Here is a 144,179-nt window from a genome sequence, read left to right on the forward strand (position 1 = left end):
GCAGATTATGAGCAAGACATCCAAAATGAACTATGGGACAGAACAGATGTATTAGAGCTGGAATTTTTGCATTTAAAAAGTTTTACATCAAGGGCCTCCACTTTATCAGGAGCTACCACAAAAAAGCTTTACAAATTCATACAGGTTCTTAGGGAAGAATAAATGTCATGAATTCATAAAAAAATCATATAAGAATGGAGTTTAGACTGGGGGGAAATGGAAAGGAAAGCATATGGGATATGGTGGCCAAGGAGCTTTCCAGGCTTACAACAGACACTGAAGTTTGTAAGAGAACTCAGTTCATTTTCTCTAAAATAATTTACCTCAAATGATTACTGGCCTGCATTGAACCTACACAAATATTATTCCATTTTATTCTGATACCTCCTGCCAACAGATGGCTTTCCATATAGAAAAAGCCATCCAGTCTACTCAGAAAAAACATAGCCAGGACTGTGATTGAAATCAAGTATCTATCCTGTTACAAATTTGGCTTCTTTTAGAATTACATTGTGCACCTTTCCAGTTCTTACCCACAATGAATAACCTTCCTCAGTCATTAAAACTACTTTTTCTAATCTGTTTCAATATGATTATTTAGCTTGCAAACAATGGAAAAGATTTTATTTTATGCCTTGGGATAAAGCTTTCACTAGTCAGGTAACTCTTCAATAACTCCATGCAGATCTTGAAAATTTCAAGCCGATTTTGTCTATTACTGAAGAATCATTTAGAAGTATAGTTAAGATTCACTTGATCCCAGATATAGACATGTGCTGCACCGGAGATCCAAGGACATATCTGTAAAACAGCAAGAGCGACAGTTTGTCTCCCTCTCCCCCTTTTTTTCCCCTCAATCTCATACTTGAAAATATTATTATTTGACACCAAATAACTCTTAACTTCTGCGAATTGAATGCTTGAAATCTGCAGAAAATTGTGTGTTTACAGTTAACACAACCCTCAGTTGAAAGGACATCTCAAGCTATTCAGATGTTCTTTGTGCTGCATGTTTATCTTGCAGTAACTAGTTGGCAAACATACAGCTGGAAAGAAGTGATTTATTAATGATATAAAGTAGTTCCTATGTGGATTTACTAAAAGTTCACACAAAGCTAAAGTATCATGAATTACAAAGACAAACAACACATTGGGGGTTTCCATTCATTTATGTTACAGCTAGTACAAGTCTAGTGCTTTCTAGCAAGATAAATCCTGACAGCCTCAGTAAGAGAAAGAACAACGCTCCATAACAATTGCCAAAACACACACAGGACAAGGATCATAGTAGTTCCTTCTAGTACTAAAAACTATAAACCAAACCACACAATCAACCTAAGGCCAAAGTTAGGCTGCTGAAACTTGATTACTTCAGGGCACTTCCATCTCAAGATGAAAATCATTTTATCAAGGTCATGATTTTCATATAGGAAAAGATTAACATTGATATCCACTAGATCTATACGATAGTGTCGTGGTTTAACCCCAGCCAGCAACTAAGCACCACGCAGCCGCTCACTCACTTCCCCCCCATCCAGTGGGATGGGGGAGAAAATCAGGAAAAGAAGTAAAACTCCTGGGTTGAGATAAGAACGGTTTAATAGAACAGAAAAGAAGAAACTAATAATGATAATGATAACACTAATAAAATGACAACAGTAAGTAATAAAAGGATTGAAATGTACAAATGATGCACAGGGCAATTGCTCACCACCCGCCGACCGACACCCAGCCAGTCCCCGAGCGGCCAAAAAAAACTGCCTCCCCCCCCTTCCCAGTTCCTAAACTAGATGGGACGTCACATGGTATGGAATACACCGTTGGCCAGTTTGGGTCAGGTGCCCTGGCTGGGCATGAGAAGCTGAAAATCCTTGACTATAGTCTAAACACTACTGAGCAACAACTGAAAACATCAGTGTTATCAACATTCTTCACATACTGAACTCAAAACATAGCACTGTACCAGCTACTAGGAAGACAGTTAACTCCATCCCGGCTGAAACCAGGACAGATAGGTGCACTAATACTGAACAGCAGAAGAATCTGCATGCACACCCAATTACTTTTAAACTCATGGGTGTATTTTTGCATGATATACAAAATCACTGTTGTTTTTTAAAAGGTGATGTTCTCACAGGCACACCAAAAAAGCCAGAGTAGAGTTGCACACTGTTGTTGAAGCTTCAAAATGCCCTCATGGTTTATTCCCAGAACGTGCTTAAATATTTTTATTTAAGGATATTGAAATATTTAACATACTTTTTAGCACTACCAAGTACAAACATTAAAAAAAAAAATCTAATTCAGTGCACTGCAAAAATCCTAATATTGCCTTAAAAGCCATGAGACTTCATTTGAAGAAAAATTGTAAAGTTTCTTCCCTGCCTCCTACTTTTCTGAGGATAATAGGTGTCCTTGCTTCATGTTTTCAAGGCTTTCACCAAACAATGGTCAGAAACAATTTCACTGAAAATGAAAACTGAGATTCTCATGAATTCTGTTGACCACAGAAAACAAAGTGTGAAGAGATGTATCACAGAACTATGACAAAACCTGACAGTTTTTCAGCTCTGTATTTTTCTTCTAATTTTTGATACACTTTAGTGGTAAGCAACAAATACCTGTTTCCTGGAAATACTTGTCTTTTGCGTGTGCATTCACCTTAGTCTTCCTGATGGATTTTAATATCATACTTGAGGCTAGGTTAACTTCTACTCTAAGGAGATCAATTATTCCTTTCAGTAAAACAAGGTCACCTACCAATGCTTAAGACAAGGATGGAAAGGATACAAAGCCTTTATGATAAAATAATGAGACTTCACTATGTAGGACATTATCTGATTAAGCTAAAAACATTCCTTAACTGCCCACTTAAGCAACAAATGTAAGCACTGTTACTTTTTATTTTAGAAATGGAAAAACTAGAGTGTCTTGATTTTGGTAAGTAGCACTCAAGTAAATACATTCATATGCAACTAGAGGATGCAGGAACAAATACATATTCTGGAATCACTTATGCTTTCAGAAAATCAAACCATGCTGATTTAGGGTTTAACCTGCATGACAAGTGGAAGACACTGCCAGTGATTTCATTTAACTTCAGAACCGTTATGTCTTTCTACTAAGAATCACATAAGACAGAGGCAAGCACTTACAGAATCAGCACTGACATGTCTCTCAAACAGGTGATTTCAAGACTGACCTGACTCAAGTCTCTTAATTTCAGGTCCTCTTTATGTTAAAGAATTTTAAAAGAAATGTGGCACAAAAGCACACACAACAGACACTTTCCATATTGCTTCCAGAGTATTTTTTTGTCAAATGATATTCTTATACTAGAAAAAAAGAGCAAACTGTATCTGCATACTTAGAAAATACCTCTTCCAAGTCTCAAGACTTGCAGTCTAAACACTAGACTATGTTTAAAGTATCTTCTCAAAGTACCTAAATACTTGTTTTTCATTCATCTGTGCTAATATACATCCTCTTGCTCAAGACAGTACCAATGCATAACAAAGATCCAAAATCTTATGCTCAGCATCTTACTGCCAAATAATACATCAGATTTTCCACTTATGTAAGTGGGGCAGGGGGCCACTAACAAAAAAAGTTGCATGTTTCAGTAATACACAAACCATTTTCAGCAATTATTTAAAAGTGAAATAAAACATACATTTGTTGGTGACTGTACTGATACTTGAAATTTGAGTTTCTGTATGTATGCCTATGTTTAAAATGTGATATTGAAAGTATCACCATATTGCACTGCACTCTATATGTGCACTGCATTGGAGATGGGATGAGAAAGAGAGAGAGAAGAATTATTAAATTTTTGTAAAATTGCCAGAATTCAGCTCCAATATTTGCTGGTTACCTTTTGAATCTAAGGAAGGTCTTGTATGAATACAGAACACAGCTAATTTTTCAACTGAGCAATAATCAGTTATTTCCTTGTAGGACAGATTACAAAGCACAATATTTATGAACTCTGTGTGATGCTAGAAGGCATTTAAAATATCGGGGGAAAAAAAAACTTAGTAAATGCATAACAGAACACATATGACCTTTTACAGGGAATGGCATAAGAAGTTAAGGTAGGAAAACAGCTGTAGTAATTCACCCACTTCCAAACACAGAGCAAAAAAATCAGTTACTGTAGTTGATTGGATTCTCAGAGTTCTATGTAAGCATTTTATTTTCAAACACCAATACACAAAAATAAAGAACTAAATACTATTACTTTTTTCCTTCATTTTTCCCTCAGAATCAAATGTAAGTCAAGAAAAACACAGATGCTTTCATCCATATCTTTAAAAAAAAAACAAACCACAATAAAGAGGAGTGTTTTATAATAAATGTGACTAAAATGCAAGAAAAGGTATCTTTCTCTGCCTCTATCTCCTAAAGATAAGGTGGTGTGCAAAAGGTAGCTTTTAATTGGCTAAATGAGTATCAGCAGCTACCTATTGCAAAGACATTGCAATACTATTATGCACTTACAGAAATAAGAAAACACTTTCATTTTCATAAATTAGTCTTAAAGAACTTGACTGCAGAAATCTCAGGGAGTATGCAGTGATGTGAAGATGGCACCAAACATTTCTCTGATGACTTTCAAACCTGGAGGTAACCAGCTTTGAAACCAAATGAGTTTACCAAGCTCTCCATTCAAGCAATATTACAAGCATCAGATCCCAAGCATGCAGTTTCTTGATTTTACATTGTTTCTCTTGTTACTTCTTCTAAACTATTTTTGCAGGCACACCATGATATTTATTGCTGCACTGCCTTTCACAGCTTTTTTTTTTTCACTGCATTTTATTTTCTACACTGCTGTTACACTTCCTTTCAAAAAGTCAGACTGTGCACAGAGCAGGAAAAAAAAAGGTATTTTATTACCTAGCCAAAAAGCCAATTATCAGACGGTAATATAGTCATGCAGTCAGGACAGAAGCATCATTTTCCTCTCTCCATGGGACTGAATATGTCTTAAGAATTTTACATTTAATTGATTTGTTTAACTGGAGCTTAAAAATGAATCATCAGGCACAGGTCTTTTTTGCAACAGCAAAAGAATCATGCTGCAGTAAGATTAGCACGGCTGTTACAGGACACAGCCATGGTTTCCAAGAGAATTAAAAGCCCTTGACTCAGTGCAAGACCCAGTGCTTTACCTCCGAGGACTTTTTTACTGTGCTTGCCTGGGTCCTTGAACAGGATGTGTTCAGCCTGTCCATGCTAAGGGCTTGTAAGATGTCCAGATTCTGCTTTGACACTTACTGAAAAGATGTTAGGATCTCATTATTTTTATCTCCTAATAGAACACAGTTAAAAATGAAATCCCATATTGCACCTCAGAGGCACTGAATGAGTGAAACTGGGACTGTCTTCTAAAAATAGCTCTGATGATGGAACCAAAGTATTTAAAGAATGAGATCCTATTCAGTTTCAGTTTGTTAAAATACTTTACACAAACATAGATCCATTCTTTTACACAGAAATGGCTGAAACCTGTTGCAAAACACAACCTGTTAACTCACAATACAGTTACAAAATTATCAAACTTAAAGAAAACAAACAAAACATAACTCACAGCTCCCCTTTAAGGATATCTTCAAAATACACAAACACATTTTGGTCTTTAAAGCTTTCATCAGCATGATTAGTTAGAAACAGTTTTCAGCTTTTCCAAATATGCATGTTCATACAAATAGATGTAGCAAGATAGACATTCTTTTATTATTTTTTTTAATATCTTTTCCTCCTCTGTCCAGACTAAAATGTTTGTGGCATTGATCAGCCTTATGACACATGTAAATAATTTTGAAATCTATCTATTAATAAATTGAATCTAATAATACCATAGAACAGAAACATGACATTGTTTCAAATTTGGAAATAGCATTTAACCCCAGGCCTGGGAAGGGAAAACTGAACAATCACTTTGGCCCAATTTTATGGCAGGGATCATCTTTATTCTAGACTGAACGCTGGAAGAATAGACTAGTGGCAAAATGGTTACACTTCCATTATGTAAACTGTATTACCAAGTGAAACAAAAAAAATGCCCTTTATTAAAATAAGCTTGCATATGAATCTGCCAAATTTTTTCAAAACTACAGATTCAGAGTGACAGTCAAAAGTAGAATGAACTAAAACTCAGCCATGTAAGATTGTAATCTCATTTACACTAGGTCATAGGTTAACTGGTTTTTTACTGGCATGTGATCAGAAATCAATTCTAAGTGCACTTATAAACTTAATTTTTTTATATATGGGTACATGGCATTTTATATATACATACATGTGTGTACACATATATATGTGTAACACTGAAAGACAGAGAGCAACCATCATCTTACCAGCCCTCTTCTCCCCTGGTTTTCTGCTACAATTGCTCTTCTAATGCCCTGAAAACAAAGGAACAGAGAGAGAATAAATTCAGAAGAAAAAACAAAAATCATTATACTCTTATCCACTACTAGATTTTCAGTATCACAATCTGTTAGTATCACTAACAGATTGGTGTTATCTGACCTGTATTGGCATCATAAGACCATACATTTACTTTCTAATTCTGAGGCAATATTACCAGAGCAATTCAATGTACATGACATATATACACATACAAGTGCAGACACACAAACTGTGATGTCTTCCCTATTTTTGCATAACTGTTGACAATTTTCTTCTGTTTACTAAAACACAAATTGTTCTCTTCAACTTAAAATAATAAAGTTCAATATTATAATGTCATAAATAGGAATCCATTAAACATTCAGATGGCATCTGACTTGAACACTTACCTAGAATTTACATTCTTGATTAGAATTTGCAAATTACATTATGCATACATTTAAATATACACTGTATTCTGTATGAAGTACAAATGAATACTTCAGAGTACAATCAGTCAAAGATATTTCTCCCCTACAGACACATGGAGCACAGCTAAGTCTTTTCCCTCAAAAATGCACACATATAGGTCAGAGGCAAACATACAATTAATTTTAAAAACAAACAAAACAAACAAACAAACAAAACCAACAGTTGTAGGCTGGGTTACTGAAACTCCTCCCAAAACCTGACTCAAAGTAAGGCTTTGCTACCTGTGCTGCTTGTCACAATGAGAAAGAATCCCTTGCTCATGAGTTTAACTGTCTGCATATTATAAAAACAGCTAATTAAAAAAGTGTAGCTACTGGCTAAGCAACATGCATACCAAAAAAATTTCCTGATTGCTCTTCCACACTCTTCCCTTTTCTGATGTTTAGGGTCCCTTCATCTTTCAACAGTGTAAATGGTACCTACTTAAAAAGCTGATTTGCTTGTTTAGGGATTGTCAGAGATTATAATTACAATGCATATTTGAACTATATGATCCTTAGTATGGCTTGATAGGCATCACAGTCTCTAGCACACAGTGTTTTAAAATCAATCTCTCGTGTCCATCACTGCTGCTTATGCAAGTCTTGCTTCAAAATCAACCAGTTTGCTTCAAATCAACTGAAAGCTAATATTTATTCTGGTCCTGGCATCAGTCTTACCTGTTTGGGTGTATCAACTGTCCAACAGTACTTCACATCTGTCCTCATTTTCATCTCCATTATAGTCCTGAGTGACCTACGTCCTCCTGTACATACCATTTGTTACTGTTTTGTGTCCCAACTTAGATATTTAACCTACACTGTCTCTCCCATCTGCAATGGCCAGGGATCCAGGCTAAATCAGGCTGCTTGTCTGAGTAGGCTTCACTCATGCATCTGTGTACTAGATTTTAGTGTTCTCCAGATTGTTAAATCTCTGAGACCTGGGGACAGAAGGGGTCATCCAACAAGGCAGTAGTCCTTGCTTTCTTTGTGGCCATTTCCATCAGCTGTCTGATGGCTTTTGCTGACAATCTCTCTTCCCATTGCTTTGCGGGTACTCAGAGGAAGTCATCTTACCTCCTCGTTGGTGCTGAATCATTTGAATTCTGCTTCAGCGAACTGTAGCTCATTGTCTAAATAGTCAGTGTCAGCTACCTTTTATACTGCAATATACAGTTTTAGCTTTCTAATCATAGCACTTGTCTGAGTGACAATCCATCTTCCAGAAATGGGAGAAGTAACGTTCTGAAACACAGATTCCATCATTAAAAGAGAACAAAGATGAAAAAGATAGGACTCAGACTTAGGACAGAATTTTATGGGATTGGATGATCTTTCCACTATCAGTCCATAATTTTTACATGACTCATACTGCTTTATGAATGCCCTTAGGGATTCACAGCTAGCCATAAGATATAGTCCCTGACTTGCCTTAGCCCTGACTAGATGTGAAAAACATTTCTCCATGATGTGAGCTCTTAAATCTACTAGCATTATCCCGTTTACACTACATCCTATTCTGCAGCCACAGATTATTCATCTTTTGATATCAATACAGAAACATCCTGTCATTTGCTGTGGCCAGCTTTCAAATCTGAATTATTTTACTACATGTAACACCCTATGTTGTTTATTGCAGTGATTAATTAAAACACCTCATTTAAAGACACAGATGTAATGTAACAAGCTGTTGTGTATCATCTTTGAGTTCTATCTGTTATATACTCTGGAAGTCACATCCAACTCAGTTTATTCATCATTAAAAGTGATCATCTAAGGCAATACTTTATCCTCCCACCATGAACCTACAGCACCACTAGCAAGTTATTTAGCTGGTTAATGGAATTTTGTAGTGGCTTCTTTGTCATGCTTTTTAGTAACTTGTGATCAGGCAGCATGTCCCCATTACACAAAAAGGTAAAGGAATGGAACCATTCTGATCCAAAAAGCCTAACAGTCTGCCTTTTACCAGAGCACATGACTTTTCTGCATCTGTGACAGCTCCATTCTGTCTCTGCATTAACACTGCATCTCTGCACCCTTGTAGGATAACACACCATTTCTCTATTTGCACTGCAGAGATACAATATTTTAATACTAAAGCCTTACTAATGGCTTTTTTTTTTTTTCCGCCCAATGCCTCTTTTCAGGAATTTGCCACTTTCATTCATTATATGTCCATAGGTGTGTGACAGACACATAGAAATTTGAAATCCTTGGAAAGTCACCTGGGCCTTTCTTTAATGGTGTTTTGTTTCTTGGAGCATGGCCAGAGTCCCTATATCATTAATAAAGGCCTCAATTCTCCTCAGGTTTTGCTTGACTACTTTCAACAAAATATGTCACTACTGGGTAGAGACGTCTTAGCTTGGATGCAGTAGGCCTGATCTGGTCTTACTGATGTGTTGTCATAAAATGAGAACATAATTAGCTGGAAGAAACATCCTCCTAAGAAAACAACAGTACATTGAAGACAACCAAATCCAAACAACTAAATAAGAGATGTTAACAGTTTGTATCAAAAGTCCGTAATAAAAAGGCAAGGGTATGTTCTACAAGATACTGCTTTACAACTTAGGGCAGGGGGGGCAGAAGTGACACAGAAGCTAGAATTATGTTGATAACTGGAACTGATCTTCAGGCTGTCCTTACATCCTTAACCAACTACAATGTAAATTCCCTAGCTTCACTCCTAGCAGAGTTCTGAGTATAAAATCAATGCTTTCCTACACAAGTGTGTCCAGAATAAGAACTCTGCTGGCTACAATCCCACTCCTGTTCTTCAGTTGTTAACTCTCCCTTTCTGTACTTATTGGCACTAAAAAAAGTTAAAGAGACTGATTCTCAACAGGGCTCTGCTTGGCAAATGAGCACAACAATGTACATGAAAAGCTTTTTTGTTCATAGTGTCCCCAGCTGAACAAGGTTAACTCTAAATACCAGCAAAAACATTTCCATAAGTACAGAATGAAAGTGGTATCTGGACAAGCCAGATCTACTGATCCCATTATTCCTGCAGACATGGACAGTGAGTTTCACCTCACCAAACTTTGGACATCTATAGCACAAATATCTACATCTGACCTAAGAATCTAGACTTCACAGTCAACATAGGGAAACAGTCAATACTATAGCCTGAATCAGCCAGCCTTTTCAATGTGCACCTCCAACTGAGATGGTTTGCATGAGAGAAATCCGTACTTCTCTGCTGATTATAAATCGAGTCCCAATGGCTAGCTTTTAGTGCACATTTTAGCCATCTTCAGTTACACAAAACAAATCCCACCACAAGCAGTCTTGCATTTAGTTTCCCAAAGCTCACAGATAGCTCTACACAGGAAATTGTATTTAACTAATAAATGCTGGCTTGACAAATTAATTTCAAAAATTGTTTTGGATTGCTTGGTTTAAGAGAAGTTCCTCTAAGAGACTAGTGGATATGGACTCAGCAAATCTTATGGTTTCCTTAGTGCCACCAACCCAGTGGTTCTAAATGGTAAACGCCACTCTCAAAGTACATGAGTCATGCCTTTATAAAGCTACTCGGCCTAGGGCTGCATTTAAGTGGTACTCAAAGAGAATGATGAGACAAGAGCAAAAACCTAGCAAGATTGTGGCAAAAAAAAAAAAAAAAAAAAGTACGAGAAAATGCAGAGTAGTCTGTTAAAAAGCCAAAACAGAATATAGGTTCCTGTAACTCCTGACACAGCAGAGAGCACTGCTTAGAAGAAATAAAATTTACTCTTACTTTCTCCTAACAGATTTTCTTCATACAAACACACTTAGTGATACCTGAGCTTACAAATATCAAGGGCTGCTTTAGACCTTCTTCCTTTCCTGCTGGCTAATGAATTGTGCTAAATTAATGGAAAGCAAACCACTCAGTCAAACTTTTACCTTCATTTTAGCTTCTGAAAGCAAACTGTTATTTCTTCATCAAGACAGAGAGCTGGTATAAAGGAAGACAAATAGAAAACATATATAGCAAGGGATAGAGGCATAGCAAATTCATTTCCTTTGCAACAAACATTCTATGTACACCTTTGATTGTGATTGTAATTTGCATAGAAAGGCAATCCTAAGATGATAATGCACACTCCTGTACATTTTGACAAAACATGAGTGATCAAAGATGTCTTTAAAATTAAATATATATATTTAAGAGGGGTAGAATAAGGGAGGATAGAAAGTGGTTCCCTTTTAAATTTATAATATGACAGACTGTTTTGTCATTTCTTATCAGCCTACTTCATGCAATGCCATGGCTGATTATATTTTTTGATGCAACAGAAGCTAAACCAAAACTGCTTTTCTTAAACTTTTAATAAGCAACTGGAAGTAGCACAATACCCACTGCAGTTGCAGGTCCCTATAAGCTCCTGTGCACCAGTACTTCCCATCACTCTGCAGTGCCTGGGGGGGTGGTGGTATGTTACAAAATATGCTTTGCTTCAGGTAAGAAAGTTCCAAGTCATTAAATGCCAGATCTTCCTTACAAAAATAAAAGGCTTCTGAATTCTCTTCCTTAGGATACTGGTATTGATATTCCTTCATGACTCTGTTTAGAGTAATAGATGCTAAACAGTGAAATCACTCTTAGTAAACATCTTTGTTCTATAGTGTCCGTTAGTGCAGAAGGTTGGGTATGTACTGAAACACCTCATTAACTCCTGCTTATACTAGAGGCTTTTGTATCAGACTTTAAAGCCCCATATTCCACAAATTGATTCTAAGCATGAACCAGTGCAGATCAGACTGGATTTCTACTCAATCATTATATCAGCCAGGATATAGACATCAAATCAGACTGCAAATGAGGGACTTAGTGATCTACACAGAGAAATGTGTAGGGATTTTATTATCAAGTTTGTATATATCCTTACGATAAAGTTACATGGAATATACAAACTTTAAGAGCCCTTATATCTCCACAGGCTCTCACTCTTCCTGTATACAACTGATACATTTTTACTCTCATAGTTCCTTCCTGTGAGGAAGTAACCCCCTTGTCTGCGGGGTTTGATGTTTCCTCTTCATTTCCTTTTTCTGCCTCTTTCAGTCTTTTTATTCCCTAGCCAAACAAGCCCTTTCTCTTACAAATCAACTAACCTTTTTCCTTGTTCACTTTGTGTGCCAAGATTATTAAACCAAAAAAACCCAACCTTGTCTGTTGTGAGTTGTAAGTCTACACAGTGTCATGGTTTAACCCCAGCCAGCAACCAAGCACCACACAGCTGCTTACTCACTCCCCCCAGTAGGATAGGGGAGAGAATCAGAAAAGTAAAAGTGAGAAAACTTGTGGGCTGAGATAAAGACAGTTTGATAGGTAAAGTAAAAGCCGTGCATGCAAGCAAAGCAAAACAAGGAATTCATTCACTACTTCCCATGGGCAGGCAGGTGTTCAACCATCTCCAGGAAAGCAGGGCTCCATCACGTGTTAACAGTTACTTGCAAAGACAAAATGCCATCACTCCAAACATCCCCCCTTCCTTCTTCTTCCCCCAGCTTTCTATGCTGAGCATGACATCCTCTGGTCTGGAATATCCTTCTGGTCAGTTTGGGTGAGCTGTCCCAGCTGTGTCCCCTCCCAACTCCTTGTGCCCCCCCAGCATCCTCAGCTGGTGGAGTGGGGTGAGAAGCAGAAAAGGCCTTGGCTCTCGGTAAGCACTGCTCAGCAATAGCTAAAGCATCCCTGTGTTATCAACACTGTTCTTAGCACAAATCCAAAACATTGCCCTATACTAGTTTCTGTGAAGAAAATTAACTCTACCCCAGCCAAAACCAGCACACGTAGGCATGTCCTCAAGCCCCTATCTGAACTCATCAATGCTAGCTCTACTGATGAATCTTGGAAAAACTGTTCTCATTCAGTAATTCTTATAGATGCACTTTCATTTCTAAATAACTTCATAAATGTTTCCTGGGATTTGTGTAATAGCTCATTTTTGTTGCTTCCATCAGTCTCTCATCATCATTACTGCTGAATCAGTATGTATCACATTTCCAGGCCAGCCACTAGCTTTAAACAAATGAAATGAAAACTGTGTACATTTCCCACAAACTCCTTGCTTCATTCTCTCAGCTTGCTGATTCCATTAACTGTTGCTGATCAACTTTTAAACTTTTGCATAAATCACTCTGTCCATTATTAAACTGAGCTGCTAAGTCAATATTCCCCAGGCCTTTAACAGGATTTATTTTTTTATCTGAAAATAATTTCAATGATGAGCTTGCCATTTTTCTCTAAATAATCAAGACGTTCCAAAACAATTTCCATCCTCACCATCATTTGGGCAGCTCTAATTACTAATTCCTGGAAAATTATATGTGATCTTGCTACAGCCTGAGGACCTAGTGCCCGAAGTGCCAGAAAACAAAAAAGGTGACACAAAAATGAATTTCATCATTATGGGAGCTATTCTTTACAAACAAATAAAAAAAAAACAAAACCAAACTCGGTTGAGTCAGAACTGCCATTGACTTTCCTACCCCGAAAAAGATTATTTTCTTTCAACTTCCTCCCAGGATTTTTCCTCAGCCACTGCCTGACATGGAAGGCTATCTGCAGGAAATGTCTTTGAAGTTCAGCTCCTCAGGCAAGACTTCTGCCGTGGGAAGAATATATGCTTTAACTCACATCATCCTTCCTCCTTAGAAGTCTTCCTCTCCCCTGGACCCCTCCCAGGGATTTCGTGCCGTTCCTTAGTCAGCACGTTCATTCGGCCATGAATTTCCCTTCATACTGAGGCAGTTTTCCTGCTAAAATCTCTGAGATTTCAGAATGCCCTTAATTCTACACTGGGTGGAGTCCAAAACCTTTGATGTTTTTTCTGCTAATTAAAAGATAGACAGCCTGCCCCAGAATAACTATCTTCTGATAAAAAACCCAAATTGATCAAAAGAGATTGACTGACTATTGACTGATTGACAGACTGACTATTTCACAGATAGATTTCTTAGAGGAGACCTCAAATCATAGAAGAAAGCAGCTCTATTGCCATCATTATTACAGGGGAGGAAGAAAGAATAGTTATCTGGGAACTCTCTCTTCATGAGAGGATCACAGGTACCCAGTACCCCTGCCCGCCTGCTTAAGAAAAAACTTCTTCTAACCACAAGCCTAAAGCACCTGTAGGCTCCATAATGCTAAAGCTATGTTTTAACAGAACATAAACCAGCAGGTTAGAATAAGATACATCAGATGCAACCTGTGAGCCCAGATAAACAAAAGGTTTCGAGAGAGGCACTCACTGCCCCCCCCACCTGTCAGGCCAGCCCCCAGCCCAGGCCTGGGGAGGCTTCCAGAACCGCACAGGCTCTTCTGGGCTCCCGCCTAAACCTCCCTCTTCCCTCGCCCTGCCCGAGCATCCTCACACACCTGCCAGCGGCCCACCTGCTCGGGCTGCTGCCCTCCACCCTGACGGCCCAGGCCTCCTCACTGCCTCTGGGCACCTCGGGCCGAGGGAGCTGGGCTGCCCACAGGCCCTGCAGCACCTGGGAGCCGGCTGGCGGCCCCCTCGCTCGCCACTGCTCCCCCACTGAGAAGCGTCAGCAAACAAAGGACGTGAGGGCATGTCTGCCGCCATCTCTGCCCTGCTGCACTTCAGGAGGTGGCAGGAAGGAAAGCAAGGAAACGTGAGGAGAAAGATGAGAAGTTAACACCAGGTTTGCATTTCTTTGGAGCATACCCCCATTTGCTCTCACGCATGTGTCTTGGCCACCTGAAGTTTTCATCCCAGTTCCTCTTTGTCTTCAATTAACGAGGTTGGAAACAGATCACAGTACCTCCCAAGAGCAGTAAACAGCTGGAAAGGCCAGGATCCTTGTTAACAGAGTTGGAAAAATACCATGGGTTTGTGTGCTGTTGACCCAGAGGCAGACTACCAGAATCAACCCACCTTCAGTGGGATCCCTCCCGTGTGAGCCACTTCATTACCCTCAGGATATTCTGGGAATCTTGTTTATGACACAGATCGTGAAACACGTAATTAAACCCAGGGAAGCCTACAGCAAAACTCCAAATTTCAATAAAAATACAGAGGGATGAACAGCTACATGAGGCATGAAACCTCAGCTAGTTGGAGAGTTCTGCTATCTGTAATACTCCACAGCACATAATATATGCACTGCGGCAGACTTGAGAAAAGCAAATGAACCCTCCTGATATACCTATCTACTATCCAACTGCCAAGAAATGGTGTGAATCATGCTTGACAACTGCCAGATTAGTGGACTAATAAAGCAAAATGTAGCAATGTCTTATTGCACTATCAGCTGTAAAGTATGTTGTAAATAAAACATTATGAACATATCTGGGGCAGCTCCCAACAAAACCAGAGGTAGATATCTCAATGTTTCTGTATTTTACTAAGGGGAGGAAAGCTGTTTAATGATTAATTGGCTCATTAATGAACAATGGTAGATTGAAAAAGTATTTTCTATTTATATGCTAAACTGTGCAGTTTACAAAATTACAATAGTGGATGTGTCAAGTCAATGAGAGACACAAGGAGAATGGTTTTGTAATGAGCCAAGCCAGAGACAAAATTTAAAGATGTCATTTCTCTGCAAATGGTGATCACTTGCCCATAGGTACTGAGAAAGACTAAGGGAGTTGGGAAGAGAAGCCCCCGCATTTGATGCCTTCTGTCACAAAACCTTCTCCAAAAGGATCCAGTGGAAGCTAAATGTAGTAAAAAGACTTAATGATCTCTGAATCAGGCTCACTCTTCACTTTCCTGTGTCACTGAAAGTTGATTTTTTCTACTGATGTCTTGTAAATGGTGTGGCAAACATTTCAGCTGCAAGACTGCAGTGAAGATGTGGAATCTGGGAGCCATTCAATCCCTACTGAGAGCAGAACTTGGTAAGGTGTCAGTTTGTTTAAATGCATGAAGGGGAAAGAAGGAAGAGCACTAATGAAAATACTTTCAAGGACACTTCATTTTGTCAGACAGAGAAGGACACTGGCAGCCCACCTTCAAGCTTTTTTTTTTTTTAAAAAAAATGTTCCCTCTGTTTTATCTGAGGCCAAGAAAAGTATCAGAGCTCAAAACTACAATTACAGGAAATGGCCAAATTTATCTTTTCTGATTTAGGAGAGATCAGGGGAGATTATTTAGTTTCATCATAAATGGATCTCAAAATATTGTTTCAGTTTGGCAAGGAATGGAGCGCTCTGGCTTCCAGGCTACATCATGCAACTTGAATACAAACCTTCCTTAGGAATGCGAGTGAAGCCAGCATGTCTATCTACTCTGCCAGCTCTGGCAGAAAGCCTATCCAAGGGGTCCCAGTCTTCCTTTCCTGCATATTGTTTATGCCAAGGAAGCTGCAAAAGCCAACTAGACCAAACTATAGGGCATTTCATATGCTGAGAGAGAAGGAGCAAAAAACAAATGTGGAAAATAAATTCCACTATGTGTTTTATTTAAAAATGTTTGGAGGGGAAGACTGGACTTTTAATGAGACCTTATATATGATCAAGAAACAGGAAAGAACTATATTTGTCATGCCGACCATAGATAATTTCTGTTAAATCATTTATCCTCACCATGTCTCAGTTTATTTCACTTTGGGTACATATTTCCCTGTTGCTACAGTACTTGTATGACTGCATGAAGCACAATCTAGCACAAACATGTATGCTACCCAAAGAACTCAGTATAAATATATCACACCCTTATATTAAGTTGATCAGATTTGGTAATTAACATATTAAATACTTAGAACCAATTCTTGAGTTGCAGTTCAATAGAATTAAACTTTAATTAGAAATATCTGAAAGTAATAAATAAAAATAAAATTAATTTATAAAATAAAAAACAAAAGTAATATTTTATTTTAAAATACTTTATTCAGTTTGAAGTGCATACTATATCACTGGAACATACTTATTCCCCCTTTACTGCAAAACTGCATATCTACATCAGACACTCTTACTTTCAGTATCCTTACATTGTTCTTTCACTGTTACAAATTAAGTTGCCATAGACCCATGTTTGGTCATGTAGTGTTTTCTACAATGGAAGTTGTAGGATTTTGGATTTGGTAACCACAGGTAAAAATCATGTCCCATGAAACACTAACACTCAGAGCCACATCCTTGGCTAAAGAAGAAAAATTGACAGCTACAATGATGGGAGATCATTGATGAAAAAGAATCTAAACCCATGAATCTTACCATAGAAAGGGTAAAAGGTAATAATTTGTTTGTACAACTTATTAGTATCAGAATGTTATTTTAAAATTACTTCTTGATTAAAAAGAATGGCCATGCCTTGAGCAAGCGTATCTGAAAAAAAAATTGAAAAAAATTAATGCTGTTGTGGGATACAAAGCACTTTCTCTGTTAGATTTATCTATGTGGCAACTCAATAAACATGCACTGTGTTACGCAAGCACTGAGGAATTAAAAAAGAAAAATGAAATTATACATGCACAAAATAAATAGTAATGAGGGATTTACACAGACCTACTTATATTATGAAATTCGTAGTCCAAAATACAATTTAAGGGGATACTGTTTACAGTCCAAGGTATACTATTTGCATAGATTGGGAATAGCTCTACAGAGATCAGACATGAGCCCTATATTTCAGAATATTTCAGAATACTTCTTATTATGAAGCTATTACTTCAAGCACGGCAACATAGGTGTCTGTTCTGGTTTCAGCTGGGATAGAGTTAATTGTCTTCCCAGTAGCTGGTACAGTGCTATGTTTTGAGTTCAGTATGCAAAGAATGTTGATAACACACTGATGTTTTCAGTTGTTGCTAAGTAGTGTTTAGTCTAAAGTCAAGGATTTTTCAGCTTCTCATGCTCAGTCAGTGAGAAAGCTGGAGAGGCACAAGAAGTTGGCACAGGACACAGCTAGGACAGCTGACCCAAACTGGCCAATGGGGTATTCCATACCATGGGACGTCACATTTAGTATAGGAACTGGGGGGAGTGGGGGCGGGGGATCACCACTTGGGGACTAACTGGGTGTTGATCAGCGGGTGGAGAGAAATTGCACTGCGCATCATTTGTACATTCCAATCCTTTTATTATTACTGTTGTCATTTTATTAGTGTTATCATTATCATTATTAGTTTCTTCTTTTCTGTTCTATTAAACCGTTCTTATCTCAACCCACAAGTTTTACTTCTTTTCCCGATTTTCTCCCCCATCCCACTGGGGGGGGAGGGGAGTGAGAGAGTGGCTGCGTGGTGCTTAGTTGCTGGCTGGGGTTAAACCACAACAGTGTCTTTGAGACTGTAGATGTCTTTCATCCAGACTGTTTAAAATGGGGGCGGCAGAACTGTTTCTGCAGCTGTCCACACAGATACAAACCAAAGATAGTCCAATATGTCATGGTGTAGAGTCTTATTACAGCAAAGTTTGCATCTGTACAAACCAATTTCTTTCTTTTTTCCTGTCTGTCTTCTCTTCCATCCATCCTCCTCTAGCACATACATTTCATTAAAACTCTTAATTTCAGTTTTGTAGATATTTATCAGAAGCTTTGTGAGACAGGACACAATTGCTGTCCCTACTATTATGTTAAGGATAAAGAAATAATTATAAATACACTGAGCAGTGTTTGTACTTTATTCTATGCTTATATAATATAATATAACTATTTTCTACCACAGGATTGTCAATCAGCAGATCAGAGGTCTGGCCACGACTTCTGCTGTGACCCCTACTTAAATATCTCTCTGGGCTCATTATCAGAGAATGCCAGATTTGTGAGAGTCTCATTAGCCATGTAATATTTAGATATCTCAATCGTCTTTTCACTCCTGATGCCAATACAATTAAGTTCACGTTAACACAAATGGAAGGGTAAAAAAGGTTTTTTTATTCTTTTGTTTATCTACTAATAAAGTAACTAAACTACTTCACAAACTTCATTTATCTAGATCTCTGTAGCCAGATCACAGGCCATGTGCTTTGTCTGTGCAGGGTCTGACTTTCAATTTTGTCATTCTCAGGAGTGCATCCAAATATAATACTTTATGCCTGGCACTCTTAATGACATTATTCCTGTAGTCAAAGTCACCATATCAGAACCTTTACTTTCATCTTTCCCAAGATAATAACAAGGTAAAAGTATTTCTCAACCTGTCCTGCTTCCAAATACATTTCGGCCATGGAAAACCTTTCACATTAAAGACAAAATAGCCTTCGTTCAAATTAGTAGCTCCAGTGGCTTGAAAAGAAATTCTTCCATGAATGAAAACTACTTGTGTAAGGATGTGCAGGATCTGTCCCTTAAGCTTTACACAAGAACCTGCCACGAGAAAGTGGTAAAATGAATAGTCAGTCCACATTTATTTCTTCTTTTCTGATTCTGTACAGAAATTCCAGGCTTTACCTTCAAGTGGTCTTTGTCTCCCTTTAAAAAGTACTTTTATAAAAAGGACATACTGATAGTATTTATCTTATAACTTAGTGATCTTTTTATTAACGCTTTCAACCAGGCTGTTGCATTCTGAAGAACTTCAATTAATTTTTCTAAAACCTCAGGATTTTTAAGGTGAAACTTGTGGCATATGAAAGTTTTTGGAACAGAGCCTCAGAAAACTGTATTGCTACTCAAACACGTTAAAGTAAATTCATAATATATTTCAAGGAAATTCAGATTTCATAGAAGGAATAAATAAATAAATAAATCCATCAAAACTGATGCATTATCCTGATATTTGACAAGTATTGGCCACTGAAATCTTTTAGGATATGATATTTTCATCTCCAGAAATAGCACTTCTTTATTTTAAAGCAATCAATGGTAGTAAGTAAGTGATAAACTGAGACATGGTATGACCTTCTTTAGTTTGCTTTAGCTGTATCTATATAGTTTGAAGTATAAGCAGCATTACTTATTACTATATATTAACGCAACATACACTTTGGTTATAGTTCAAGACTGGAGGTGTAACCACAGAAAAATGGTGGAGTCACTAGCTGCAGTAACACACGTGGCATACAAAGTCAGTTACCATTTGTAGCATTCGGAAGAATCATTCAGATTTGAATACCCAGTAATAATGAACTTCATAGGAGCTATTCTCCAACCTAGTTTGAAAGATACCTGTAGTGTTGTTATGCATAAAGAAACAAATCTAATGGTAGTTCAGGTTACTGATGCAACAGAGCTAAATCCAGGCTCTTCATTGCTTTACTGGAAAGATTAGAAACTTCACTATGCTTATCTTTGCACATGAACAGTGATTTTAATGTCATATTCACTAAGCTGCTGAACAAGAAAGTTCTTTTTTCATTTCTCAGGTTTTTTTGAAGAAGCAAATAAAATAAAGGGTGCCTGATTAGTCACGTTTTGCAGTTTGCAAGACACAGTCAAGCTCACTTGCAACTGCCTGTAATTTCCATGCAACAGCTGGGGCATACTGGGAGTCCAAAGCATTTCTGAGATATCAGAATCTATTCTCCAATTTTTCTCAAGTACAAATTAGGAAATAATGTCATCAGATAAGTAAAATAACTATAGGAGGCCATATGTCAACCCACCATAGGCAATTTAAGCCAACTGGATGAATTGACACTAAAATAAATGCCTCTTGATAAAGAGGACAATGACAATCTGTTTTAGAATGCAAAAAATAATATTCTAGATTATAAAAGGAGACTGACCCTTAAACAATTAATGGCTCTAAATTAAATTAATCCAATCAATGGATTGCTTAGCATCAGCTTAAAGGTTGAATACTCAAATTGTTTCCAACAGATGAGTTATTTTAAAAAGAAATAAGTGGAAAAGTTATTTCCAGCAGCATGAAAGAGCATTTTGCACTTATCATTAGTTGTTTTTTCCCTGTATTATCTCTACTTCTGCCTTTAAGGTTGAGTCACAGTTGTCACTTTGGTATTCTTGATGAAAAAATCTATTAAGAATGGTTTTTCATGTGCAATTTAATATGCATCCCTTTAGTTTGACTCACAGGTTACCAAGGTGCATTTCATTTGCTCAGTTGTAAGGTCACAGTGTATTCAAAAGGGGAATGGGAAGAAAAAGTAAGAAATTAAAGTAAATTGTAACTTTGTTTGAATGTGAGGATGAGTTTGAATCAGTAACTGTAAGATATCTTAAGCATTACATTATTTGCTATTGTATTCTAATATCTAATGTATTCTAAATGTATAGAATCACTTTTTAGTTTAGATGCAACACTGAACTCCTAATACAGTCTTAGTGGCACAGCCATTTCAAACTGATACAATATAATTATACCTGATTTAGAAAGAAGTTCTGTTCCCTAGCCATGGCAGGGGTGAAGGTGAAGGAGCTTCACTTGAAATGGGCTGCATTAAAAATTCTTCCCTTTATCAATTTCTACGGATTGGCTTGACAGCAACTTCCTCTGAACTAATTGCGAAAGTATAAATATTTATAGGATTACCCTAGGAAAAAGCTACTGTTACCTCAGTATTTACTAACTGCTGAACTGTTATTCAAGCCCTGAGAGGAAAAGTCCTGCAATTTATCTGCATCACTTGCTTGGTCTGCTATCCAAGATTACAGAGAGGCCTTCAACCAAACCATTGCAAAGTTCACATGCACACATAAGAACAGTTTTGTTTTATGCAAAGTTACCAAATGAGAAACTTACTCCTTCCATCACATTAAAATCGTAGCTACTGAGTCCATGTAACACAGATTCTTACATTTTCACTTGACTTGAGCTGTCAGTCTTCCAGTTTGCATAGCAGAATCTGTCACAGAGCTTTCACTCATTACCTTATATGATAAATATTTGTCTCCCTCCTCCGCCAAAGACAAATGTGTTTGAAAAGAAAAGGCACAGTTTTAAGATAATGGTAAACCATCTGTATAGCACAGGCAACATAAGCTGGCTCTTGTAAATTATTAGGCCTAGTGAAGTAATAAGATACTGGAGAATGACCAAATGATAGCCATTTTACCATGGAGGCTCTTTGAGGTGTTATAGTAGGCAGAGACAATTATCTTATGTGGTTCTTTGGGGGATGACAACAGTATATTTCTTAATAAAATTGTATCCTCAAGACAGAACAGCCATTCTTCAGCTCCATCTACCACTTTGAGATTGACATACAAAGGAAATTTTCTGATTCTGAAAACCTCAGCCAGTGTGGACCTTTCTACTTTCATATCCCTAGAAGAGTTTAGGGATTCTTTTCTCCCTCCCAACTTTTAAAAGAACTTCACTCCAACTTTTGTCTGCACCAACAAAAACACAGACATTCACAAGCAGGATCAAGGCACAACAGGGAACCACTTTAACTTAACTTCAAGTCACCCTTTTGCAGCAAAGTCTTAGAAGCTTAACACTGAGAATTTTCATCCTTTTGTGAGCCTAAGTCACACCAGGAAAATTTAATGTTGCTTTTGTCTGAAAAACTATACAGGTGTTCATCTTACATACATACCATACACACAGTCTGAACCCATACCACTAAGTCAATGGGAACTTTGCCTGAATGAATGCAGAATCAGACCCATGTATTATTATAATTTTTGTAGTAAGAAGACTGGCTTATGTATGTGAAATCTAGCTAAAAGGACACATACTCCAGGCTATAAATTCCTAAAACACTTAACACTTATTAAATATTAACAGTATTCAAATCATCAGCATTATTGCAATGGAATTAGCCTTTTACAAGAGGAAAACTAATCTTCTGTTGTCCCTTAATCATATGGAAAGCTACCTACAAAACAGAACTCTTGCTTCATTCCTGAAAATTTCCGCAGATGTGGACTGTTTCAGACTATGAGGAACTGAAGTTTCAGCGTTTTGATTATCAGTGATCACTAAAGAAAGAGACTGTCATGTAAAAGAGTGGCCAAAATTATATCTTGCCTCCACAGAAAATTATTCCAACAATCAGTTGTTACTGAAGTTCATCTCACTATGATGAATAACATGAATAATGAATATGTTATGACTTAAGAAAATAATTTCTATCCATTGTTAATTTCACAGCTATTGTACCTGAGTGGGGATTGACACATCCTTTCAGTCCTGCAACCATCCTTTCAAAGATGTGATGATAATTGTGATTAGCATCACAGGGGGCTAAGCACAGTCATGCTAGTTAGTGCATCCCTTTTCCTCTCTAGAGACTTTTTGGGTGAGAGCCCACTAGGAAAGCAGGCAATGAATTTTTGTGGGAAACTGTCAGATCTTTATCTTGTTCCTCACTTCAATTGCTACTGTGGAAGGAGGAGGAAAAAATTGAAAATCAATACCAGCAGTATGTCTCATGCCATCTAGGAATTATGAGGACAATTGGATGGGCTCCAGATATCCAAGTAATGTCACAGATATACCTGTTGTTCTTTAGAGTCATCTTAAGTCTTAGTGGAAACAACATACCAGTTCCTTACTGAGTAACCTCATAAAATGTTTTTTCATTCTGAAAATGGAACAAAGAACTAAGACAACTACACTTATAATGCATAAAATCAATAGATCATTTATTTTGTTTTTGTAACATAAGTTTATGAACCTATCATAAAAATTGATTACTTGATTTAAAAAACTTTCTGTTCAGGGTCGTCCAGACATCTAATGAAAGGCATCTGTTTGCTGGTGGCAAAATTCATAGAGCTCATCCAAGTCCTATTCATTAGCTGAACTTGAAGTTGGAGGATTTAACACATTCATAACATCTAAGTCCATTTCATACTTGATAGAAAAGAAGTGCATCCACAGATATTTAGGCCTTGCAGTGTATGCATCTGTATCAGCATTACAAGTAAAGGTCTACTGAATGAATAAACTGAAAGGTATATTTTGATCTACATGCATTTTTTATGTTTTTAATTTGTAAGAGCTTATTCATAAAGTCATTGCTCAATTTTTATTTCTTCATCACACAAAAGAAAAACTGGAGCTAATATTAGAATAAAAGTTCATTGCATGTAACAGAATAACGATTTCAGCACTATTATATCAAGAGAATTGTCTCTCATTTTGTGTTTGAACAGTGATGGAAGAATAAAATCTTCAGTAATCCACAGTAGCCTGCATTCAGTCTCAAACACAGCATAGCTCTCATTTAAGTGTTTATGCTTTGACACATGGTCTGCATTCATACAGAGTATTCTATGTAGTCAAGAAATCTCCATTTTTAAATGCTTTTAGGAGGGGTATTTTATGAAAGTCTTCCAATTCCATTACAGGAGTAACTGATTCTCTACTTAAAACACAATCAACCTTACTTTATATTAAAATACTCAAATTCTTTGTGTTCTAAGTATTCCCTGTTCCATACAAGCAGCATCACAGGCTTCTTCAGGGTCAGCTCCTTAGTCAGCTTTAATTGTCATCAGTCTAAAATCTATTTTAGAAAAAGTAAAGAGACTGAACAAACTTTAAAGATAAGGCTACACTGTAGGTAGTGGAAGTGTTTCCTGGTTCCAAATGTCTGCTGGAGCTACTTTTGTTTCCATGTGGGAAGCAAAAATCAGGAATACACTGCACATGCTTTTATTTTCAAAGGCAGCTCAGGTATTTGAGCCAGAACAAACTTATGGATGATGAAAGCATGAAAGCTATGAGGTAATTTCCAGAGTTCAGCTGCCCCACAGCATAGTCAGGGCCTACATGCATCAAGATGATAACTGTTCAGCCCGAGGTCAATAAATTCAACCAAATTTATACCCACATGGTAGGACTGGATAGCATCTGACTGATGAGTGGGGAATAGATATTCATTCATTTCCTTCAACTATCAGGTCATCAAAAATCAGGACTCTAAAACCTGAACAGATATCACCTAACTTATTTGTATATTCTATTAGGAGAGATATAATTATGTTAACTTTCTTTCATTTCAAATCGTTTGCCACACTACCAATCAGCATTATTAGTCAGCTCTTCCCTTTATAATACAGACCTAACTATATTAAAAAAGTAAAGTTGGGGAGAACAATACATTTAGAACTAACATCAGGAATTACTTGCAAAAATTACTTAAATAAAGAATGGGGGCGGGGGTGGAATAAAGGAGCTTCCTAAACAATGAGGTGACTACTTTTGCAAGATTATCAGGTAACCGCAGTTCATTGTTTTGCTTGATAAAACAAATCAACAAATGATATTGGTGCCACCAGAATTAATTAATTTTTAAATATTAAGGCTTTCATAATCCTAGTACAACACTTATTAGTGCAGGTTGCTCTGCCCGAGGGCTGAAACTATTTTATTCTCTGTTCCCATGATGAGTGCCATACAGAATGTTTGATGCTTGCTGACTGAACTCATTCTGTCAGCAGAACAGTTGATATTTCACACTAGAATGCTAACTGTACTTCAAGGACAAGTCATCTGATCAAAGGGTACCACAAATCTTCACAGAGGATGACAGATGGGAAATGGTAAAGTGTTATTTATGTGAATGACCATTATGAATTTAAGATGCTCTTCTAAGCCATTTCACTATTACTCGTTCACCTTTTAAATAACCCCTAATTCTTGGCATTGCAATTATCATTCAACTGCATAATATTATAGATAAATAGTCTGTTTATGTGACAACAGCATAAGCAACTGTATACACACAAATACAGACACACACATATACATATGTTTGGAAGCAATTCTTTTGCTTTATATTTAGATGTTATAAATACTCAGTGATCCAAGAGAGAAAAATGACCTGACTTAAAAAAACATGAGGCAGTCAAATATCAAAACCAATCCATCTTCCCTGCTTAAACAACTCTTATTTGGCATGAAGAAATGTACTCAGAAATGACCAATACTCTTCCTTTAATGGACTTGATCATCTGGTATACACTTCAGAAGACCACTGGCTGACTTGACTGATGCAGGTTCATGATCTCCAAGACAAGACATTTCAGGAGGGAAATGTTGTTGGATGAAGGAAAGAGAGAAATCAGATAGAACTGTCAAAAAGCAAAGTAAATCCTTCACTAAGGCCTGTTCTGTGGATCCAAAGCTTGTGTCCTTGGGATAGAACATGGCACTGGTCAAGAAAGCTATGACTGTTGTGTGTCCTCCAGCTAAACACACATGCTGTTTATTATAACCGCTTGAGCAGTGAATCCAAACTTGAGATACTGAGCACAAAATCATGATCTTGTTAATATTCCAGAAGTCCTCTGAAATTCAAAGCGGCGATCTCTTAGCCAAAAGGAATGCATCACCTTTCACACATCTAGAAGCTCAGTAAGTATTCTCAATGTAACCACATTATTCCTCTGAATGAAGGTGGCAAAGATGGAACACAACAATTCTTTTCAGCTTAGCTTCCCTATTTATAAAGGGAAAATATTCAGTGGCTGCAGAATGTGAAAGGCTGTCGAGGATCTATGAATCATATGGTCTTAAGAAAAATTCTAGTATTTACTTCACAGAATCCTTACAGCCACAGAGGTAGCAGAATGTCTACTGTTTAAGAAGGCATCAACATTCTCCTGCCAGCTCTCTGTCATCTTAATCCCTCACTTGGATTTTAGAAAAAAGTAGGCAAAAAACTTTTTTATATTTTAAAAATAAAATCATATAGAATAAGTGGAAGAAATTGTGTTTGTCTTAACACTACTCCTAGAAACCTTCCACGTCTCTAAGATCAGATTTACAACCTGCTCCCTAATTGCCTCCTTTACATATATACCATCTAGGTATATTAAACATATAGAATATACTACTCAAAGGATAAATATGAACTAGACATCTAAATTTAAATATACCAAGCAGTTAACAGGATTTATATCTGTTCCTTGAAAATTAACAAAATATATCTAAAGCCCTTTAGCATCTTGGAAATCTCAACTCCACGCTAAAGACTTTGCATAAGCTTTGTACACCCCAAAACCAGAAGGCTTCTGTGAAAGTCACACCTAGGGTTTCCTGACTGCACTGCATCCAATCACTTGTAAGATATCAACAACACTCAGCCTACATCAGTTGGATCTTTTGCTCCCTGAGTTCTCTCACATCACACTTTTCTCAGTCTCTGTCACCAAATTGCACCAAGCATCATCTGAATGATTTCTAGGTCAGTGAGTTACTCAACACTGTGTACTGCAGAACAGCTACCACAAGGTAAAATAATAACAAATACTGCATACTGGCAAACAGTAAGTCTGGATACAACTTTGTGAACAGTAACAAGTCTGAACTGTCATGTAGAGCTTGGAGAGATGATATAACACTGTAGGTTACCTGGAAGGGAGCAGTCAATCCCCACAAATCCACTTCTCCCTGTCCCAATACAATGTCAGGGAAGGTTTTGATATAATCCCAAGAGTGAGATTAAGACACAAATGAGGTCAAATGCTGTATACCCAAAAGAGCTTTTATTATCAAAACTATCAAAAGTAGAAAATAGTAGCGATAGGACAGAATGGAAGAAAAAGGCAGAAATCAAGCAAGCAGTCAGGATAGAATTATAAGATTAGTCACCACCATGGATCCAGCAGCATCCCGTTGGTCCTCAGTCTTCAATTCTTCAGTGATGGGTGCACACCACGGCTTGTCTCCACAGTTTTTTATAGGGCAGAGTCCGATAATGCATGCACATACATACTGTTCATGCACTGTTCATGCACTGCAGGTTTCATCTATCACACGACCTTCGACCTTCATGTGATCAACACCAGAAATCAGTACCTTATCTCAAAGACTACAGTTTCCATGACAATGGTAGTATCCACATTCCTGCATACTTCGCCAGCTTGGCCTGTCTCCTCCCCTGGATGCCTCAGTGGCCTGATAATTGTCCTTTTGGACAGAGGAGTGCCCTGCTTAAACAAGCCATCTCTGGAATAAGTCATAGCAAACAATCCTTGAGATGAATGGCTTGAGATGACAGTCCAGTCTCTCATAGCAAACAATCTTTGAGACAAATAGCTCGAGATAACAATTCAGTCTCTCACACTCCCTTGCACATTACACCACAGGTTTCCTACCCTCTTTCTCATCACTTCAAAATAACTCAGGGTGATTTGCATCTATTTATAATGTCCTTTTAATTGATTCAGCAAGTATTAAACATGCATGTGAATCAGTAATATTCTTTAATCAACAGGAAAATTACAATATGTGAAACATGGCTGAGAAAAAAACACCAGAATCACAGTAAATGAGTTCAAGGAAATAGGCATGACAAGTCACATGTAATACTGTACAAATATATTTCTCTGTTAAATATTTTTCTTAGTCATTGTTTCTTTACAACATTGAAACGTGTGTTTAAATCACTCAGCATTATTCGAGGCAAACATCATGAACATCTGAAAAGTTAGATATTCCAAATTACATTTATACAAACTAATTAAAAAGAAGTAATGTCTTAGAGATCATGACACAAGTGTTTGTGTGCATAAGATCATCATGACAGAATTTCCATGCTTTAAAAACAGATCAGTTATGAAAGTGTAGAGGGTTTAAGAACCTCTGCCAAGAATGTAATTTACTAAAACATTCAATATAGCAATGAGGAAAACATTTTCTACTCATTGTCTACCTCTTTAAGTAAACCTCTCCAATTAACTAAAATGAAGGAAACAAATTGTTTTTATTTATAGTGGAATACACAACAAACTTGACCTAAAATAACATGTGTACCAGTGCAAACTAGCAATTTAAATTATTCAGTTGTCATACAAATAATGTGCTCAAATCCAGAGAAATTATGAAGATTTTCCTTTTGAGTTTTGACCCAAATCATAATGTCACTGGAAGGATTACTAGTGTTCTTAATGACAGTTGGATCAGACTGGCAAAGACTAATAAAGAAAATACCCTGCCATGCATGGCTTGTTTTAGAGACACCCCACATCTTTTGCGTGGTAACATTCCAATTATACAAGAGCTGACCAGTGGCCCGTTGATTTATACACCTTGACTTTCATCAGAGTGAGACTATATATCAGAATATGACTGAGATCAGGAAGAAGTCAAAGCAAAATGGCAGCAACTCCAGATGAAATTTCTAAGTGATCCCACTGGATTAATACATCTGCCACCATTCTGCAAATTAATACCCATGAGAAATCAGCCGGAGATTTGTTTGCACTGACTCTTCAAAATTAAGGACTTAAAAAACTAATCCAACCTGGAGACAAATGCTTTCCCTGAAACAACTCTCAGACTGTATTAATGTAAGTGAATGTGAGAACAATAATCAATCCTTCAGCTTTCACACCATTTAGATTCTCTCTAGTCTGGGAGAAATATCATAACTCCTTTCCATCTACAAAACCCTGGAAGTGATAAAGAACCTGTATATTTTAGAATAGCTGTGAGGATGTTTGAGATAATGGCACCACATTGACTACTGTATCAACATTAAGCAAGTTTCTAGTTCATAACAGGACGGAACAAAAGCTGAAACAAGTTAAAGACAGACACAAACTGGCTGACAAACCATTGCAATAAAACACATCTACTTCACTGAACCGAGCTTTGATTGGACCATTTTGCCTTTGAATCTTTCATTTTTTAATCTTGGAAGAGGAAAATATCAGAAATGATCAATATGAAGCACATTTTGTAATAGAGAAAAGCACATCAAGTGCAAAAAATCTTGAACAGATCCAAATATAAAGGAATAATATCTTTAGACTTCGAGCAGCAAGAGTGAAGAATATGTTCATACATCAAAGTCAAGGGTAAAAAAGACCAAGGGGAACAGCTCAGATACTGAGGCTATGGAGTAGAATTAGTGGGAAAAGGCATCTCTGTGGAAGAGCTGCAGCTTAGTCTCGAAGTCTGCTGGTTGCTAACTATCATATCAGATCCCTGTGCCAGATTTGCACAGATATAAACAACTGCTGATTAATTTCCATTTCTGAATGTATTATAAGCCAGGCAGCTTGAGAAGGGTACATTTTAAGTTCACCCTACAAATAAGGAGCCATGTTTTTGTCCCATTCTCACATCTTCCTTTCATCTTTGTTTTTTCCTCATGTTTCTGTAGTTATTTTCATCTTTCTCCCATTACAGCTGTTTAATGCTAATGAGATAACACTTGATCCAGCCCTAGGTAAGTCAATGTGCAGGTTTTTGTGTGAATATCAAATAGCTGGGCTCACACTTCTATGGTAATACACAGCCCGGGTAACTACGAAAAGACACTTAATTCTTTGATAGTAAAGGTGACTTACTTTTTAACTACTCGTCACCCCAGAAAAGCACTATGAGAAAGGAGAAAGAAGGTTACAGAATCCAGGAGAATATTCCTTTCTTCTAGAATGACTGAGCCAGGTGGAAAGGATATAAATACTGAATGGAACAGAATCACTATCAGGGTATAATTATCTGGACTTATAGGCAGATTGCAGATCAGTGCATGCCTTTTTATGTAGGATAACTTTATGCATTTAATTCAAAGTCAGTTGAGGTCAATGGAAAAAGTCTACTGAAATTGCTAGCATTGAAAGCAAGCTGTAAATCTGGAAGCAACCACAGTGCAACTATTTGTATTTTTCACATGATGGGTTCATTGGGGATATGCATGTGTTACATAGAAGACCTGTCAGAATGTGACAACTAAATGGTCATATCAGCACATTGCACAGAGTCTGAACCAGCTCACACAGAAACCAATGGCCAAACTCAGACTTCCCTTGGAGTTGAGGGACTCAGAATGACACTTTGTCTTGGCCCCTGAATTGGTCCTGTAACTTACAGGGACAGGTATTCTTCTGAGCAAGAGTGGAACACCATGTTGTGAAGTTGAACTCACAAAATTCACTTATGGTAAAAGCTCAAAGAGGATTTAAGTCCATGAAAGAATCCTGATCAGTTCTTGATTCATGGTATTAGCTCTTTTGATGACTGACTTCTTAAAGTTTGGTATTTCAATTAGAGCTGTATAAAATACTTGTCTTCAGTCTGAACCACATTCAAAAGAGAATTGTTTTCAACTTGACCTGATTTTCTGAATTAGTAGTGGACTGCTTGATATATTTTTAATGTCTTCAGACTATTCACTTGCACTGAAGAGGAACGGTCTTGGTCGACTAGCTTATCTTGAAATGTTCTGAACCTGCCCTGCATTTAGAGTTCAAATTAAGGTCGTTTGAGAAGCTCACATGCTACGTTGGCCCCCACTTGGTTAACTCAACTTCTGGAGACAGGAAACTGAGTTTAATTATCCAAGTCCCTAGGTATTTCACATACTGGTATACCCAATGATGCTTAAAAGGAGAGTGTATAATTTTTCATTTGTAATATATTTGTATATTGCTATCTATCAGGTCAAAGCACTAAACTAAGGCCAAATAAGTTTGTGCTGTAGAGCTGGGTGTAGTGAACAGGGAGGACTGTTGTTTCAGCCTCCAGGATGCAGGGATATTAAGAAATTGACTAAATCAATTTTCTGAATTATTTGGGGTTTTTTCCTCCTAGTGTGAGTCACAAAGAGGCCACTTTTTTTAATAGCATGCAAAGGAGCAAGAAGTATTATCCACAGCAGCCAGCAGAGACAGCCAGAAATACAAACTGCAGTTCACTAAAAGCTCTGTACCAGAAGTGCTTCACTCCAATGGTGTGACATTAAGACTAGAAACCCTGAAAAGGCAATCAGCACCAAACACTCTCTGCACAGCACAGCTGTATTCCACTGGCACCAAGAATCTCACCTTCTCCCCAGCTACTTGGGGTCATCATTCTGGCTGAGACTAAGGAGTTCAAGTGCTTCTGGAAGAACACTGTAAAATTTGATTTGTGAATCAAATGGTAGTGAAATAGACATGCAAATATCATATCAGACTAAGGACACTAAATGATAATCAATTCCGTTTGGGTTCCCATTATTATTTGCTTAATTCTGAAATGTGGTGTGCAGGCTGAGCACAAATGGATCCTCTGTCCTCTCTGCTTTACTAAGCCAAACACAGAAAAGTCTCACTCAGCTTTCTGTCAACAGAATTTTCATGAGCTAGCTTCCAGATGCTTTCTAATTAGTAGATTTAAATTTGGTTGGGAAAAATCTACCTAGTTCATGGAATCTTATGCAAGCATTTACATTGGAAAGCTTCCACTTTCAAATTATAGACCACCATGCAAATGACAAAAATGACTAACATCTTTCTCAGACTCTTGTGAAATACTTGTCTTCTTGTAATGCCATCCCAAGGATGAGAAAACATAGTGATCATACTTGTAATAGACATGGAGGAAAAAAATATCAACTTGATCATGACTGCTCTCAGAGAAATGAAAGCTACCTCCATAGTAATGCATTCAAGGGATCCAGCTTGTCAGAACAGACATTTTCAAGTGTACAAGCTGTCAGGCCTCTTAGTAAGCTAGAAGAGTACGTTAAGAGGAAATCATACAGGCCAAATCACTGGAACAAAAATACATGAAGACTGAACATTTTTGTCATCATCGCTGCTATCATCTTTCAGTTAGAGTCTGCTCTGAGCTGCCTTGTGAAGGAATCTTTCTCTTTCACCCCCTCTTTTGGGTCTATCATAATCCTAGGGAAATTTGCCTCACCATTTAAGAAACTAAATTAGGCACTGTATATTCTCCATGCCTGTCCCAATTTTTCACAGTTATACTGACTGCTCATTTATTGGATCCTTTGAATCACTTAGAGCTTTTCACTATGATTCCATTTATCTCTCAACACTGAAAAAATAAACTTTCACCTGCACTTAGGGGGTAGAGGAGGAGGAAAATGAAATGTGATTGATTTTATTGTGTATACACATATTTGACTGGTACTAAGCAATAAAACTGCCTTTTAGTTTGCAGCACTCAGGAATACAGAGTGTAACTATAACAAGCAGCAAAAGAAATGCAAAGATGTAGCATTATTTCTGAAGCTGAAGTTATGATGACATGAAATTGATTCTTCCGACTGTTTGTGACAAGCTTCTGCATGCCTCTTACCACTAAGTGAAAGAAATACTCAAATTCCACATCTAGTCAGATACTCAAATCCCACATATGTTGCAGGGCAAGTCAATGGCTTTTTACATCAACTATTTAAAATGACTTAAAGAGGAAAAAAAAAATCTATGAAGCATGTACATCGGATACAACTCTCAGTCATGAAAAACATGGATAAGTGATTATAATTGAACTGCTTTATGCTTTTTAAGTCAATTCAGGCACACAGTTTGCAGTAGATAACTCATTAACTTTGTCTCAGCATGTTACTTGCTACCCTAAATCATGAGTTTAAGAAATTGTGACAGATATGACTATCTTTCCAAATCAGCCTTCTTGCAGGTGAAACAAGCGGATAAAGAATGTCAAAGAAAGGAAAAAGCTGCTAAACAGCTAGGTTGCAGCTCTCTTTCATAATTAGCAATATAATCCCTAACTACAGAATGATCTACTAAAGCCTACAGGGAAAATAAACCAAATTTGCAAAAGAGGATGTAGAGTGTGGCTGTGGCACCCATCCTCTCTGTTATGATAGCAATGGCACAGCTTTTATATTGTAATTTTTTTTTATCTGTTGAATTTAAACACACATATGAAAAATAGAAACATTTTTAACATGTTTTATAAATGGAGAAGTAAGATGATGCTATTTACACTGAAAGTTAAAAACATCTCTCAAACTGTCCTCAAGACCCAAATCATTTCACATAAAACCAAGAAAACCCCAAGAACAGGTTCAGGCATGGCTGAAGATCAGCAGAGCATATAGGAACTGCAAATGTGGAGCCATTAATCATTGTAGTTAGATCAAAATTTCTTTGGAACTGAAGAATTTCACCTGTTTCTCTGGATAAGATGGGTATACCTTCCTTTCTTACACGATATTAAAAATATCTGCTGGAATAAAGTTGAAGAGAAAATTAATTGCATAGATCCTCCAGTGCAATATGGGGAATAATAAACCAAGTCAAATGGAGTTGTCATTATGCTGGATACAATAGATATTAATACCATTATTTGTTTTGCAGCAGCATCAAGAGAACAGAACACAGCACAAAATACTCTTCAGACACCACAAAAAGACCCCAAAGAATTTCTGCTAGGTGATCTAAATGCTATGATAGGCAACTACTCTGGTACAAACTAACAGAGAGATTACTGCAATTCATGAGTTCGGCATGAGTTGCCTATGGCAGGCTAAAGCATGTAGTACCAGTACGGTAAGGGTGGAGGGAAGGCTGGGGACACTTAACACATGTTATTATGTGATCTGGGAAACTGATTACCAGAGAGAGAGAGGTTTTTTTCCTATCACCTTTACATTTTTTGAGCATAAATGACAGAAAGACTTTACCCAGCAGACTCGTAACAGCTTTGACAGCAAAACAGGATGACTAAATTAAATACCAAAGACAGACCAGAAAGCAGAAGAAATCTCACAGGGAAAAGTACTACTCTACCATAGTTTTCTTCTTCTTTCATTAAAACAGCCATGAAAAATATCATTGCAGTTGCAGAATAGACTTGCACTGGTAAATAGGAAGAAACAGCTACCCAGTTAAATCAGGCATTTGGAATGTGACAGTAATGCATAACTCTTGTTAGAAACTGAAAATTTTGTGCAGCCAAATTTAGGTAATCAGTCCCCCAGGATCAAAGACAAGATCTCTAATTTGATCCCAGGGTAACATGCTGGTATGACACCATTCCTTCAGAGAGGAAAAAGACTAATTTGTTTACTTCAGTAAAAAAAGGATAGGATCCTAAATATGTAGTGTTTAGGTTGGGCAGCAAACAAAATAAATACAACTTTGTTATTATGACACTAACCTTACCTTACTACTTATGGTCAAACCAAATGTTATATTTAAAGGAGGAATTTGATTAAGGTCATTCCTGTCTGATTCCAGGGTATATCAGCATCACTCAGCCATAATGCAATGCTGAGAGTATACTTAGTCCTGCAAAGAAGTCACTGCTTTATTGAGTTTTAGGTTGTGGTTTGGTTTTGGTTGTTGGGGTTTTTTATTTTATTTTATTTTTAGCAAGGAAACCAAGATGCAATACTATTAAATTATGCTAACCTTAATTTATTAACAGGTCCATTTTCTGCACATTTAGATTTTAACGTAAACAGGACTAACTGTGTTAAACTGCAGGACAGATTATTAGCAAATGAACTCCTGATTATTTATATTTCAGGTGCTGTTCAGAAGGCATTTCTTCAACTTTCATCTTGTCACTTCTCTTCATGTTATGTTTAGGACATAGATCAATTTCTGGGGGTCATACTAATTTTCTAGAGTAAGCAGTTTACAATCTTCCCACTGTTAGGGACTGAGAAGTATAATGGGAGACAGAGCTTTGGCTTTTATTATTCTATTAACATCTTACATTAATATCCAAGATAAATATGAAGATTTAGAAAGCCACTACACTAAGGACTACACAGAAGCTGCACAGAAAGAAGTCTATCCTCAAAGTGGAATTTACAGTCTAATTTCAGTTTGGATCTTCTTAATCTTTGCCATGCCACTACCACCTTGCAGGCACGAAGAACAATCAGCAAGACCCACGTTAATCAGCTAAGTACCTCTTGAATAAATTGTCATCTTTGCTACATCTGTCTGGGAGATGGTGGGATTGTTAAGACTGCATTCCCTCTCTGTTCCATATTTGAAAAAGTCACTTAGGCAGGGTCATTTCCTGTTTTGTTTGATGGACATGAGACCAAAATACTTTCATACATCACAACAGCTTAGTTTCTTTGAATTGGTTTCAAGATACATTTAAATCACTAAGTATCTACTGTGTAAAACTAATCCCTCATTTAGCTTTCTGAAAAACTTTATTCCTAGCAAATATAAGAGATACATTATTTCACCCGCTTTACTCTGTGAAAATGTAAGCCTACCATCAACTCACATGAACAGGCACAGATCAGAAAGGCTTTTATTTTAAGAGTTGTTTTCTTACAAATCTTCAGAAGAAAGTTACCATTTGTTACCAAGTTTTCCTGGATAGTTCAGATTCTCATAATACAGACTCATTCTGCCCCCCAAAATGTTTTGGAAAGAAACTGAAGTGAGAATCACATACCTTCATTGGCTTACAGTCTACTTGTTTTTCCATCTCTGCTAGTCTAGGGAAAATACTGCCCAGCTTAGAGTGCAGTTCAGGACCTCATGCGCAAGATACTAGTGCTCCAGGAACCTCCTCTCCTGCCTGGTTCCCTCACACAGCTTCCTTTCCTTTTCAGAAAAGAAACAAGGTTTTGATAGATACTTCTAGTCCAGTCTTCATACAGAGATGAGTGCTCCTATGTGAGACACCATAAAGCTACGGGATGTTTAAATATTAGGAAGTATTATACTCTATGCTTACAGACACAGACAGTAAGATCCAAGAAAATCATCGTAAGGATCTGGGCAGAGGCCAGTAGGTACAGCAATGACTTTGAGATTCTCTTAGAAACCTGAATACACACGAAGTCATTTATTAGCCGTTGATTTTGTAGATGATACAACAAATGCCACTCAGCTGCCTTATGATACTGAGCTTCTTGAATAAAACACTTGGGGGGGGGGCTGGAAATAGCAACACACATCAGAATCTTGCTCTTTTACTTAACACAACTTTAGTTTCTGTGTGCCTATATAGAAGCCAGCCACAGAAAAGAAACTTAATCTCCTTTAAATCTGGAAATCAAGTCTTGGCCTCTCAAATCCAAAGGTTTTACTCTCTTAACATATCTTTCATGATAGCTAAAGATTTATCATAGATGGAGAAGAAAATGCACCAAAGGCTGTAAGTTTCATAGATAAACCAAACAGTCTTCTACTTTTATTTTTCTCTCTGACAATAGCTAACCCATGCTTATGGAAAGAGCATAAGAAATAAGGAAAAATATAAGGTGATACTTCTTCAAGTATAGCCTCCATCCTGAGAAAGCAGTGCCTTAAGGTCATCATGAAGTAAAGGCAGTATCCAAAACACTGTATTTAATGATCACTGATGGACCTGGTATCCATAAATTTGTCTAATCTTCTTCTAAGCACTTACAGTTGTAGACTCTAACTTAATTTACCTTGTGGGAAACAGCTCTGCATTTCATTTGTTTTAAACCTTCGGCTAATCATTTCATTGCTAGTTAGTTACTCAAAATTCAATGTATGAATTATGCACTTATACAGTGGTGAGACAGTGTTGTCCTGCTTCTTCTCTACTCCTTTTCTAAGCACTTCCAAACATTCTGGGGACTATGAGCTCAGTCCTCAGCTGCCCTACAAACACATTGTAGGAACTGGGGCAAATAAGTGAACAAAACTTTGTTAGGATGGATACATTAGTGTCATAAGAACTAATCTGAAATAAGACTTTACTCTGTACAGACGAGGTTATGAAGGGTCAGTAGTAAACCATGAATTAGATCAGAGGTTTGGATTTTTAAAAAACTATTTATTATTCTGAGCGAGTATTTTATTTATATTGTAACCCATAGGGATCTCAGATATTGGACAGCAGGTCTACTTAGTCTACTCTTGTATGGCTGCTATTGCATAGCTCTTCTCATCATATCTGGTGTCCTGGATCAACAAAATAACATGCTTGGTCACATAACTAGATCATTCTATTCTTGGAAAGAACAAAAACTGGCTTTTTAAAGTTTATCTTGTGTCTGAATTGCTGGTTCTATATTCTTTAAAGTTAATCATCCTTTCAGAAGCTTTTTCCTCTTGTATTTTTCATGCGGAATTTCAGAACTAGCTTGGAAAGATTATGCAAGAGCTACCATTAAGTTTACAATATGAAAATAAAGTAATTTGTTTGCTTGATTGATGGCCACAGAGCTCTCCCAAGATGTGACTAATCCAAGCTAAAGAGCAGTGGGGGGAGGTCATTAAGGCTTGTATTGATTTCCTCTGAATTCTGGTTAATATATCAACAATTTTGCTACTTCTACTTGAAAATTTTAATTTAAATAACCAGAACCAAGCAGTCAATCATTTGCTTCCCTTAGAGCTGAGGCCATTTTGCATTGATATTTCAGATGGAATAGAAACCATAAAGCTGCTTTGTGTTATTCACACTATTAGTAACATTAAGACCATGATATTATAGCACACATAAATGAGCACACATAAGTGATACACTACATGGAAGGTTTTTGAATGGTTCTGCTGCTGTCTGACAGATCAAGAATTTGGGTAGACATAAATGCAATTCGTCTTTTCATAAAGCAGCAAGATGCAGGAAGCAATATGTATGCATGTGAAAGAGAAGACAGGCAGACTACGTGTGTGTAGGCTTCGCTAAAATACTACTGTGAAAACATAAGCAATGCTGCCTCTGTGTTAGAACTCCAATTTGGATTAGAAAAGTCTGAAAAGAATGAATGTATTATCGGCTCAAATTCACCTAAGTTTTATGAAAGCTGATTTTCACTTTGCTGAGTACTGTACTTGCTTTTGAAAGCTACAACTTTCACATGAAGACCAAAAAAAAGTCAGCATTGTACCCATTTACAAGAGTGTCTCCAGGACACAGAAGTTCTAAAACTAAGTCTAAGTGATAGCTCTTTGCGTCACTTGCAATGATATATTTTCATTCTCTCCTTTGGTCCGGCAGGGACAACATATCTCTTGACATAAGATGATAAAATTAAACTAATTTATTTGTTACTCAGACTGATTGTCTGAGGATGTGCACATGTCCTTGACATTTATTTTGGTGTGGTAGTCTGCCATTTGCAAGATATTATGTACAACTGCACATAAAGCCCATGCTCAAGGATGAGTGCTCTTATTAACCTCAAACTACTTACAAATTAGAGATGTTTTCTTTATTAGTTCATTCAAACCAACTTGAACAGGCTGCTGGAGGATGTCCTACAGCAAAACAACCAGTGTCCTTTGAGACACTCATGGTTTCTTTCCTGTGACACTCTCCACCCATGATTTGCATTGAATGCATCCTAACAACATTCCTGACTTTCTTGTCTCCTTCCTAGTAAGTCAACTACTAATTAATCAAATACTGATTTTAATTGGAAACATTTTCTCATTAATTTGAAAAATGATTGAAAGAGCTTTAACTCAAGCATCACCTTCTTTTCTTCCAAATAAAATTGTGTGGCAAAACTCCTGTTTAAAAATGATGATATTAAACTCACAGATGTATTAAAGTAGAAAGAAACAAAAAAAACCTCAAGAGCAGTGTTTTTATAATACTTCACCAAATCAACAGGAATGCAATAAACCTGCAAATTCAAGAGCATTCACACATAAGAATTGCTTGCCAACTTTAATTCACCATGTTTTGCTGGCTTTCTCACAAGTCTAACGCAAGCATACAATCAGTCTGACACCATTCACAAACATGCAAAGTGCAAAATAACTTCAAGGTTATTACACTATGCTACCAGATGCTGAGCATTTAAAAAAAAAAAAAAGCCTGTGTAATGAAGTGGATTAGTCTGACACTCATGGAATGTCTAGTCTCTGTTTCATTTCTGAGCAGAACCTTAAGAAAATTTGTTGGCTAGCTCCCTGATCTCTAATCTAGGTAAAGGCTCTTGCTAGCACAGAGTTAGAGCTGATTGTCATTGCACACAAAGCATCTATAAAGCATTTAAGGACTGGCAGTGAAAATGACACTAATTCCCTCTCTCTGCAAAGAAAAAGCATTAAAAACAACCTACAGGGAAGAAAATTCCAGGTTCCCTTGTGACAAACAAGCAAAATCCAAAACCGCAGCAGCAAGTCCATTCAACTTCAGAAAATATTGAACTAGGTTATTGAGGCCAAAAGATAAGACCCATACTTGGATCATTTTTAAAATCAGACCAATTGTTTACATACCGAGTAACCACCATCTCTTCCCTTTTCCTATCTTCCTGCAGTACCATACAGAACCTATGAGATCTCAAGATCACTGAACATTATCCCACATTTTAAAGTGATGATTTACAAAACACCTACAAAAGTTGAGCAGAGCAGACTCCCTCTGACCTCCCATGAGACTTGCATCCTTTAAGTTTTAGGGCTTACATGTGTTAAATTTCAACACTTAAAGATAATACCCCTGTGGTCTACATAGATGTTGATTAACAATTGTAAACAGCTACTCTTTAAAATATATATTTCCAGCCTGAAAACCTATTAAAAGGATTGTTTTATTGCAAACTTTCAGTGCTCTCATGAAGATTTTTCAGCCTATGCAGATCATCAACATAACTGAAAGAGCTAATTGAAGTTCTGATATATGAGGATATATTTCTGGTAGAACAGATCTTAGGAGTTTTATTTTATAATGCATTTACTTTACTAAAAGGCACTAAGTTTGTCTTAAAACTGAGTTTTCTTTTTGTGCTCCAGAGTATATTCCAAGAGCAGAACCTATTTGTTGAACATGTCCCAGTTCTTAAAACCTATATCCTATAACTGAAAGATAAAGATATCTGGAAAAATGGACATGGTTAGACTACAATAAATGCAACAACAATGTTGGTTTGGGTTTTGTTTTTTTTCCTGCTTCAATGGTCATAAGCCAGAATTTGTTCCAGCACTTGGAATATTCAGGCATAATAGAGCAATGACATCATTTTGAAAGCAGACTGAACTCTATAGATTAAAACAGGAAACTACAAAAAGCTTTCAATAACACAATTTTACCTTCAAATTAGGTCTTAGAACTATATCGTTCTTCTGATTACTGGATTCAAGTTAAAGGGCATAAAAAAAAAATACCTTCTCTGCATGGCCGCCTGTTTCCTAGACAAGCACGCTGACTGCAGCATAAAGCCACACTTCTTCATTAAAATGCCAAATGCTATTCTTTCCTAAATTTCCCTGAACACCAAAAAATGCTATTCTTTCCTAAATTTCCCTGAACACCAAAGAAGGTTTTGAAAGAAATACCTGACCAGCAGTTGGATTTTAACCATTAAATAAGCAAATTGATAGAATAAAACAGAGAGGTGAAAAGGGCTACTGTACTGCATTGCAGTTTTATTTTCCTTCTCTAAAACTGCTGATTATGGTCATAAAATAGCATCCACAGACAAAAAGGCACCAATTCTATATAATGTATATTTATTGAAATAATGCAGTTATCTGAACCAAAGGCAATATTTTTATTAAAATGAGACAATACACAGTTCTGTAGCTCCGTAACTTTGTGTGGTATTTTCCCAAGCCTAAAATGGAACAGACACCTAGACACCTATTCCACAATCTAAATGCAAGTAATGAAACCTGATGAAATTCAAAATAAAAGATAGGTGAAAATAAAATTCTAGATAACAAAACAAATAAAAAGTATGAGTGAAATCAGAATTTCATCAACATTAATATAAAAACCTCCCAGCACAGTAAGCGAGGCCAGGATATTTGCCTTCATAAACTGCAAACAGTTTTTTCATTGTTTATTTGATTTTAAAACACATTTTCATGACCTAATGCAAGAGAGAAGACAGGACCATGCAGGAAAGATCCGGTAGAAGGAACTGTATACTACAGAGTGTCTTGACTATACTGTCTATGGTGTGTAAAATGAATCTTTTCCATGGATTGAGGAAAGATCTGTCACTCAAGTCAGATTGCAAAGCTATTCCCATGACATGAGAGGCACATGGAGAGGGCCAGGGAGAAAGGAGAAGTCATACAGGTTCCTTTTAATTGCCATGTGAATGCACAGAGGTATAGGAAAAAGGAAAAGAATGCCTTTTCACCTAAACTCTGACGATTTTCTCCAGAATTTTTTTTTTTTAGAAGGTATATCATTGTGTATCACAACAGTACTTCAGTGATAAGCATGTGCTTCTACTGTGGGTGAACCACATTGTCTTTGCATCAGCTGGGGCTGTAATGGTCAAGTATCATGGTGATAGGTGAAGAATCTGCTCCACAAATTTGAGTGCAGAATGATGAACCAGATTTCTCCACTGACCTTTTCTGCCAAAAGTTTATAGATGAAGACCAATAAAATGCATATTTGAGGGCACTCCATTTTTTAAGGAATGTAGAAATCTGTTGAAAGAACCCAACTCCTATCAACCAAAAGCTAATACAACAGAAAACTGCCCAGCCAGTTAGAATTTAATTTTCCTTACCTGCAAATGCCAGTATCCTCAGTGCTCACTAACCAATTAAAATAGAAAAAGAAAAAAAGGAAAACATACAGGTGATAGAAGTTTCTTTTCTTTTCAGAAGTCACAATAGAACAAAATAGATTCATTAGCATTCGTATTTTGCTTAACTAAAGTGATAATGGGCCATCTAGCTTGTCAATCTGGTGTACACCAACATTTTTCCACTGACTACCCCAAACTAATTTATGCAAACTGAGAATGGAGCTCAATACATATAATCATTATACTCTGTGCCATGCAATTCAAAGATAAATACACACATTTTTATCTCTGAGTAGGATGAATCTGGAATAAGCCTCCTGAAATTAATTGGGGTTAGTGCAGTCTTACTCTTATGTCACTCAGATCTGTGTGTGGTCTAGAATAAATACAGAATATTGGCACAATAGTAAATGGATTCTACTGCAGGAAGGGATTCAGATATTTGTGAACAGCATGGCAGTTCATCACCTGAGAAAAGAGATTAAGCAATCACCACCTAAGAAGTAAGGCCATTATTTGGCTGCGTGCATATATTCAATTGTCCCTGCAGAGGGGGTGACTGTTAGCTGATTGTGGGCCTCCGCGGTTTTCATTGTGTTCCAGCATAATAAGGCTGACTTTGAATCAGCATCTCAGCCTTCTTAGAAAAGTCACAACTGGAAGCTCTAGACCCTGAACTTATGAAAGTGAAAAACTCAGTTATCCCAGTCTTACACATTAATCCACAGTGGGCTGCATTCTTCACTTCTACAGCACAACCAGCAATGAAAGCTTTTAAATGCATAGAATTAAAGCTAGCTGTGCAAGTCTTACCTATACAAAATAGCACATAATTCAGGCTACAGCTGAAGACAAATTAGCTGAGCTATTCTCGGGGCGGGGGGGGGGGGGGGGGGATGAAAGAAAAGTCATTTAGTATGAATTAAAAGAAACCAGAACAACTGATTAGGAATATGGAAAGAAAGCTAATAATGCAGTATATATTCTGTGTAAATGTTAGAGTAACTGTTTCTCTCTTCCTGTTCTATTTAGCTGACTATTTCATAGAATTCAATGAATAGTCCTGATGTTTAGGGGATTTCACATGCATGATTTTATGTAGAGTCTGATCAGCAATATGCATGATATACCAGAGGAGGACACAAATAACATGCAGTTGGGACCAGTACAGGTTCCACTGATGCTGATGGAATTTTGATTGTTCCCTTTCGTGAGGCTGGCAATTTTAATAAAAAAGATGAAATCCCAAAGTGAATCTAACGTTATCATTCAATATAGCTGACACTACAGGAGTGCAATATGCAGTTAGAAAGAAAATTAACCATGTTCTATATACCATATCCATCATGCGTGAGCAGTATAACAACTTTGCATAATCGCAACTGCTTTTTTCATTTAGCTAAAAATAAATATTGAAAACACAAGATAATCATCCATACTGTGAAAAAAATATATTCTTTCCATCTTAAATCATACTGTCATCCCTCTAATTATCAAGATGCTCATGAGCAAGTCTCCCCACTAAGGGATGAAAGATAGAAGACTGCTACTTCCCCAAAAGACCAAGTCATTACAGGAAAGATACTTTTTTATAGTTTCTCTATGTCTATGCAAGCCTTGCTTGCTAGGAGATAAACAAATAATTTCTGTTTGACTCAATCTTAACACACAATCATTCTACTAGCTATAACATTCTTCTGAGACATTAACCCCATCTATGCACACTAGCACTTCTGCTCCCCACTATATAATTGCTTATATATCCACGAGACACATTTACTCCTATCAACCCCATAGGGCATTGTGCACTCAGTGTTGACCCATGCACACGTGTATATCCTTGATATGCAGCATCCATCCCTTAACTCACACAAGAAATTACCTACATGGCTCAACACAGTTACACCAGGAACAAAGAGCATGGGGAACGTTATTTGCATTTCTAAATTTATCAATTATTGTGCCTCAGTTTCCAGTCTAAGCATAGTAACTTCTGGCATTCACATTCACATACTGAGACAACAGGAAAAAGTATTTTATCAGTCAGGTATTACTAAACTAATATATTAGAAAACATTGTTTGCATGTAATGAAAAACTAACTAGAAACAACACACACACTGAAAAGCCCCAACAATTACAATCTAGAGACAGCACCACTGTATGTTGCAGAAAACTGGTAGTTCCTTGGACAGAGGATTCATTGATCTAATGAATGTCTGATGTATAAATGAAGAGTTCACCATTACATCTGATAAAAACAGCATAAGACTTTATAGTGAACTAAGATTAGAATTACAGGTTACCCTGGTTACAGCTACTGATGAACTTCAAAAGAAGCTAGAGTTAGCTTGAATCATTCATCGCATGCATTAGCTAGCATATGAAAGAAAAAAGCTTGACAATGAATTATTAGTTGGGAAGGCAATTTTGATCTGAACTGCTGTTTCACTAAATGTAAACAATTTTTTAATTAGTTTTTTCAATGACTTCAGGTTGTCCTATTATTGATAGTACCCCAATTGTTATTTGCAAATAAGCAGAGGCTTTGCTAAATAAGTTATAGAAGACTTTGTAATTAATTTTGGTGTGATCTACTCTTCTTGATAAATCCTCTGGGAAATTAACTCAGATAGATACTAACACAATTATTTGTATTAAACTCTCTCTAATCTTCTACAGATAAGTTTACTTTGATAAAATATGGGGACTCGGAAGATTTCACAAAGCTGGATTTCAACTAACCATTTCAAAATTCAATGAAATACTATGAAACCTGCTGAAAGAACTTATTAATACTGAAGCAATTGTGAGAGAATTTAGCAATTGTACAGTTATAAGAGATCAGACAGATAGGAATCGTGGCTTTCCTAGCACCCTGAGTAAAAAATTGGGCATGCAAGATGACAGAAAAAAACTTTATTCTTTTCTTTTTAGAATAGGCAGCATCGTGTCATTGTAAGAGGAAGTAAGTCAGCAAAATGGAACATTTTCAAGAAAATTTCCTACAGTATAACAATAAATTAATAAAAGATCAGAAAAATGTATTATCAGCTGGCCCTATATTCAGGACAATGCCTACCAGTGTAACTAGATCAGTGCTGATTTTCTATACCTATTAAAGTTTTTCAGAAAGCAACATTTTTTCTGCACAATTGAGGGACTAATCTTGGAAGATAGTTACATGTAAAATTTCCTACTGCATTCTCAGATCATCACATACCTGTAGGAATTATTGTCCTTAAGCATCCATATCATTGTTTCTTTTGATGGATTGAACATACCTGTCACAATTATCTCTTCTCAAGGGCAACATGCTGTTCTGTAACTGCAGTGGAACAATACTATTGATGCCAGTTGACCCTATCCTGCAATACTCATTTTGTCTCTTGCAATTCCTAATAAAACTGTAGCATCAGGAGATGAAAAAAAGTATTAACAAATCAAATTTGAAAGTCTAGAATACAGTGGATTTTTAACATTTATAGGAGGTAACTTCATAATCATGAAAACTGTGTAATTAAACCTGCCATCTTAAAAAAAATAGTAATTTTATAATCACTAAACAAAACACTAGCAAACTTAAAGACTAGAGACAGTTTTCAATTACCTTTCCACAGAATATCAAGAGCATTGCTTGGATACAGATTCCTGTCTAACAAAGGCAGCATTTAGGCTGTTGATAACAAACAATCACATCTTACAAATGGAATCTAGATGAAGCTGTAAAGCTTGTCTTTCAATATCACATACACTTCATAAAAAAGGGTGTATAAATTAATCACTTCTTAAATTTATGGTTGCAGTGGCAATGAATACAAATCAATGTCACAAAACTCTTTAGACAGACCAACTGTTATTCTATATAACAGAATAGAAATACACTTATCTCATGGCAGACGTTGAAAAAAAGAACTGTGAAAATATTGTTAACTTAATTCTTTGTAATGCATACTAAGGGACTGAGCATCAACACAGATAAATGAAAAAGATCCATTTACTGCAATGCTAATATGGTAACTTCAGCCAGTTCAGAATCTAGCACACACAGCAAAGATTATCACTCTTTTGAAATACACATGCTAAATATTTGTCCAGATAATCAATGTCTTTTCTTCTAGAACTAACTCATCTTCAGTGGTACACCTCCCTGTGGTATGGGAAGAGTTCCTGACAGGGAGATTTATTGTTGGTGAAGAAAGATTAAGTGAGATATGTAAAAAGACTAAAAGAATTGCATAGGAAAGTTTACATAATGTTGGTCTTTGGCATGCCCTAAGCTCAAACCTCTCTGAGGATCAAGCTCTCTTAACTTCACAAGCTATTTTGGCCATCATTCATGAGATATCATTATAAATGACCCTCCTTGGCAAAAAGACAAAAAATGGAACCAAACACAGTGTTCTTCATCGGTGGAAGTCCCATAACAAAAGCAATCTGAAGATAAACACTGACAATTCTAGCTCCTACTAAAAGTCAGCAATTTTACGAACAGCAACATTTTCTAAGCCAAACAAGGCTTACATCAACAAGGCAAACATCTCCTATCATGCAGTCTTGTAAACGTCTGTTATCAATTATCATTTCCTCTACTGTTCCTATCATCCTCCAAAAAGGAAAGAAACAACCATGGGTTTACTTGTAATTGATGCCAGATTTGGATACATTTGAATTTTCCTCTAGTTGTCAATAGCTATTAAATGTAACTGCTTCACAATCAAGACATAAAAATGAAATATGTAAATTAAGGCATTTTAATATTTAAGCATGTGTTAAAAGTCTTTGAGGTATCTAAAGGCCAAAAGCTTTCCAGAGTAACGACAAAGGCCAATGATTATCAATCCAGTTTCTGAAAGTGACATGGCAGGTTTAACGTCTATGTGCCAGAACCCAGACAATGCTAAATTTCTTTGAGAGTTCCATGAGAACCCTGGGCTCATAACTTGTAGGCACAAGTCAAAAGCTTAGCAAGCATGTGGTTCCTTTTAAAGACCATTTTGTGATGGTGCTGCTTATGTTTAAGTCTATCTATATTAGAAGACCCACATACAATGATTTCTTATGCTTCTTCAAGCCCATATTTCCCACTGTCTTAGATATGCTATAGTCAATGGACTAAGTTGGATGAAATTGTTCTCCACATTTTCTTTTGAAGCAGGGTTAATATGAATTCAGTGTAAAATTCTGAGTTAGTGAAAATAAGGAAAAATGGCATAAGTCTGTAAGACACCTACTAGGAGAGTTCTCTAAGAGGGCATGTGTTGGGTCTCTGTTTCTGACTTCAGGAATTATGACATATTTCAATAACCAACTGCCCAATGGCTCTTTATGATAACATACAGTTGCATTTCACTTCAACAACCCTTTTCTACTGCTGCCCAGCCTTCTCTTTGTAGCTAGTTCTAGACTACAGCTATAGGTTTTACTCTGCATCTCTCTCCCTCACTTAGTCCTTCCTGACTTCATTACATTTACACATAAACCCTTCTTTTCCCCTCTATCCTGACAATTAGAGTTTAGAACTACCCTCTGCTGGATCTCCAAAAAGATCCATTCTTCCCACTCAGATGGGGTGGATGAAAACTATCTATATAGTTTTATACCAAACAAACAAATAGGAACAGGGGGTCAACAGAGCAGCCTGTACTTTCTAAAAGTAATCTAACTATTCAACAATCTAAAATTTAGTAGCAAAGCATTCTCTGAATTGTGTAGCAAATGCAAAATTCATTCCTTAAGTGGGAAATCAGTAAACAGACTCAACCAGTACACTCCTAGAAGTAAGACAGACCCACTTGCACCTGGTATGCACTTTGCAGTACAGAGAATGTAACACTTAATACTCAGCAAGGGATGTGAGAGGTTATCTTCCCACTGTAAATGCAATTTGGAAACAGCTGATGAACATGTCAGTGAGCAGCAGCACTGAGGTTGCTCCACAAGGGTGGACAGACCAAGAGCTGAGGTTGACCACAGCATGGCAGGAGCAGCAATCTTACCTACCAGGGTGCAGTGCCACAGTACCCAAGCAGGGCTAGGCTGCTGATAGTAACATGCCCTGGTGGCCATCCAGTGATCATGAGACAAGGCCAGGTAACAATCAAAGTCCAAGGTGAATTCCGGAATCTCATTTAGCAAGTCAGGACAGCAGGAGACAGAGCTAGCTACTACACAGCTCAGGAAAAGAGTAAGAGCCATGGCCACAGCTTAAATGTACCTCCTGAAGAGGCGGAAGAGCAGAGGGTGTGTAGGTGGTGGTCCCAGGTCAAGGCTCATTGGTGTGCTCAGGGCCCTGGAAAAATACTCTCCTGCAGAAAGCAGTCTCCTTCACTAGCTAATGGTGTCAGCTGCATCCTGGCAGGCACCAAGAGGATGGGAAGAGGATGGGTTTTGCCTTGGAAAATGTGCCTGTTTCATGCACACACATCTTGGGCCCATGGCAATCACATCAGGGACTCCTCAGGTCTCCTTGTACCCCATGAGAAACCAGGGCTGCTGCTGAAGCCAGCCAGAGCTAGGAGCCACCAGCACCTTCTCAAAGATGCTTAGTATCAGGCAGGGGCTTAAAAAGTGACACTGTTGATCTTCACTGCATATTCCCTATACACCTTTGCATTTTAAGCAAACTTTATTGATTCTTTAATAGAGTAACCTTCTGTTGAACTAATGGGTTAAGATGGACAGTCTTCCTAGACAAATAGCTTATACATACAAAATTATATGTTGACAACAATTCATCTTTCTTTTCCCCATCCAAAACATTCTTTGCCTGGTACCTAGTTGTAATAACCTAACCTATCACTTCTGCGGAGCTAAAAAAGATTTATATCAGCTGAAATCTGAGTGTAGTCTACATTTTAACTCCTAAAACAATGCAAATGCAGTGCTCTACTGGAGGTTTTTCATCTAGAGACAGAACTTCTTTAAAAGAAAATAAAAACTGCCAAAAATAAAGGTTCTAACCAATACAATCTGCCTTGATAAATCTAGGCACAGAAAGAAAATTGCTAATATTCTGCACTGTAGCTAAGTGAACTAGGAGATGGGAGAAAAAGATTACTTTCCACTATATATTTAATCTGCATTTCATTTTGTTCCTGGGTGAAAAAGAAAGGCCAAGAGAAAATAGCAGAATTGGGGAAACTGGAACACATAATTTTGGTGGAAAAGTATAATAACTTTCATTGGAAATGTATCTATAGCAAAATGTAAGTTTTTAAAAGTTATTAATTCTGCCTGCGACGCAATCTTGATACTGTATGATTCATGTTTTCTATTTTCTGAGCAAGCATGTTAAAAGTTATTAGATGAAAGAGAAAGCAAATCATAGAACACTGTAAAGTATTTTTCTAATCAATTTTCAAAGTAAAGTGCATTGAAAACTGTAATTTAGTCCTAGGCCTTTACAATTTCCTAATAAAAGTATCATCAATATGATTTTTTTAAATCTGCTTGCAATTATAAATACATAGTTCACTTGACTTATGCCAGTGAATCTACAAAAAGGTGAAAAATTTGCAAAGAGAATTTTCTATAAACAAGCTTTTAACCTATGGTTTTAAGGCTTCAGAATTTTTAGGTACAAAATTATAGACACAGATGGTTTCGTGAGCAAATTCACGCTTTTAAATATTTCAGAAAAAAAGAAGTACTTAGCAGGTTTCTGACACCATTCCCCAACCTAAAAAAAAATCCACTGTCAGGCTTCTACTTTCATTTCACAGTTCTTATGTCCCAGGGATGTTCAACCTTGCTTGATTCACTTGATCCACAAGAGGGTTTCATCGTCCCCTGTCCTTAGTGTATCCTATCAGTTAACTAAGGTGCATCCCTGGAAAGATATTAAGTGTTAGGGACACCTGCCTAAGTTACATATATTTTTCGATGTGTTGTATAGAACATGTATGTCTTCAGTTCTCTCTCTGCACCAGACACCTACAGCTGACTACCACAGTGCCCAGTGTTGTGGCAGCCACACCTGCTTTGGGACCACTAACTGGCATTGCAGTCACAGCACTGGTACAGGGCATGTCCCAAACTGGAGCCATAGGCTTACATCAAACATAGGTGCCTGGGAATTTCCAGTGCCTCCAAGTTTAAGTGGCAAATGCTAGAATTGCAAGCATCTAAGTTTTGCCAACACCTAACTGGCATGCAGATTCAATTTTTGTTAGCTAAGCTTAGTTAGGGAATTAGCTATTATTACCCTACGATTACAACATGAAAACTTTATAATTTCATTTCTATATTTTAATATTTTGTCTTTATGTCTTTTTTTTTTTTCAGTTGAAATTCTTTTACTACACTCACTCCTACTGCAAAAAGAATTCACCAACTTTCATCAAAGGTCTGGCCTTTAAAGGTAACTCGATATGTCATCAAAGTGGTATTATTATTATTATTATTTTCTGAAAAGAGAGAAAACTGTGCCCTCTGAAAGAAACAAAGAAGGAGAGGAAATTGTTTGAAATATTAAAATGTGTCTGCAATGAACCATTTGAAAGACAACAGCAAGAGAGACCTTTACTGAAAGGATAACGAGAAAATCACTTAGCATCAGTACAAAGAGTGTTTATATGTGAAGACTTTCTATTGTAGCTTTCTGGTTTCAAAAAAACAAGCAACAGTTGGAGGATACAGACAGAGGAAAGTCAAGAAACTAAGTCAAGAAACTAAATTGTTGCAATTTAAGGTATTATCAGTGTAACTGGCCATGCCTTCAGGATGCCCTAGTGTGAAGCAAAAGGTGTTAACATTTGTTTTAAGAATTTGCTTTCTCATATGAGATGAGCTAAATACAGGCATATATACTGCTAATATGCATACACTCTACTGATAATCAACAATTTGTTAACTGTTGTGATCATCTGTTCGTTCTATTTATCCTGAAACCATCAGTATATACCAGTGTGTTTGCAAATATTTCTAGTCATGTTTTGCCTAGGTTTTCCTCATTCATTTTGCTTTCAGACCCTTGTTTCACTGAGTACTGTTCAGTGGAAGCAGCATCTGACTAGGGAAGGATTTCAGGGGGTCTTACATGTAATTTTGTGTAAACTATATTGAAAATAACAAAAGCTAAGAAACTGAGAGTGGGATTAAATGGAATAAATTTGGGGAAAATAGTTTTCATAATGGAAGAAATATGCTGCTCTTCAGCCTCAAATTGCTGTAGTGTTTCACTGAAATAGTTACTCTTTCAGTCTTCGTAAAGTAAGGAAATGCCATTTCTTCCATTTTATAGAGGAAGAATTGAAGCACTACATGGAAAAATTACTTGGAAGCATCAATTTCACTCTGGAGTACCTACTTGAACCCATGACTCCCAAGATAAAGTAAATGATAGAAATAAAAATCACAGCTAATTTCCTTTCAGCTTCCCTTCTGCTTGTTGAGTAATTTGAAAGATTGCAGTCTGTTCCCAATAGACAAGAGTCCTCTCTCCTCTTAGTAATATCCTTTGTCTTTTTCTTGGGGCAGAAGAGATGTGGCAGCTACACCAAAAATTTACTTATGAAGCTGGTCCACCAGGCCAGAAGTAATAAAAATCCTTGCTATATCACTGCACTGGAATAATAGAGCATCTGAGTTCGTAGAGGCATCATCTGAACATTTTCCATGACCATTAAATTCACTTCTCAAATAGAAAAGAAATTCAATGGGGTAAAATAGCCTCTATTGACTAACATTTTCATTACATAGCACCATACAGCTCAGGAAAGAATGGTCTGTTACTGTTGTTTCCTAATGGGTGTTTATTATCCCCAGGCATGCTGCAGTGTGAGAGTACTGCAGGTGATTAATGATTTTACCTGCTGCAAAAGAGCAATTGGAGAAATGTCCATTTCATTTATTATCTGAGAAACACTACTAAAGTGTAACTATCCAAGTGCTTGTAGAGGAGGACACTTTGTAATCAATAATGAATAGACTCAGTCACCTTAAAAGCCGTATAATCAGGAGTTTAGAAGTAACACCTTTTATGAACTGACAGACTTTCCCCTGCTGGTGATTAAGTTACAGAGTTACAGAATAGCTTCATCTTTCAGATGAAGATGTTTTGAAAACATCTTGTTACAGAAGGAACTATGCTACCTATGCTGAAATACACCACCCAGTCAGGGGATGAGCATGCCACACACATTACAAATTGTGGTCCTTCTAATCCTGCAACAACTCCAACCTCAGAGTCATACTGGTTTTAAATTGGTTCTGATGAGATGACATGGTTCACATACACATAATTCGGTATATTTATTAGCGAGGTCAAACTTTTCTGCAGGTCTTAGTGAGGCCAGACTTCCTCTTTCATATCTGCCAATGTTTTAGTTCCTGCAAAGTGAACTGCAGCTGCCTAGGAGTTTCCACACTGCTAGCAACTTAATGCATGTCAAAGATAGAATTCTAATTTCTAATGAAGGAGAGAAAGAATAATGACAAACCCCAGAGCTCAGACATTATGGCATTCATCTAGCACATTAAAAGCACAGGTTCAAGGTACTAATTTAGAGCAGTAATTAAAATCTGAGCCTCCCATATGATGGCTTCTAAGTATTTTAAGCGCTTGGTGCCTGGCTGTTCTCAGGCAGGTGATTTTCTGCCTCTTTTTCATTGTGGATATTGGCCATTTTGTGTATGTCTGTCTTTATCTCTCATTTTGATGAGACCTTCCATTCTACATCTGTTCAAAGTTTGGGATCAAGAAAGATTCAGTTTAGGGGAATCAGCATTTTTCAAACAGAAAACCTCTAAATCCTTTACAGAACATTCCCAACTGATTCTAGTTGTGAACATTTATTACCCTGAGGGCTTCCACCCTACTGAATTTCAAAGGTCTTTTGCAAGCAGTTGAGGTGTTGAAAACGTTCAGATAAAGGTTACAAGAACCCTCTATAATAAGACCTGGCAGGCAGTCTAAGTGTAAGAAGTGCCACTAGTTCCTCCAGCAAAAATTATCTAGGATAGCACTGTAATAATGATGGCATTAGAGAATATGAATGTCTCTAATTCCCAGATGGGCTGTTGTCCTGTAACCTACAGGTCTGTCTGGGATAATTTCCTCTTTCGCTGGCATTCATATCCAAGTGCCCTAGCAGCTATCCATGCAGCCCCAAGAATGTCAGAGATGACATTCTGAAGAACAGCAGTTCCAGTGATGACATAGCCTCCCTGCTCCAGCTGCAGTCTCACCGCATATCATATACCAATATCAGTAAAACTTGCATAAATCCTAAAGCATAACTTGATTAATTATCAACACCATGCATAGTAGTTTTGTGGCAGCTTTTAGGTCATCATGACAATAATAGGAAAAAGGATATTGTATAGCCACGTGTCAATACCCCTGCAGCATCCACAGTACTATTTCTAAGTGTGAGCCATCACTCCTGTTTAAGTTCACTTCCAGAGATTTAGATTTGAGTCAGGACATTTCTTTTCAACCAGAAGACAAAAGTCCTAACCCTCACACCAGTTTTAAGCTGTGCAATTACTCTGACTCCTGTGGAGCAGTTTCTATCCTACACTAATGTGAATGATATCAGAATTAGACAAAACCTCTCTGAACAGCCATGCCTGCTTCTCTCACATATCATTGCCACTAGTGCTGTCACAGAGTCTTCAGGTCTTGCTGACACACTGCCTGAGCTTCCCCTTACAGCAATTCAGCTACAGAAGATACTGCAAAAGCCTGTTGCTTTGGCATCACATTTCTGTTTCCCCTATTTTTTCCTTCTTTAATGGAATCACTCTTGTTTCCTTTTCCTGTGTGGTGGGTTGACTCTGGCTGGACACCAGGTGCCCACCAAAGCCGTTCTATCAATCCCCCTCCTCAGCTGGACAGGGGAGAGAAAATATAACAAAGGGCTCATGGGTCGAGATAAGGACAGGAGAGATCACTCACCATCAACCATCACGGGCAAAACAGACTCAGCTTGGGGAAAATTAACTCAATTTATTACAAATCAACCAGAGCGAGGTAATGAGAAATAAACCCAAATCTCAGGACACCTTCCCTCTACCCCTCCCTTCTTCCCGGGCACAACTTCACTCCTGGATTCTCTACCACCCCCCACCCCAGTGGTGCAGGGGTTTGGGGAATGGGGTTTACAGTCAGTTCATCACACGTTATTTCTGCCGCTTCATCCTCCTCAGGGGCAGGACTCCTCACTCTTCCCCTGCTCCACCGTGGGGTCCCTCCTACGGGAGACAGTCCTTCATGAACTTCTCCAACGTGGGTCCTTCCCACAGGCTGCAGTTCTTCACAAACTGCTCCAGCATGGGTCCTTTCCACAGCGTGCAGTCCTTCAGGAGCACACTGCTCCAGCGTGGGTCCCCCACGGGGTCACAAGTCCTGCCAGAAAACCTGCTCCGTGGGCTCCTCTCTCCACAGATCCGCAGGTCCTGCCAGGAGCCTGCTCCAGCGTGGGCTTCCCACGGGGTCACAGCCTCCTTCGGGCATCCCCCTGCTCCGGCGTGGGGTCCTCCCCGGGCTGCAGGTGGAGATCTGCTCCCCCGTGGACCTCCCTGGACTGCAGGGGGACAGCCTGCCTCACCATGGGCTTCCCCACGGGCTGCAGGGGAATCTCTGCTCCGGCGCCTGGAGCATCTCCTCCCTCTCCTTCTGCACTGACCTGGGGGTCCGCAGGGTTGTTTCTCTTACATGTTCTCACTCTCTCTCCGGCTGCCATTTCTCTCTGTCCCAGCAACTTTTTTCCCTTCTTAAAAATGTTATCACAGAGGCGTTACCACTATCGCTGATTGGCTTGGCCTTGGCCAGCAGTGGGTCTGTCTTGGAGCCAGCTGGCATTGGCTCTGTCAGACACAAGGGAAGCTTCCAGCAGCTTTTTACAGAAGCCACCCCTGTAACCCCCCCACTACCAAAACCTTGCCATGCAAAGCCAATACACTCCAAAATTACTTTTTCAGTATTTTAAAAAAATGAACATTAAAAACCCTGCAGAATGAATCTTCCAACCCTCACTCCTCATTTCGCCAGTCGCAGATTATTCAGACTCACAATCTCTTAAGTGACAAGTGCTTATTTATGTAAACCCAACCATCACTGTATGTTTGCCTCCTTCTTTCCTCTCAGAGACCTTTTAGCATATCCCCTATAATACTCCCTATCTAATTTCTTTCCTCCATTTTTCCATCTTATAAACAATGGATGAAACAAAGTTACCACCAAATAAAGGCAACAATATCTTCCAAGCCTCTGATAGCCTTGTCATTGATTTCTCAAACAACAGTTCTTAAATTGCCCACTGGATATCTCTCTTTTTAAATTCCTGGATATCTACTTGCTCCCTCCCCAGCTGGACCTTCCAGCTAACATTTGGTCTATGAAAACATGCAGGAGCAAAGGGAAGTTAACTTGGATTTCCATCTCTCTGGGTCCTCAGGTGTTTCAGCAAAAGCAAAGCAAGTTATCTTTGGCAAAAATTGACAAACCAACAACATTCTGAGAGTACTTTTTCTCCATGTTTCTAAAATACTGTAATACAATGCTTTTGTTTTGCATTTTTGCTTGGTGAGAGAAACTATTTGTACAGCTCTTCCTTTCATCTCAGCAAAAGAAAATCATGTGTCTAGTACCTGTCATATGTACATGGCCATACTGGCAGGAAGCTTGCATAAAACATTTGCTTGTTTTAGCTAAATAATCCCATTACCTGCCAGCAAATAGTGTAAATAATGCGATGCACAGAAACAAGTATCAAACTGGATTTGAGTCACTAAGCTAGGGCAGAAAACATTAACTTGTATTTCAGAGTATGGGAAATACTCCTAGCCAGTATGTTTAACTCTTACTTTGTTTACATCAAAACCAGGTTGTAGGGGCAGCTCATTTCATTTCTCTGTGAACCAGTCTAAGGATGGGATATTCACAGAAAAACAGGTGGTTGAAGACAGCCAGCAGAGACTAAATACCTAACTTTAAGGCAACTTAAGCATAATGACATGAATCCTCCAGTTTCTGACTTTGTAGTTTGCTTTTTATTAAAGACTTTAAAATATGGCATTTTATAGGGCATGGAGAGGCAGGTTAAAAGTGGTATGTGTCTCTGAACCCGTAATATGTACTCAGTTGATCAAATGTGTAAAAAAAGCACTCAGTAGTTTTCCAGTCTTGTCCAAATCTGTCATACATTTGGCTTCTCAACCCACATCCTCACAAGTTGGTATTAAAGCCAAATGTGCTTTTTTTTCACCACAGTCTTAGAAAGAAATAATTGCTCATTTCAAAGCATAGTGAAGTAAAGAGGTATCAGGAATCTGTAGGCACTTCAGAGTGAAAGGGGATGTCAAAAGAAGAGAGTAGTGAAACAAGAGGATGAGAAAAGCAAAAAGATCAAAGGAAAGAGAATGGGGAAGGGAGAACCAATGGAGGCCTTCAATAACTGCATAAAAACTGGGGAGGGCCATGAACACTGGGAAGAGTTAGTCGAGTGAAAACTAACCTGGAGATCTTGTGTTGCTTCCTAAACTACTTATTACCTAGTCTTTTCTTGCAAAGCATATATGTGGAACTGGGTTTTGGTCCAGAGCAGCACTTAGTGGCAACAGATTTAAGAGACCAGCTTACACTGATACAGGAAACACACAAATATGCGCAAGACAAATCGCAATGACAGGGCTATATTTCTATTGAAGAATGTAATATGTGGCAGTGAAAGAATCTCCCTGGCCAAACAGCTTTCAGTGAAGCTCTGCTAAAAGATCTCTGTGCTTCTGAAGGGTTCAGCTTAAAAAAAAGAAAGAAGTGATATGTAAGCTGCAGGCAGCATCCAACATACCATACTGTAAACCTAGAACTCAGTAAATAAAGATGGTTAGGTAGCTCACAATGTCCACAAAGTTTTTATTATGTTTAAATTCTGAACATTATTATTAAGCCAAATAAGAATATAATGACTCTGTTACAGAGCAGAGAAAAAAAATTACAGTCCCCAACCAACCAACAATCTAAACATGGGGCTGAGACAATGATAAGAGCAACATGTACATAGCACATTAACTTGTTATGTACTTCAAACCTCAAACACTTTCATACATCCCATCAGACAACTATGAATGAAAACAAACATTAAAATGTATTCGTTGTCCTTCTGTAGTCTTAATTCAGTCCAAGCATGAGCTGAATATGAAAAAGTGAAGATCAGTTTTCACCTTGTACTCTTAGAGTGAGTTGTGTTGCTCCCTGAAAAAGATTTTGTCATGAAAGGCCCTGTCCCTGCAGAAAACCTGTGAAATAGAGGGTGAAAGTATAGGTGAATGGAATAGAAATGCTTTTGAGAGAACGAAGGATGAACAAAAGGGCCTAATACCTTATTCTGTAAGTAGTATCTTAGGGTTTTACATAGCATTTCAAATGGAAGCAGGAAGTCTCAAAAACTTAAAACTATACTACTGTGTAGTCCTAGCTATCATTGCCCAGTTCTTTCCTACCTTTATAGTTACACCACTACAGGTACAATAAAATATACTCAGGACAGAATTGTTTTACTTGCCTTTCCGAGGAAACACACCTAAAGTCACTTCAGAGAGGTGTGCACGACTGAACATATTGGGCATGTTGCTGTTAGCCTTAACAAGCAGTGTTAAAGCTTTAGTGCATAATAAAGCAGCCCACTCACTTAATGGTGCTTGTCATTGTAGTCTGTGATCTGTGCATACTCCCAAGTGACTGGCATGCTGTAGATTTTATCATCAAATGTTTTAAAAGTTTCTTAAACTGGCCAGGAATGTAAAATGCCAAGAGACAGCTATAACCCCTTCTTTCCTTCAGTCTCACTTAACTGTAATGAGTTTCATTAAATAGGAGTGAAAAAACAAAAGGCCATTCTGCCAGCCCTTAGGCAGAGGGAATTTTAAGGCTCCAGGACCTGCCAGAGGTGGGGAACAAGTCCTGTTATAGTAGTGAAGGGAGAACGGACAGCAAGGGATGAACGGGGAAAAGCTGCTTAACAGTCTTTAAGGCCACCTGTGATAGGCGGGTGACATTGAGGAGCAAGGGAAATGGACCCCTGATCTTCCCCATATCCTAGAGCAAGAGTTATCAAGCTTTTTTTATCATATACCACGCAAATTACAATCTGCTGTCACTTCACTACACAATTTGAGAAACACTGCCACATCAGCTCTCAAACAATGGGGAGGAGGAAGATATTAATGGAAGTAGAGATGTCAAGAGGAAATCCCTAGGCTTTGTGGCAAGGCTGGGACTGCCTTTTATCAGTGTTCCAGTTAATCCAATTTATCTGATTATTCCTGCAAGAGTAATCCAATTTATCTGATTATTCCTGAAAAAAAAATAATTCTTCCAACTGGTAAAAGATATTCTATAATACAGTAAGCTTCCTGAAAAGTTCCAGAGTAGTCATTTTTTTAAACTACTTTCCAGAGTAGTACCTAGTTACACAACAACTTTTGAGATAAGTTGAGATAAATTTACTCTTTTTTAATAGACATGTAAATCGTGACGTCCCAGCGGGGAGAGTAAATGCTACAGGGGAAGGTAGTATCAGAATTTTTGTTATGTTTCAGGAGTTTATTTTCTGCACACATGTCCAATTGACATTGAGAGCAGATTAATTATATAGTCTTCTGTCCAAAGCAAATCAGTGATTTCTTTTTTTATTTTCTTTCAGAATATACCGCAGCTTTTTAACAGATTTTGTCAATGAAAAAAAGCCTTTTTGTTAACTTGGGTTTTTTTCGTACCAAAAAGACAATTGTTTTCAAGTAATTCCTGTGCTCTCAAAGAGCCATTTTGCATTTAAAAAAGCACAGAGCAAAAATTTTAGAACAGGTGCAGGCAGAAGGGTTTTTTCCCCCTCTCTCTTTTCTCTACTAGTTCATTAAAAGCACATAATATCTGCTTCACTGTATGTCTGTACAACACAGCATTGCATAGAGATGCTCAGGCTAAAGCTAAATAAGTTTGGCTGGATACTGGAAGTAATGCCTCCCCATCAGCACAGTGCTGTGTCTCAGTTCATTAGCTCTGGTGTGATGCCTGGTAAATCAGCATAGGTGGAGGCACGCTAAAATGGCTCTACAGCCTTCTAGTACTCAAGCTGGTATATCTTTTGTAGATCAAGTTACAGTATCCCCACTGCACTGGGCTTGTTTAAACACATCTGTTTTAATGCAGAAGAGAAGCAAACACTAGTAATTGTTTCCTCCTTATTTGCATTGCTGTGGTCATAACACTTAATTCTAAAAAGAACAGAATAGCTTCCAGACACTACATTCCCACCCCCTCCCTCCCCCAAAAAAGTCTGTTCTTAAAACACACAAATACAGAAAGAGACAGGCAGAAAGGAAAATAAGAAAATACTATGTGGAAAATATTGTGTCTTTATATATTTGGGGGGAAAAAAGGAGGAGGTGGCTCCAATCATAATCCCACTGAAAAATGTACAGCCAACATTTTCATTGCAAATCTTCAAAACATACTGTTTTTCTCTCTTGAAGAATGTCTTTTGGGGGGTCATAAGGACTGTGCAAGAATTTTGACTTTCTATTAAAAGAAGAATGTTTGATTCTTACAAGACAGTGTTTGAAAACTTAAAACCTGGATATTCAAACATCTACCCTCAAATGCAGTTAAAAGTTCACTGCAAAAATTTGAAACTATCATCATTTTTGAAAGACAGCTGTTGACAGTAGAATCATAAATTCACAATGGCTGCACCCTTAAGAATCTGAGTTCAATTTATTGTAAAATCTAGAAAACCCAGAGGAAGTTCAGGAGGCTGAAGATGTGCTCTTCTCAAAAAGAGAGAAATTTCAGAAAATTCGCAGGACCCTCTCAATTAAGGCTACCTGTTAAGGACTTAGCACAGATCTTAGAGGGTGAAAACACTTGGTAAGACAAATTTCATTTTACTTCATTCTCATTGCTGACAACTGTAACAAAATGCATCCTCGTAATGCACCACAACTGAGGTTGGGCCTCATTTATTGTCAGCTTTCTAAATGCTAAGGTCAAATTCAGCTCTTGAGCTACTTCCATCTTTTATTCACAAGCAACTGAAATCCACCTTATACAGCCTCTCCTTAACATCAGAAGTTATTCTGAAGAGCCTTGCAGCAGCTTTTCAATCTTGCCTGAAGTTTAGCATGCACCTTCTGCAGTCCATATACACCAAATCTTCAGAAGTTAATATATATGACCACGGATCATTTTTGGCTTTGAACTGGACACCTACATGTAAATATTCTTTGGTGTCTGAAATCTGGTTTAGATTATGAAAATTACACCACACAAAATATATTCCTACATGTTTTGTTGACAGATTTATACATTAGCCAGAATCTTCTCTGCAAGGATTAACCTCTGCCAAACTCATCAAGATGGAAATTACTGAATATATCTGGCCAACAATATACATGTGAGACATGATGCTTCTCAAGCATTTGTAATACTTGACCAAGCACTGAAGGCAGGCCAGCAGTGCCTGGTCATACAGGATGCAACATCAACATCCAGACTGATAGACACAGTGTTTTTATGGGGGACAGTCTGCAGCTGATGGCTGCTGTGATATACTCTGATTGCTGTGCAATTAAAGCATATGTATCTTCTCCTCTAAGTCCTCTGTAAGGGACAAGGAACAGTAAAACCACCCACATCACCAGCATACAATCCATAATATACAGAAACACTAGGATACAGGCTAAGTAAAATCCAGGCACCTGCGAGAGCATATGAAAAATCTTCCTCTGTACTTGTATATCTTTATTCATTTAGTACTTTATCATGAAGTGTTAGATGGTTGCCATTAAAATTCAATGGTGGGCTATAGAGTGCTGAAGTGTGAATTTGCATACTAATTAACTACAGAAAGTTCTGCAATCAGAAATATCAAAGACATATTGAACTAATCTCTGAAGGGAAAAAGTTCTGATTCTACTTGATATTTGCTATAAATTAAGAACCAGCAACCAATTATAAAGTATTCCTGACTGACAGATAAAATCAGTTTGGTTTAAGCAATTTAAGCATGTCTAAGCTCAAATCATGTCTTCAGGACCAACTTGTATGACATGAAATTATATTGCATTAACTAAATGATGAAAGAAAGACTTTCAAAATTGTCCAACCTGATTCTGTGCTGAAAGGAAAGGAGAAATTAAGGCAGACCTTCCATACATCCACGTCCTCCACTAGCTAGACCATCACATGTGGATGTATTCTGAATACGGTGAAAGGCAAAGATAATCTCTTTTCTTTTTGAGTGACAACATGTAAGACTCTTGTCCCAAGAGGCAGCTGGTCTGTCTCCTGTTTTGATAGCTCATATGACTCATGGGTACTGCATTTTTTACCTGCTGTGGCATGAGCTTTATGCAGACTGAATGTTTCCTTTGTCCTTTTATCCTTCTCCTTCCCACTCTTTATTAATATTTAAAAATATTAAAATATTACATTCACCACTTCAGTTAGAGAGCCTGTCTTGACTAACATTTTGCTCTTGCAGTTTCTGTATCATTTAAACCTTTCAGACGCTTTAAATCAGGTGGCATCATCCACTGGGCAATAGCAATAGCACAAGCAGTCCCCAAAAAGTACTTGTTAGGCAGACGTTGAACTGTTTCCTTTATGCTTCCATGAAAAACTCCCAGGATATGCAATGTGCGATGACAACAGGAACCGGCTTTTGTGTTTAAATTCCCAATTACAGCGGTGTGGAGAGGCCTTTACAAAACAGCCTGTGCAATCCTCCTCAATTGCATGGAGAGCCCTCTGCCATGCAGCCCCATGTTTATGCAAATCCCGCCGTCCCCAGCACTCAGCACAGAGGCTCTGAGCCAGCAACACCAGCACAGCAGCTGGAAAGCGCTGTGGAAGCCCCGCTTGTACCTTCCTGCTCTCCTCCACTGCTCTGCACTGTGTAGGCTTGGTCTGAGCTCTGCCCAGAAGAACAGCTCCGTGTTTGTGTACCCAGTGCAGCGGGTTCAAAACCTCTAATGGTCAACTCCCCAAGGGCCAAAACCAGGTACTTGAAAATGAGGAGATGAAAAATGTAGAGTATTCTTTTGAAATTATAGGCCTCGGTGGCTGGTGGCCCTTTGTAAGAGAGGAAGCCTCACAGGCTCGTTCCTGTCTTACGGAGGTTGGACAGGCATGGGAATGCTAAGGGTGCAGGAATAAAGCCCCCAAATTCAGAAACAAATGCCTTGCTTTGCTTTGCAGTCAGTTATGGCACGTCGTTTCTCAGTAAGATCCGAAGTCCGTGTCTAACGTTGCATGTATGCTTAGAATACTCTGCTAGCTCAAAACCTAACAGACATACATTGTGCCACAAAGTCACCATTATATCAAACAAAAGAAAGCAAAAAAATAAACATGACATCACCACCTTAATCAGCAAAAGTCAACATCATTTATACATGTGGAAATATTGAACTAAATTTGTCCATGCCTTAGTTTTCCCTCCTGTTCACATTACTTCTCCATCTGGTGGTGTAAAGCCATCAGTAATATCCCTTACATTTGGCATTTTGTTTTATTTCCTCTCGTCTGAGCATTACACCTTCAGGTATTCCAATTTTATATGAAAGATGGGTCTCTTCCTTTTGCTTCACTGTAGATGTTTTTCATTTGCCATTTGAACTTTGTAAATGAATGTTGTCAGCTTTACTTAACTTCAAAAGCTATGCTTCCGATCTGTCTTACCAGAGCCTTTGGTTTTTAGTGTATAATTTTGTTAGGTTTTAGCTACACCGTTCTTCATTCTATACTTATGGAAGGAAAGAATACAGTAAAGTATACAATGCAACAGCAGCTGTTATTAAAGAAACCACTTTACAACAATAAACTTGGAATATCAAGCTCCCTGAATTAGAGTAAAAGAGAAATATACAGAAAAGAAAGAGAAGAAAAGATAATAAGGACCTACAAAGAAGACTCAATTAAAAGGAAAAAGAAGCTGTTCAAAAAATTTCAATTATTTGAGGCAGGAAATTTTCAAAAATATTCCAGTATAATAGAATTTCTCAATGAATTTTTTTCAGATTTTCTGTCAAAAAGGCATTTATTTTTCAAAATCTGGACAATAATATCAAACTGCAGTTTAGCACTGCTTCTAGCTTCTGCTTTTTATCACATTGTACATTTAAATAAAAGGTTAAAACTCAAATTTTCTTTAAAAAAAATTAAGAAAGAAGTTTACTGACCATCCCTAATCATAAGAGTTACTCTAAACATGTAATGTTTTATCATGGGTGAGTGAAATAATTAGGAATAGTTTTCAGATACGTAGGATCTTGACTTACAATATCTTGAGAATGTTCTCAGCCACAGCCTTTGTCTTATTTTCTCCTTTCAGCTCATTGGACTTAATTTCCAACACCTTAAAATCCCCACCTGTTTTCTCAATATACTAAAAATTATACCAATATACTAGAAGACTTCAGCAGAGTCTGATAATGCACTGACACCTCACACACTCTACTATCAGCTGTACTTACTTTCAGGAAAAGCCAGTGTGGCTGCTGGCATCACTAACAACTACGTGCACAGGTAAGCTTTTTAGGTTGAAGCTCAGTGATATTTTTATTTTTTTTTTAAATCTTTGAAGTGTCAGGAATCCATCATATAATAAACTAAAAAATTCAGTGCACTTGGCAACATCATACCATCCCTCAAATCTCAACTTTTTTCCTTAATAATTTTCTCTCAAAATTGTATAACTTTGCACAACTCCAAACCAATGCAGAATGGTCTGATTCTACTATTTCTGTGACCAATGGCATAGCACAGCTCCTGCCAGCATGGTGTTCTTTATCACCACTGACCACCAAATATCTCCAGTGAGAACCAGGTCAACCTAAGTTCAGCAATATTTACATCCTTCACCATGTCTGAGAATTAAATTATAGGAACATAGCAAATTTTCAAAACATTGTATGAGCACTAGCCACAGTCTTACACTGTAGACAAAGATTACTGTCGTTTCACTGTCAATGCAGAAACACAGCCCCAGAGACTAAAGAGGTCCCTTGGCCAGTCAGGAAGATAGTTACACCAGACTAATTTCCAGAACTCCAACTTTACACTTGTGTCTTCCTATAGAAGCTTTTAGTTTTATACTCTGGATTTTTTTGTTTGAGATGTTTACAGCTGCTTGGTAGTAGCTATTCAGAGAACAGCAATTTGTAGTTTAATTTTCCCTTTCTCAGCTTTCATAGCTGACCATTTTCTCTGGTTCCTGCTTTCTCCCTTGCATGAACTCTGCTGGGTTTCTAGTCAAAAGTCCTGAATTTTGGATTGGAGGTGATTCAGAATTAGAGCTTGGGTAGTGTGAGTTTTCTTGGTTGGTTGAACACTTGTTGGACATTTGTGACTCTGGTATAAATTGTACGCCACTCTACAGTGGTCTGTTAGATTGATTTGACATACTGAATGTGAAATGCTTTACCAGCTAAGTCGTTTAATCTGTATGGCTGGTATTTGTGCAGATATTAGTCTACTTTAGACATTTAATTTAAGATTCCATGGACCACAGCTAAAAGCTTATGTTCCATCCATGGACTGTGGTAGGGACCTCCAGAAGTGTGATTTAAAACACCTAATGAGATGCCCTAAGTAGGCATTACGTTTCTCTCCATAGATTTTTGTCTATCCCTTTTTCATCTATCCTAAGCAGCACATTGCTGAGTAAGCTCTTATGCTTGTTTCTTACACATCCTTAACCAATTGCATGAGAAAAGCATCTCTAGTTTCACCTCAGCTAAACTTCTGCTCACTGAGCAAATCCTATTTTTCTTTACCACTCATCAAATGTTTAATTAGTTTCAATTTACAGAGGTTTCAATTATTTATGTTTCTCCTGAATTTATTCCTGTTTTGAAATTTTGTCACCAATATTTTTGTCTTGGTATCTTTGTGGTAAATATGTCCCTGCTGTATTCTGGTACCCAGATTATTGTATAAAAGACTCTACACCATTTCTGGGTATGCATTTTTCAGAAGCCCCCCCTACACACACACTGACACTTCTGTGAATAGACACAAGCAGGAGTACTAAGTGCATCTATTCTCAGTAAGAGGTAAGTTAACAGAACACTAGCAATCATGACCATTCAGCTCCACTAGAGCTGAAGCATTAAGAGGTTCATCTCTATTTCGGCTGTCAGTATATTCCTTCTATCATAACAGCAACTGCCTTACTCCTTTTATGAAGTGTATGCTCTGTATTTCACTCTTTTCATTACCCTTTGAATGCTCTATTCTGCTCCTTATCTGTCTCATTACTGCAGTGCCTATCACAAGAGGCTGATGACATCTGAAACTGCATAGCAAAACCTGACACATAATTCATCACAGTAGGTGACTATCATAATGTACCTGACTGAAAACTGGCATGACGTCCAGGGCATGGCAGAGGTGGACTGTTCGGTGCAAGCGGTAGCACATGTGTTAAGTACTGCTAAAAGAAGAGAATATAACCAAAGGAAAGACAGCTACAGGACTCAGCGCTACTGTCCTGGTTTTGGCTGGGATAGAGTTAATTGTCTTCCTAGCAGCTGGTACAGTGCTATGTCTTGGATTCAGTATGAGAAGAATGTTGATAACACTGATGTTTTCAGTTGTTGCTAAGTAGTGCTTAGTCTAAAGTCAAGGATTTTTCAACTTCTGATGCCCAGCCAGCAAGAAGGCTGGAGGGGCACAAGAAGTTGGGAGGGGACACAGCCAGGGCAGCTGACCCAAACTGGCCAGTGTAATATTCCATACCATGTGACATCATGTCCAGTATATAAACTGGGGGGAGTGGGGCTGGGAGGAATCGGTGCTCGGGGACTAACTGGGCATCGGTCAGCAGGTGGTGAGAAATTGCACCGTGCATCACCTGTATATTCCAATCCTTTTATTACCCCCATCCCACTGGGGTGGGGAGAGGGGGGTGAGTAAGTGGCTGCACCGTGCTTAGTTGCTGGCTGGGGTTACACCACGACAGCTAGGGTTCACTCTCACCTCCAACACTCGCTCTGAAAAGGCACATCAGCATCCCCAACATGAGATCAGCAGGACATGGAGCTTTCTGTACTGGGGACAGGCTGTGTTCAGGTGTTTTCTCTGGCTGTCAGTGACTGATTTATAGATGCACTAAAGTTCACATATTTTTACAGCCTTTCAAGGGCTGGGTAAATGGTAAAATGGCACCCAGACCAATTCATATCCCTCTCCTTCAAAAAAGCAGGGCAATCCTGATACACTAGGTGTCAAACTGAAAGGTATACCCAGCAGCAGTAACAGAGCGATAACAGATGGCTGGAATTAAATCCAGAGAAAAAAGTAATATACTGTGGGAAAAGGATATTCATGAGGGCAAATGGTGTATTCTAAATGAAACGTTAGATTGAATCTTGCCTCTAAACAGAGATGGGGAGCTGAAGGGAAGCCAGAATATCTGGTGAAAAGAGAATGACTATAAGCAGTAGGAAACCCCCTTCTGGCATCTCCGTTTTAAACAACATATGTAGAAGAATAAGCTGTTATACATGTGAGAGAGACAGGGAATAGTTCTCAAACAATTTCAAATTTTGTATTGTTTTTGAGCTTTCCAACTCAAAAAAAGTTACCACTGCTGTTTTTCTATTATTTTATTTACTACATCATGTTTGACAAGCAAGCAGTTCATGTTATATTACTTAGCACTTACGTTATTTTCAAACGTATATATAAATCAAGCAGAATCGCTCATTAACCTTGAATAAGATACTGTGCATGTGCTATTGCTCTTGAAGACTTTTAATACTCTGCTACATTGGAAAAGGCCACGTTTCTCCCAAGCACGTGATATAATCAGAACTCTTCTCTTGGGTACCTGCTCCTATGGAATGACCTAACTGAAAATTTAGCTGTGAAAAGTATTTCATTCACCCCTGATGCATGCTGAACCTTGAACAGGAACTATAGTGGAGTAGCCCTGTTACATCTTGGGTTTTGGACAGATAAGATTATTTCTGGTGTATGACCAATAGCTGTTTTGTGCTCCATTTTTCCTAATAGATTCCATCCTTTTTCTAAAGGAGTGCAATACTGCCACCTGCGTAGGTTAAAACAGATTTCTAGATTTTCTGACACCACCCCATGGAACTTCACTAACCCCCCTTTCCCAGGATCCTTTGCTATATCTGTATTTCTAGACATTATTTTCCCTTGTGGGGTAACATCACAATGATGCAAAGCTATAGCACAGTACTAATTTCAGACTCCACGCTATACAGCTACAGGGGTAGGCTCTAAGTCAGGGTCACAGGATAATGCACAACCTTGAGTACTTTTTCAGCTACTAAGGTGTTGAGGACTTTCCAGCCATACTTGAATGCCTATAGATTCTGTATCATAGCATCCAGGTATGTTTATAGGCACAGCTGTAAAGAAAGATTTTGAGGTTGAACGTCCATCCTCCACCTTATGTGCTAATCACAGGCCACCAAAAGAGGCAACTCAGCACACACAACATGGACATGCCAGTTCTATTTGTAACTCTTTCAGAGGAAACTGCACCTGCTCCCACCCATGCTACAGCTCTAAGCTATTCAATGAATAAACAGAGATAAGTTCATATTTTCAGCTGGGCACTACACTTTCCAAAGGTTAATAATAATAGGTGATGATGAAATGTTGCATTAAAAACAAATTCTGTTTGATATGAAAAATGCATTGTCCCCTTGAGAGAAAATGTGATACTGTGGCCATAAATCTGCAGCTGGAGCTGAGTGAAAATAAGCAACTTCAGGTCAGGGAGCTGCACAGAGGTGGAGGTGGTATAGATCATCTTATAATTTAGAGGTAATGGTTGCAAAGTGCTTAGCTTTGATGGGGAGAATTATTTACGGCAAGTGCAGAGAATAATCTAGTGATAGTAAGGCTCCACAGTTACATAAAAGAGAGATTACCCTTTGATCCAAATATCCATGCACTCTTATAGCCCTCATTAAAAACGTTGATCAACCAAGTCTTCTGCATTGCTGCCAGATGAAAAGAAATGAGAGTGATATTCTCTCTTCTGCCCAGCAACTTATCTATGGGAGTTGTGGAATTATTTGAATGATGGGACATAGGGCTGTACAAAAAAGGGAGACTGTAGTCATCACTGTTCCTTGGCAAATTCCCCTTGGAGAATGAATGCAGTGAGTTCTGCCACACAAAACCACAATGACTGTAGAGCAAACAATTTTTCATCCTGAAATAAGCAACTTCTCATATAAGTACCAACATACAGATGTACTTTTCTTTTCACTTATTGCATTATGCTTATTCTGTTCACAAATCATTATTATTAGTCAAATGCTTTTCTTAAACAGAACACTTTCCTATCACAAGTATAACCAAAAAGTCATGTACAGCAATCTGTGTCACAAGATCTCCCTCAACTCACTCTTCTCACTCTTGAGAAAATTACATTTACATAACTGAGATCTAAACATTTGCCTTGAGGATACTGCATGAGAAGGAAGATGAAAAAAACCCACTTACATCTAAATCTGAGGATGTGAATCTGCAGAACAAACATATTCTATCAGAGGAGCAGGTTGTATTCACTGATCATTCTGAAGATCCTATTGTGCTAAAAGCTGCTTTACTTGCAGAGTTTAACTGATGCCATTCAACCATTTTGAGTTTGAATCCTCTCTTGCATGGACCGCATACCTCCCTCTAAACAATCAGAAGGAGGCATCAGCTGAGGTGGAGTTTTTTAATGTAATTTTTGTCCATAGTCAATAACATCAATTTTCTTGGGAAGTCTTACTTCTATTACATTGTTAGCCTGAATAAACTAACCTCCTCAGTCAGTCTGTATTACGGTTGATGTTCTTGGAGATTTATGTGCTTTTAGTCAAAACAAGAAAGCTTTTCTGAAACTTGCTATTAATGTAGCAATGCGATTTTTATGATGGCAGGCCAACAATTCAGAAAAACTAAACGGGAAATAGTTGCATAAGGACAGCTTTCCTTTGGAACACTCTCTGGATTTCCTAATTTGTGTTGATTCAGTTACTGCTCATATACAAAAAAGAGGAACCTACTGAATTTTCAATATGAAGATGGAGAGCTACTGATTTCTTTTTAAAAAACTGCAGCTGCAGAGAAAATTGCCATCGATAAAATGATATATGATCATTTATGCAGCAGAAATAACTAATAGAGCTGAGACTGCACAAAAGTGCAATGTTCATCTTACACAAAGCATTTTTCAATGAGACTATATGCAAATCAGGTTTTATGCTGTTGAAGATTCTGATTAAACTTATAATTTAGGTTTTTAATTGAACTTTTTATTGGTTTTTTCACAATAATTCTGACTCATTTATATGAATAATTAACTGCTGTAAAATAAGTTGCCAAAATAAATTCATAAATTCTATGATGATTTTTTTTTTTAATTCTGGCAAATTTCTGCAGCATACAAATTCTGAGTATCCTATGCCCGGCTTTTACTGTGTTCCATACAGATGATCCTAACAAATCTGTACACAAGGACAGAATTTAAACCATGTACATCTGTAAATGGTGCAAACTAATTATGATTAAAGAAAAAAAAAAGACATACAGATACATACATAAAATAAATCGTAGAACAATACAATCCATCATAAAGATGACTGTTGTCCTGCAGAATAGCTAGCTTTGATACTAAGTTATATTTGTTATATACAATGGATTGTTATTTTAACCTTAATTATTTTAGCAATAAGAACAGATGAAATAAGGACACATTAGCATCAGTACTCCTGAATTTAGCACTGGGAACGCATTGGCTTACAAATTAATATCTGTCATCTGAGTTCAATGAGGCAGTAACTTTATAACATCAGGGTGATGCACTACTTGAAACTCCAGCAAGGTAAAGGAAAAGAAAGTAAAGCACATCGGACGTTGTTGTGGTTTAAGCCCAGCCAGTACCAAAGCACCACGCAGCCACTCGCTTACTCTTGCCCCTGGCCCAAGTGGGATGTGGAGAAGAAAATATAAAGAAACTCATGGGTCAAGACAAGGACAGGGAGGGATCACTCACCACTTAAGGTCACAGGCAAAAGACAGGCTCAACTTGGGGAAGAAACAAAATCAATTTAATTTACCACAGATCAAATCAACTTCACTGACCTTGCTGTCTGCTGTCTGCAGAGGTGTTCTTCTCACATTCCAATCTCCGCCCCCACTGCAGGTTCCCCTTCTTAACTCTGTTCTCCCAGAGGTGCTACCACCATCACTGACGGGCTCGGCCTTGGCCAGCGGTGGGTCTGACCTGGAGCTGAGGAAGCTTCTAGCAGCTTCTCACAGGAGCCACCCCTGAAGCCCCTCCCTTGCTACCAAAACCCCACCACACAAACCCAAAACAGACATGAACTTTCATGAATGAAATCTTGGAGAGAAGCTCGATGATCTTACTCATCAACTGAATTAAACCACTTGATTTTAAGCATTTCAAGTTAAACCCCAAGATTCTCCAGACAGATAAAAACAAGACTAAAAGCAATCACAATGCTAACATGTCAGACTGAAAGGGGAAAAAAAATACGCCTGCTTTGTTTGTACATAATAAAGTAAAATATGGTAACATCTCATATTCAAAGAACTTGTCATTTGGAGGTTTAATAAAGGATTAATAGCCGATAATAGGTCATGCAAAATTTGACTGTAATGGATTTTTGACGATTATAAATACACAGTCAGAGGATGCTGAAGATGGTCCATGTTTGTCAGCAACCCACTAGCTGTTACAACAATATATAACACTTTATTAGCCATTTATTATCCACAGGGAGATGATCTAGTGGACTAGCTTGAGAGAGAGGGAATGTAAAATAGACGCTGCTGGAACCACAGTGCTAGCTACTGTGCATTACTGTGCATTACTGTGCAATCTCTAAGTATACAGAGATATCACAGATTTGCAGGAATATCTAGGAATGATCCTCTGACAGAAACGAAGTTCATTCAACACTTCAATTACTACCAGTAGCTACAAGGGAACTAGTCAAAGTCCTGTAATGACTGAACTGAAGAGGCATCCATCTGACCATGGGTGTGTCATGCTAATAACAAATACGAGCATTGCTTTTAGAGTCCCTTGACTCTGAGATTGCAGAGTTAGTGTCACTTTATACTAGGCCTTGGAAAGAAAAATAGTAGCACTGCAGTACAGAATCAAGCCCCAGACTTCTTTTTTTCTTTCAAGAAGAAAATGGCTCCAACTGCCTACCTAGAAATACTGAATTCATTTACAGTAGCATAATTCCAGAAAAGCCCCTTAGCTTCAATGAAATCATTCCACTTTTATGCTGGCATAATTTAGGTCAAATTCTGAATGACTAACTTTTAAATTCCAACTTTAAGGAATTTAACATTTCTTTACATCCAGCAAAATCCTGCTTTACTCCCTATTGTAGACAGCATTTTCACAGATCTGGGTGGTAAGAAATCTATTAATTATGTTACTTGCAATTCCTAATGCTGTGTATCCTTTCTATAGTAAGACAGACATTCAGCTGCTTGTTCATAACTTACTTACATTAGCAAAATTAAAATACAGTCCATAAACTGCTAAATAAAATTTTTAGTAAAGCTGAAATAGTAAGCACTATAGGTCAGCGAGTGAAAGACAAGAACGCAGAGGAGAGTTAGTGGGTTTAATGCTGTACCTCCTGTAAGTTGTAAAATGTCTTTGGTTTCCAACAAATTCAGTATTTTCTATGAGGAAGCATACACTACATGACTTAGCTCTGTTGTCTACCAACTCTGTAAAAGCAAACCACTATTTAGAGGCAGCCCCTCATTCCATGACGGAAAGTTTGGCTGTCCCAGACCAAGGAGGCAGGCTTGGAGTTAGTTGTCCAAACCAGTCACCGAACCGTCTTGTCAGAATCAAATCCTGTTTGGGCTCTTTTCCCTTTACAGAAGGAAAGCTACTCCTACTTGCTGCTGCTCTTGCTGTAACCACTTGCTACTAAGCAGCAGCCTGGGGAGATCTTCAGCAAATACAACTGCCGTAAACACTTTCTTGAAGCCCTAGCAGTGTTGCCAACAGAGGCCGGCACAGAGCAGAGCAAATTGCAGAGCTAAAAGGAGAGGGAAAAAGTTTCCCAAACCAAAAGGAAGTTTTTCTTTCCCATTAACTGTTTTAAGCCTTCTAGGTCACTTTGTGGAATCACTGCAGCAAGTTGTGAATGATGTATGAAATGAGAAATCCCTGCCTGGCCAGCTGAAAAAGAGTTTACAGACAGTGCTTTGCAATTGTTTATGTGGTCTGCTGTTTGATGTAGTATTTAGCCAAGTTAGAACCACAAAAGCCTGGCAACCACTGAGATGATAGCAGCTTTTTTTGAAATTGAGGAAGAAGTCTTTTTCAGCACTGAAAGTGTGGAAGCAAAGTCTATTCTGCAGTCTATGGGGGGAGTACACAAGTTCAAAATTTAATCTGCATTTGTACAAAACAAAATTGATAAACAAGCAGTATATGTTTAATCTAAGACTAGAAGAATATTTTAATAATTTGAGTTATGCTACTTAAAGTTAATAAATGTAGAAGAGTTTATATTTCATTTTTATAATCTGATTATATTCCATTTATTTTGTCTATGGAAACAAAAGCATACGAGATATAACAAATGGAGACACAGTAATTTAGGAATATGAAAGAATTCAGTATTTACAAAGGAGGATATGTATTTTCCCTAATTGCTTAGTCTTTTATCCTTAAAAATGCTGTTCAGTAAGCACACAACTGACCTCCTTCTGACTTAGAGACTTTTAATTTAAAACATATTTCAAGCCTACTTCAAGGTTTTCTCACCGAACTGTTTCAGAAGTTCTAAGGATCAGAAACCCATTATATAAACCTTAACAATTTCAAGCAAATGTGTTCTTTTATTTTTAACTTTGATTCAAAAAGTAAGAAAAGTGCTTTTATTGAAAAACGTGATAATTCAACAAAAATACTAAGAAAAGATGTATGAAGGAGATATTATTACTATGCAACATTATTTATAATTAACCATCTCACAAGTTTCTCTATTTTTTGTCTGAATTCATTCTAAGCAGAAACTGCTTGCAAGTAAGCATGTGTTTTTGACTTAGGAGCTTTTTGCTCCTCAAACCAAACGTGCAATACTCAGTCCTCTCTGTGAAATACAAAGGGCAGACTGAAAGCCCTTTCCCTATTTAAATTAAAGAACAGTTTGCCATTGGTTCAATTATGGCAAGATTTTTTAATGTAAATAACTATTAAAAAACCTCATCCTAAAACACTTAAGTAAACCTACTATTTAATGATGCCAGAAAGGCTCTAGTTTACTTTGGAGTAAGGCTGATATTTAAAGGAATCTGTGCATGAATGAAGGCATATTTATACACAAATTAATAGCTAGACCCTGTATAGCTTTTGTCTGTAACAAAGACTAATAATTAGGCCCTGGTAATTATCTTGCCCCCTTTCATATGGAAGTTAGTGGAAAAGAACAGATGTTCCTTTGTTTAGGTTCTTCTCTACCTAACAGCGATTAGGCAGAAAAAATACTTCAAAAACTATAAAAAGCACCTATACTACATTCACAGAAACAGTATGATTATCTAAGCTTATCAGACAGTAAACAAACTTCTCTGGTAGCTTTGCTACCAACTTCACTGTGGCCATGATTTCAACTGGCATGTACAAAGTCAAAAACATGGATTAATAACTGAAGGCTCATGGTCTAATTTCTAAGACATGTAGCAAATATTGGAAGTAAAACTGCACAAATTGACTGGCCCTCAATTTATTCCCTCTATGGCAGACAAAAAAATTTCCATCCAAAAATTCTGTTTCTTAAGAATAATTTTTAATTAATATTAAAAGTATTATTTGTATATATTTTTCCTAAATACAGCATAGAGAAATTTTTCAACTTATTTGTCAGAAACTGGGAAATCTGAAATGAGTGTTTTTTTCCCATGAGATTTGAGCTCTATCCATGTAGGTTCCTCTTCTTAAAAAAAAAAAGAAAAAAAAAAGTCCAATTTCCACTGGAAGATATCAAATAATATCCAGACTATTCAGAGCAGCTATTTGTTGCATTTTTATTTAGCAGGTCAAAACTGAGATGAACTGAAAGGGAAGCTAGTGTTGAACTGGCACTTATGTAAACTTCCTAAAAAAGTCTACTGTTTTCAACTGATATTACTGTTATGGAATTATTTCCTCTTCTCCTCCCTTGACTTTCTGCATGTTGAAGGGCAATAATCTTTCAAATAACTGTAGCTACATATTAAAAAGACAGAGCTGCCCAGCATTAGAAGAACTCAGTGGAGTTACATAAATACAGTTTCAGAAGCTTTTCTTTCACAATCTCACATTCATCAGAAATGCTTAAAAGTGATAATTAAAAAATGTTTATCGAACATTTGTCTGGGACTTGATGAAATGGAGCTATATTCAAAATGACAGTGGATTACAGCAAGGTGAGGAAAATATTTGGAAGAAGATTCCATAGGAAATCCACTGCAGTCCATGTGGTTTAAACATGAGTGTCACTTATTCAAAATGTCATCTGTACAATCAGATTGCCTCAAGCTCTGGCTTAGCAGCTGATTCATTCATTGTAATTTCTATAAATGCCAGAAGCAGTTCATGATCTTTGTTGTCCAAATACATTTTGTCGTGGCAAATCTCAGTAAAAAGCTAATATTTTATCTTCTCTTTGATGGAGTTTTACTTTCATGTTAATACACCTGATTTTAACCTCTATTAATTGTTCTAGTATCAATTTTTTAGTTAATAAAAGGGGCCATATTTCACAAGTATATTTGGAAAAGTATTTCTTTCTTCATTCCTTTCAAACTGCTTCCAAATTAAAGCCCACTGGAGTTAAAAGAATTCCTCTGGACCTCTGCACAAAACCTCTTTTGTACAGTTCTAAGCAAAATTATGAGGGAATCATGTCATGTAATGAAACTACTATTACTGAGATATACTGGCACTTAAGTGCATTTTGCATTTATGCCACGTCTTTATTATGAGCTCAGAATTACTAAATACTTTAAATCTGCACTGTGCTGGTGGTGTGGATATTAGATCCAGACTGAATTTGCTGTCTGCTACATGGAGTATTTCCAGCCATTCAGCAAGAGAACATACTCTATGCAGCCGTGAACTGATTTGGCCCAGAGCTACTGTGGTGGAGGAAAGTGAATGCATCCTGTCAGCAAGAATCAGAATTACTTTAGGATGGAAAAATAAAATATATTCCTTTTGCAGAGGCCCCAGCTAGGTAAGATGGAATGGGGCAACCTCTATCAATATTTTAACTTTCTGTAATGTTGACAATGGTTAGAAAATGAGAGAAAAAAAATTATATACAATGTATTTACCTGCCTAGCCCACTCTAAGTGAAGAATCTCAGGTCCAAGTGTGACAAAAGAAAGTAAATCTGCTGGCACTTGTTTCTGAGGCCAGAGGTCTGAAAATACAGACTTGGATTAGCACTAGGGCTTCAGAGTTTAAGCATTGCTCCTGTTTTGTTTCTCAGTAACATCAACACAATTTATAAGCTACTCAGGATTCAAGTGAACAAAAACAAGGACAAAGATTCCAAGCTAGCACTTAGTTTTCAAAAATTCAAGTAATTATAACAAGGTTTTGCTTCTGATTATAAAAAACTTAGGCTCGGATGCCTCAAAAATAGAAAAGCTATGTCCTGAAAAATTTACTGTGAAAAGAGTTCACCAGTTAGGAAGAAATGCCTGCAACAGAAATGAGAGGTCTCCCCCCCCAAAAAATGAGCTGAATTTTAACAACTGATAATAACAACTGAATTGTAGTACTATGAGATGGCTCTACAGAATCTAACTTCATGTCAGAGATTTATCACAAGGTTTCTGCAGCTCTTCTCACTCACCAGCAGCAGAACCTTCAAGCACAACAGAGCATCCATGTTGGCAACAACAACAACAACATTGTCTAATTCTGGCCATCAGTTTACACCAACTGCTGCTCTTACAAAGAATTAGGCCAGATGCAAGCAGCAGTGTATGTTGCAACCATACAACCACTATTTGGCTGGGAAGAACATTGGTAACATTCTTCAATCTGAGTACAGTCACATGCAAATATGACTCAAGACAAAGTATTTTTGTTCTTTTCTGTAAAACTGGTCTGTTCTTCCCTGATTATCACCTGAAATTGATTCTAGTGTTTCCAAGAACACAAGCAGCACGTAGCTTTACTTGAGACCTATCATATCACACATATCCTGAAAATATGAAAGATCGCTTAAATTGAAAGGGACTACTAGAACTGGAAAATATCGCTTAGTCAAAAGATTTTTTTTCCAGCAATTTAACAGAATCTGCTGTTGTTCAGAGGATGTAGCGCCAAAACACAAATTATCTCTGCTGAAAGGAGCCAATAAAGTCAGAGATGCTCAATTGTCTGTAGCTCAAGAAATGGAAGTCTAGGCATCAGAAAACGTGAGACAAGTGTACAAACAGATATGTGGGCTCGTCAAGAACAACAAGCAACCAATGCTTTATGCTGTATTTCTAATTCTTCAGTCCTTTCCAATAAATTGTGACCCAAATGTTCTTACTTATCATACTTAAAAACAAACTATTCCTCTTACTGCATGAATCATCTTAGAGAAACTTTGGTAAAGCATTCTAGTTCATTTCAGCACTGTCATCCATCTGTACAGTCTAGTTCTAAAGCAGAAACTTTTCAAAGCAGTGTGCAGGGTATACAGAACACATCCCTGAAACCATTCTGGTGAGAATATGCACCTGATATCTGTTCATCAAAGAATGATTATTCTTACTGAGTTCTAGGCAAAGTACATTCTTTTCCCGGAATTTATTATGAAAACAAATATAAATATTATATCAAAATGTAAATCTAAATCTCTGCATCTAAATAATGTAGAAAACCTTATGATTCAAAGAAACATCAAATATTGCAAGTGTTCTCAAAAGAAACAACAATTACATTTGAAATTTGCCAGAATCTAGAAGAAAGGAATTTGCTCAGCCCACTGTCATTCTCTCAAATTTTCTAATGAAATAATTTATTTGATGCTGATGACACACGGAGAACTGGTAACAGTGCAATCCCTAACAGTTTCTTCCTATGATTCACTTACGACAAGCCCGTATTAGCTCTGTTGAATTCAGTAGAGCAACACCAACTCCTGGTCCTTTCCCATGTCAGTAATTACCTCATGGGGACACCTGCTGGAGAGGTACAAAAGTTATTAAACTGCGGACAGGTGAGCTAAAGGTGCTTCCAAATTACTCTAATGTGTATGGTTTCACCGTGACCCCATACTGTGTTCTCCAACTCAAAAGACTGATTGTTTATCTTACAAGGACTGAGTTTTATAAAGCTCATCACAAGAAATGCAAAACCCCAATCTGGTTTAATGCACTCTCTCCACCACTTTTATCCTTGTACTGTCTTCATGATGTGACAAGCACCAAAATACCTCAACCTGGCTGTGGGACAGGATGGAAAGTGCCTGAGAGTAGAACTTTTGGAGACAAATACCCAGGCAACAACACTTCTAAACAGTGCATGCTAACATATGATTTGTATCATATAAATTGTACCTTTGATTTTTTTACTTGATACTCACTTTTTTGTTTAAACAGGCAGTAAGGATGAAGGCAGCAAGCATCAGAACCATAGGGGTAAAATGTGTGCTCTGTTTTGCTATGCCAGTGAGAAAACACAGACAAATTCATCCTTGGGAATTATTTTCACCGAGGTCCATTCTCACTTATACAGGGATGGTATCTAATACAACACTAGTATGAACCTCTTTTCAAACAGGGATAATTCAACATGATGCAATAATTCAAGGTCTCATTCCAGTCCTCCTCCATGCAACCTTCAGCCCTGTGCCCCAACTCCTTTTGCAAGAAAATGCAGAGAGGGGAACCAGCTTGGCCTACTGTAGCGGTGCTGTAAATTCCAGGGCCTCCATGGCTCTTGCAGAATCACAGGCAGAGAATTCTTGGTATGGTTCTGGAAGTTTTGCTTGGCATACTGTACTTTTTTAATCAGAGTTACTCTTTTAGTCCTTAGAAAATTAATTAAATTAAAAATGCCATGCTTGAATGTGTCATGTATCAATTTTGAAGACTTAATTATAAGAGGGAATTAAGCTTTGATTAAGCTTTCCTTCTGAGAGCAGTAGCTGTCATTCTCCTTTGTCTTAAAATAAGAGAATCTTTCTGGCTCAGCCTACAAAAATGCCACCATATTATTTATTCCTGACAACAGAGCCTAGAAGTCAGTCTTGTCTGAAGACAAAAGCTGCAGGTACAACGGTCATTTTCTGCATCCACAGAGAGCCATGGCATTACATTCTCCCCACAAAAACTAGGAGAAAAGATCAGTGCAAGGCAGCAATAACAAAACATTTAGAATCACATAGTTCGGATCATTTTGTTGAGGGAAGGTGACATTTGAAAAGGAAATAGTTTGTTGTGTCACCCTAAGTGCTGTAAATTTCTATTGGTTTTTTGAGCTCTTAGTCAGGATGAAAGTGTCAGCAAGTTGCAGAGACTCTTGTACTTAAACTGATACTGAAAAATCTAAGAAAATTGAGTTACTTAAAAATAAATCAGGAAATTTCAGAATCAGAACTCTGAAAAACAAAGCACTACTACCTGAACGAACCCCAGGTACAATGGTGGTGCAGGGACAAGGTCAGACTGTGAGGAGCAATTCCAGCTGATAAAACTCGTAATTTGCATGTTCAGAAGACACCTTGGAGATACCAAACTGCTTGAAACCCAGAAAACTTATGAACTCTACAGGTGTTCTGCTTCACCTATTTGATGTACTCCCATGAGAGCAAAGCCTATGTAGGCTGCTTTCACATAAATGCAAATGCCAATCATTCTCTTGGACAGATTCCTATCACTTGAAGTTCTGCCAGGGATATATATTAACTTTAATCTGGAAATAAGGATTCCAAAATCATAATTAACAGCCTCCCCTGTGGTAAAGCAAACTAGGTAGCCCCATAGTTCAGCTGAGGAAATGTAATCCAATTGATGCAAAAGAGAAATAGTGAGAGCTTCTGTTATTATTTGTATTATTACAGCAATTAAATGGCCCGACTCTTGTATTTAGAGAATGGAAATCAAGGCTATGTTTGTAACAGACCTGTATTGTTGCAGACAATACTTGCCTGAGAGAATAACAAGGAGGAAAAAGAGAAGAGAAAAAGCAAGCATTCTTCATTTTACAGACAGTAGCAAAAGCAAGGAATTCAGTGGTTTCATACCACCTAAATACAGTCAAACTAATTGAAATGCCTTAGTTAAGAATACAGAAGCTTGAAGTTTTTTGTATATTCAAGGGGAAGAGATTGGTACAGCTATGTAGAAATGCCACACTTTGTCCATTAACTATTCAGAAAGCCTTAGGCAACAGCATGCCTACTTCATGTCTCATTAAATATCAGAAGTTAGGTGGGATAAATCCAGGCCAGAGTGGTTAGAAGACTTGCACAGGGTCAGAAGGGGTGATTCGGCAGAATATAAATCTGAATCCAAAACTGGGAGTCCCAGACCACTTCCTTGGTCCCAAGTCATCTCTAACACCATTAGTGAAACTGAAGGTACATAAAACTGAATTTAGAAATATCCTTGTCTAAAGGAAGCCACAGACAGTTTGGTAAAACCCAAACATGCTAAGAATCACAAGCATGCAGCCTCTTTCTGAAAAACTCCCACAGGGAGTAATTGCAATAAAACATTGCTCCTGCTGTCTAATTGCCCCCAGGAAAATGTAGAGTGCCTCAGCGCAGAGACAGATTTTCCATTCATTTTTATGTTTGTTTATTGTCATGCATAAACCCTTATGGCTCAGCTATACCACAGAGAGATTACTTGCCAAGGAGGCAGGTCAAGCCCTCAGGAAGAGTGCAAGTGTCCATTTATACTCTGTTATTTCTGCCTCGGCTTTTTTTACCAAAAGGAAACTCCATGGAAAGTGAGGAAAATAATGAGGTACTACTACTCACCCAAAGCATGCCGTCTTTGAGGTACTTGGAATAGATGATTGATATCTGAAAGTATGAGTTGACGCTGTCTGTAATTGATGCCTGTCTTAATCCTTTTAATTTCTCTTGCATTACTTTTTCTTGGGGTAAGCATGGGGATAGTTAACTCTGCAATTGCACAGAGATTATGGAAACATAGGAGAAGGAAATAATAAACAGAAATAAACTACTAATAAGTATCAAGAACAGTATTTTAACATATCATCTGTATGTAACCTATCTAAATACTGACTTATTTACTTAAGCATCTAACATATTTGGATTATAATCTTCTCAGGACATGGAAAAACTCCCATACTGAATCTGTACAGGAACTGCTACAGGACATTCACTGTCTAATTGGAGCCCATAGGTCCACTAGAATATATATTAATAAGAACATGTCAAGTTCATACCACAGTCCTAATTCTTGCAGTCACTAAAATGAAAGGATGCTTCATCTAAAGCCAGTAATGCAACCTATAAAACAATTTCACTCTATAAAACAATTCTTTAGCACTTCAGAGCAAGATGACAGCAGTTCTCATTAATCTCTTTAAACTCCACAGGTGTTTGCTTGTGGCTGAAGGAGGGAATTACTAGATGAAGGTCAGCATTATACCTAACTGGTCCAGCAACTGCAAATGACCTGTAATACTTTCAGCCAAACATTTAATATTCTAGTCAAGTAGCGGAAATGATTATAGTATAGAAAGCTTATGACAGAAATGGCTTTGCAACATTTATATTTAACAACCCCAAATAAAAAGTTACATACAAAGTACAATACATCATTTCCAATTCTATGCATATACTCCCCAGAGCAGCCTACAATAACACAGGAATGCAGGATACACCATATCAGAGCAGATGATTGCTCTATCAAGTCCAGCATCCTGCCTGCATTTCAATGATGGGGGAAAGTACGCCTTGATGTAGTTTGTATTATAATTTTTCAAGGTTATTGAGTACTTCTGGATCCTTCTGAATGAGAAGTGCTATGTAAACACTGATAAATACTTTTACTATTTATATGCAGTTGCAATTTACTACTAAAGGGAGATAGGCCATGGAGTGCAGTTAAAACCCTTGGAGCTCAGAAGTGAATAACTTAATTTTTTTTTAGCAAATAAACCAAGTGGAAGAGCCATTAAATCATTAAATTATTCTAAAAATTTGTTTATTTAGAAATACATTATTCCTGAATGTAGGTTTGAGGCAAACTGATTTGAATGCAGTGAGTCATGTTGAGTTTTGAAATAAATAAATAAGCAGGAAATTTAAAATAACCTCAGTGATATCAGTGCTTACCTGGTCTTCTTAGGTAATTTCCAGCTTGCTTTGATTTGTGCACATTTTCAAGCAACATTTGGGTTTCTCAACACACTGCTACATATATAGCACATACACAGTTCAAATTCTCCACACCAAAATCAGCTCTGAGCCGAAGGGCATAGCCTACATGGTAGAAAGAGGTGTGAATTACGCACCAGTTTAGTCTCACTTTTGCTTTTGGCCTTACAATTTTAAATCTATACTAAACACATTAAATGAAACATGTTTCAAAATGCCAGGTGGAACCAAGATGGAGCAATACCTTGGGCAGGCTTTGGAAAAATTTATTCAATAGAACATGAGAATAAGTTCGCCTTCTTAATCCAGTTATTCTAGCAAGCTGTCAACAGAAGCCATCACTGCATGCCCCAGAAGAAGGGAAAAGAAACCCTCCTGTGCCAAAAAATATAATTAGAATTTTAGGATCCCTAATAAGCAGGGATGTGTAAAAAAGCCTCAGCTCACCTTTTATAAGTCTTTACTCTGAACTGTTCTGCTCACAGATGGCCAGGGGCTGGCAAACTCTCAAAGACAAAGGCCAAGGCAAGTAACAGTACCTGTGCTCTCTGCTCTTTCACTTAAATTTTCAGGAGTCATGGGCAAGTTTCTTTCTTACTCTGTGACTCTGGTTCCCTATCCATTCAAATACGTCACGGTGGGTTTTATTTAAGCTTTTGTTGAAAAGACCTTTTTAATCATCACATAGCCAGTTTTATGTAAATATTGTATCATTCCAACAAACATTTGATGAACCTGATTCCTGCAATTTCAAACCCTGTTTTTCCCTGCCTGCCTTGAAAGAAATACGACAACAGCATCCACTTTTGAGAGCCCTTTCACTTTTTTTCTCACTTTCTTAGCTTCTTCAAGGCACGACATTATTCATTTCAGTATATATCCATTTTGCTTTTCCTTTTTTATACTGTTTTTTCCTGACACTGCCCTCCTTCTTTCCCTCCAGTCACATGGGACCTACATTTATCAGGTTCTCACATACACATTTCAATCTTAGTCAAACAGGCTTTACATGCATAATGCCCTAAATACATCCAAATTCCTCCTACAAGCATAGATGTATCACAAAGTTTATGTGAAACCTTATTGTAGCACTGAGGGTAATACTGTTCTTATTTTAACCATAAACATTTCCATTCTTCAATTCAGATAGATAGTTTATTATCCTGGGAAATTATAATCTCTCCCATCACTACCCTCCCCTCACAGCCTGCTTTGGTCAAGCATCTTCCAACTTTTGTTTGAATGTGACGACTCACCATTATGCAGGTAGGCATTTATGCAGGTAGGCACTATGTATTCCACTGGCTCCCGTATTAATTTTTCTTGCTGTCGGTGAGACCTCTACATATATATTAAAGAGCTATGCAGAAACTAAGCCATAACAGCAAACGCAGGCATGACTTTCAGATACCAGAAAGAAAATAAATGAAACCACCTAGCAGTTCTGACAACTTGATAACACAACATATCTACCCTGTTCAAGGGATGGAATTTGAAATTACTTTATCCAGCAATATAACTAACTTTAGGTTTTGTCATGTAAAGAAGTCAGGCACATCACATTTACATCCTCTGCAGAAGACAGTTTATTGCTAATTACAACATAATGTATTAGTAGTCATAAACACAATAGTAATAGGTTTAGAGTTCATTGACACTAGCTGGAATACACATGACATACTTTCTAATTAAATCATCTGTATGGCCTAACTCGAATTTAAATCTGATAAGCCATGTAAACAGGAAGCACCTGTTTGTGCAATGTTGCAAAAAAACCCAACCTCACCCTAAAATATTCAAATAAAAGAAAAATACATCTTTGGCTGTAAGGAGAGCCTGAAAAGTGAGGGCTGATTAACCTTTGTGTGAACTTTGGGTCACTAATTTGGCACTGTGACTCAAAGAAGCAGAGGCAGTTTTAGAGATCTTGGCCAGTTCTGATTTTTCTCTATGGTCTCCTCCTCTGAAGCTCATTGTCCCCTGTGATATGGCCATCTCCAGTACTAGTGGGTGGATTCCTGATGACAGAACAGGTGAGCCCTCAGGGGGCTGACATTTTGCTTGTTAAAAAAAAAATAAATCCCTTTTTGTTACGAAATGCCAATTCATGATAATGCTTATTTCTTGTGATTTGAACTCCGGATTTTCTAAAGGGATTTGCTTTAAACATACTTATAGCTTTTTCAAGTTAAAGAAAACATTCTGGTAGACAGGAAAAGTATATGCAATGCGTTATTGGCCTTTACCTTAACCTTTCTGAGCTTTGTTTTTCCTGACCATTTTTCATTCTGACTACGCAGCACTTCACCTCCCACCATCCTTGTGTTTTTCCTCTTTACTTTGTACCCTAGGAATCTCTTTTCATTTAACATAAATCCCTTCACACTTGAGTTTAAATAAAACATTTAAAAACTTGAAATGAGATATAGCAACCTTACTCAGTCTTTATGTAAAAATGGTAGATTTATCAAATGAAAAGATGACACTGGATGCCAGAAAGCCTCAGCTATGTTCAGAAAGAACCGCAGCTTCTTGGTATCTAGCAAGTAATGGCATTGTAACATGAAAGTTGAACACTCAGTACTTTGCAACAACATATTAATCATCTGGTATACACTAGAGAATGAGAGCTGGATTTGATTTTTCAATACCTAGATACAGAATGACTTCCAACAAGTTCTCCTTTCAGTTAGACTCACCAAAAAATCCTATCTAGAGCTCAGAAAAGATATTGGTCTTGAGATAAACGCTTTTCATTTTGTTGTATCTGTAGTAAACTCTGCCAAACCAAAGGAAAGATTTTTTAAATTTTCCTACATAATAATACATGACTAGTTTATTTTGGTCTTGTTCCCTGGTTCTAGAAAAGGAATTTTTTAATATTACTAAGGGAAAGAACAAACAAATCCCATCCTTTACTTCAAAGGTTAAAAATTCTCTTGCTTACTACATTTATATATTTTTAACCTATGAAATAGGTAACAGTCCAGGCTGCCTCTCACCTTCATTCACCAAACATATGAAGAGAAACTTAGTTGCCTTTTCTTTTAAATTTAACTTTTTCTCCTACAGTGGCTAAGGGTGATAGGGCCATAGTACTCAAGAAACCAGTCTGAGGTTTGCAAACTAGTCTAGGAATTTAGAATAAACACATACAGAAGACTTGTATTATTTATCCAGGGCAGCTATGGAAATGTCAGCTACCTACTACCAGCCCTGGTTTGCAGATACGCCACCTTAAGTTGGGAATCTTTACCAAAACTTTTTTTCATTTCGTTTTCCCTGTGGGGTGGTGTTACAATTTGTTTTATCTGCAGTACGCCAAACTAAACTCATTTTTCATTTTGATTACAAATGGTACTCACTAAACACCAATTTGCAGAGTTTTCATTACGACTGGGAACACTAGGACAGTGGTATATCAGCAGAAGATAATTTCTGTAAGATATACTGTTACTGCAGACAGTTCTCCCAGTAGAAATACAGTAGCACCAAGAGCCCCACTAGAAATCTAGTTTCAGTTCGACTTGGGAAAGCACACACACAAGGTGTGAAACAGGCTTTGCTACAGAAAGCTTACAAAATAGAGAAGGGCTAGGAAGAAAGCAAATTACAGAAAATAGAAAACTTAGTTATACTGCTAGGAGAGAAGGCAACAAAATTCAGATCTGTTTTCTCACAGTCCAGTACATTTTCTAGAACCAACTCTAAGCATTTAGCTCAACATGTGATGCAGACTAACAGTTACCCTTCTCACATGTTTCTGTGTTTGGCTGCTTTTCTTTGTATTATCCTCCTTCCATGTGCAATCTATGAAGTCAGTGATGTCTTTAAACACTATGCCTCCATATGGCTCAACACAGCCTAAACATTTTGGGTGCTGTCATAAATAAAAATAATTATTTAAGTCTTACTGATTAACAGATTAAAGCTCCTGTTGTACAGGGGTCTGGACACAGATTGTATTTTTCATGGAATAAATCTGTTTGAGTCTTTGGCCTTTAGGGACCTTTTTGTTTATCAGCACCATTTAGCATTTTCTCAGCTTTTAATACTCTGTTTTTCAGCCATGCATGACACGCTTCCAATGGAAAGTTAGCATAACAGCACATGTTTTGCCTGCTCATTTGGATTGTAAATATTTGTACTGCTTGCTATCAACAGCTTTGTGATTCTGTACCAGGCTGCATACATACATATATATATATAAAAGACACTATATATAGGACAACCACATTTATGAATAGATATATTTAAATAAACGTTAGGCAAAACCAATCCATGTATAATAAGGAATAGTGTAATTTGCAGGAATGGGCAAGTCTTGAAATTGAAAGATTCAGGATGTTTGTGGTTAAGGTACCCACATTAAAACATTAACGTTCATCCACAGTGGCAGAAGCTGGCAGATGTGATTTTGTTTCTGCTAACTCAATAAATGCAGGTCAAACCCAGTTAATAAATCAGCCATCACTGAGTGTCAAGCAGTTCTGCAGCTCAAAGAGAGGAAGAGAGGTGAAGAACCATGTTTATGCTTCTCTGTCACTCAGACACAAGTATCTCTGCCTGCCACCCTCAGAACATGGAGAAAAAGGAAGGTTTCTTTCCTCTTTGATCTCGCCCAGGAAGACACAGTCAAGCTCATTCCCTGTTGTTCATATTACAACAGGACTAATACAGCCCATTTCTTGTGGGACTTAGCTTGTTCAAAAAACTGACGGCCACGGAGAGCTCTGATAGCAAACTCCCTGGGCAGCACAGGGGAATCACACCCATACATGAGGGCCTCCAGCAGCACCCAAATTACTATTGACAAGTGTCCTGGTTTCAGCTGGGATAGTTAATTGTCTTCCTAGTAGCTGGTACAGTGCTATGTTTTTGAGTTAGGTATGAGAAGAAAGTTGATAACACACTGAGGTTTTCAGTTGGTGCTAAGTAATGTTTAGTCAAGGATTTTTCAGCTTCTCATGCCCAGCCAGCGAGAAGGCTGGAGGGGCACAAGAAGTTGGGAGGGGACACAGCCAGGACAGCTGACCCAAACTGGCCAAAGGGGTATTCCATACCATGTGATATCATGTCCAGTATACAAACTGGGAGGAGGTGGTCTGGGAGGGATTGCAGCTCGGGGACTAACTGGGTGTCGATGGGCAGGAGGTGAGCAACTGCATTGTACATCACTTGGATATTCTAATCATTTTATTATTACTATTGTCATTTTATTAGTGTTACCATTGTCATTATTAGTTTCTTCTTTTCTGTTCTATTAAACCATTCTCATCTCAACCCACAAGTTCTACTTTTTTTTTCCTGATTCTCTCCCCCATCCCACTGGGTGGGCGCGAATTGAGTGAGCAGCTACATGGTGCTTAGTTGCTGGCTGGGGTTAAACCACAACAACAAGTAATGATAATTTTATCCAAAATGGCTTCTTAAAACATGTAATTGCACTAATATTTAAATTGACTAATAAATTTGTCACCCAACTCTCTGATGCCTATTACCTACCCATCTCCCTAGGTGGATAAGTAACAGCACTGATACAGAGGAGACCAACTGATTCACCTTTTCAAAGGCACAATTTCTCTACATGACTATGCTGACTTCTGGGAATAGCAATTGCTGTAGAATTTATGATGACTTTTGCTGGCTTCTCAATTACACTTGCTCATTACTCATGTTTGGTTTTTCTCAACTGAAATGAGGTATGATGGATTTTTCCATAGTTAAATATGGCAACTGTGTGATCCTGACCTCACATGTAAGATTCAAATCTAAGCCCTTTTCTCCTGATTTACTGGTAATAGAATCAGACCCAAATATTGGGTAACTGCTGATCACCACCACGCTAATAGCCAAGTCATCGTATGGTGGAAGTATATGTTGACTTCTGTGTCTATAGAGGACACAAGCTGTTCAGCATAGGCTGCTTTTTAGTTTGTTAATGGTGGGAGACTGGCCAAAAATAAGTTAACAGTCTATACATAAATCTGCTGGAAGTAAAATACACTGCAGGGCTCATTCTGCATTTTTTTAAAGGTAATATTAATCACATCTGACAACAGATTATCAGTGTATTATCTGAACACACTGGGGAAGGTAGAAGGTCATGAGTCCTCTGGCTGGAATAAGCCAAGATTCGGAAAATTTGCATTCACAATAGGATTCACCTGGTAGATAAATATATCCTAGGTGAAAAAAGGCAAATGTGGGCATGCTGAGCAAGGGGAAAAACATCTCATAATCAGTAAAAACCAATGGGAATTGCATAAGGAGTATGGGTTAAAGGGAAACATTCAAGAAGAAAAACTAAATAGAATAGGATTCAATGCCTCATACACACAAATGCAAACTCCAGACTCTGTGATACACTAGAATATCGGGTTGGAAATTCTGCATGTTCCTCTTAAAAATGAATAAATATTCTGGCAAGAAAACACAGAATACATTGTTCAGTGACCTGTGTTAGTTTTATTTTTTAGTATCTTCACTGATTGCACATGGCTCTGTCCTGTGTCTGGATTTCACTATCTAACAGTATTTACAGTGGACAGATTTGGGGGGACATAATGGCACCTACAGTTACTGGGACTGCCAAGGCTGAGGCACAGAAAACAAAGGCATCCTCTGGATGATAAAAGGAAGGCTGTTAAGGAGAAGGGCACAAACACATTAAATCAGTGGTGCTTTACAGATACCCAGATAGACTATTCCACTGAGATGAATGGGCAGTTCATACCTCCCAAGCCATTGGGGTTTTTTGGCTAGTCATCAGCTGAATAAAATGTCACTTCACTGGCTATGTGCCTCATTCAGGTTTCATGATTATTTTTTGATAAAAGCTAACTCTGTATTTCTGTTATCTGAATAGGAATTTGAACAGTATAAAAATTCACAGTTGGACAAAACACTGGAGTATTCATAGCAAAATAAGTGGAAGCCAAATGTGAAAAAAACCCCAGAAGCATCATGATGGGCCCCAAATTTGTATTTAGTCTCTTAAACAGCAAGAATGATTTTTAACAGACTGGAACAGCTCTGAGCAGAATTGCACACTTCCATTAGCAGCTCTTCCAGCACCAGGAACCAACGCTGCTGCCTGCTGGAACTTTGCAGCATACTGCAGCAGCAGTAGGATTAGATTCCTAATGCTTGGCTTGCTCCAGAATTGTCCTCTTTAAGCTACAAATCATTTTTTTCTGTTCCCTGAAGTCTCATAGATGGACTATTAAACAGGCACTGTAATGTCTGCCATACTATATAAAAACAAATCACAAAAGTCTAGATGCCACCTATGAGCACAGACCTATAAGCCTCACCATTAAGTGACAAGTACACCAAGAAGGGTGTGCAGTGGGCAGGGTTTGGAATTACACTAACGCACAGCATAGAAAACCACCTACACAGCCATGGATAGAGAACTATACCACAATATACTAGCTTGAAGACATTCTACTGTAAATCATATCCCTCTGCTCTCTTCCTTCTCAGGGTGAAATTTGGATAAGGTGGAGGAGTGCAAAGCCAGCAGAGATGCTCTGCCCAATGGACTCAGCAAGGAGCAGTAGTGGTTTGAGAAGATAGGCATTAAACAGATTTCAGATGGTTCAAAATCCTAGTTCAGCTATCTCATCTCATGTATTTAAAAAACAAAAAAACAAACAAACCAAAAAAAAAACCAAACCAAAAAAAACCCCAAATACACAAAACCAACCAAACATATCTGACTACTCTTTGAAAGTATCCCAAGATCTAAGTTAATGTGGAAAACACACATTTATAACATAGAAAAAACGCTTTGGTTTACTACAGGTGGTACCAATTGGTCCCCATGTAGACTTACAGGTCTTGGCTATGACCAAAGAAGCATCCAGGGTGCAAGAACACCAGAATCATGCTGAGTTAAAGACACCCAAACAAGTCACCACCATTCATTGTAGCAGAGTCCAGCCATTGCAAGAGAACAGCCAGTTCCCTGAAGGCTGAATTAGCCCAGGACCTGCACTGTAACTGAACAGTCCTGGGAGTCGCTCACTCAGAACCAAGCGAGGTACAACTGCACAGTATTATATCTGCTCCAAATAGTTTGGGAGCTGCCTGGATGACAGATTATCTGAGATACTGCTGAAAAATAATTAAGTCTGAGGTAATCAAAAGACAAATATTTTCAAAGAGTTGCAAAGAAGATTTTGGGGCAATATTGTTTGCTTGGTTTTCTGAAATAGATTTTTAACATGGAAGTAATGTCCTTCACCTGCTACCTCACCCTCCTTTCCTACACCATCCCCTGGAAGCTTTATAACTCCCTTAAGATGGCATGGAAGGTCCTCAAATCCCACAAATGCTGCTTGTGGCTGCCAAATGGGACTCACTCTGTCACGGACGAAGTCTCTGAGGCTCTTTTTGAATTTTACAATGCTTTGAGTTTATTTTGAAATTTAGTCATCCCAGAGGAAAATCTTCAAATTGCTGTCAGGACAGTGACAGTCCTTTGTGATGCTACAAAGCCCTATACTTTGACTAACAGGGATGAGACACTTCATAAGGGTATGTTCTGTTTTTACCATCTCTAGCTCCTTCTGCATCAATGTAGAGAGAATGCAGAGTTAACAGTAACAAAATATTTTTTCCCTTCCTTCTTTTGCATTTTTTCAAGTAAATGTTAAGCATAGTGCTTCTTTTGTGTTGCACTTCTTTTTCAAGGCAAGTGGCCTTAAAAGCTAATAGCAATAAGAAACAAATTACTGAAGGAAATGCATAACATGCCCAAGGAAGAAAGCAAGCTGGCACTGCTACGTATTCCTCATCCAGCAATAATGCAGGTTTTACACAATGCTGTCAGGTAGCAATAAAACTCATTCACCTTTCTTATAGCCTGATCCAGATTACTGCAGGTATAATGTAGGAATATGTTAAGTATAGAAAGACAATATACCAGCTGCTGCATATGGTTATTTTAATTAGGACCTTGAAAACCTGAGTAGTGAAATTTTAAGAGTATGTACTGACATTTTAGGCATATGCATAATGAATATTTAAACAATCTTGTGAAGTACCTGCCTAGAATTAGAACTACTGCCTTTATTATGACCAGTGATATTCTTATTAGCATGGGTTTAGACAGTGTAATGTTTAACACTTTTATGCAATAAAAGGCTGCTGCATTAGGGGTTAAGTGAGTCTCAATTTATAGATGTAGAATGATAGATCTCTAAGAAATGATCTCATTACAGTTATCGCATCATGTAAGATAGCAACCACACATTTCCTCTGTGCTCCTAAATGCACCAAAGAGGCTAGATATTTTCAAAACTGTACATTAAAGATAGAAAGATAGATAGATAGATAGATAGATAGATAGATGCAGAGAGAAAGAATACACACTAAAAGGTGATTATTATACATATAACATTCAAACAGCATATTGACAATATCCAGGGTAAATACCTGTAATGGATCATGCACAGCCTACATCCCTCTTTTTGTGTAAGGCCACAGCAAACGAGGTCCTGAAGTAGGAAAGTGAAAAGTGTGCTATTACTGCACTAATTAGTGTTTAGTAAGTTATATTCTGCTTTCCATCTTACACCCTGGGAAGCTCCTGGCCTTGGTTCCCAAGACTTCCTGGTCTATTGGGCTAGATTAATATACTGCAAAGTGCTTTCTAATGTTAATTGTAACATTCGTTATTTGCTTGATGACCAGCCTCAATCACTGGTTGTGGTTCTGCTGGTTGCAGGGCTAAAATTCACAGAAAAGTTGGTCTTTTATAGCCTCTATAGTCCAGCAAAAAGATAAAACTCAAAATGAGTCCCAAGACAGGAGACAGCAGTTGTAACACAGTTTTACAGCACAGGAGAAATAAAATGTTCTTGCTGCTAAATACATCAGTTAAAACACTATCATTTTTATTCCCTGCATTCTCAAGGAATTCTGCTTTCTTTTTCTTTCTGCTTTTTAACAGATCTAGTTGAGCTGACACTTACTGCTTCAGAGCCAGAGAATACAAAGATACAATGTAGAAGAATTTTTTTTTCTTTCTATGCCTTATATTCAAGTTTAATATATAATACTGGGTAGTCACAGTAGCTTTTGAGCACTGCACTTAAGATTTTTGGAGTATTTTTACTAGTAAAATTGCTACTTCCTCTTCTGAATACAGATTTCTAGTGTAGTTCCTTACTAGTAAAGCAGTAAACTTTCTCCAAGTACAGCTAGACAAGGCTGTGGTGAAGTCACTACAATTATATTCATTTACACCACAGTCTCCACATCACAGTCTCTTACACCTCAGTCATAAGGATTTTAAGAGATGTTTAATATCATGTTTTATCTTTTCATTCTCCAATCTTAAACAAAATGGCTGGGGAATGGTGATTCTCAGAATAAAATTAACTAGAAACATCCACAAAAAGATGCTAGCCATACTTCATCGCTGGTAATTAAGCATAATTTCTGGTGCCACGTCAATAGGGGCAAAGAGAATTAAAGGCAGACAAGAGAACTTGCTTCATGTCCTAGAGAGATATAGTACAGTTTGAAAGATTTACAAGTTTAAAATTACAAAGTATTTGCCTGGATACTTACCTGAGTCCAGAAACAAATCCAGTCAAGCTTCAAAGACTGTCCTCAACTTGTCCTTTGCTTTGAAGGTTGCTGCTTCTATCTAACACATGAAATAAAAAGTAGGTATCTGGGGGAAAAAAAGTTCATTTTTCCCAGCCACATAATTTACTTTAAAAAAATCCTTTTGCCTATTACCTATGAGTCCTGCCTGTCATATATACTTGTCCATTAAATGCACACAGAACTACCACAGGAAGGCACAGTCTTTACCCACCCTGTGGAGCTGCCCAAAAGCGGTAGGTCTGACTGCTCTGAAATTTGAGGGCCTGGTAGCCAAATAAGCAACAAAGAAAAGAGTCACACGTACGACAAAGGCCCAGTTGCAGAGGGATGTTGAATCCAAATAACATAGTACTACTGGCTAACCTCCTTTCAGTGCCCACAAAATCACATCAAATCAAATCAAAATAAAATAAATGCAGGCATAGCACATCTCTTATCACTTGCAATCAACTGGCATGTGTAATGTTCTTAGTGAAGAGCACACACAGTTTAAATGAGATCTTCTTCAACAGGTACTCTTACACTAATATCACGATCTGAGTGGTAACAAGCAGTATTCATTGCACTTTAAGTATGCACGTAACAGTAAAACACTGAAGCATGAAATGGAAGTCACAGACTGTGGGCTACCTTGCTAAGTAGTGCTTCACATGCCCACTGGAAACAGATCATTTGAGAAAATGGCAGGAGCTTTGGCAACTATTGAAGCAGAGAAGCTTTAAGGCTACAGTCTCTGTCCCAGCTGAAAAATCTGTTCATTCTAACTGCACTGTAATGCCAGAGTGGAGTTTATCATAAAAAATTCATTACTTATCCTAATGCTTTATCAATATTCCACTAAAATCAACATGTTTATGCTTTAAAACTTTGTTGGGCATTGATAAGCATAAAGCCAATGAAATGCAGAAAATAGAAAGAAACAAACAACAGGAAGAGAAGAATGTTCCTACTCCTATTTATTACATTTCAGCATTACCAGTCACTGAGAAGTTTGGTAGTTTGCATAAAAATGCACAAATTTAGAGCACCATCTGGAACTATCCCATAAAAAAAAATTCTTGGATCTTAAGTCCTTAGCAAGCAATGAAAGTATTAATAAAAAGTACAAAATCATTATTGTACATATGCAAACAGCATATTCAGTAAGATTTGTTAAAGGATGATACATCTGCTGTGACAAGGAGAGAATAATATAAATTGCTAGTTAGTCTAAAAGTTCTGTTTGTGATATAAACATGGTTCTAACATACAGCATTTCTGGTTCTTTAGGCAGTAGATAACTTATTACCTGAATTATCCCCAGTTCTTTGTCTCTTGCTGTTTTCCTGACAACTTCTTGACTGAAGGTATTTATTAATTCCCACCCCTGCCAACATACCTGTTATATGATGTCCTCTGTAGGCACACTACTACACAAAACAAGAAAAAATGAAGTAGGAATTACTACAAAAGAACAAGGGAATGACTGCATTGCTTTAAAGCATTCTGATAGAGTTCTTTCATTTAGTAATATTTTTTTTGGTTGCCCATATCCTGCTCCAGAGCTGAAACATATTCAGCACGGATGAGAAGTCTGAAAAATAAAAGAACCTACTGCTCCTACGTATTTTCTTGAAATATGTCATAGAATAATGCCTTTATGCTCACCATTTACATAAACATGCAAACGGTAGCCTTCCTCCTTGAAAATATCTGCTAAAATCAACAAGGGGGGGTCAGATTAGCTGTTATATAAATGATGGAGGTCCATATTGATGAGAATACATCTCATCATTCAGGATGTCAAACAGGAACTAATTAAAATGGCATACTCAAGCTACATAGACCTCCAAAGTCCCAGTAAGATAGAAACACTAATCCTCTCTGATAATATCTCCAAACCTTTAAAAATTAGGGGATTTATAGACGTTGATATGAAAACATCTCTTTTATGTGCTTGCTTTGGAAAAGTTTTACGGCAGCTGAAAGTGGGAAAAAAGGGAAATGGAACTTTTAACAATAAACTATTTTGAAAAATATAAGAAAAAGGCTATTCTTTAACTTAAAAACGTGAACAAAAGCCTTCTTTTCCAAGGAGAACAAAATATTTAGACGGGCAAAAATTAATGTGTGTGTGTGAGGGGTGTTTTTAAATGAAGGTTAGGAGTTGTCAATGAAAAACTTTGGGCTTATAAAAAAGTTATTTTTTAAAGCATACATTCACTAGACATCTTTAGAATAAGCATGCTTCCTACCTTACAAACATGTCTGAATCCTAAAAGAATAGACATTCATGCTACTATAAAAGAACTTTCATCCAGATAGTGCTTCTATTGCTGGCCACGCATTGAAATAGGTTTTGATCATAATGATGATGACTACTGTAAAGGATAGATAGAACCACTTCAGAAAGAAATAAGGACAGATTTTGACCTTAGTCTGAAAATGGAATTGCATTGTCAAGGACATATAATGACATTTGACTCCACGAGAAATATTAAACACATCTGACGCATCCAGGGCTGGTTTCAAGGAAACTTCTTTCTGGATTCCTGAGGATTTGGTTCGATTCCAAACAACTGTTAGATCCAGCCATGTTTTTAGTCTTTATATTTATTGTGATCCTAACATTGAGGTGACTGAATTTTCTGTTATGTATTTGTGTGATTGAGTAGTTTATTATTTGATTTTTTTTCTTTTTGAATAGGTTGGGGTTTTTTTTATTACATTCTTTTATATTTGATGCTTAGTATTCTCCATTTGGTGGATGCTTTTAAAAATGGTTTGTTTTGACAACAGAGTCATCTAAGGACTAGTAAGGCTATCTTCTGAGATTGCTAAGGTTACCTTGTGACTTAGATGATGATCATAAACCATTAACAGAATACATCTCAAAACAAAGTAGGAGAAATGAAAGATGTTTAACTATCCCAAGCGGTGGGAATTCTTTAAAATACATGGTGTATCTCTATGGAAAATGAATACAGCACCAGAAATTAATATCAACTAAGAACAGACAAAAGGGCTACATTCATCAACTAATCCAGCCTCCAAGATTAATCTAGCTACCTCTCATCTCCTCTGACTTTAATTAAATTCCTCTGCCTAGTTTCACGAGCTGGTAAATCTTTGAAAATGAATTCCACACTCCTGCTTGCAAGATTGTGTTTTACTTCTAAACCTGGCTAGCGTGGCTGAGTCTGGTACCTACTGTGTTTCCTCATTTGCTTCCATATTTAAATAGGCTGTTAAAAATGTTCTTCTTGGCTAAGAATTGAGTTTAAATATATTTCTAAATCCAGTAATAGAGGATTGCAGTCACACCAGTTACTTTGAAAAGACCATGTCCTGTAAGCTGTTTAATTATCCTATAAGGATTCAAGTGATTTAAAATGTTCCCACCCCGAAACAATCCTGTAAATCATTCCACAATGCTTTATCACATTTAAGTACTCTCCTATTTCTCTTCAAACTTGTACACCATTTCCATCCATTATTCTTCTGCTTTATGGGACTCTGCAATTTGTTTTAAAGAAGCTGGTCGAATTTCAAATTGGAGCCAACATAAATCTATCATGTGTTTATATTAGTGGGGAAAGCATAGAAAACACCCAATGCAGTGGTGTCCTCTGGCCCTATTAAATGTCAAGTCTGCCTCTTAACTTTGCTTTGTTCCTCCTCTCCTGTGTTTCCTTTTGTACAACACAAGAGGGAATTTCCTATAAGCTGGCCTGCCCATGGCACTTGCTTCCTGACTTGCAGTAGAGCCACTGACCACATGTGAAAATCATCAAGTTCAGACAGGTATGGCTGAACCTCTCTCCATATCTCTAACCATGACACCTGCATAAATAATGCAAACAATCAGCAGTTTTGTAGGCGATAGCAGCGCGGTATGATAGGCTATAATGCATCCCCATGGCCAGGTACAAGCAATGTCGAACTATCTTTGCCGCGTGAGTCTGTAGACTACCCATAGACATTTGAAGGTGAGCAATCCACAGTACTGTAACCCACTTTCTAGCAGTTCCTTGTAAGCATTAAACAGAAGGCAGAAGCGTGTAATATGTCGTTAAGAAAATGCCCTGCTTGCAGAACAGAATCACCTCTCACTGTGACTGCCTTGTTACAGCTCACCACTATCCTCAGCTTCCCTCGATCTGTCAGGAGGAGGCACATACTGTGAGCTTTCCAAGTCTATTGATTCTGACATGCCTGCCATTTCCTTAGCAAAATAACTTGCCTGTTTTCTACATAGAACCCTGGCAAGAGAACATTTACCATCTGGCTCTTAAACAAGGGTCAAGGAGCACTGCCAAGACATATTGTTCTGCTCAAACATGTCAGTGCTCCCTTTATCTTCAGATGGGATTTGGTAAGTTGCCTTGACTAGCAGAACAGCATCTCTGCTGTTTCACTCTCTGCCTTTGAAACAGAGAAACTGAAAGCCCTAAGTCCTACATTGCACCCTCTTAAATCAGTCAAGGTAAATAAATATCCTGCCATCTGTACCTTCCACAGCAAAAAAAAAAAAAAGCCAACACAGACCCCTTCCAGCCTGGCATATTTCCAGCCACCTAAAACACCAATAGCCCCAGTGAGATGAGAGAGGGTACAGACTTCGGTGGGCAAGGCTGCAAGACTGACCAGCAGTGGATAAGCAGTTTTTTATTTGGTTCTGTAAGATTCAAGAAAAAAAAATAGCTCTCTGACTCTGAATAGGGTGGTGCCCTTGATAGTGTTTAAATGAGTTCTTGCATCATTTTCTGGTGAGCAGTTAATGACCAAGAGCAATGGTCCCTTGAGGGTAAGGTCTAACAGGAACCAGCTGTGGGGTTTATCAGGAGCTGCAGGACAGCCCTGCACCCTGCTCGAAGTGTGCTGCCACTCACATAAATTTGTGTGGAAATGCAGCACATTGGAGACTTTCCAAATGTTTCTGTATTGTCTCACCTGTGATACTGTCCTACGGAAACGTAAGATCTCCACAAACAGCAAGTGGTGCTTGTCACAAGTACTCACTCATTTTACAAAGTACCTGGCATAGCCACGCTGGTACATGTCTGCACACTATGTTAATCACTCAGAAATGGCATATTTTTGATGGAATCGGAGACTGCTCAACAAAATGGAGGGGTTGATTTTCCAAATCCTTTTTCATGGAGACAAAACTCAGCCAACAATCTGACCACATCTGCTCCATCTGCTGATGATCACAGCTGAATTCACATCTTCACAGGCAGCTATTTTGTGTCAGTGTCATGATGATGTCAGAAAAGAACAGATTAGTAGAAGAAGAGGTCTTGGAGTAATTTATAAGCATTGAGATATGGCTTAACATGGTAGCAATTAAAAGGCCAAAGGTGGTGTTAGTATTGCTTGCAAAGGTGTGTGTGAATTTGTATGTTTATGATAATTAATTATTGAGATACAATAAATATTAGTTTATTAATTTACTTCTAAGATTGATACCTCAGGCAAAGAAGAGTGAATATCTTCTGAAAGACAATCCCTGATGAGTAGCACTGCAAGATGTGAAATGAAGATGCTCTTTAATATTATTTCTTCAAAATTATAAGAGCTATCCCCCTGCTATGAAGAACAAAGTATATGATACACTTCACTCAGAAAAATTAACCAGATGCTGAACTAAAATCAGCAAAATCATGCACTCACAACAAATTGTATGATAAGGAGCTCGACAGGGAAAACATCTTAAACAAAAGACTACCAGAAATGTCACGTCCACTAAAATAAAGGAAACAACAGTCTCTTGCAGAATTATATGAATGGAAGAATAGAGCTAAAATTATTTGAGTAGTAACTTATTTAATTTTCTATACTTCTACCAAATTTTAAAATTCTGAAGCAAGATTTGCTCTGTTTTGATCATACAGTTGACTAGAAGACAGTAGAGGTACTTAGACATATCAGGAAACAGCACATTTATGTGTGTAGCTCATTAAAACTGAAGACAGCAGTTCAGCAAATCCAAGTCAGAAATATCAGAGCCAGAAATACCCAAAGCTACAAATAAGACACAAACTTTTGGTATTGCAGACTTTGGTACTATTTAGCTTTGTCAGGAAGGGTAAGTATACACACACTTTTGTTTTCCAAATTGTCACTGACATATCAAAGGGACGAAGATGAAAGGCTTAGGACTTGACCGGTACCATCAAAAAGAAAAATAAACTTTAAATCGTGGCTCGGATCCAGAATGGTGTGCTAGTTCTGAAGCTGGAAAATGCCCTCTGGAAACTATTTGAAAGAGAGCATATTCTTGAATTGAAATTCCCTCTGTTTTGTTAGGGAGCTTAAGGAACCAAATGGAACTAGTTTGATTACCTCTTCTAAGCTACAAAATGGTTAAAAGAGAGAAATCGGTTTATTTCAGGCATATGTCTGGGACATGCTGCTTTTACTGAGAGCCCATTCTGAAAAAAATTATTCAAGATCGCTTCAGAGACAGTAGTCTTGAGCCAGAATTTGACTCCCACTTGTTTTCTGAATGCATCCTTTGTGAAACCCCAGCTATCACAGGGTACATCGTATGCACTTGTTCCAAAAGGTGAACAAACTCAACATTGACCTGGCAACTTTGCAACACAACAGGAATTTCTTAAAGAGGAGGAAATGTTCAAACGTCATGCTGAGTATATATCAGCCACATCTATTTCCTGAGAAAAGGAACCAAATCTGATGGCATAGAACTTAAAGCAAGAAGAAAAAAAATAAAAATAAAAAAAAAAAAGATGAAACACAGACTTTCCATCTGGTTTCCCAGCTGCTCCTGTAAAGACAAATCTCTCCCTGTTGAAAATTACAAAATTGTTGTTGTAGTGCAGCTTCTTCAGAAAAAGGCACAAGAATTCTTGACTGACAAGCCCTTTCAACAATGGCACAAGTCAAGTTTTGTCTTGCACTCGTTACTTTATTTGCATGTGAGAGACTTTCAGAAATTACACAGATGAGAGATGAAATAAGACTGAAGGAATTGTAGGAATACACTATAAACAAAATAATAACTTTAAGTTAAAGCAAAAGAATAAAGGAAGCACAGGCCAAAGAGCTATTTCTCTAAAAAAGTATTTTTATTCCTTTGAATTTAAATTCTATGAAGCCATTTTAGCTGCCTGCTGGCCTGAAGTAGGGAAAGATGAGGGAATGTAATAGTGTTGACTGGTCAAAAATGGACTTTATTGAGTAGAATCTTTTGTCAAAAATTAGGAAATCATTTTTTCTTGGAACATCCCACAGCAATGTTGGATTACTTGGCAAAATAAACAAAAATTAAATGGACATGTACAGGAAAAGGCATTATTGCTGAAAGCCAAATACTTCCACTCTGCAAGTGCCATTATAGGTCCCTTGACTATGAGATGATAGGTGCACCCTTCCTCTCTGCAGCCCGAGCTCCTTGGTCAGCCTGTCCCACCTGGAAAACTGACCCCATGTTGGAGAACGGGGGTATAAAGAACGTCAAATCCATCTCAAATGTGTTGCATTTAGGCTTAGCGTTACTGGTTTTCTTCGGGAAGATATTTCATATTCTGGCTTTCCTCGGCAGTCGGAGGAAAGCTGGGTCTTTCCTCCGTACTGCTCCGCACACGGAGAGGAGGCAAAGGAGGGTATGCCCCATGTGAGGGTGCTTCCCACAGGCTGCTCCTGTGTGCACAAGGCTCCTTCCAAATCCTCATAGCACCACTTCTGGCCCCTTTCTGATCTCTACCCGTGAGCTCCTTCTGGCGTGCAGCATCTTTCTCAACATATCATCATCCAGTGCTCCTCTGCTTCATCTGGCATGTGGGCACAACAGCCTCCTGCCTGTTCAGCCACCAGTCCAGCCCTGTCACTGCGCTCGACCTTTATGCCCCAAGCACCATTCGAGACCCAGAGGAGAATGTGGACATCCTCTTTGCTTACTAGTGTTAGAAGGTGTGATCATACTGTCTCTTTCTACCACCAGTAGAGCTTGTCTTGTGTGAGAAACTGAGCACAACCCACGCTTTTCCCCAATCCAGTCAGACCTCTGCTTCCACCACATCCCTTCGTTTTCAGACTCCGTTACTGCTAAGCTGCCTTTTGAAATGCAGCGTGACAGTCTCATTCTTCCCTCTTTGAGACAGGGTTCTTTGTACTGACTGGCAAATCCTGGGATTAGTTAATCTGTAAATTCCACAATACATTCCTTATTTCTAAAAGCTTATTCTTATCTAAGTGAAAGCTGCTTTGACTGGTTTTGTTTTTTCTTGTATCTCAGGCCTTTGGGAGCTGACTGCTAGCACCACAGCTCTGGGGAGGTAGTTAGTGGGGGCAAAGTTCAATTAATTTGAAGCTGGGCAAAAAAAGTGTCAATAGACCTCCACACATCCATAAAACCAGACAGAGCAATATGCATATAAACTCTACAGAGTATTCTGAGTATTTGTACTTCTCAAATTCTTTGCTGCACCAATAGTCTCAAGGCTGATGACTTTTCACAAAGGACTGAAATTAATGAAGTACTCCTTAACACTCCCTCTTAACTTCATAAGAAATGTAAAGTAGTTCCTCCTAATTCTACTCAGCCAACTTCTTGAATTTCAAATGTAATTGGAGATTGTTTTGGTTAAAGAAGCAAAGGCTGTCAAGAGAAAATCAACAGTAAGTCAGTTCTGAAGATGGAACTTTGCTAAAACAGACGATGTTCTCACTTTTCTCATTTCAGTAACTTCCACATGTTATTTTATTTCCCTGAATATTTCTTCCAAAACTAATAAAATATTGCTGTAATATTACAGTTTGTCAGTAAAATAATTTCCAAGTAGGAGAAGTGGAAAAATACAGGCAAGGAATCGAAAAATAGAGACAGAGATACAGAAAGAGAACACAGAGGAAAATGGAGACTGCAGCATACAAATAAAATTTACATATTTGCTTTTATGCTTTGTGGAAGTGGATGAGACTAACACTGACTGGTAAAATTCCGTTAAGGTCCCTTGGCATCAAAGGTTCTACACTGATGTTAACTAACCCCATGTAAATGCAGTTTAAACACATTGTAACAGCTCTTGATGTGCTAGAACACACAGGTAAAATGAAATTTCATTTTTCTCTTTAGAAATCGGATTGCAAATGCTGCTCATTCTTCTGTAGAGTATAAGAAGCCTTCAGTTTTTTGGATTGAGAATTTCACAAAGCATGTGAAAAAACAGATTCCTGGATTAATAATCTCTCATTCTATGTATTACAAAATTTAAAAAAATTAAAAAATCCTGCAGAATTTAACAGAAAAGAAACTTGTAAGATTCTGTAGGAAAGTTTAATGTAAGATTCTCCAAAAGGAGAAATATGTCCTTCCTATAGGTCTTTTGAACCATTATGTTAGACTCCGAGAGCAGGATTGCAATTTTCTATTAACTTTTATGGGACATTTAAAAAAAAAAACAAAACAAAACAAAACAAAACAAGCAAACAAACAAAAAACCAAACAAACAAAAAACAACTAGAGAAAATTAATTTCTTATTAAGTTCCATGATTATTTCTTGAGGCATATTGTAGTATTATTATAAATAATGATAATGTATAATTTGTATAGCACTTTTCACCTTCAAAGCACTTTACAAACATTAGGTAATATTTAATCTTTTCTGATATAGTAGAAACATAAGTCCTTTCCAGAGAAACAATATGAGCTCTATCATCACCTCAGAACTGCATTTAGAATAATGTCTGGCTTTTCTGAATTTCATCATTCCAGTCTACTGGGGATGAAAATATGGTAGTGAATCTAAACTTTGTCCAAAATTCAGAACTTTCAGACATGGAACATTAAAGAGATGCATCAAACTAAGTACAAGTTTCTGAGCCTGGACATAGTTTCCAAGCAGCTGTCAGCACTAAGAGATGGATAGATGTTGAAAAGTTACATGGCTTGCTCAAAGCCACTGATATCAGCGTTGGAAGCTCTGAGTTGTTAGAATGAAGCAGTGGAAATGTGAAAAAGTGATGACTACAATTGTCTGTGCCCCATAGAGGTCCCATTTAAATCAAAGGCAAAACCGACTTCAAAGGAAGCTGGAGCAGCCACAAATGGTGTATGTAAAAAATGAAAAACATTTTGCTTATGAAGACAGCTAATATTTTATAACCGTCTGTTGTGCCTGAAGCTTATTTCTCTCTGCAGAATGTATTCCCCAATATTTATATCCATTTATATTCACAAGGATTAAGAACAGTGAAGCTGTCTCAACCAGTTAGTAAAATCTCCCATGCAAAGGCTGTAATCCTGAACATTACTGGAGTTGAATTGCAGACCATGACCCTCAAAAGCTGCAGACCGCGGTTCTCCTAAATGAGCTTCAACATGGCCAACCTGGACTAAACCAGCTCCAAGTGGAAATAACTTCTAAGTGATACAAAATTTGATGGTTCAAATCAGTGCCTGGCTAACTGCCACCAACTTCCATGCAGTTACCCCAGGGATAAATTGTTCCATTTTGTCTAAATTAATTTGTTCATATGGCTTGAGGTTACATATTTTTATGCATGCTTTTATGAAACTCCACATGTAACCTTCACTAATCAAAAAGAACCTCAAAAGTATAGGGTACTGAGTAAAATCCAAGTTCAAAATTTTAGTTTTAAAATAATCTCAAGTCATAAGCAAAGCATCTAAATAACCAGATTTAGGCTGCATGTTTACATTTAATTCTAGATAGACAAATGCCTATTTTGCTAATAGTTTATTGCTCAGTTATACTAATTCCTGAAAGGTAATTGCATGAAAAATTGTCAGGCTATATAACAGACGTGATTGAAAACCAACTGTGACATGAACACAAGGGAGATAAGGTGCCATTAATCTTAATGAAATGTGATTAGAAATTATGAGATAAAAATACCAGACTCTCATTTTTAACATTATTATATAATGTCATGGGTTTTATATTTGTGTGTACAAATTTGTATATGTATCTGTAAATTCTGTATGCAATATACTGCCATAGCTTGTCTGAGCCTAGGGAGAGGATTTTCCTTTTGAAATCAGTAGGAATTTTGTTATAGACTTCTTTGGGAAACAGATATCCTTCCTATATTATTCATAACAATTGGCACACTAAAGCCCAGAAAAAGTGAGAGGGATCTGACATGATGTACAAGTATTATTTTTGTACTCCAGAAGGTGATACAAGCCTTTGAAAGGAAAAGATATATCTTCATCTCTTCAAAACCTATTTGAAGTCTTTTTAGTGTTCAGCTATAAATCTGACCAAGATTTCACTATGCCAGTTGCAGAACAAGTTGGCATCACTAAATTTGTTGACTGTCATAGTGGTCAACTGGACCCATACTTTCAGCATAGCGTTGTAAGGAAAGGAAATGCTTGTGATTATATTGTGTATTTGTCAGATGGTGAGTGCTTAAGAACCTGTTACTTAGATGTTAGAAAATCCAAACAAGAACTATAATGCATGGGAAAGTAGGCTTCTGTATTTCTCCTTCTTTTGAAACTACCTTGTGCAGTTGGACGAGCCTTCGCCACTGCTGGGTGACAGGACAGAGTTGTCAGGGATAGGCCATTAGTCAGTGGATACCTTTTAAAGCTCACAACCTACCAATGACAGAAGAAAATTGGGTGAATCAATTACTGTTTTCAACTTGATAAATACCAAGTTCTTACTGGTAACCACAATGCAAAGGAAAAGCAGAAGAAGATATAATTTCTGGTTGGAGGATGTTTTCTAAGTGTAATTTTCTCTGATAAGGGACCTTCATCATCAACAATACTCTGGAGAAATGCCAGAGGGGTGTCACTCACAAAGACCTCTTCACCCTTCCAGGAGAGGCTTGGTGAAAGCAGCCCCTGCAGTGCACTAATTCAGAGCATTCCTAGGCTACTTTATATGGAGGGGCAGAGCTTCTTTCACAGAAGAGATTTCATAGAACAGGAGAGAGATTGGCAATGTTTACCTTCCTTCAAGAGGGGTAATTAAAAGACCAGAATGTCTCTGTTCTGCATTGATATCCGTTAATCAGTTTCTCTGTAATTATCACCATGTGCATATAATGCAGTGCAATCCTGTGCTCACCAGAGCTGATCAACAACACAAGTTAGATATGTGCAACGGAGATATATGTGAGACTTTTCCCCTGATGGTCTGATCCTGGCCTTCTTTCTTGGGTAAACCTTCCTCTGCAGGCAATGGGAGCTGTGTTTCTCTAAGGATGTCAGGATGAGTTCTCTGATTTTGCTGAGCTAAAAAATCTCTTTGCCACCTTACCTCCATTTAAAGTTGCAAAATAAAGCACTGGAGTACACAGGACTGCAGTAAGCTATCACCATGGCAAGGCATGGACATGAAGAATTAGGGAATCAAATAGCAGGAACTTCTCTCTGTGGCAAGTGAATGCAGCCTACGCGAAGCACTGCTAAAGACTCCAAATGTTCTGGAGCAGTGCCTGGTGACAAGACTAAGAAAGCATTTAATTCAGAGATCCTTTTCTAGGAAGAGATAAAGGCCAAGTTGGGAGTCCACGTGCATAAAGGACATTAATATCAGAGGCTTTTATTGCATTATGAACTAATTCAGTTTCACACCCAGGCTATTTGAGTAAGTCTAGCTTTCTATTTTCATCAGCTGCTGTTTATTAAGAGTTTGAAGCAGAAAATGATGACAAATCATTTTCTAATTTTTAATTTAACTCTCAGATTGTTCTGATAACCATATTGGCTTGGAAATAAACAACAATAAATGCAGATTGGCATCCACAAAAAGGATAGACAGTTCTCTAACCACTGTAATTAATATTGCTAGGCTGGGTACTTTAAGGTCCCTGTGTTTCTCAGAGTTTTTGTGTGCTAGCTAAAATCTGTTCAGTCAGGCTGATTTTGGCTTTTATCCACATATATTAATTTTGCCCAGAAGCATTCCAGAAACTTAATTAAGCTGGCAGGTTGCATTCTCTGATGGTCCGTCTTGAACACAATAAGTTTTTTAAAATTTGTATTAGAGAAGAAATTTATTTGCGCTGCCTACTTAAAACTCTTACAATTAAAAAAAAAAAAAAAAGAAAAGAAAAGAAAAAAAAAAGGAAAACATTATCTTCCCTTAAAACATGATTATTTAATTTTCCATGAAAAAGTGGGGTTGTTTATACTGAAGTGTGTTTTTAAAGCACTCATTTTTCTGGAATTGAAGGTGCAGACTTTGCAGTAAATAGCTGGTTAATGCCTCAAAGAGTGCACACACTCTGCTGCTGGTTCCCTCCTTCAGAAGTACAGTTCATTCCCTGACATTTTGTGATATACTCAGACCTTGACTGTTTAGCTACTGGCTCAGCCCTCCTAACTGTTTAAATCAGCCATGAAAACCTTTTTATTTACTGCTAAGCACAGTGAGAGATGGACCTAAACCAAGATTTCAGGTTCAGAAGCTTTTCACACTGAAGACCCAGAGCTGAATTTTACTCCCATGCAGGAAAAGAAGGCAATTTTTAAACATCGGAACATATTTTTAATTCCATCTCCAAAACTGTCCCTGTGGTCTAATTCGGTGATAATTCAGTGGCTAGGGACTTTCAAGTATGTAATTTTTCTGAGGTTTTGTACTGGGTTTCCCAAATAGAGTTCTCTTTTAACCTAAAGGATGAGAAATATAGAGCTGGTTAATTTTTATACCCACTTATGACAGTCACAGGACCAGTGCAGAGGTCCAGTGGTACGTATGATCTGCTGGGTCTCGGGCTGTGCTCTGTGGCAGAATGGTGTCCTCTAAGGAACAGTAATGAAGTTACTGCAGGAGAAAACTGATGTCCTTGGAAAGGACTGCTAGCCAACAGAAAAAAACTCTGACTTAGTCCAAGATGGAAATAATTTACCTATTTTTCCAGACGACTGAACAAAAGGATTGGAAATTTTTGAATTCGTGAAGTCTCAGCTTGGATTCTTCCAAAAAGAGGGTGAAAAAAGGGCCAGAAATGTCCAAAGCACATTTGCTACACTAATAATGTGTTCACTGAGTTCCATGTCAGTTTGCCTCAGTAAGAGTTAACTGATCAGGCCCTGCAAATATTTGGTTTATATTTGAATCCTTATATGTGCTGTATTTTCTGTAGGAGGATTTGCATCCATTACTGTGGTAAATGGAAACTCCCGTTGAGAAACTGAGCACGAGTATTATTTCACCTACAAGCCTACTGTTAATAGCTGCATATTTCTTGAAAAAGATTTTAAATAAGCTAATTCAGTGAGTAGTTGATAGCAATTATGTGACTTCCCCATGCTGAACACAAGCCGTCAAACAGAGAATAGATCAAAACAAGGAAGCTCTTTGTTTTTCTTACCCATGAAGTCCCAAGCCACCTATGTTAAGATGACATATTCTCTATTCTGCCTACAGAGGACTTAACTGAAAGAAAGTTATTCCCTACCCAAAGATCAAATTAAGTCTATTCAGGAAACAAAGTTAGAAACTGAATTTCAAATAATTTAATTACACTATATAATTACTTTACAGGTCTGTAAAGTATTCATTAAACAATAGTAATTCCTACCTGATTCCCACCATGACACACATTATGCCTTTGAAACACAAAAGACCTTAAATTCTTTCTTTTACTGAGCTAATGAAAATGTTAAATTACACTAGTAAGAGCCAACTGAGCAATTGAAACAACCATTTCAAACAGATGATTTGGGATGATACAGTATGTTTCAAGGTGGGAAAACATTATTAAATAAATTTCTAGGGCACGAATGCAACACTTCGTGGTTAAACTCAGTGGGCCATAAATGATTCCAACTATGATTTCAGCATTATTAATGTGTTCATCTATTTCTCCAAAACAATAGGTGAAAACATGGATGAATTTTTGTAGACAACTGCTCTGTAGCAGAAAGAAGTCTCATGTTGTCATTTAGTTACCACATGCATTTACGAAATTACAGTTCCTATCTGTCATTTAGATAGCTACTGATTAAAAACAAAACAAAAAAGAAAATAAACCTGCATCATCTTTAGCAGCTATTTTGTTGTTCTAGTTCATTGGGCATTTAATTAAGATTTGGAAACCCAAGCTGCATCCTGTTGTCCCAGTAGTTTCAGTGGAAATGCTGCTTGGACATATACTGTAGTAACTGTCCCTTTGGTCCATCAAAATTAACACCAGTCTCAATCCCTCCACAATGTGACAGTCAAGCCTGCATTCTCTTCTCAGAAGGAATTGCAGGGTGGTTTTTCTTACTAAAGAAACAACATGTCAGCATTGAAAAAATGCAGATGGGAAGTCGCTGTCACTGAGCATATCTGGAATTGGAGCCCCCCAGCGCTGAGGTCTGACTCGCCTTGCCCCACTTTGGGGCAGAGCACTGCGAAACCAGCCGGGCTGCTCGCAGGACCTGACCTTGCATCTCCCTCAGGACTGCCCTGAGGGTTACATGCATATCAGCGACAGGGGACCGTGCAGGTATACCATGGAAAGGGTAATTCTGTCTGAGGGTCTGGGCTGCTGGGCTCCCATCTCTGCTGCACATTTCTTTTGCGAACACAGGCTGCTCATTCTCACTGTTTTTCACTTTTCCGTATCAAACAAAGAAACTATTACTTCCAGTCGTCCATCTCCTCTATATGGACTTCCAATATCCTGGGCCACCTCCTCTTGGGCATGTTTACATTTAAAATCAGGCCCTCAGGTTGTGGTCCTAAAGCATTTCACGTCTGTGCTGCTTTAACTACAAATTCAAGTAACAGTGTCACCCTCATCTGGTGTCCTGAGACCCACCTCTCCTGTGATCACTGCTATATTGATACTGAAAATTGGGTTGATGGGTAAGATGGGTAATTCCAGCTGGCTTCGGAGTTCCCTTCTCTCCTGCTGTGCATGCAAGAGAGATTCCCATTTTTAGCTAGCTTAATTTAATTGCAAATGTAGCTACACCATGTCTAAGCAGTGCCTGGCACAAAGAGTCCCCAGTCAGATTACGACCTTTTGGGCATTGCTGCAGCACAAATTATAAAAGCTATTATCAGTATGACAGACCAAGCTTTTCAGCAAAACCCACTGATTGCCACAGAAATTACACACAATCCCAGGGAGCCCCCCAGTCAAATAGATACCATGTATGAGAACACACCAGTGCACTCCTCTGTTAGCAGTGGACTGAGAGGAACAGATTTAAAGCAGACACATTTGCAAGGACAAAAGTCCTCATGTGGCTTCAGAAACTTCATGCCAAGAGTGTTTTTTCAGTTAGTACCCAGGAAGCAACCATATCAGAGACCCCACAGCGTTTTTCCAACCATTTTAGGCATCCTCTCAAACAGCACATTGTGCGTGGTAGAGGGTAGACGGGAAAGGGCTCTTCTGAAAGCCAGGTGAGAGATTTCTTTGAGTCCAGCGGAGAGCACGTTACTTCCCACAGACCATGTGTGTGCCAGAGGCCTTCAAAAGCACTTAATAGAGCTGGGGAAGTTCTTAGGTTTCTAGGCACCCTTCTTGCAGGTTCAACCTGAAATCGCATACAGTTTGTCCAGGATCAGGTCACATTATTTTGTCTCATAAGCAAAGAATCCAGCATCACTTACTCACATAACAACTGTTTTAGTCCCTGTCTTCAAAAGGCTGAATTGCAAAAGGCATGGTGGCCAGTCCCATAACACACGGTACATGCAGCAATGTCCCCAGAATGTTGTCTCGCTAGGGCCTTCAGCACTGTGTCCAAAACTAGTATCATCTGTACTGTCAAGATGGCAAAAACATTGCAGGGAAAGAAGTTGCCCCAAAATGCCCCTCAAACTGCCCCAAAATGCTGAAATATACCCCCAAATGCTGAAAGAGCCACACTAAAAATGAAAAAAATACCAAAAAAAAACACCAAAAAAATGCCCAAACTGTCCAAAAACCACCCAACAACCACTGGCAAATGCACCAAAAAAGCCCCAAAATGCCAAAACCAAAAAACACAAAAAATGCCAGAAAATGCCGACAGTGCCAAAAAGCACCCAAAGATGCCCCAAACCATTAAAAATGTCAAATAATGAAAAAAGCCATTCAATGCCAAAATGATCCAAAACTAAAAAAAAAAAAAAAGAGAACAGAAATTGAAAAGGGAAAAACAGTCCAAAAATTTTAAAAAAGGAAAAGAAAATGCAACAAGGAGAAACAGTCTCAAAAAGAAAAAAAAAACCAAAAAAACAAAACCCAACACAAATAACAGCAAAAAAAACCCTCCAAAATTCCCACAAAACAGCAAAAAGCCCTGAAATGGAAAAAGCCCCAAAATGGAAGCAAATGTAAAAAAGGAAAAAATGCATATAATCTGCAAAACCACAAAAAAAAGCCCATACTAAAAAGCCCACCAAAAAAAGTAAAAAAAAAAAAAAAAAGGCAAAATTACAAATTAAATTCACAAAAAAACCCAAAGCTGGGAAAAAAAGACAAAAATGTACTAAAAATGCAAAGCAAGAGCCAAAAATGCCCAAGAAAGCACCATGATGAAAAAAATGTGCCATAATCCCACAAAAAAATGCCATATTGCAGAAGAAACGTACTAAGAATAAAAAAACCCTCACAAAACTACAAAAAAAAACCTCCAATAACACATAGAAGCCAAAAATGACACCAAAACTCACCAAAAACGTCAACAAAACACACCTAAGATGCAAGAACCATGGAATAAAACCAGACCAAAAAAGCTTGCCACAAACACAAAGAAAGCATGCCAAAACCAAATGAGGACCATTCCTGTTCTTTTTATACTAAGCTTCACCGGGTTCACCCTGGGTCTGCTAAGCTCCATGACTACCCGCAGGAAAAAGGTTCCTGTGCCACAGAGAATTTTTTTCTAATGCAGCAAAACAAGCTTTACTGCTATTTTTACATAGCCTGGACAGCAGGAATGACTGACTCAGGGACACACACATAAATCTGCAGCATCCAAGCCCAGAAACTAACAACAAAAAAAAAAATAATTGAACAAACATTCAGACTAAACTAAACTGAACATATCTCACCATGGAGCAAACTGAGACTGCTACTGATTATCGAAGACATTGAGCCAGCCTGAGTATGACTTTCTGGAGACAACCTGTCACAACATGGGCTGTCTATGCCTTTTTTGCAAGTTGAAAGCAACATGGTTTGTTTTCCAAGGAAAGAAGGCTGGTGATAAACAAAAATAAGTGGTTATGAAATCTTGTTTGCCACAAAACATTTCGATTTTCATAAAATTGGAGATTGTCCTCGGCTTCTATATTTTAGTTAGAAGCTGGACTTGAAGCATTCCCTGCATCTCTATCAGTGGGCAGGCAATAGATGTTACTGCAATATAAATGATAAATAGTAGTAACTTGAAACATGACAGTGCTGCACCGTATTCTTAAATATTCCTGTTTACTGCAGGACAGGACTACACAAACATTTGGCAAACCCTGGTAAAAAAAATTTCTAGTACATAAGAAATCAGTATAATAAGTTTATCACGTAATTTACCACAGTAAATTAGCCAGGCTATGAGTAGGGATATTATTTAAATCAAGACTGTTGCTTTTGCAGTTTTGTTTCTTCACCTAATTTATTCTGGTTACTTCATAACTGTGCAAATTCCTTCCTAATTATGCAGACTCACAATTTGACTAAAATCACAAAACACAGAAAGTATCTATTACTAATGATGTGAAAGATTGCTTTCTGTCTATATTCATTGTTTAATTCCTTGTGCGTTAGCTCTTCAGCATGTCTGGAAAGATGTATTCATCTGCGTGGTCATGCCATTACTTGGTCTGCAGATTTGTATTGCAGCATGAAAGTGATCTACAGACGTGCTGTGTTCTGCATTGAAGGATCAGTTTGAAAAATGTACTGATAGTTTATGGACTGCTTAACTGCAAGATATTTTGAATGAAATAGTTCATCACAAATTCAATTATAAGCAGAGCACCACCTTCTCTTTATATAAAACTTCCATAACAACTTTAGGAAATGGTAAAACACAACCATTTCCAAATAAATGAACCCAGCATTGATTTCTTACATGTGAGACTAGGAGGTCACCAGCAACGTTTTATGGTTATGGAGCTGAAGGATATTTTTCTTTCTAGTTTGTGTTGGGACTAGCAGTGAACTTCTTACAAAGTAAATGGGTACTTGCTATCCATCACACAATCAATTTACGGAGTCCAACATCACCTGAGACAGAGTGCTCTGTGGTCCACCTTCCTAGAGCGCATCGCATGCAAGGTGAGGAGAAGCAGCTTAATATTTATAAAGATGAGGCTAAAGCGCAGTTGCTGTAATTCCTGCAGACTGATAGCAAGCTCATGGCTAAGACAGCTGATTCATTGTGGTTTTTTTAAACCAGGGTAGCGTGGTTGTATATCTAAGCCTAAGAAGAACTTTGACCATGTGCTGCCTCATGTCAGCTACAGTAAGACACATATGAAGTGCTTCAAAACTGCCAGAAGAACAAGCAAACTTTCTAAGGCTAAAATTTCTGCAGTCTCCTTCACTTCAGTCACCACTCTCCCAAATGCCTTCCCAGTAAGTCAGGACACCAAACAAGAAAAGGATTTCTCCAGGCCTCCAATTTGTTTGTGAGTGAGGCAGAACTACTTTCAGCCTCACTTCAAAAGTTGTTACAGACCAGCAGACACATGCTGATGAGGCCAATGCTCTACTCCCTGTTTTGGAGGGGTTTGAAGCAAGTCACTTGAGGGTACTGTGGTTTAGATCCCACAGACAGGGCATATATCCATCACCACCAGCTGATTCCTACAGATATGATTCAGATATCCAGCAGGCATGTAATCATGAGCTGATTATACATTCTAGGATTTATTTTAGCTGCTACGTCTCAGGATCAAAAATCCACAGCCTGAGTAAAGAAATCCTTAGCTGTAGCTTTTAGGCTCTTTCGTGGTTTAACCCCAGCCAGCAACTAAGCACCACGCAGCCGCTCACTCACTCCCCCCCCACCCAATGGGATGGGGGAGAAAATCGGGAAAAGAAGTAAAACTTGTGGGTTGAGATAAGAACAGTTTAATAGAACAGAAAAGAAGAAACTAATAATGATAACAATAACACTAATAAAATGACAACAGTAATAATAAAAGGATTGGAATGTACAAATGATGCACAGTGCAATTGCTCACCACCCACTGATCAACACCCAGTTAGTCCCCAAGTGGTGATCCCCCACCCCCACTCCCCCCAGTTCCTATACTAAATGTGACGTCCCATGGTATGGAATACCCCGTTGGCCAGTTTGGGTCAGGTGCCCTGGCTGTGTCCTGTGCCAACTTCTTGTGCCCCTCCAGCTTTCTCGCTGGCTGGGCATGAGAAGCTGAAAAATCCTTGACTGGTGACTAAACACTACTTAGCACCAACTGAAAACCTCAGTGTGTTATCAACATTCTTCTCATACTGAACTCAAAGCATAGCACTGTACCAGCTACTAGGAAGACAGTTAACTCTATCCCAGATGAAACCAGGACAGTTGCTCTAACTCCCACCACCAGCTGTGGCTCAGAACCTTTCCGTCTCCCAGTCCCAGCCGTGTACAGGCTGTCTATTGATTAAGGGTTCTTAGTTTAGAGACTTCCTCCTGCACAACACCAGCCAATAATCTATCTGCCAGTGTTTTAGTCATGCTTTGCTTCCTCCGAACCACGTTCCCAGACTGTAAGCTTCTGCTGTGACAAAAAATCCTTAATTTGAGCATTGGATGACTAAACACTAACAGCTACAAAACACTAATGAATACAGAGAAGTTTGTAACTTAAGTTTGGATAATAAACTCTTCAGGCTACACATTTATTTAAACTTTCCAAACCTCTTCTATCATCTTATTGCTCTGGAGAGGAATCCACTGTGCCAGAGGCCTCTAAAAAAAAATGTCAAGGCCACTTTCTATCCAGTTGGAAATCTTTAAACATACACATGAACTGCATGGCACACTCCTAACTCATAAGTTGTGATAGCACTGGCATCTAAATTAAAGAGAGTGAAGAACTTGGGCAATTTAAAATAATTGCAGACACTTTTGTTCCCTGTCATTCAACAGAGAATCCTGGTCAAGGTGCCTAACTTACGCACTTGTACGAGATTTTCTGAATGCTGAGCACATTTGCTCAGTCAATCTGATAGCCAGCTACTGCTAGAACACCTAAACCCTCAAAAACAGCAAACATATTTCTGATAATAGCCAATTTCCAGAAAACAACCTCAGACATTTATTTAAGAGGCATTCCTACTTTTTTTTAATTACCTCTAGTCCCTTTTCTTGCAAACCTGTAACTTTGCAAAATACACATACTTAGCAACATGCCAGCGCTCTCTTTAGGGGTCTGCTACTTAAAACATATTGCCTATTTTGAAATAAAACTGAACATAAGGAGTCCCAGTTCAAACAACTTTTTTTGTCTTATACATATTTAAATTAAAGAAAATCTATCAAATTTGGCTACTAAAGGTTTGTTGTGCTTTCAACCATTAAAGACAATGTCATCTAACAGCTATTTGCACGTGTATCCTCCCCAGATTGATTTGTCTTTGTTGGTCAATCTTATTTGAACATACTTGTGATCATAATACCTCTCCAAGGGTAGCAGCAGAATTATTTCTAGCAGAATAGCCTCCTATTATTCTGATTTACTGGACGACAACAACAACATCAACAAAAAAAGAAAAAAGCAACCCTAGACGATTCCAAGAATCTGCATCTTGAATGCATAAACTCCACCAGTGTTAGCAAAAAACAGATTCACATGCATTTAAGGGTCTGACCAAAAGTGATTTTCAAAGGAGCCCACAGCTGACCAGTGAAACTCAGTTTTCCGAATCCTAATGCAGTGCCCTAACCACATGATTACACCTTTTGAATTCACCTTGCACAGTCAGGTATTTGATTTTCAGAAGGGAGGATTCACCAGCTGTACTTTTCCACTGCTTAGCAGAAATTTGGTTCCATCGGGTTTGATCAGTGACTCAGAGATATAACAGAGTAAGAGAGACAGTATCTCAATGAAAACTTAAAGGGATCTGAGGGACTTAAATCAGGAGAGTAAACCCTTTGCCCATTCTATTACACACACAGTCTGACAAGGAGACCTTGAGATACCAATACGGGGGGAATAGCAGTGAAGTCTGATTCCTCCCTAAACCCTTAGTGATTTTCTTCTGTAGAAATCATTGATCTAGGTCCCTGAGATTAGCAAGAGGAGTATTCACAGGAATGGTACTGTCCATACACATTAGGGCAGATGATCCTCAACACAATTTAATTTAAATACGAGTAGCTCTAAGATTGCATGTAATACAGAAACAGTGTATTGCCACATTTTGTTGATACTTAGCTGTTTAGAAGTAGACTTCAATCCTCCAGATAAAATAGAAATTTATGGAAGCCACTGTAGAGGTAGCACCTATTTAAAGCATTTTAAACATTGTGATTGAGGCATATTTGTTTATGTGGACCTTAAAATTATGGGTTTTATGTTGCCACACTTGGCCCTGTGACTGCACATGAAACACCAGAACTGATTACATGGGGCAAAATGCAAAGTGAAATGGGTCTGGAGTGCCCTCCATTCAATATGAAGGAAGTCTAAGAAGCCTAATTTTGTATGTATACATATACATATGAATATATTTTGTACTATAAATATGTTTATTATATATGTGTGTAAATAAATATATATTATATAATATATATATTTTTTACACTCCTAAAAAAAGAGTAATAACACCAAAAGAAAACACACACACAAAAAAAATCAAACCCAAATAAACAACAGGGAGCATTGCACATTGAGTTAAGATTCTGCTGGCACCTGACTCCAAGGTAGAGTGGTCATTTAACACTGAAATCTGCAAGTATAATAGCTTTCAAATAAATATTTTTCTTATGTTAATTATATTGTGTAGCAAATGATACAAGTACATCAGATAAGGTTACCCATTGTCACCACTGCTATTTGCAGTGGATTTAGATCCAGCAGCTGTTAGGATATATTGGGTATTAGAATGACTGCCAGCCTATATAAATTACTTCAGGATGAGGATTGCACCCTGCAATTAATGAGTGAGCTGTGTGAAACTATTGCTCAGACTTCAGGGAAAGAGGTGGAAAATTCTCAGGGTCTAAAAATCAGCTATTATATATCAGATAAATCACTCTGCATAAGAATTTTCAATGTTGCTAACTATACACTTTGAGAAATTTAATGTATACACACAATATATGAAATATGCATATAAATACCTAACTTAATATACATAAACATATGTAGTATGTAACATGCATATATGTGCACATGTTATACATATATATATATATAAAATGTCCTTCACACACAGACATGGTATTCACTTTGAAATTAGGGACACTAGTTAAAGCAAGAGTACAGGAAAGGTGAACTTTTTGATGATCAACATAAAATGGACATTCAGGAATTTGTTACCGCTACATGCCATCTATCAAATATCTGATTTCTTTCACAACTGACATATGAACCTACTTAAGAAGGTGTTCAATAAATTCTGCTTTGAATTGCCCTACATTCCAGGAAATACTTTCCTTTGCTCGGTGTTTGTCCCCGGTACTTGGGACTATGGGTTTTCAAAAACAAGGTTCTGGGATGATTGCTTCCAAATTCAGAAAATTCAATTAGCTTATTATGCAAATTAAGCATCTTCTGGTAACTAATCCTGCTGCATCTTATTATAAAATATAATCAAAGCAGTCACAGTGTGATATTAAATACAAATTACTGTTAGAATAATATGAATGCTAAGAAATAACCCCCATATAAATAAAGATTTAAAGCTGTATAATACTAGAGGAGCCATTATGATGCCTCACCGAAATACATAATTACAGATATTTTGCAGAACGTGCATTATATTATCATCACATTATAATGTGGCACTTGGGGTCCAACATTTACAGCTGTATTATAAAAGGGGTTCCTTCTAGCTGGTAGTGGAAAGAATAACTGAGTAAGAACACTGTGGCAAAGTTTAATTGAAAGCTTATTAATACTTCAGTGCATCATGGTTCGATTCATTCAATTTATAGCAGATAAAATTTAAGACATTATAATTTTTAAATTAATAAAATAATCTCCAATCTCCACAGCAAGCTGACTCTTTATCTGCTACTTTTCATTTTATAAAGCTGTAGCCTCCATGGGTATGGAGATGCTGTGGAGAAGTTAGCAATCAGGACTCATGTCTCTGCAGAGATACTTATCTGGTCTGTCTCATGAAGTTTTTTTATTATTTTTTAACTATGTATAGATAAACTTGGCTCACAGCAAAATCGTCGTAATCACAGCATCCTTTTCAAAAAGTTCTCTGACTTGTTTATTGACAAGGAAATAGTGAGATCTGTTTTCTTCTTTGACCTAATTATAAGCAATTATCCCCCAGGGCAGAAGGTTAGCAGCAGGCATATGTGGGAATGGCCACTTCCCTGCTGTATCCATTAACACAAAAACATACAGTTTGATTATCTCTGATGGCCAGCTTCCTGCAGTATTTCATATCATGATCACATCTGGATTAAAAATACTTTGCCTTTGGGAGCCATATAGTTGTTGAAAATACACAATTTTTTTTTAAATACATAAAGCAAGTGATAAGACTCTGTGTAGAGATCGACTTTTACTACTGCATGTTTTCAGGGGTCAGATGAGCTCCACAGATCACTCATGCTCCTTGGCCACAGTGGATGGGAACAGACTCACCTGCAAGTAGGAGCCCAATGAGGTGCCTTGTCACCGTCTCAGGTGCACAGAAAGACTCCATGGAGGCCTGGCTGCATGGGCTGTGATTGACATCAAAACGCAGAAACAGACCTCGGAGGGAGTGGGAAGAGTCCTCTGCTCCAGTAGCTCCTTTTGGAGATCACAGGAACTGGTCACATGGCTTTGTCAGGGTGATCCTAACAGACAGTCCATCCAAGATGAAAGCCAGTCAGTCGAGAGCAAGGGACTGAAGGTGACAACAAGCAAATCCATGTGGACTTCTGCTCTTACACTTGTTAGCAGCTTTACACATATTTTGAATGCCTAGTAAGAATCACAGTGCAGCAGCGAACACCTCATCCAACTTAAACTTATAATCTTTTCTAACCTACCAGTCTATAACGTGCAATTCTGAAGCTGAAATGTGAAAATCTGGTTTTGAAAGATTTGGTATCTTCAGGGACCACCTTTCAAATGAAATTCTTTGTATTAATTTTATATTATGGTAGATGGCATCCACCCTATCTGGAGGGCAGAAAGAACTGGAAAGCTCTCTAGCGGTAACATATATACTCTCCTTACCCTTCCCAATAGGAGTGAAGCAACAACAAGGAATAACAAAGATAGCCAGACCCATGGGAAAGGTATATCAATAAAAGCCTTTGGCATGGGTCATAACCCATGATCCTGGAAAAAATTCCAAGTCACCTAGAAACCCTTAGAAAGATGGAGCATTCAGACCCTCCAGAGTGCCTAACTTAGCCTTCCTGCACTGACTATTCAGGAGTGGCAGGCTGTCCACAACTCTCAGTAATTTCTTGAATTTAGATACTGTTATAGATGCCTAAGTCCATTGCAGTGAGTGGTCTGAGAATGACCCAGAGTGACTGGAGGTGTGCAGTGTGTGGGCAAGGATTAATCTTTCCAGCAAGAAAGATTCACCTGCCTTCATGAAACAATTCTGTGCTCTATGTTGGTTGAGAAATGCTTGGCAACCACAGTAAAACATACTTCACAGCAAGCACAGTTTGCTGTATTATTTGAATACACATTTCTACCCTCAGACAGGACAGCACTGCAGCTGAGGGAGCAAAGGCGAGAAAGGAAGGAGAGATACATCGGATTTAAGCATTTGGAGCTTTGGTTGAGAGTAAGAATAAACCTAAAGATAACATTTTCAAAAGTCAGCACACATTTGACTTTTTATTTCTAGGGCACATAGAAAAGTCCTCTGCAGAAGCTGAGGACTACCACTGCCAGGGTTCAGACAAAAGGATGGGGGACACATTACTCCCTAATCCTTTACAGCGCAATGTCAGCCACTCAAAGCACCCTACCTGACAGTTTTAATTAAGACAACCATACGCTTGTCCTGGGTTCAGCTGGGATAGAGTTAATTTTTACAGGAATCTGGGAGGTGGAGGGGCATAGCCAGGGCAGCGGACCTGAACTAGCCAAGGAGCTATTCCATACCATGTGCCATCATGCCCAGTATATAAATGGGGAGTGGGCTGGGGGAGCTCTCTTGACTTTCGGTGGGGGAAGTGGCGGAACATCGGGTTCTGGGTGGTGAGCAGTTGCACTGTGCATCACCCCTTTTGTATACTCTTTTATTAGTACCGTTGTTATTGTTGTAACTTCTCTTTTTTGTTGTTGTCCCAGTAAACTGTCCTTATCTTAACCCTTGAGGTTCCTGGGGTTTTTTCTCCTTTTCTCTCCTCCAATTCTCCTCCCCATCCCACTGGAGGGGGACGGGAGGAGTGAGCCTTTGTTACTGGTTGGGCTGAAACCACGACAAGGCTGAAGCGTGAATAGGACTCATTCAATCCTTTCCCTGTCTGTACCCCAGTCCTGCAGAGAGACAGTAACTACTAGCTGACAGAAGGGTGGAGCGTGTAAAATCTGCTCTAGCCATTTGCAAAGAGCAATAGCAATATGTCCGTTCCCCAAATGTCTACTGAAAATTAGATTTAGGCTCATAAGTTAAAAAAAGCATTTTTGAAAATTTCACATTAAGCTTGGACAACATTGAAATGACCTCTAAACATAACCTCTTTAACTATGAAACATACATTAAACTGAAGAACCCTGAAAAAATGAGGCTTCATTTTATTTCTTTGGTACTGTAAATCTGTCATGTCAGGGCCTAAAAAAGGCCTTATTAGGGTATCATTCACTTGGTAACTCATCATGGGAGCTTCAGTTCACTGAGGTCTAGTGTGTCAATGCTTATGGAGAGAACGTTTTTATTTCATGGCCCATTGAGTCAATGGATGGAGCTGTTTCAGTCTGCTGGGTTAATGTAGGTGCTGTTGATACACAGTGAATGCATTTACAGTATTAAACAGCCTTACTAAATTTTTCATGAAAAAGCACATATTTTATATTCGGAGTAATATCCTTTCAAATTAAAACAAGTGAAATATTAAGATTTGTTTTTCAAAAAAGGAAAAGCAATTAATTCATACCGTAAATTATTTGCTAGCTTTGCCACCTAGATTAAAAGGAAAAAATGCTCTTCTTTTTCTTGTTATGATAGCCCAGAAAGCATGTTTTAAAGGTCAGTCTTGCATATTTCTACTCATATATGAGGGATAATTATACACACAAAGAGCTCTGCTTTTATGATTGAGTCTACTTCTGTTAGTAAAGTCTTGCAAGGTCAAGTTATTGCTAGTTGAGACTGAACAATTTTAAATTTCAAAAGGGGCAAGCAGATTTTGCAATAGCAGCAAAAAAGGAAGTCACAGCCATCCTCTGTGCAAAAGTAGTTACACCATTAAAATGAGGTTTTGGGAATGAAACTGATGCACAGACTTCTAGCACTGGTGGCAGAAACAGTGCTGCTTTAATGTTAGCCCTCCTTTGGAGTCCTGGTAACTCAGTGTTCATTCCATTTAATTCATGGAGCATGTGAAAGCCTTGAAGGGCTGGCAGCCTCACAAGAGACATTTCATTGTTATCTTCTGTTTTGCTGACTCTTACTTTAGGAAACTTTAGAACAATATGATAGAGATAGTGACAGAAGTTCCACTGACTTTCCTCGTTAAAGAAGGTAAACGGAAAGCCAAAGAGCAGCTCCTTAGGACTGCATTAATAAAAAGACTATTCCTTCATGAAGGAAAGCTTATTATTTGCATGAGGACAAAAGAACAAATTAAAAGAAATTTGTATGTACTTTTGAAATTCTTATTTGGTTATTTATATTTTAAGCATAGCAAATTGGAAATGTATTTAAACTTTGTCCGTTGATGGAGTTATTTCTTTATGGCATTACTCAAAGAAAGACTCAGTCATCTGGGAATAAAATGGAAAAATCTTCACTTCATATGCCTTAGCATAACTTACTTTCATGTCTATTATAGATACTTCTTACATTCTTACATCTATAGAAAGCTTTATAATAAAATAAACCTTTCTAAGAAGCGCATTAGAGATCCTGTAATATTTGTAACTTTTGCTCATTAATATTTTTGATCCAAATAGACACCTATTGGTTAATTAAGGAGAAAGGCATCTCTTACTGCACAGTCAAGGTGAATATTCCAAAACAGTCAAAGCTTGCTTCACAAGACAGCAAAAAGAAACGCAGATAAGAAAGATGAATAGGGGTCATGAAATAAGTCCCCTTTCATTTTACAATCCCATTAAAAGTTGAAAAAGAGAGTTGACCTGTTTCCTGATGAGGAATTGCTCTTCCCCAAGCTTAAGATATTTTTCTTAGCTGTTGATTTTCTTTAGTGTTCTTCTACTGTCTCCTGGTCTCAAAAATGCTTAGAAAACAGCATGGTCATATTTTATTTTTCATTTTCAAGTTGCATCAGGGCAGATACTCTACTGTTTATAAATTTACCCTCTCTCATTATTAGTATTACAGTAATACCTAGGACCCAAGAAAATAGAACAAAACCTTAACTGTGTCTCAAACACAGAGCTTCAGCTTTTCATCCTCCCAACCTCTGATATGCAATTCTTTCCAAAATCATCAGTGCAACCAAATATTGAATCAAATATCCATAGTCACGATTTGAGAAAAAAATTATTTGGCTGAGAGCCTGGAAGTGGTGGCTGTAGTGCACCACACATTGTGACATAGGGTAGATATGAATGTACATTTATAGAAAAGAGGGTTAGCTATGCATTTTGTGCTTCCAATGAGAACAAATACAGTAGACAGTGTATATTAATGGGCTTATTACACCCCTTAACATTAATTCAGAATTGTTTCACTTGCTGTATCGTCTTTTTGCTATTGGTGGATAAGAAGGGGGACAATAGCCAAGTGGAAGTATATTTTCTAAAACTAATTCAAGATCTAAAGCAACACAACTGCATAAGCCTTAGCTATCCTATTTTGAAAAACAAAAATGTCTTAATGTGAAATTGAAAGCCAATCTTCACAGTAAAAATATTCAGAACAAAATGTAACTGTGTTCAAAATGTGTAAATTACTTTTTATTCACTTAAACTGGTTTAAATCTGTAATAATGCAGTGACTAACTGTGCCCTGAGTAGGCAGAAGCGTGCCTGACTAAAAAGATTAGAAATGGCAGTTAAATAATTAATGTAAAAATATGTTGATGATTCTAAATAAGAAAATGTGAGATATTTGAAATGAAATAGCTAGCATCAGGTAATCTACTTACTGTGTAAGAGGCATTAGAAATATCCATTAACTGCATATGCCATAAATAAACAATCCTGTGAAGGAGAGTGATAACATTTTTACACTTCTGCTTAAGAGGAATATACCACAAAGCAGTTAGTTTTTCAACAACTAAATAAAGAATCCCAGCTTATGCATCTAAATACAGTTTTAATGTACCAATACAAACCTCACAGTTTATTTGAGGGGGTGATGGAAGAACCAGATTATACACACTTATTTGATATTAAATGAAGATTGATATTACTGATATATGTGCATATTGTAAAGAAAGTTAAATTAAAAGTTGTATTCAAAGAGAAAGCCAAAATCAGAAGACTAATTCCAACCCGGACCTGTAAGGTGGCTGTAGCTATCTTCTGAAGGTCTTTGAGAGCATAGTAGACAAGCACCTGCATGATGCAGAGACAAATGGTTGCCCTGAAGCACAGCAAAAAAATAAATAGCATTTTGAAGTCTTCTTGGGGCTGATTTTCATAGGAGTGTGCGGTTGTGCTTCCTCTTTGGCAGATCAGTAGCATTACTCAGAATAGTAAGTGGATCAGAGAAAGCTGGGGAGGGACACCTGAGCCCAACACCACAACAGGGCAACTTTATCAGAATGAGAGTTCACATTAAGACTGTGAAACAGCCTATGCAGCTGGGAGAGCCCTGCCTCGGGGAGCTAATGAGGCATTGCAGTAACAGTTTCAGCATCACTAAAGAAAGAAATCATTCAGCTTCTCTGCCTCCATATTCTCCCCTCTCTATTTTCTTCTTGAGCAGATAGGGTAGAGCTGGGGCTTTTATTGTTGCTGTTGCTGAGTTTTATTATTGATCCAGAGATGTATTTGTAATTTTAGATATATTTTGAAAGCCAGCCTCCTTTTGCAGTACACTTTAGGCCTGCAAAACTTCTACCCATGTGTTAATGTGAACTCTTGGGGCTGAGCTTACAGCAGCCTGTCAGAGGAGTGAGTGCTCTAAATGACGCTATTCATCTTCTGGCCATGCATTTTGCAGATGAAAAGAAGGATAAATGATTTTAGCCTAATCTAGTACCTGTCTAGATAGGTCTTAACATTACTCTCATCACCATGGTAACCCTGAAGGAGAAACACACAACTAACCTTTAAGTGTTAGGAACAAGGAAAACAGGTTTTATTCTTTTCTTTGGGTATTTATTTTTTTTAAAAAAGGTAAATAATACAAAAGATTCAAAACCAAAGACTTTTAATTTACTCCCCAAACTTTGAGATGTGAATCTGGTGTACTCCTTCTCTTGCTTTTGTAAATACACACCGTGCTTCCAGGGAGAAATTCTCTTGACAAAATTGCTAATCAGGAATAATTGAAAATGTAGACTGATGTAAAACTTACATAAGCAGCTGTATAGTCAAGTTTCTGTGACCTTGGCATCATCTTGGTGAATAATACAGTTTCTTTACTTCATTCAGTTTAGCACTCAGATTAAAACTATGCCAAGAACCTTCGTTAGAAAATTATATGCATACAGCCACATATAAAACCAAAGGGAACCCTGGCCATCATAAAATGAGCCCTGTAAGACTAAAATAAGAAGATATCCACCTTTAAAAATCAACTTTCTACATGCAAGCATCAACTGCTTTGCCACAAGGACAGTTTACATGAAAACTCACAGGCATCTCTGGGCCAGGGGGCTTCAGAGAAAGTCTTCCCCCTTACAGGGGTCAGAAGTCATGCCAAAGCAGCTCTGTTTTCCACAAAACTTGTCAGAATCACTTATTCATATTGGGACAACTGCCAATAAATTCCCAGCACATACTACCAACTGACATATCACAGGGGGAAACAGCCTAGAGAATCATTGATAGGATTAAGGTCCATTTCTGGGTCTTGTGGTGGTATCCCAGGTTTGCAGTATCCCTGTGTAATGCAAATGGATCACGTGTGTTACTTAGTGAGGGCTCTGAGGAGTCTCTGTTATGTTTTCCACACCGAACACCGCTCTGGCTTTGCAGAAGAGTGCCCTGGGCAAACTGCACAACTGTCCAGCTGTTTCCTGCCCTTTGACTGGAGCAGGTTGTAGAGTAAATAGGACACCACAGCTCCTCACCGCTCGCTCCAGGCAGACATCTGTGTCTTCCCGTTAGTCTGTTCATCGCCTGACAAAGTCGTAACCTGGGCATAGTCAGCATTAGTGAAAAGTGGCTTGCAATATCATCAGAGAGTCTGTAACCATATTTCTCTTCTCTGTCGCATCTAGTGTTTGTAGCAGCAAATCAAACAACAGATGTATAGCATCTAGAGTCAGACAATGTGTTAGGTTCCAAACAGATTTACTCTGCAAATATTAGAAGATATTTTCAATAGCTAATATTATAATTTCTCCATTTTTCTTATGAAACAACCAGAAGATGATAATAAAAGTGACTATGTACCTTAAATAAATAAATGTTTATCTCTTTAGAAAAAAAGAAATATAACTTGGGGAAAAAAAGCAATAAGTGCCACAGAGCCGTGCATCTGTTCTGCTCTGTTTTATATCTGAATAATCAGGATCGCTGCTTCTTCATTTACTTGCAAATGCAGGCATTTTTTCTAACACACGTGCATTTAGGAGGAGCAATTTTACTAGCATTTTCATAAACTTAAGGTGAGGGCAATACATGATAACAGTGTCTAAAATTCTTATAAACCCTTGTAAATTTCCTTTTATGTTAAATTTTCAATTTTCTAATTTTGGGTTTGTCTACTAGTCCTACAGGAATACACCTGTAGAATGTGCTTAAAAGATGTACTAATAAAAACTACCTGTTAAGCTTAGACTCTCTAGAGTTTGAAAAGGAAAAATCTTTTAAATTATCAACTCTAATAATATGTAACACAAGAGAGACAGAAAACTAGAGAGATCTTATTAACGTGGTACCACTTATAAATGAAGTTGTTACCACACTAGGTCACTCAACTTCACAACAAATCAAGATTTACGCTAGGCAAACATGTCACGTTTTGAAAATCAGAACAGATTATCGGTCAAATTTTAGCCAAAACCAGTTGTTGCATGTCAGATGTTCCATGATATTTGATAGATGTTTAACTAGCACTCAGTAAAGAGTATAATACACAAGTTTCAAATGCACTTAAAAAATTGTACTCTACTAGGTCAACGGTTTAACAAAAGTACAAATGTAACCTCTCATCTTCCAGCCTGCTGTTTGGTGGTTGCATTAGGAAACACAATTTAACTAATGATTCAGTTAATCTTTTTCTAACCACTCACATAAATCTTGATAAATCTTATGAAAGCTCAAACATTATTTTAAATTACTCCTATTTATAGTAATGTCCAAATAAAAACATAAGACTGTAGGCAATAGCAGTCTAACAGAGGTATATCCATATGGTACAAGACTCTGAAGTAAAGAATTCTTCACATCCATATCTTTCCTCTCCTGCCATTTTAAAGCTGATGCATCTCTTATTTATTTCCCTCTTCCCTTCTTTATTTCCCTTTTTTTGTACAGAAATGATCTCCAAAAGACAAAAATGGGCAACAAACCTTCAGATGTTTTGTAGTTAAAGTCTATCTACTTGTCTTTTATGGTGAGCAATGCAAATTTTGGCTTGTAGAAATAACCTTATTAGGTATGCAGGATTTTCTTTAGAAACACTATCATAAAAACCACAGCTAAGTCATTAATCTTTTAAAAATCTTTTCAAAAAGCTTGTTGAGATCCCCATAGGCATTTAAATGGATCATAACAGCCTCACATATGAAATGTAGAGCTGCCGCCAAGAGTCTGACACAAGTGCAAATTTGGACAAATAAGACCATCAAAGCTTCAGCTGAAGAGATTTCTGTCCTCTCCACAGGACAAGGGGTTGATAAGACACATCATGGAGGATGAAACTATAAGTAAAGAGATAAAAATGCCAAATTAATGCCAGCAACCCATGCACTGTTAAAAGCCTACCTGCTTGAAGACATCAGTTATTAAATGATTGTATCACTGCAGACAGACTGGCACCATAGGATAAATGAGTATTTGCCCAGAGGTGAGTATCCTTGTTTGTCTTGGTGGATGATTATATTGGACTCACAGGAGTGAGATGAACACTTGGTGTATTAAACCAACCAAATTATGATACCCTCTTGCACAGAGCAAAAGCCAAAAAAAGAACATATTCTGGGGTAAACCCCAGAAATCAGTGGTTATAATGTCCATGGACAATGAAAATTGGACCAAACAGCTTACAAATAAACCAGCCCTCAAAAAGAACATGCCCAAATTTTACTAATGACCTCTGAAATAGCTCCAGGTTACTTTCCAGATTAGGTACATTTGTTCCAGGTTATCCTTCAATACCAGGATAAAGTATTTCACTCAGAGATCCAGACCCAAATCTACTATACTCTGAAGCTGAGGTGCTCAGATTCATTTATCAAAACTATTCAGGCAGGACTGCGAACTGAATCACAGTCAAGATGCTGAGAACTTCACAGAAGCTGTACAATGAGACTGAAAAAGTTTTGCCAAACCCTGGGAAAAACACGGATTTGGCCAGAAACAAACACTTTTAAGTTTTGGGGCTTTTTAATGAGAAGCAGGGAGTAAAAGGAATTGTTGTGCAGGTGAGAGAGAAAGCAGGTATTAGAAAAAATCTAAAAAAAAGGTTGCAAAATGAACCTCACAGCTACAGCAAAAGTAGTAACTGAAATATCATAATCTCCAGGAAGAACTTTGAAAACACCCACCCTATTTGTTTTCATAAACCATTCTGAGTTTATGTCTTCTCAGTATCAGCCAGGTAAATATGAAGGACTTTTAAAATTTAGTGTTAATTTAATGTACAAAGTACCACCATTTTTCCTGCTTGCCCAGCACTAATGGAAAGGATTAATGTTGTGTAGGAAAATAAGCAGCACATTATCTGGCATTTTAAAAGTTATACAGCAATGAGACACAGAAGAATGTGAATGTGTGTTTGTATTCAAGGAGAAGAAATATGCAGCCTTTGTGATAAGTTACACTTTCTTACACAGGCATCTTTTCTGAGATTTCTGCAACCTCAGTAGTCAATAATCTCCTTTTTTCTTTTTGAACAGGGTGTAAACCAACTTGGAATTGTTGAGCCAGCCACATGGAGAATTATTTCCAGTTACAGTTAGCTTAACATGCAAATGAAGCATCGCTGTAGCATCTAATCGTGTCTCATCATGTTATAAAAGGTCTGAGGAACTCATCTGCTTTAAGCACATGCAGTATTTTGGAGAAACACTTCATGATATGCATAAAAGTATAAGTAATCTTGTAAATACGCAGAATTAATAAGCAGAAAAACAGCTGTAGTCTTTCAGTTCTGCTGCAGATCAGCTAAGAAATCTAGTGACAGTTAAGTAACCCAGCATCCTCATTCCTAAAGCATGTCTGACTCCTGCTTTGCTCTATCATCCTTGACAGTTTTGTACTGCACAGCCTTGATTTGTCTACCTGAAAGTGCTCCCTCCATCCCCATTACTATGTCTGGCCAGGGAAGAGGATGAGTAGAGTCTAGACTGGCCCCATCTAACCTCAAACACTTCACCAAGGTTGCAAATTGGAGCTTAGTATCCCAAAACACACTCTGTAAGTACTTCAAATGGAAAATTCAGTTCAAAGTTACAGGAGATGAACCCTGGGCTGTTCCCACTGCTGAATTAATCAGCAAATGAGGAGTTCTTACTCTTCTGAAACAGGCTGAAAAACTATTTGACTTAGGAGAGTTTTTCAAGTTTCTCAATCGTTTTCCCATCTCAGGGTGGAAAGAAAAAGTAAAATGTTAAAAATATTTCATAGGCTGAAAATAGGAAAAAGAAAATCTATGCTGGCTCATCTGGATTGTTTGGTTTCTATATTTTGTGTTTCATTTAATGCTAATTCTTCATATTTTCCAACTAGGAATTACCTTAGCTTTCTAAAAGAAAACCTATTTCAAACACAATCCTAAAACACTTCAATTTTGAAAATGTCAAAACAGAAAAGAGTGACAGCTCTAAAACTGTTTGCAAAGTGGAAAATTAATCAGAATGACTTTTTCCCTGTGAAAATGATGAATTTGTGTTTTACAAGGAGTAGATAGCAGAATATCATCAATGATACCTCTATTACTGCTCAGTCATGATGCTCTGTGAGCTGCAAGCACTCACTCACCCTCCTGCTCAAAAAGTCAGCTGTTAGAAATGGAGCCTGGACTGGGATGCTGTCTGGATTTCCTTTCCAAGGCAAAACTGAAGTTAGGCTTCCTGCTCTCTGCAACATCTAATGCTGTATAATAGCTCACATTTTTCTGGGACACGGGAAGAAAATGATAAAGCAAAAATCCAAGCAAAAGACTTCAAACCAGATTAGTCTTATTAAAGAAATGACCGTTTCTATCACAGAAATGTTTTCTACTGTCTTTTTTCTAAAAGCCTGTTTTCTCAGTTACTCTTTCTTCAAGGTGTTCACTATCAAAAGCAGTCAATAGAATTTGCTTAAAGACCCTTTGAGGGCTACAGAAAAATCACAAATAATTCCTACAAAGTCCACTTTGGGACATTGCTCCTCAGCTGTTTCAATTTCTAACAGGTTGCCATGTATTCTGTTGTTCCTCAAACTGTCTTGTCTTTGATTTTGTGAATTTACATCAGAAATGCAGAATCATGAAACCAAAGTTACAGATGCTTTACAGCTGATCAAAAATGAACTACAAATACTATTTTTCTATTCTTTTATTTGTCTGTGGTCTTTTTTTAGAGATTTCATATAGGTTTTAATTTACATTTAGGTAATCTGACTGCTTTTTGATGCAATAGAAAACTTCCTACTGAGAATACATTTATTTAACAAGAAAATGCTGATTTATTCAAACCAAACTGTTTGGCTGTGACTGCCTGCCTCTGCTCTAATTAATATTTAATTATTTATTCAAATCAGAGCAGCTTCTATGGGAGTGTGCCAGACCAGAATAGCCAAGGAGCTGGGGAACAGAACTGTAATTTGCAGGAGCCCAAAGTTCAAATCCTTATCCTGATTTAATTTTTGGCTTTGGGAGGCAGGACAGTGACTGTCTCCCCTGTGGTGAGAAGAATCACATACAATCTGATTTGAATTGCTGCTGAGCATCTCAGTGTCAAGATCTAAGTAGGATCTGTTGCCTTATATGTAAAGTGGGGGTGATACTAAACTACTTCACAGAGATGTGGTGAATAATTAGCAGTTGCAGAGTGTTTAAAGATTGAATCTTTCTTATTTGGAGGAGGTAATGAAAGGATATTGTTGTGAACAGAATTTCATAACAACTATTCACCTGACAAACCCATGGCAAATCTTAAATCAGAATTTGGACCAGGGAGAAGCAGAAAAATCTTCCAGGTATATAAAGATACAATTAATGAAAAAGAAACATCAGACTTCCACATTATTGATCAATGTGATAGGCGATTCCCAAGTCTGGTTTTAACAAATGCACACAAAGCTACAAAGAAATAATCCATTTGTACCTGTCTGGGTTTATTTATGTTTATATTGTTTTCATATTCAAGGTTTGCTATACCTCACATAGAATTAAAACATAAAGTTCAGTGAAATTGTTTTTTGAACACAGGTAGGATTTATAAATACAAAATTTTAGTATGCTTTTTTCCTAGAAATACTTTATATAATGTCCATTTTATATATACTTTATGTAATGTCCATAAAAGTCCATATTCATGAACTTTTAGTCTACAGATAGCCTCACAATAAAGCCTTCCCTGTGTACTAGTAGATGTATCTCACCACTTACCCAAATAATGACCTATATAATAAAATTTCTTTGTCAGCTGCCATATAAGTACTAAGGCAGGCTGAAAAAAGCACATTAAAAAGTGCCACATCTGTAACATATCTATGAGATGACACAACTTTTTTTTTTTTTTTTTTTTCTCCAGGAGTCATTTCCTAATCAAAGCCCAGAAGCTGTTGAGCTAATGAAAATGTCACCTGCAATTTGGTGGAGATAGTTCTGATTGCCTAGGTGTCATCGTGCATACTGCAGTGTTTTCTCAATTACTGCAGAATCTCTCATTTTCCTCCCTTGAGTACAGGGTCATTGATAACCAGAGGAATGATGCAGAGAAACATGAGCTGTGTGGTTGGTGGATAACAGCCCCTTCCAAGCACACACTGCACCAGTCCCTGAACCCATCAGCACACATATCAGAACAAATAAAAGCTGGTTAATGGCTATTCAGTGCCAAATGAGTTAATTGCTAATTGGACACCTATAGGCGTAAAACCATTGCCAGAAATAGGCTTGATGCACACACTGAATTTGTGAAGGATTAATCCAAAATCTGGTGCAGTGCAATCAGTAGCAATAGTACATGAGGGCTGAAGTGCAGTTTGCTTAGTTTTTGACTGAGGAAAATGCATATTTGGCAACACTAACATCTTTCACACATTCCAGTCAAATTCACCAAGCTCTGAGTTTAGAAACAAAAGGAGCCACAAGAACATTTTTCAATCTTTCAAAAACAAAATATTTGTTATATGAAATGTAGCATGATTGTTCTTTCTGAATTTTCTTTTAATGTCCTTGCAGAAGAAATAAGCTTTAAAATATTCAGAATAGGACGGAAGTCTTTTTATCATGCTTCAAAGTTTAAATCCAGTTTTTCAGTTTGTTTTAAATACTCAGATTATTATAACTACTTTTTAAGAATACCAATTATCAAAAAAAACCCCTATATATTGTTTGATTAGTTCTGTATGTTACATGGACATGGTTCACTCTCACATAGCTCTTCAGGATTTGACGGTACCACTTGCAGTTTGATGACTACTCTCAAGTACATTACATATCCTCATGCTTCAATTTATTCAAGCACCAACTAGTAGTAAATACTTAGCTTGCTCATTTAATTCCAATTCACTAGGAGTTTAGTATCTAAGCCTCTTGCATAGATATATATTTTTTTCCCCAAAACCACCATTAGAAAGCTTGTATGCAGAGATGATCAGGGTAGTTTGGCAATTTTTTTTCATTAGAAAAATGATATTTCATTAAAAAGGTGTGTCAACATAATAAAGGGGTTTTTTTCAGCATTTTAAGTCTCTGACTCAAAGTGAGAGTAAGACTTGAACCTCCAGCTCTTAAATCCTATGCTGCTGACACAGCCATGTAAGTAAAATTTTGAACGACAACATGCTTCCAAAAATAACTATCAAAGATTTACTGTAAACAAAGGAGTCTGCAGATGAATACCGTAGCATTTATCCATACAGATTGTTCACAAGGTGTTCATACAAGTAATTCCCTTCTTTTTTGTCAATGATACATGAAACAAAATGTGTAAATTTTGCTCTTGTGAAGGAAAAAAAAAAATTACCCAGATGAACTACAATTCTGTTGAAGATCACAAAAGGTTTACGTCAACATTAGCACTGATGAATCAGCAAATAACCTCACAAGCCCTTCAGAAGGACTGGATGCAGAAATAATTATTTATTAGGACAGCACCTGACAAGATTGTTGTTTTGATGAATTGGCACACATGGAACTTGGAGATGATGAATTGCACTGACATTAATTCTATTGAAAGTTGCCTAATATGCACATAATTTGATTTATGAATTTTTCAACATAGAAGAGCACCCTCATCTCATATGAAGCAAAACACTCACATTACTAAAACACAGTGATAGTACAGGCACTAGATATTGAATAAAATCTTCGACTCTATAGCTCTTTACATTCTCAGCAAGTTTAATTGTGGAATATGACAATCAATACATGTATCTGCATGCTTGTGAAGTCAGAACTGACTTGTCTATCGTCAGAGAATGGTGAATACACCTAGTAGTTCCACATAGTCAGCAATATCTGACATAAGTTACTATTTGCTAAGTAGACAAAATAAATGTCCGTGAGGTGTTCCTATCTCAATACACTGGGATACATAATTTTTGAGGTTCTTTTTAGTCATGCAGTTCTATGATCCTCTGATCTGTAATACTCCTAACAAAGCTAAAAACAATGGAATAGAATAATTCATAAAAACTAAAATGCTGCATGTTTATACATATTTGATTTATATCCCTCTCCGGAGTCTTGTACTAGCACTACAGACAAGCTTACATAAATGTGTCTTCCTAAGAATCTAACTCTAAAACCTTATACGATGCCATTTTTACTACTGCAAAATGAGGAGGGGAAAAAAAAGACACTTTATTTTATAAAAAGAAAAAAATGTTTTTCTCCCTTCTTCAAGGGTAACCCTGGCCATGAATATATGGATAACACAAGTTACCTCAGAACAAGCTGAAAATCACCCGGGGAAATGAAGAACTTCCAAGATGAGCCAAATATCACAGATGTCAGTATATTTGCTCTTGAGGACTCATCAGAAACTAGAACAAAAAGCTTTAAAATGTACACAGCTAAAATACACAGGCAGAAGTAGTTTTATTCCAGCCAAATACACTAGCAACCCAAATCTCATGCAGAAAACACATATATGTATGTACAAGTATGCAGCCTTTTTCCTGCCTTGTGCAGGTTGTCTTTATTCAGAAGACTAAACGCATATTTTCTGAGAATATTTGAAAGCCTTATGGAATGTACCTAAATCCATACAGACTTTGAGCAAATTTGGGGCACCTATAAAAATTGTCCCTTTCATTTAGGCAACATTTTGAAACATATTCTTTTGACTCCTTTAATTTCCTTTATAACTGTAAGACAGCAGGGGAGGGACCATACTTGGAAATTCCCCAACTAGGGAAATTTCCAGTAACAATATGGTAGTGAGCATCGATGAAGTTTTGCTGCCAGTTCCGCAAATGCACATTCCTCTAGCAATGCTGTGACAACAGCTCAGTAGGTTTCTCTTGCCAGACAGAAGTTGTCCTATGATGATACAGGGAAAACTTCAAACGTAGCCAAACCAAGCATGTGAGAACACCAGAGGGATCACAAGCATGCTAAAGCTAATGAATGGCTCAATCTGAAGTCCAGAGAAGAGTAACATTAAAAATTCTTAGAGGATTAGTTATATATTTTTTTCCAAAGATCAAGAAGGATTTGATTTAGTCAAAAAAGTTGAGAGTTGTTTTTGTACTGTCTGGTCTGGTTTGTCCATCTGTAGGTGTTAACAGTTCTTCCAACTGGATAGTTTAGTGGCTTCCAGTTTCTATCCAAACTGTAAAATTTATGCAAAAAATTCGCTATTCTTTGCCTCCCTAGCAATTCATCAACCTTAATTATAATTGTGCTGGAAAAACATAGCACTCTTTATAGAACTTTTTAAAGCCTGACTTGTTCTGCTGCCATTATAAGAAAACTAAATAGCTATTGATTACAGTACACTTTCTTTTGAGAGTAAAATTGATTAAACAGGTTATTCTTGTCATTCAACAAAAGCCATAATGAAGCATGGGTGACTTGAATGTGTTGTCTATACATTTTGTTTGTCCTTTTACTGAAGTAAAATAGAATATTTGGGGGTGAGTAAGCATGGGGTTATATATTTCCACTGGCAAAAAGAAGCTTGTTTGCCCACAGAGAAGCTGTACTTATAGCTGTGAACTCTCCTAATATTTCAACTGGTAGGAAGGGTTTGATGAAGAAAAAGTGATTCTGTGAGTTGTGGTGTCCTGTAGAGTTTCCTGTTTCAAGGTGGGTTTATTAGACACCTGAGGATTTTTTTCTTCTTTTTGTCTGATCAAAGCCTTTTGTTGCATATAGTCAAATCTCTCTTTTTCCTTTTATCTGGCATGAGGAAAGGAGAGAGAAAAGAGAGAGGTAGCCAAACACAGGCAGCATGAGTAAAAGTTACTCTCTTGGTTTCCTTCTCTTAGAGCAGTACACTAAAAAACAGTAAAGAAAGAAAGAAATTATATAATGCCCCTATTTGTTGGCAACTGTAGCTCTAGTGCCCCTTTGGGGACCTGGGGAGGGGCTGTATTTCAACTCGCACAGTGTCAGAGGAATTGACCTAAAGCAGATCAGGCAAGAATGAGACATCTTTAAGACATTTGTGCACCTTCAACTCGCAGGTCTACCACCTCTGCCCAGGTCAGCTTCTATCCGGTTTTACTGGTATGCCATCAAATATATCAGCCAGGTAAGAAAAAACGTTGAGCATGAAAGAGTAGTTCATGTAGTAAATTACAGCAAACTTGTTCAGAAGGCTGCATTCCCAGAGATCAATCAAAGCTAGGCAGCCATGAGAGTCAAGGCATCTCAAACCAGTTGAACAAAACCAGAAAAAAGGGGAAATACTGGATTGAGAAGCTTCAGACAGAGGATGAGTACAGAATCAGGGAAGGAAGCAGCAGGCCACACATAGTCCTGAGAAGACCCTTCAACTTGTATAAATCAGTAAATGAAGGGAATAAGGGAATAATTACTAAACTAGCTGAGGGGTTTTTCCTCAAAAAAAATTTGTTTGCATACAGGCAACTTTAGCATTCATTAGATCGAGAAACTAATGTGGCCTTATTCTTCCCTTACAGCTCCCACAAGCATCTTAACAAACCTTAAGAACAACATGAAGCCAAAAAGATATAATTGGGTCTGTTTAACCTGGTCATTCACACCATCACTCCTGTCTGTTTCAATATCTTTTCTTGTTTACTTAAATTTATTTGCATTTGCCAACTTGAAAAATACCTGTTTTTCATGGTAAGAACTAGTTTTGCACCTCAAGAATTCTTACTTTGGCTTTTGTCAGTACGGAGGACTATTTTCACTAATAAAAGTGGCACATTTTTATCCATGGTAAAAACTGGAATGGACTTCAGCTTGCAAGAAAAACTTTAGGACTTTGTTACATTTTGAAAGAACAAACATTAACAAACAAATCCTGTGTTCTTTTAGTTAATGTTCTGGGAAGCCTAAATGAGTATACAGTGACATTTTTTGTCTATACTCAACTTCCCATATTAATAGCATTCCAGTGGAGAAACCTACCTAGAAGTATAGAAATCTATATTTACTTCCAGATGCACAAATAATGATGACAGATAAAATCCTCTGCAATATAACAAGATGTGTAAAGAATCATAGAAACAGCCACAACAAAAGTCAAATCAAAGAGACAGTTTCTCATATGATTTGAAGGGAAAGAATCATAGAATCATTAAGTTTGGAAAAGACCTCTAAGATCATCAAGTCCAACCATCAACCCAACACCACCATGCCCACTAAATCATGTCCTGAAGTGCCATGTCTATGCGTTCTTTTAACATGTCCAGGGATGGTGACTCAACTGCTTCCCTGGGCAGCCTGTTCCAGCACTTGACAACCCTTTCAGTAAAGAATTGTTTCCTAATATCCAATCTAAACCTCCCCTGGCACAACTTGAGGCCATTTCCTCTCATCTTATCACTAGTTACTTGATAGAAGAGACCAGTATCCACCTCACTACAACCTCCTTCCAGGTAGTTGTAGAGAGCAATAAGGTCTCCCCTCAGCCTCCTTTTCTCCAGGCTAAACAGCCCCAGTTCCCTCAGCCGCTCCTCATAAGACTTGTGCTCTAGACCACTCACCAGCTTCGTTGCCCTTCTCTGGACACACTCCAGCACCTCAATGTCTTTCCTGTAGTGAGGGGCCCAAAACTGAACACAGTATTCGAGGTGCGACCTCACCGGTGCCCAGTACAGGGGAACAATCACTTCCCTGCTCCTGCTGGCCACACTAGTTCTGATACAAGCCAGGATGCCGTTGGCTGCCTTGGCCACCTGGGCACACTGCTGGCTCATATTCAGCTGGCTGTCAACCAACACTCCCAGGGCTTTTTCTGCTAGGCAGCTTTCCAGCCACTCTTCCCCAAGCCTGTAGCATTGCATGGGGTTGTTGTGACCAAAGAGCAGGACCCACCACTTGGCCTTGTTGAACCTCATACAATTGGCCTCAGCCCATCAATCCAGCCTGTCCAGATCCCTCTGTAGAGCCTTCCTACCCTCCAGCAGATCAACACTCCCTCCCAACTTGGTGTCATCCGCAAACTTACTGAGGGTGCACTCGATCCCCTCATCCAGATCATTGATAAAGATATTAAAGAGAATGGCCCCAAAATTGAGCCCTGGGGAATACCATTTCTGACCGGCCACCAACTGGATTTAATTCTGTTTACCACAACTCTCTGGGCTCGCCCATCCAGCCAGTTTTTTACCCAGTGAAGAGTACACTTGTCCAAGCCATGAGCCACCACCTTCTCAAGGAGTATGCCATGAGAGACAGTGTCAAAGGCTTTACTGAAGTCCAGGTAGACAAAATCCACAGCCTTTCCCTCATCCACTAGGTGAGTCACCTGGTCATAGAAGGAGATCAGGTTGGTCAAGCAGGACCTGCCTTTCATGAACCCATGCTGGCTGGGCCCAATCCCCTGGCCGTCCTGTACATGCCATGTGAGTGCACTCAAGATGAAATGCTCCATAATCTTCCCTGGTACCGAGGTCAGGCTGACAGGCCTGTAGTTCCCTGGATCCTTCCTCCGACCTTTCTTGTAAATGGGCATCACATTGGCGAGCCTCCAGTCATCTGGGTCCTCCCCCATTGACCAGGACTACTGATAAATGATGGAGAGTGGCTTGGCAAGCTCCTCCGCCAGCTCCCTCAGTACTCTCGGACAGATCTCATCTGGTCCCATAGACTTGTGAGTGTCCAGGTGGTGTAGCAGGTCATTAACTGCTTCCTCCTGGATTATGGGGGGTATATTCTGCTCTCCATCCCTGTCTTCCAGCTCAGGGGCTGAGTACCCTGAGGATAACTGGTCTCACTATTAAAGACTGAGGCAAAGAAGGCATTAAGTACCTCAGCCTTTTCCTCATCTTTGGTGGCAATGTTCCCCTCTGCATCCAATAAAGGATGGATATTCTCCTTGGCTCTCTTTTTGTTGTTAACATATTTGTAAAAACATTTTTTGTTATCTCGTACAACAGTGGCTAGATTGAGTTCTAGCTGAGCTTTTGCCTTTCTAATTTTATCTCTGCATGACCTAACAAGATCCCTGTACTTTTCCTGAGTTGCCTGCCCTTTTTTCCAAAGATGTCAAACTCTCCTTTTTTTCTTGAGTCCCAGAAAAAGCTCCCTGTTCAGCCAGGCCAGTAGTCTTCCCTGACGGTTCGTCTTGCAGTGCATGGGAATAGCCTGCTCCTGAGCCTTTAAGACTTAATGTCCAGCCTTCCTGGATTCCTTTGCCCTTCAGGACTGTCTCCCAAGGGACTCTCTCAACCAGTGTCCTGAACAGGCCAAAGTTTGCCCTCCAGAAGCCCATAGCAGTGCTTTTGCTGACCCCCTTCCTTACCTCACCAAGAATTTAGAATTCTATCATTTCATGACTGCTAAGCCCGAGATGGCCTCTGACCACCACATCTCCCACCAGTCCTTCTCTGTTTGTAAACAGTAGGTCTAGCAAGGCTCCTTCCCTGGTAGGCTCACTCACCAGCTGTGCCAGGAAGTTATCTTCCACACACTCCAGGAACCTCCTAGACTGTTTGCTCTCTGCTATGTTGTATTTCCAGCTGACATCCGGAAAGTTGAAATCCCCCACAAGAACAAGGGCACACAATTGTGACACTACTGCCAGCTGCTTGTAAAATGTTTCATCTGCCTCTTCAACATGGTTGGGTGGTCTATAACAGACTCCCAGCATGATATCTGCCTTGTTGGCCTTCCCCCTCATCCTCACCCATAAGCACTCGACCTTATCATCACAATCGTGGAGCTCTGTACAATCGAAACACTCCCTAACATAGAGAGCCACCCGACCACCTCTCCTTCCTTGCCTCTCCCTTCTGAAGAGCTTATAGCCATCCATTGCAGCACTCCAGTTATGACAGTCATTCCACCATGTTTCTGTGATGGTGACTAAGTCATAGCTATCCTGCTGCACGATGGCTTCCAGCTCCTCCTGTTTATTGCCCATGCTGCGTACATTGGTGTAGATGCACTTGAGCTGGGCTATCGATTCCACCCCCAACATTGGCATGCAGCCCCCAGGCTCATCTCTGGTGAGCCTAGTTTTATCCCCTTCCCCCTTCAAACCTAGTTTAAAGCCCTCTCTGTGAGCCCTGCCAACTGATGAGCAAGAATCCTTTTCCCCCTTTGAGATAGCTGGACTCCATCTGTTGCCAGCAGGCCTGGTGCCATGTAAACCTCCCCATGATCAAAAAAACCAAAATTCCACTGATGGCACCAGCCTCTGAGCCATGTGTTAATCAGGTGTGTTTTCCTATTCCTTTCAGTATATTTCCCTGCCACTGAAAGGATTGAGGAAAACACTGCCTGTTCTCCCAATCCTTCCCCTAATCACCCCAGCACCCTGAAGTCCCTTTGGACTGCTTTTGGACTTCTCTCCGTGACCTCATCACTGCCAACTTGCACAACCAATAGCGGGTAATAATCAGAGGGCCAAACCAGACCAGGGAGTTTCCTGGTAATGTCTTTTACCTGGGCCCCAGGGAGGCAGCAGACTTCCCCGTGGGATGGGTCAGGTCTGCATACGGGGCCCTCTGTCCCCCTCAAAAGGGAAAGCAAGCAAGCAAGAAAGTTTGAAACTTCAGTGACTTAGTAAACAAACTAAGCATAATCAGAAAGAGCCAATTGCCTAACTTCTATGCAACATTAATGGCAAAGGATCATTTAGTTAGTCTTTCTGAAATGGAACCCAATAAAAAGCTTTAGAGCTAAGGAGACCCTTGCTAACTGTGTCAGTCCTCATGATCTTGATTTTCTCAAGGCTTCTCCATTTTCAGGTCTGAATTAATTCTGGATGCGGTTGGGCAGTAGATGGGATGTTACTGAAATACTCTAACGTATCCCATAATTAAATGTATAAATTGCATCAACTATTTTGGTGTTCTTTCCCATCTCCTCCAGAGATAAGTGCATGTAGAAACTTGCATTGACACAATTTATCCCATCAAATTTTACACACAGGAAAAGACTCACAGCTTAGAGAAGGCTGACAAGGTATATTCTCTTCCTCTTAAAAAAAGGTATATATATATTTATATTTTTATATGCACACAGAGAGAGAGACTTCTCATAATCATTGCAGCAAATTAGAAATGATGCATGAAATGAAAAATTCCTGTTGAGTGCACTGAGAAGTGTATAGACAGTGCCACCATGGAATCAATGTTTGCCATGTTATTCACTTACTGAGAGCCACTGACTCAAGCATCAACAGAAAAAGCCTCTGCAGCTATACATTTCAACCCGTACGGTATTTGTGCATTTTCCATTTGTTTTCCAAACCAGTTCAAAATAAGCGTATTGCAGACTTTCAATCACATCAAGCTCTCTAAACTTTCATTATTAGACTCTAAAGGAGCTTTGAAAACCACATATAGGAATGTGCAAAGGGAATCTTAAGTTCCAAAATAATGAAATAATCATTAAAAAGCAGACTGGTAAACCACAGTTTCATGTTTCTGTGTTAGAAATAGGCAGAGATGGTCAGTGATTCCAGATTATTATAAAGGAATCTCAAGGATCAGTGGATTGCTAAATTTGGTTCTACCTTGGCAATTAAAAAACCAAGACTTAGTTTGCTCTGAGTTATTATTTGCAATCAAATTAGCTACATTTATTAGTTTGATTTTTGCCATCATAGCTATTCTGAGGAAAACCTTAATTTTAAGGAATTTATAATTGTATAAAGATTTAACTTTGTGACCATCAAAGCTATGCAGGTATTTAAGCATTTTTCATTCTAGTGTCTATGGAAGAGCTGTTTCTCACTTTACTGCTAACATCATAGCTAGAGTATTCTCTGTGTGTGTAAGAGACTTTGAGAAGAATCTGCTTATAACCTAATTTCATAACGATGTCTCAAGATTTGGGAAAAGGTAAAACATTGACAGACTAGCTAAAAGACAGACCCAAGATACTAATGAAAAAGGACAGATTTTTGAGTATAAGGCCAGATAGGAGCATTGATGGTCTGATCTGTTCTTCTGTAAATCATCTGGATTTTATGCTTGTGCAAGCTGAATATGTGCGAAGGGGTACACACAACACATACCACCAGCTGGAGACAAGGCACTGCTATGTATCCTGCTGTACACAAAAAAGTGAAAATGTTGTTCAAATTTTCTAAAGGACAAGTACCCATTCAGGATCTTAATCCAGTTTGAAGCACACAAAGATCATAAATGTAAAATATTTTGCTTTGAGAACTGGGGAAGGCAATTCAAACATCCTCCAGATATCATCACTGTATATGCCTCAGAGCTAAAATGTCATAATTTCACAAGTTTGTCTCCTCTTCTGCAGGCAAACACATATCTGCAACTTTAATTCAGGCACAGGTGCAGTTCCAGATACTTATGCTTCTAATTAAACAGTATTGAGTTGCAGGTGTAAATCAGTCAGAAGCTGATTCACATTTTTAGTTGGGCTTCATTACTGGGTGCAATTTTAGTCTTGGTAAAATGTCAGTCTTAAATTTGTTCTCTCTATGCAAAAGTAAATCCAAAGCATACCTTGTTCCACTACACACTATGGCAGAATACTCCTAACTGACTAAATATAAAAACAAGGGATAAATTACTTTTGAAAGATGTAACATACTGATATTAAACACAATCAAGAAACAGACAAAATGAAAATCTGACCACAATCAGCTCCTTTCAGCATTTCATTTGGATTTGCTTTTAAGTGAATGATTAAAGAACTATGATGCAAAATTATGTTTAAGAATTTGCATGATGGGACAGAGGGTAAGATCTGTATTACAATACCTTTTCAGAATGCATCTCAGGATAGCACTTGCCTTCATCTCATTAAGCACATGGTACTTTCTCAGATCTGTCTTTTTTCTTGCTAACCAATAGAGACATCTGAAACCCCACAGGCTTCAGAGCTAAGCTCTGAACCTAAGTCTTGAAGCAATGGATTTACAGTCACAATACACTCTTTGCAAAACCTCTGACATGTATTTAATCACCCTATCCAGATGAAAAACAACTTCCAAAGGGAAAATAGCCTGGAAGCCCCATTTTAAGTTCTCCTCAAACTCTCACATATTCCTTATGGATTTTTTATGGTAAGTTAGCTTCATATTTTTCCTTCCTCATATCTCTGTCTTGGACAGTCTCCATTAGCTGACATTCAACCATAAAACCCTTCGAAGTATGCAAATATGTTTTATCCACATACTTAAAGATGGTGTTTCTAACACTGCTCACGGACCCGTCTTCCCTTTCTAAATTGCACAGGAGAATTTTTTTAATCACATAGGAGAATTAGGCAAATCTTACTATTTACTGAAAACTTGAAATGGTGGTGTCTGTCATGGGGCAGGGAATTCTGTAGCTTTACAGATTTACAGTCTCAGCCAAGGAATTTGGCTTCCCTCCCAGTTACCCAGCAGCAACTTTCTGGAAACAATGCGGATACATGTATGTAACTGAGCAAGAGACAACCCAATAAGGGAAACTGTTTATTTGCTATAGCCATAAATATCAGTATATTTCAAGTTCTTTCCTCACATACCTATGTAATAAAACAGTGATTTAATCTATATGAAGTTTTCTTCCCTTAGTATCTGCATTTTCTCAGAGCTGGACTAATTAGTGACAGCCTATCAAGTTAGTCCTTTTGCTGAAGTGGTAGAACATGTGTTTTCAGGCTCATAAATTCAAGGCTTAAGGAATAGCTTAGCTGTGTGCAATTAAGCATATACTCAAGTGTCCTGCTAAGCTAGAGCCTCTATGTTCAAGGCAGGTGGTCCACAAAGTCTCAAGCATTCATATACAGGCAGAAAAAACTTGCATGAACATAAAGAAATCTTTTTTTTTTTTTTCTGTCCTACTCAGCAAAAGAATATGAAATAAGAGCTGGGAGCTAATGATTTTAGAGACAATTGTCTCACAGAAGAATTATTATTTATTAGCAAAATTGTGACCTAAGAAAGGAGGTACTGAAAGGAAAAAAGACAAACTAGACCACACTCACTAATATTTCACTCTGCCTCTTCTATTTCTTTATTTCTTTCACTCTCCTCAGTACTTTTTTCTTCCCAGAATGAATGCAGGAGCCATGCAGCTATGCTGTGGCAATTACACATAAGTTTTAGTATGAAATATTGCAGTAAGCACAGCAGCAACATATTTACGGTAGGAGCCTAGACTGAATGCCAGTAAGACTGTATGTCTTAATATCAACACCTGGATTTTCACATGCTTAGCTTTTAAAATTGAAACTCTTATGTCTAGGCAGATGCTTATTAGTACAGTCTGGGTGAATAATGCAATGCATCTATTTCCATGTAAATGCTGATTCAGTGAAATTTAACATCATTCCATGTTGAGTCAGAGGGACAGGCACATAATATTTCCACTGAATTAAAAGATTCCATCCCACTTGTTACACATTCTGTTCCACTCTGATCCCCCAGTCATTGAAATGAATATGGCAGGCAATGCAATGATTCAATAGAAAAAACAGAGGTTATTCCTAGTCTCAGATAAGGTTAAGTCATAAGCCATGATCCTCTAGCAGACTAACTGTAAGTCATTTTGCTTTAGCACTAGGAAGAAGAGAATGTTTGGAAGTCATTCAATTTTTCTTTGCTGCAATAAACTCACAGCAGAATTTGACACAAGTCCATTGAGAACGTATCTTCGTGTTCCTCATTTCCTTCATATTCATCTTTTTAAGACATTTTGTTTCCTTATTCTTTCATACCTTCATTGAAACTCCTCTCCAAGCCTTCTTATTTCACTATGATGCTTTTCTATTTATTAAAAATTTCTTTGCTATGATGAGAAGAACCCACATCTCTGGGGAAAATTAACAAGCTGAACATAAATTTGAAACAATGAAAAAATCCATTTTCAGTATCCCTCAAAAAGAGGGAGAGGCTTATTCTAGACTCATGGTGGAGTTACATTCTTAATTGTTGCTTGTCAGATTTAAAATATTTACGGGGAGAATATAAATTCGATTTGACAATCTCCCTCTAAAAATGTGGTTCTCACAAGGGAAAATTAATTTCATAGGTACTATTTATACTACTTTGTAAATACTATTCGGTCGCCACGCGGACACCAATGTGGTGGACAGCACTATTCCTGGAAAAAATAGAAGCCAAATTTATTTTCTCTGATTACTTAATAAAAAACAAAACTGGGAGTTCACTTGTTCTTAATAGCTAGAATATTCACATACTTTGTATTAAGGACTTACTTTCAAATACGATATGACATTCTGCCTTTATTGCTCAGTTTGCATAGCAAAAACAACTCTCAGGTAGCAAAAGCAAGATCCCTGTTAAAGGCAGCATCATTACAAATAATGCTGGTAAAGTAAACAAGTGAAATTTCCTTAAATAATTCATACACACATCTCGTTGACATCAAAAGCCTTCTCTCAAACAGCACCACAGCAAAGTGTAACTGCTTGATTAATCTAGAAAAATATTAACTCTACACAAAGAATACAGTTAGCAGGAAGAGAGAGCAATGAGGAAGACAAAATAATGGCTAGTATTATAGGAAGTGCAGTAGTACTTCAGTTTAGTCAGGTCAACTTGAACATTTGCAACAGGAAAATAGGCACCTTAGGTATCAGGAAAGCAAAAGACTTTTACAAAGAAAGGACAACAGACATACAAAAAGGACATGCAGTGGAAATAAATGACTCGCATACTCTGAATGTGTTAGTTATTGGTAAAATACACCAACATACACAGCAAGGATTTGCATCAATCTTTTTAATGCTGATCCTGATGATTGAGGTTCAGGAGCTGAGCAGAACAAAAGCCTTTCACTACAAGGCTGATGATGTGAATCCTATGAACAGGGTGGGTTTCTGACTGGTTTACCTAGTCAGGCAGCGTATGCAATTCTTACGCTGCATGGCAGGACTTTAACCCATATAGTTATGCTTTCTCAGCTAGCTAAAAAAGTAAGACCTCTGAGATTCATGCTTCTTGTTGGATCTCTGTGAAATTAAACTAATCTCCCTGTTAAGCTTCCTTAAACAGTTTCACAAAAGACATAATTAATTGGACCATTAATCTTTATATTATGTATATTAACCTTTTCTCCAGACAGATGTATACCAGTCATATGACTTCCATGGAGGTATTATTAATTCTAAAAAATTCAGAGAGAAGAACATAAAAAAATTGTCATTCACTGAAACACAAAGCGTAAGAAAGAGAATATGTAAGAACCGTGACACCAGCAAGGTCAAAGAAAGTGTACCCACCCTGATGAACAAGAGTGGCAAACTGGTAACAATGGACAAGGAGAAGGCTGAGGTACTCAACAACTTTTTTGCCTTCACTGGCAACCTCTCTTCCCACAGCTCTTGAATGGATGGATGTATGACAGGGACTGGGGGAGCAAAGTCCCTCTCACTGTAAGAGAAGATCAGGTTCGTGACCACCTGAGGAACCTGAACATACATAAGTCTATGGGACCTGACAAGATGCATCCCAGAGTCCTGAGGGAATTGGCTGATGTAGTTGCCAAGACACTTGTCAGGATATGTGAGAAGTCATGGCAGTCAGGTGAAGACCTCGGTGAGTGCAAAAAGGGAAACATTGCCCCCATTTTTAAAAAGGGTAGAAAGGAGGACCCTGAGAACCACCGACCTCTCAGCCTCACCTCTGTGACGGGAAGATCATGGAACAGATCCTCCTAGAAGCTATGCTAAGGCACATGGAGGACAGGGAGGTGATTGGAGACAGCCAGCATGGCTTCACCAAGGGCAAGTCCTGCCTGACCAACCTAGTGGCCTTCTATGATGGAGTGACTACATCAGTGGACAAGGGAAGATCTATGGATGTCATCTATCTGGACTTCTGTAAGGCCTTTGACATGGTCCCCCACAACATCCTTCTCTCTAAATTGGAGAGAGAGGGATTTGATGGGTGGACTGTTCAGTGGATAAGGAATTGGCTGGGTGGTTGCATCCAGAGA

Source organism: Buteo buteo, chromosome 22 (assembly GCF_964188355.1).
Source record: "Buteo buteo chromosome 22, bButBut1.hap1.1, whole genome shotgun sequence".
Taxonomy (NCBI): Eukaryota; Metazoa; Chordata; class Aves; order Accipitriformes; family Accipitridae; genus Buteo; species Buteo buteo.